Source organism: Rhipicephalus sanguineus, chromosome 9 (genome assembly GCF_013339695.2).
Source record: "Rhipicephalus sanguineus isolate Rsan-2018 chromosome 9, BIME_Rsan_1.4, whole genome shotgun sequence".
In the NCBI taxonomy this organism is placed as follows: Eukaryota; Metazoa; Arthropoda; class Arachnida; order Ixodida; family Ixodidae; genus Rhipicephalus; species Rhipicephalus sanguineus.
This window is the reverse complement of record NC_051184.2, coordinates 150,931,119-151,056,118: the sequence shown is the minus strand read 5'-3', so window position 1 is coordinate 151,056,118 and position 125,000 is coordinate 150,931,119. Positions and strand designations below refer to the sequence as shown.

General features: G+C 46.8%; 5 protein-coding genes and 3 long non-coding RNA genes across 10 annotated transcripts in view; 4 read left to right on the top strand and 4 right to left on the bottom strand.

The window, feature by feature from the left end:
• LOC119405918 (proton-coupled folate transporter-like) overlaps window positions 1-8,216 on the bottom strand; it is a 31,145-nt gene extending 22,929 nt beyond the window's left edge. Inside the window, exons 1-2 of the mRNA XM_037672744.2 lie at window positions 8,098-8,216; window positions 6,132-6,336 (exon numbers count right to left, since the gene is read on the bottom strand). Coding sequence (XP_037528672.2) covers window positions 6,132-6,336; window positions 8,098-8,216 — 324 coding nt within the window. The remainder of the gene's footprint in view (window positions 1-6,131; window positions 6,337-8,097) is intronic.
• Window positions 8,217-23,076: 14,860 nt separating this feature from the next.
• Window positions 23,077-23,847, top strand: LOC119405917 (uncharacterized). The gene has a single exon (XM_037672743.1). It carries the CDS (start codon window positions 23,077-23,079, stop codon window positions 23,845-23,847), a length of 771 nt encoding a protein of 256 aa, XP_037528671.1.
• Window positions 23,848-24,682: 835 nt separating this feature from the next.
• LOC119405916 (uncharacterized) lies at window positions 24,683-27,007 on the top strand. The gene is made up of 2 exons (XM_037672742.1): window positions 24,683-25,192; window positions 26,396-27,007. Exons 1-2 carry the CDS (start codon window positions 24,683-24,685, stop codon window positions 27,005-27,007), a joined length of 1,122 nt encoding a protein of 373 aa, XP_037528670.1.
• A 7,483-nt stretch (window positions 27,008-34,490) lies between these two features.
• Window positions 34,491-65,439, bottom strand: LOC119404012 (mitochondrial substrate carrier family protein S). Its single transcript, XM_037670642.2, has 8 exons — window positions 65,204-65,439; window positions 64,843-64,996; window positions 57,252-57,320; window positions 41,890-41,952; window positions 41,729-41,801; window positions 41,610-41,657; window positions 35,345-35,550; window positions 34,491-34,668 (listed from the first exon to the last, which is right to left on the bottom strand). The coding sequence occupies exons 1-8, from the start codon at window positions 65,259-65,261 to the stop codon at window positions 34,494-34,496; spliced, it is 846 nt and encodes a 281-aa protein (XP_037526570.1). The 5' UTR covers window positions 65,262-65,439; the 3' UTR covers window positions 34,491-34,493.
• A 1,253-nt stretch (window positions 65,440-66,692) lies between these two features.
• LOC125759892 (uncharacterized) lies at window positions 66,693-71,454 on the top strand. Its single transcript, XR_007417655.1, has 2 exons — window positions 66,693-66,918; window positions 71,257-71,454. It is a non-coding gene; the product is annotated as an uncharacterized LOC125759892 (long non-coding RNA).
• LOC119404011 (uncharacterized) lies at window positions 67,965-72,523 on the bottom strand. Its single transcript, XR_005186129.2, has 3 exons — window positions 72,234-72,523; window positions 70,229-70,397; window positions 67,965-68,159 (listed from the first exon to the last, which is right to left on the bottom strand). It is a non-coding gene; the product is annotated as an uncharacterized LOC119404011 (long non-coding RNA).
• A 2,757-nt stretch (window positions 72,524-75,280) lies between these two features.
• On the bottom strand, window positions 75,281-91,763 carry LOC119404010 (uncharacterized). 3 transcript variants are annotated; one of them, XR_005186127.2, is made up of 4 exons: window positions 91,532-91,763; window positions 89,657-89,753; window positions 78,763-78,905; window positions 75,281-76,727 (listed from the first exon to the last, which is right to left on the bottom strand). It is a non-coding gene; the product is annotated as an uncharacterized LOC119404010 (long non-coding RNA). The 3 variants fall into 3 exon arrangements; XR_005186126.2 differs by having other exon boundaries at window positions 89,684-89,753; XR_005186128.2 differs by lacking the exon at window positions 89,657-89,753.
• On the top strand, window positions 75,327-82,388 carry LOC119404009 (uncharacterized). Its single transcript, XM_037670641.2, has 2 exons — window positions 75,327-75,630; window positions 80,142-82,388. Exons 1-2 carry the CDS (start codon window positions 75,327-75,329, stop codon window positions 82,055-82,057), a joined length of 2,220 nt encoding a protein of 739 aa, XP_037526569.1. The 3' UTR covers window positions 82,058-82,388.
• Window positions 91,764-125,000: the final 33,237 nt, after the last annotated feature.

Here is a 125,000-nt window from a genome sequence, read left to right as displayed (position 1 = left end):
GTGTGTGGTGTGTGTGTGTGTGTGTGTGTGTGTGTGGTGTGTTGTGTGTGTGTGTGTGTGTGTGTGTGTGTGTGTGGGTGTGTGTGTGTGTGTGTTTTGGCTAACCCAGAGCTATGTATAGCTCCGGGTTAGCCATGTGGTACATCCTCCGCGGTACATCCGAAAAAAGTCCGAACCTCCGTGGATCTCAACGTACATGCAATGAATAACCGCCGGATGTCGTACGCAATTTGAGTGGGTATGTCCTTCATAGGATATCCTGGCTAAGATACCCAGGATCGAGATCGGATACCCTAGATCGAGAGGAATTTTTCTAAAAACTAGCCTATGAATCCCCTACAAATTAGCTAGTAAAACTAGCTAATTTTGTAGGGGATTCCAATTCTGTTTGTTCAGGATGTGACAAAACCAGTTCGAGGCCGCACAACGACGCTAGTACTGATGTTTTTTAGTGGATGCATTAGCAAAGGTCCAACTACACCACGTGGGCTGGTGTTTTTGCTGTGGGAAAGGAGTCATTTTTATCCACTTTCAACGGACGAATGCTAGACTTGACCGAGCGTACGTGTCAGCTGAGTTGATTCTTTTGTGTCACGATTACAGAGTCACACCTGTGCCGTTTAGTGACCATTGTATGGCTTCATTCTGCATTGGAAAACTAAAGATGAATAACCGACCCTTCTTTTGGGAACTATGGAAGTTTAATGTAAATTTACTGAAGCATGAAGTGTTTAATAACCTCTTTATTGAGTCTATAGAAGACGTAGCGACAAAAAGCTTGCAAAGTTGGGGACAGAGAGGGAACTATTTACGCCGACCATTACGATCAAAGCACTTGAAAGAGCCAGTATCTTGAGACACACTGAAAAAAATTACACCATCTCCCGCTAAAGGGGACCATGAGGCGATGCGAAGCCGGAGCACTTGCACGATCGCGTTCCGTTGGCGTTCGTTGGGCATGCTACCGACCTCGCGTCGTGGAACGCCAAGAGGGACGCTACGCGCGTCGTATCTTCCATCTAGCCTGGCCGTTAATTCTCACAGGGCGAGCGGGGAACGCGGTCGACAGGCGGGCGAGAGGGGGGCAGCGTAGGAGAGGAGAGAGAAGGGAAGGGGACGCGCATGCGCTCGAGCTCATCGCGGCGTTGCGCAGGAAAGAATTTTGGCATGTCTAGCCCGCGTTTCAGAGGAAGAGTGGAAAGGGGGAGGGGAGAGGGCTATGGGAGACGGGGAGGGGAAAAGGAAAGTGGAAAGAGGGAAAGTGGAGAGGAGGAAGGGAAAGTGGAGAGGGAAAGTGGTGAGGGGAAGGGGAGAGTGGAAGTGGACAGGAGGTGTGTGGAGAGGGTATGCGCATGCGCAGTAAGGGTTGTCCCGCCGCACACCACCACCACCGGATTGAGCTCGGCCTTAAGATACTTCGCATCTAAAAGAACAAGAGTCTCTTCCGCGAGACAACTTGCATCAGTTGGTAGCAGAGGAATGCGCGCACGCGGGCACCTTCGCAGAGGACATAAAGAGCATTAAACAAAGGCTTCAGTTAATTGATGATTAGAGCACGAGCTGTGCGCGGGCGAAATGCCAACAAAACGAGCTCTGGCAGCTGAAAAGAAATACGCTTAAAAATGAAATTAGGGAAATAGGATGCAAAGGTGCGTTTACACCAGAAAAAAGCAGTTACCGGAGTCTTTCACGAATATAAGAAACAATTACTTTCACGAAGTTATGTAGAGGCTGGCCGTTTTAAATCTGAGTTCATTTCACTGATGCCAAGACGGGAGGAGTAAACCAAGGGAATTTTAGAAATGCCCGTTACAGAAGAAGAAGTTTAATAAAAAAAGCGATTGATGGTTTAATTAATGGCAAGTCTCTGGGACGGATGGCTTAAGCGCTGCAGTGTGCAAAGAATTCAAGGGTGCTATTGCCCCTATTTTGACAAAGGTGTTTAATGAGGCTGTCGAAAATAAACGCCTAACGCCACCCTTCTTGTCAGTGCACACGGTTCTAATACCGAAAATTCGGCAGATACCGCGTACCGTGGGAATCGATGCTATGCGAAGCATGCGCGGGATGGTGACTGTGGCGTAATTTTTCATATTCGGCGAAACGTTACGGAATGACGCTAGAGAAATGTGGAAGTGGTACACACACACTCATATGCTGAAGATTCGCATATGTATTATATAACCAGTTGTTTACATTTGCTTAACGATGCCAACAGCAACATGGGTGTTACCAACACCAGATGCGGTAAGCTGATATGTGGTGCTTATATTCTTCAATACTGAATAGCGCGAATCCGAACGGCACAAAGAAGAAACACAAATGCACAGGACAGGTGTTACTCTAAACGAAGCTTCATTCAGGAAAGTTCCCCTGGATATGCACACAGCCGAGTGGCACGCGCATGCGCACTGCGCGTACGTTACAGTCACAGTTGCAGTTGTTACAGTTGCGTTACAGTTGTTATGCTTATACTTGTCCGTTATGACGGAGAACGCACGCACGTTTCATGAACCGGTGTGTATGTGTAGAAGGGGTTCTTGACAGTTCTTGAACAAGGTCATCATTACCATGATCAGTGAGCAGCAGCAGCTGGATCGTACTTGTTAATCGGATCCGTTCGCGATTGCGGCTGCGATGGATCTGAAGAGTAGTGAAGTGCGAGGTATAGCTGCAGCTGGTGGAAATTCTGGATCCCTCTTACGATGAAATGATCTATGACGCCTCCTATCCTGGACGTGGCAGCGAGGTCTATTGATGCCCTGTCCACATGCAAGCCGTCTTTCACGCAGTATAGAGACCAGGCGTTGCTGGGTCTTGATAAATCAATGTTGAAGTCACCGGTAATGATGAGAGGTCTGGCTCTCTCGGCAGATTTATTGCAGGAAGCATTGACCCCGGTTTTTTCGTAATCGACGTGATCTACATTGTGGACCACGTGAACGAGTGCATGGTAGTTGAGAGTCTTCCAGGGGTGTTCTGTCTTCAGCTTCGTCACTTTCCTTGCGTCCGCCGCGGTGGTGTAGCAGTTACGGTGCTCGGCTGCTGACCCAAAGGTCGCGGGTTCGATCCCGGCCGCGGCGGCCGCATTTCGATGGATGCAAAATGCTAGATGCCCGTGTACTGTGCGATCTCGGTGCACGTTAAAGAATACCAGATGGTAGAAATTCCGGTACCCTTCCATACGACTTCTCTCGTTATCATATCGTGGATTTGGGACATAAAACCCCAACAATTATTATTATTATCCATTTCCTTGCGTGTCAATGTGTGTGTTCGCGGTTGATGTGTTGGTTGAGACTTTGTATCACCTGTGGCACAGACCCGCATAACATGAGCTCTGGTATGCGAGTATGTGCCACACGTGACTGAGCGAAAGGGTTTCATGACGTACGCGACAGGTATTTTGCGTTATTCATGTCATGACCAGTGAATCTTGTTCGCCGTACAGTGATCCACTGCTAGGCCAATTTTGGTATATTACAAGCTATGGAGACGACCAGGAGAGCGCGCAGACGTAGGCGGCTAGATAGATAGATAAAAAAGCCCAAAGTGCCTGAGGTTCGCTAAGTAATGCTTCGCATTTAAAACAGAAGACTAAATTAAGTTACGAAGCGTTACTGTGTATAATACAATTAGCCTAACCAGCGTTGACTATAAGATATTAATGAAAATATTGGCCAAGAGTTTGCAGACAGTTATGAAAGAATTCGTTGGCCCACAACGAACTTGTGGGATAAAGGGAAAGAAAGTCATAGCTAGAATACACAAAGCACGGTCACTCCTTGAAGGTTGTGACACGATGCATCTCAGTGTTGCCATGCTGCGGATTGATCTAGTGCCGCACGACTTGCTTCTTTCAATACTTCGATATGTGAATGTTGGTGCTTTAATTTGCGATAGGGGGCGAATGGCTTACACAGGTTACACAACAAGACTGGTAATAAGTAAATCAGTGGGTCAATGCATACCTGTGCTTCGATCAGTCGGACAAGGGTGCCCACTATCGCCCCTACTTATTGCGATTTATATTGAGCGATTCTGTGTAACCATAATTAAGGACAGCGCAATACGCGGCTTTAATTTACATGAGGCCCAGGTCAGCCTTATTCTTTCCGCAGATGACGTGGCAGCTTTTTGAACCTGTTATGACAGTATAATTCATACAGCCAATGCCTTGAAGAGCTTTTGTCAAGTAAGCGGTAGTGCCGTAAACTGGGACAAATGTCTTGGTTTCTGGCGTGGAGAATGGGGAATGGGACGCCACGCCAAGATTTTTTTTATGAATATAAATTGCAAGAACACCAGCGAAGCATTTAGGAGTGCTGCTAGAGTACTACAGTGACAGTGAGCCATGTTGGAAAAAAATATGGCTGATCCCTCCGTCCCAGGAATCGATATAGCACGAAAGTGAAACGTGCCGTCACAGAAGTAGTTGATTGTTTATACTGCATTGGCATATGAGAGCTTGTACAATGCCTATTGTTGTTTAGTAGATATAGCACCGTTTCATCTGAACGCACCCACGTCGACGCCTAGTGGCACACCTCCGTACCGATGACTAACGCCCATGATCATGATTTAACCCTTGCGGTAGCTGAAGTTGTCAAGATATACCTGGACAAAGCACTCCTTCAAAGCGTCGAGAAACGCGAAGAGAAACTCGACGAGCGTCGTGGTCTTGCGACAGCCAGGCGAGCGTCGGAGATCTATTTTTCGATATGGATGGATGCTATGAGCGAGGCTTGAGCTAAAGCCGCTACCGCGCGGTGTGTTTTTGACGAACTTGATGATGATGATGATGATGGTAATTTCTATTTACGACCAACAGAGCTTATCCAAGCTTTGATAGCTCTACTGTTAAAACCTGGCGTCCCGCTTGTCGCCTGCCGTTGTCGTCAAGATTTCAGCGCTCTTTTCTTGAAGTTGAGAAACCGTACATGCTGCACGAAAATATGTGTGTTAAATGTAGCGGTTTTTGCGAGTCATGGGGTTTTGCTTTAACTGTGCTCGACAATACCATAAGGATTCTATGAACAAAAAAAACCTACCCCAGTTCTACCCAGTGTGAAATCTGCATGAAGAGTGGAGCTGCGGTTCGTCTGTCTTTTTCTAATTTTCTTTGATGTTTTGTGATTTTGTGTGGGTGTCTCGCGTTTATCCGTTTCAGTCTGCGACTACCGCTTGGTCCGCAACCTAGAGTCACTGTATATGGTACCTTTAGGTAGCAGAGTTGCGCATAGGTCCGGCTAGCAACCACAGCTATGCGGTGAAGTCGCACTCCGTTTCTGCAGGCAACATGCCTACATGCCTACCGTGTCGCCGATAAACATGTCTGGCATGTCGACGGCCGGCGATAAACATTGGGTGTCGATGACTAGTGTTAATCCAATTCGCTGCAGCGGCGGCGTCGAGAAATACAAAAATTGGCCCGAGCGTCAGCTTCTCCGCAATGCATGGTTGCTAGCGGCTCTGGAAGACAGATGCGCAACTCTGCTACCTAAAGGTAGCATATACAGTAACTCTACCGCAACCGGGGCTTTACCGCAACCTAGGGTGCCTTGATGCGCGTTTTGTTGCGCGTTTTGTCGGGGGGCGCACACATCGAGGCACACTACCGCAACCTAGAGTTACTGTATATGCTACCTTTAGGTAGCAGAGTTGCGCATAGGTCCGGCTAGCAACCACCGCTATGCGGTGAAGTCGCGCTCCGTTTGTACAGGCTACATGCCTACCGTGTCGCCGATTAATATTTCTGGTGTGGCGAAGACCGGCGATAAACATTGGCTGTCGAGGAATAGTGTTAATTCAGTTCGCGGCAGCGGCGACGTCGAGAAATACAAAAATTGGCCCGAGCATCAGCTTCTCCGCAATGCATGGTTGCTAGCGGCGTTTGGAAGACAGATGCGCAACTCTGCTACCTAAAGGTAGCATATACAGTGACTCTACCGCAACCGAGGCAGTTACGCCATCTGTGGGTGTATCTGGGAACCGAAGCGTGACAAGGGCGGACACTCATGCGTCGTCAGACTCAGCCCTAGAACATCTCCGCTGTTAAAACAGACGCGCCAGGCGCTGTGACACGACGCGTAGGTTGCGGCGCGTAAACAGGCAGGATGAGACGTTCTTACTTGCGTGATGAGCAGCCTCATAGCGTAGGAGACCGTGTAGGCGAGGAGGAAGACGCACAGCGCCTGACTTTTGACCAGCGCCGCCCAGACGTCGCTCAGCTGGACGGCGCGCAGGGCGACAGCGTTGCTGCACGCCAGGCAGGTGCCCACATCCGGTGCCACGGCAGCGCCCGGCGACGAGGCGGCTATGGCGTCGTCGCCACACCTGTGCAGCGTGAAGCGTAACGCGAATGAAAAACACCAAGAACGCCTCAGTTCCTTACGGAAGTTCAATGTAGGGAAAGCTCGCCTCACGAAGAAACTCGGGAACTTTGGCGGACGCCGAACACTTCTCGCCACACACTTTGTACCGTCACTCCACGTCGGCATCCGCACAACAGAGGAATAAATGCATCCTTCCTGCGTGATTCGCCGACTACGCAGCGCGCAGTTTCGCGTTCACGTTCCTACAGGGGCTGCATCATTTAACCTAGTCAGTGCAACGCAGTCATTGGGAACGCCTTGCCGCGTTCACTGCTCAAGCTACCAACTCCTCGCATTCCTCAAACTCTGTGTGGTAAATGAATGAGCACAGGTGTAGGTTACCGTATTACTGGCGAGCGCACACCTTGCGTTTCTCTCGTTGAACGACGACGCTTGGAATGAGCGCATATTGAGTAGCAGTGTTTATTATGTGATTGTTAATGCCATCTTTGCGCGGGATTCACCATATGTTGTACCCAGGTGTATGCTAACTACTTCAGCTACTAGAGAAGTTAAATCGTGATCACGGTCGTCATAATGGAGATTGCCAACAGGCGTCAACGTTGATGCATCTACGTCAAACGGTGCTATAGCAGCCAAACACAAATAGACGTTGCGCAAGCTCTTATATATCAATGCACAATAAAAAATTTACTTTTGTGAAGACGCGTTTCACTTTCGTGTTATACCGATTCCTTTGACGGAGGAATCAACCGTGCTTTTTTAACAAATACGTGATATCTGACTCACCCTACGAAGTAATGGAAAAAGCTGGAATACTAATCCTAGTAACCTCTTTCGCCAGAAAATGGTGTTTCAACTTTTTCATAATGAGCTTCGTGTTGATAGCACCAAGTACACCCAGAGAATAGACCCTGACGTCATAAACACCCCCAATTTCTTCAGGACAACCGGTTCAAAACGGACTGCTTTATATTTTCCTTTTTTCTACAGGCGATAAGGGAATAGAATGTACCACGGCGGCCGTGAATGTACTTATACAACTGCTTGTAATAATGAAAACTCCCTACCACTTCTTGAAAGCTACCTATGTGTTTCCCAAATATGAAATGTTTGTAGGGTACGATTCGCTTGCTTTGTGTAATGCCATTGATTACATCTTGTAACGATCTATTCATTCGTTACGAGTATATTCTAAGGAAACGTTTTTTCTTTCTTTTTCTTTTTGTTTACCATGGCACGTTCTTTGTAACTCCTGCATCAATGCTTCATTGTTTATACATGTTACGCCATACGTGTTTGTTAAATGATTGTACGCGCGACTGTGTTGTAAATACTCCAAATTCTTATTTGTGACATGTTTAACCAATTTACACTTGTGTGTATTCTTATACGTATGCTCTTCCTGCTAAAATCCCCGCCTGGATTGCCAGTATATCTGAAATAAATAAAATAAAAGTAACTGAAACATGATGTTCTACGTTCCAAGGCGAGCTAACTTCTCTATTAAAATGTGAATTCAACGAGTTGGTAAGCATTCATATTTACGCAAAGCGCGAACAGACAGAGGTGTTAGAAGAACAATGGATAAACACTTTTTTCGACAGAGCATTGACATTCTTCACCACGTTCTAAAATCCAGCTTATTGATTAAAGCGAGGGCTTTATTATTAAAGCGGAAATCAAAGTGCTTGACAGTGTATATGTCTCGAATCAAAACGCGTTCCTCCAGATGTCTCAGTGACGGATTAACGTTCCTTACCTGTTGTGGCCATCGCTGAGGAGGTGGCGTCGCAACGTGGGCGCAGCGCTGCTGCACGAGTCCGCGTCTTGCTCTCGCGTCGCGCAGGCCGCCGGGCTGCTCGCTTCTTCCCGAGGCATCGGGGGGCGCACAACGACGGCGTTACGCCGCCAGACTCGAGCTCCTACGTTCACGGGCCACCGGCCTCATATGGGGCCATAACAGCGCCCATTGAGCGCATCCCTGCGTGTATCGTGTTTTCGCAAGGATATTTTACTCGGTTGTTTATTCATGTTACCCCTAAAGGCCCGAACACACGTACGCGTTGCAGCGCGTCAACGCGTGACTTTTTGACGCGGCGTCGCGCCCTCTTCCTTTGGAGAGGGAGGGCGCGCAGCTTCGCGTAGCCGCGCGCCCTCTCTCCCCATAGGGAGAGGGCGCGATGCCGCGTCAAAAAGTCACGCGTTGACGCGCTGCAACGCGTACGTGTGTTCGGGCCTTAAAGGCCCCCACAGGGAGGGTACTGCATGGGGGAGGGTGCGATACAGTCATTAACAAACACGATAGATATTAAGGAGGACAACGCCAATATACAGCACAGCAAGAGAAAACGGCAATTCAAACATAAGGCCTAAAACGAAAACACCAACAAAAGAACCAACAAAATATTACTACAAATTTTGATCACAGTGAAGTAGATCCTCTAATTTTCATGTCCATTTCTGTTGCGTTGCCTGATGAATGAACGGTCGTTCGAGGAACGAATGAGTTGTAATAGGACGATGAATGGCACTTTACGTGTTTAGCTTTGAAATAATGATCACGCCATGAAAAAGATTACATGGGGTGACTCAAAGAAATCGTTGTGAAGCGATGTGTCTAGTGTCTATGGGAGCTGCAACGCATGGCGCTTCAGCCGGCATGTGAATGATGGGTAGTACACGGATTTGTCTAAACTTCGTTCTTTCGGCTCCGTTTGGCTCCGCGTCTCCTCATCCGCTTTGTCGCAAGACGGAGTTCAGCAAAAGTCATCAGTTCCACTTCACCACTTTAACCTTTTTAGGCTCACCAATTCAAATCTGGTCACGAAGTTCACAACAGTCTATTCTTTTATCCTAAACGAACGCCAAAACACAGCAATAAACAAAGCCACAAGTGCTTTCTAAGCCGGAAGTACGAAGATTAGGCAAATCCGTGTACTACTTATCATTCCCATGGGGGCCGGACGATAGCAGCGCCAGAGTTCCCTCTAAGTAATTGTAGGAAACTGTATGCACCAAGATGCATGGCTTCCTCGGCTCGCTCAAGCATGGAAATAAGCGCGACAGCATGTCCCCTTTTGCGATCGTATGCAGGAGCCCACAGAATTTGACCTCTCCGTGCTGCCCTGACTGGAGGAGAGACCCGTTTAACAGCGAGGCCGTTTAAGCTAGCCATAATTTCTGTGTGTGGCCTACCAGAAAACTAGCATTATCGTGAACGGGTATGTGCCACAGAATTTGGGCAGATCCTACTACTCACCGCTACGGCGTGGCCTGTAATAACCCTGAGAACGAGTACAGAGAGAGAGAGAGAAACAAACAGAGAGGCGGAAAGAAAGATATAGAGAAAGAAAAATTCTTTCCGAAAAAGATTCTTCACGAGGCGAGATTCAAACCCTCGTACCCTCAATCTGAAGGCAAGCGTCCTAATCACTTGATTATCCAGGCACGATAGCAGATCATGCGTAATATTCCTTGTATAGTATATATAGTGTAGCAAGGGCGTGGGAAAGGGAAGTGAGCCTAAGGAGGAGAGATGTGATGGTGAGGAAGAGGTTGAGGGGGGGGGGGGGGGAATCCCGCTACTCACCACTGGTTCACAAAGAGAGAGAAAGCTATAGAATGAAAGAGAGAGAGAGAGAAATAATGCGAATAAAGACATAAAAAGATAGAAAGACTTGGCACGACTAGTGCGAAGCTGCCGTACTAGAGAACGGAAAAGGCAACGGCGGTTGCGAGAAGAGCCCGAAGCGATGGAAGCCCTACGCCAACTACGTAGATCTACGAGAGGTGCAAACACTCGGTTCTGGAGTTTCGACATTCGTGTCGGGACTAACCTAGCTAAAGCCTAGCAGCAACCTAGAAGTGACCAGATTAGACTTCAAAATTGTCCACTTTTGCTGTTTCAAGGCTTGCGCGACCTAGTGCAAACTTCGCCAACTTTTCCCCCTCAAATAAGGTACACTTTCCATAAATTACACAGCGCATAATAGAACCTTATCCTTATCGCACTTGAACCTTGTACAGACTACCACGGCGACGAAATCTGCTCGGAGTGTCTCTATAGTTACTATCGCAATATACGATCAAGTAAAGATGCACCTCCCTTTGTCATCTTCTCAACCGCCAGGGCAATTTCCTCATTCGTCATTCACGCCGACCAAAGACTCCGTGGCAAACATTATATATAGCGCCATCGTGGTTTCCGGCACAGCCAGACAGGCACGGGTTACCCAACGATCCTCAACATCAGTTGCGCATGTTCGCACTGAAGTCCCACCGAATCACCTTCATACCTTCTTTCTGACATCATTCGTTTCACCATAAAACATGTTCAATCAGCGCTCCAGCAACGTCTCATGCAGCATACTCAGCACCTTCAGAATACTGCCCCGATTCTAAGCATCGCACGGCGTGTTTAACCACGACGATGGCTACAGCGCCACTTGCACACAAAACAAAGCCCAGCTCTCTTGCTCTTTCCTTTTTGACCCATTATGCTGTGCCGCAAAAATGGCGCCGACTCACCGTGTGCGGCCGAGTCTGAGCGACGCTGCTGGCGACGTCATGCACGGCGTCCGCTGAGCTTCCGGCTGAAGCAGTGGACCTCTCGCAACTGCGGCCGCAAAGTGGCAAAGCGTGCCGGTGACACACTCTTCATCCTTGTCGTCTTTGTAGACACAACAGGCAACGAAAAGCACTCTTTTCGCCACCATTGGAATATTCCACGAACTGCATGTAAAAAACTGATAATAATAATAACCTTACTAGATGTGTGGAACGTACTACTCTCGAAGTTTAGCACTGAGTAATCATGACGTGCGATCAGATCTATCCCTAGCCGGCGTGCTCTTTATATCTTTACTAGGGGTGTGCAAACAGCGAACAGCGATCTGGTGTGACGTCACTAAAGCTTTTGTTGCGCTTCCCATAGATCGACGTCAGTGTTGGGTGCGTTAGCGATCGGTCTCGATCACGCGAACGAGCATTTAGGCTTTAGCAGAGCATGACGTTGGGCGAGTTGGTGCATAGCTTAATAAAATATTTGTGACGCAACTGAGACAAGCAAAAAAAAAAACAAGAGAAGACAGAATAGGGCGCCAGACTTCCAACTCATTTTATTTTAATAAGAGCTGATAGTCTGGCGCCCTATCCTGTCTCCTCTTGTTTTCTTGCTTGTCTCAGTTGCGCTACAAATATTTATTGAGAATTTAGGCACTCTTTGGAAGCGAATTAAATATATATTACAAGGTTGCTGTGTTCGATCCTTCGTGTTGGGTGTCTCTGCATACAGAGGAAACCCACAACAGGCTTTTTATAGCCTCGAAATTTGATGGCAGCACCCCTTTAAGAACTGTGTAGTGGGTCGTACTCTCCAGTGCCTTCCAGTGGATCATTCTCTCCGGCTCCCGTCTGAACGAAGGAAGGAAAAACTTTATTGGGCGAGAGAGTTTGGGCCCTTTACGGGCCCTGGACCACCACACGGCCATCACATTGCGCCTATGTGTCCAGACCAAGCAGGGCCAGGGCACTGGCACCCCGGTTCACACAGCGCAGCTGTGCGTCCAGATCCTGCGACGCAAGGAGGGCCTCCCATTCCTCCCGTGTTCTGACGGCGGGCTGCCCCTGCGGGGGAGGATCGGCAGGGCAGCCAAAGAGAATGTGGTCTAAGGTGGCGGGCGACTCTCCACAGAGAGTGCACTCAAGAGAAATGGGGCGGATGTGGGATAGGACTTGGGGGGTGGGAAGAGTTCGGGTCTGGAGTCGCCTCCACATGATTCGTTGCGAGTGGGAAATGCGGAGGTGGGGAGGGGGTAGAGGCCACGGGCAAGGCGTGCTTGTTAGGTGAGTTCAGAGAACGTGTGTGCCCGCTCTCTCGAGAAATACCGGCCGGGGTCGCCATTTGCCCGGATAATAAGTTCTCGGGCTATGTTATCGGCGGCCTCATTTCTGGGATTGCCAGAGCGAGCCGGCACCCACACGAGTTCAATAAGCCTATCGGAATTTACGGTACACACCTTCAATATTTGCCACGCGGGAGGATGGACGCGACCACGGGCAAAGTTAAGAATGGCTGGTTTTGAATCGCTAAGTATGTGACGTTGATTTTGGCGATTGCTAACGCTATAGCAGCTTCCTCTGCTTCCTCCGGGCCGGGTTGCAGGGTAAGTCCAAGAAATGGATTAGTGGGTGGCTGAAGGATGGTAAGCGACAAGTACGGAACCGTCTGGACCACACGCGGCATCTACCCACAGCACATCCTCTAAAGTACCATAGTCTTTGACTCTTTATGCAGAGTTACTGCTCGCGCGACGCGGCGGGATTGGTGGTATTCTGGATGAACGTTCCTAGGGAGAGGTTTGATTATAAGCGCGGCGCGCATGACACGAGGGAGCGAGACTACTTCTGAAGTATGTGCTGGTATACGGATTCCAAGCGAATCCAGTATATGCCGCCCTGTTTCGAACCCAGCAAGGCGAAGGTACTGCGATTGTATATGTGCATCTATCAGTTCTTGTATTGTGTTGTGCGTTCCTAGTGTTAGGAGCCTATCCGTGCTAGTATTTTGGGGAGATTAAGCGCTGCTTTGGTAGCCATGCGGATTAGAGCGTTAATTTTGTCTTTATCTGTGCAGGATAGGTTCAAGTAAGGAGAGGCATATAGAATGCGACTAAGCACAAAAGCATGTAGGGCTGAGGTTATCTGTTTCTTGTAGACCTGCGCATGAATTTGACACCCTTCTAAGAAGCTGGATGACGGAGTAAATAAGACCCCCAAATTTGCCGCGTATCTGCGTGCTTCGCTGCAAATGTCGTCTAAAGACGATAGAAGAGGCGCTGCGTGAGATATGGACGCCATCTGGCAATACGTCGGGAAACATGAGTGCTGTGTTGCGGGCTGGTAGTCCCGGCGCAGCAGCAGGCGAAGACCGGCGGTGACCAACGCGACCGGCGGGGACGCCAGCCAGCCCGAACACGCGGTTTGGCGCGAAGCGCTGAAGCAGAAGAAACGTCCGCACCCAACGAGTACTCTCCACACACTGTTTTATTTACACGTCGCCTGGGTAAACCAGGAATGCCAGAGCGGCGCCCCATGGCAATCGTACAGTGCAATACAGAACCGAAACCGAAACACAACAATGAGCTCGTGCAGAGGGCAAGGAGGAAGGCAAGCTTCAGCGCAGTCGCATTTTCAGCGCAGCTTAAGAAACTAGGGTCTTTAGAATTACGTATGTATGCATTTTCTATTAAAGGAACACACCACCTAATACTTACCTAGTTATGTTGCGCCTCATGCATGCGTGATATTTACTTTTTGATCGACAACGTTCACAAATATGAACAGCCGTACCAGTTCAAGATGGCTGGCCCTTGGGCAAGTGGTTCAACTTTGGCCGAGTGGCTGAATCGAGTGACGTGCCGATCAACCCCAACGAGTCAACAAACAAAAATTGGCCGCGTATCTGCGTGCTTCGCTGCAAATGTCGTGTAAAGACGATAGAAGAGGCGTTGTGTGAGATATGGACGCCATCTGGCAATACGTCGGGAAACATGAGTGCTGTGTTGCGTGCTGGCAGTCCCGGCGCAGCAGCAGGCGAAGACCGGCGGTGACCAACGCGACCGGCGGGGACGCCAGCCAGCCCGAAAACGCGGTTTGGCGCGAAGCGCTGAAGCAGAGAAACGTCCGCACTCAACGAGTACTCTCCACACACTCTTTTATTTACACGTCGTCTCGGTAAAACAGGAACGCCAGAGCGGCGCCCACAACCGGCAGCCTGAAGGCCGCCCACAACGCTGCTTTTTCATTTTTTTAATATTTTTTTTCACCTTCTTGGCCTTCTCAAAACTAAAGTTTTTCAACACCAACCCATGGCATTCGTACAGTGCAATACAGAACCGAAACCGAAACACAACAATGAGCTCGTGCGAAGGGCACGGAGGAAGGCAAATTTCAGCGCAGTCGCATTTTCAGCTTTGTTGAAACCTTTAACTCAAAACGGGGAGTGCCACAGGGATCAGTACTTGCACCATTGCTCTTTAACCTGGCAATGCTACCCCTCGGATGGGCTCTGGCAGCGATCTCGGACGTGTATTACATCATATACGCCGACGATATCACAGTGTGGAGTGTTCACAACGACCTTCAACGACAGGAATCGGCGTTACAAGAAGCTCTAAACACAGCCGACGAGTGGTGCAGATGCATAGGATTGACCCTCTCAACAGACAAGACTCTCTACATGTCGGTTGCCAACAGCTGGGGCCGGCGACGACTTGTAAACACGCCTATTCAGCTGACATTATCTGGACGTCCTCTTACGCCAGCTCCCCAGCTACGCATATTAGGCGTTGTCATTACGGCAAATGGATCTGCAAAAGCTTGGATTCGCGAAATTAAGCAACAAGCGCACCAGGTGCTCCATCTGATACGACGAATCAGCTCCAAGGCTGGAGGTGCCCGCACGAAGATTGCCCGTTTACTTGTTCGAGCAGTGCTGCAGCCTCGCCTTATTTATTCGGCTCAATTTCAGCACCTTACAGTGAGAGATTGGGCCCGTTTAGAATGCATCAACAGAGAAGCGATGCGCGTCGTTACCGGGCTTCCACGATGCACACCTATTCCGATACTTCAGGAAGAGGCGCAACTAAACACCATCGACGAGTTGATTTATCAACGCCGACAAGCAAGGGAACTCAAGCCGTCATTTCTACCACCTGCTGCTGACTTAGCGGCATATATGGGCAATCCAGTGTCTGTCTCGCCACCTTCAATAGTAAGCCTTCCACCGTGGGATCACCGGCAACTAACGGATAACAAACCTATTGGCCGCCTCCGAAATCCAGTCCCTCGTCCAACGACTACCTTCCGGCGCCACATTGAAGAAGCAGATGCCGCACTCCCGACAGGATCACTGGTGGCCTATACTGATGCGAGCTGCACGGACACGCAGGTGGTTACGTCAATCGTGGTGCCGGGGCACCAAAACCTGTGTGTCAATCGATTGTACCTCCTGAGAGCTCCGGTTCCATCGGTCAGTGCTGAACTTCTGGCAATACGAGACGCAACGAAGTTGGTGAGCGCGGCTTCCGCATCGTCGTCATCCTTTACTATAATACGCACAGACTCTACATCAGCCATAAAGGAGCTCCGCAAGGTATATAACGCGCACACTTTCGCAGGTGATATACAGCGTATAACTGCACAGATGCCTGGCCAGATAAGGATACAGTGGATACCACGGGACACCATTTCTGCTCACATACAAGCTGACACCGCCACCCACAGTGAGCTGCCACGTACTCTAGAAGCGCCTTTCCCGAGTGATCCCCGGGGTGAGTTCCTCCACCGCAAGGAGATTCTCCGCCGCACCACACGAGATTTAATTCCACCGTGTGGTTCAAACCTCCCAGGCGGGCTTACCCGCCAGGAGGAGGTGGTGTTGCGGAGACTTCGTGTGGGGGCGGCACTTACTCCGTCGGTCACATATGCCTGGCCACAACATCTGCATGGACCATTTGGGGATACTTGCCCATTCTGTACCACCGAAGCGTCCGCGGTTACAATCAAGCACCTGTTGTGGACATGCCCTGGCCTGAATCAGATACGGCGGCGCTACCTGAGAACAGTGGGCCTTCATCCGACAAGACCACCAGATTATGATTTGTGGCTCTATGGGCCCCACCATAGAGCATTGTTGATGTATATAGCGGAAGCCGGCCTCTACCTGTATATTTAACTGTGTATGCCGTTGGGCAAACTCTCGAAATTAAAAAAAAAAAAAAAAAACAGCGCTCACTAGACGACGACGAAGTAAAAGAAGGCACACGACAGGCAGCGCCTGTCCTGTGCCTTCTTTTACTTCGTCGTCGTCTAGTGAGCGCTGTTTCAACAAAGATGAACGCATACCAACTCGCTCAAGCTTCCATTCTTATGCATTTTCAGCGCAGCTTAAGAAACTATAGGGTCCTTAAAATTACGTATATATGCATTTTCTATTAAAGGAACACGCCACCTAATACTTACCTAGTGATGTTGCACCTCAGATATGCATGATATTTACTTTTTGATCGACAACGTTCACAAGTATGAACAGCCGTACCAGTTCAAGACGGCTGGCCCTTGGGCAAGTGGTTCAACTTTGGCCGAGTGGCTGAATCGAGGGACGTGCCGACAAACAGAAAGACAGACAGACAGAAAGACAGACCAAAATTTCTGCGTTTAAGTTCCCCAAGAAAGACTATCGTCTTTAAAAAACTAAAACCTTGCGCTCAGCATGCCTACGTAAAGAGACGTTCTATAAAGGCTATCTCCCCGTCTTGCAAACTGATAGAGGGGTTGATATGATTGCACGGGGGATAAATATGTTTTTCCTGAATAAATTTTTTTCAGTTGCTAGTAGCGCCTCGTCCCGTGTCCATTCTTTTCCTTTTGTGTACCGTTGTATCGCGCCCCTGTGCTTATCATTAACCAACACCAACTCGTTCAACTTTTTACCTTACTGGGTATGGGAGTGTTATGCAAATAAATTGTGATTGGGGCCGCAGGGACACGGCGCGGTCGGAGTATGAGGAGCGCCGACTTTGTAGGGGAGCATTCAAGGCCGATGCTTGCAGCGTGTGTAGCTATAGCTGTGGCTGCGTCCTGAAGGGTCGATTCAATGTCACCATCTGAGCCGTACGTAGTCCAAACCGTTATATCGTCGGCGTAAAGTCTATGCCCCAAGTGTGGAATGCGGCTGAGAATTTTCGCCAAGGGGATCAGAGTGACAGCGTGGCATTTTCAGAACATGTACCAAAACCCCATTTACTTTTAGAGCAAGCGTCATTCCAATCACGGGCATTTTTATTGCCAACCATTAGAATAGTTGCTTAGCTCAGCGTTGTTTTTGTGCACATGTATTTTGCTCAAGAAAAGCTATGGCACTGCATGCCTGTTTATTAACGTAGTAGCAGCAGCGGAGCGAGCACACCGACGCTGCGCTCAGTCGGGTAGCGAAGGAACAGCGGAGCGAGCACACCGACGCTGCGCTCAGTCGGGTAGCGAAGGAAGGATGGATGGCTTCCGAGCTTGACAGCTCGGTTTTATAGCCACCGTCGGTGACGTAAGCCTCCGGTGACGCTGCGGTGGCGCTATCCCTTATCGGAGGCGTGGTGTAGCATGCAGCCGTGTCACGCCGGACTAGATAGTGACGAGGCGGAGGCTGCGCCGGTTTGTGCGCAGTGTGTCGCCACACGGGCTTGTTGGTGACGGCGTGGACGTTCGCGCGCTTGTCTGGATGGATGGATGGATGGATGGATGGATGCTATGAGCGTCCCCTTTATAACGGGGCGGTGACATGTCTGCCACCAGGCTCGAAGGCGAAAAAAAAGAGAAAGAAGAAAAAAAGCTTCCTTGTTTCATGTTGTCCTAATGCCTTATCTACATTGATTAAATCTATGTTATTATACCAAAAAATATAAATTCACGGTCCATCTATCTGCCTCTTAAGGCAGAATGACCTTATTCGAGACGGCGCGAGCGCCACCATGTGACTCTGCTTCACCAACAGGGAAGCTCAAAGCTCAACGCTTCGCCGGAAAACTCTGGCGGAAAGATAAAATAATGTCACTGCTTTTAGTTTTACTCTGGTGATTTAGCGGCAGCAGTATCAGCTTGAGAAGCGGACTTCAGCCAATGTTTGTTTCGCACGGTGGTGCTGCGATCTCAGTATCTTGTATCTGAAGATACACGATACATTCTTCAATGTATCGGAAATACAAATATTGATACACGTTTTGCGACAGGTATCGCGATACAGATACAAGATACCCAAGGACATAGGCGTGCGCAGGGTTCCTCTTCAGGGGGGGGGGGGGCGAAGGTTCGTCGCAGCGCCCCCCTCCCAATAATGTCAATGTATGGCGCTGACATTGCGCCCCCCCCCGAGTCGCAGCGCCCCCCTCCCTATTATGTCGATGTGGGGGGCTGACTTTGCGCCCCCCCTCTTAGGTGAATATGGGGGGCGGCTACCCCCCTGCCCCCGCTGTGCGCACGCCTATATGCCCAAGGAGTATCTAAGATAGTATCTAAGATACATGTATCTGCGATACTGCCCAGCACTGAGCGGAAATAGCATACGCGCCCAACGAACGCTATCTTTGCGTACCTTATTCTAAAGCTGCCTATTACGCGCCAAACGTAGCTTAAGCTAATGTATCTCTTGAAACTACCTCAACAAGCGTCCAAGAAAAAACATAGTCCATTTTACTGAAATTAGGTTAACAAATATAAATACACTTTCCGCTCGTATTCGTCCGAACATGAACGGACACCATGACCTGCATTTACGTTTCAACAGCTTTATCATGTATGCTGAATAAATTCCGTAGTCACGCACTGCTGAAACATATATCGCACATGCAACCCGTGATGCAATGAGCCTCTTCGATTTACACGTCCCGGATGGCCCCGGACGCCGGCGCTGCATTCGTTTTTCTCGGCGACCAACCGGAAGCCGCTCCGCCCACTGGTCCAGGACTGATCGGATGCATGTTTGTTTTTCGTGTGCCTAGTGGCCTGCGGACGGCCCGGGACTGTCCGAACGATTTCTTTCTGGTAGCTGGCAGACGACGGCGCAGTGCGTCACGCGCATCTTGAGTTGGACACGGGAATTTTTCGACGTGCTCTTGCTCTCTATTTGCTTTTCTGTCCTCTTCTCGCCCGTTTCCGGATTTCACATTGTCTTCGCACCCAATCTTGTCGTCGGCGTTGTGAGCCGCGTCGAGCATGCGCGTATTTCTGAAGGTCGCGGAAACACGCGCAGAAAAAATGAGCGACACGTAACGCCCCACGCGCGTCTTCGATGCGCGTGCGCTCCAGTAGTTTACTTGGTATGTTGTGCCACAACGCAAACAGGTATCATCCACGATCTAACCATGGACCGTTGCGGTCGGGATTGGGTCGGCATTGTGGCTGGTGTTGCAGCCATAGACGGAGCAGACGGCGTGACCGACGCCATCGCGGACGCGCAGTGCGCAGACGGCCCGAGGCTATGCCGATGCCTCTCGGGACTCTTGGATTACGTTATAATGGGGCCACTTGACGTAAATAGTCGATCATTCCAGCGACCATAGACAGCGCCACGGCAGGTCAAAATGGCGGACGAGACGGTGATACGGCGATCTCGCAAGTGTGCGCGTCTCGAGCAGCGAAGCTCGTCAGTAACTCTATAGTTTCTCTGCAGACGATACTTTTATCGCTAAAGAAACGCAAAGATGTTTGAATGAAGGTGAAGCGACGTTCAACGCCGGTCACATCACCGTGTACCAGCTTCGGAGGAGGGCCGCGTGCCGCCTGACCGAATACCTACGAGTCGAGGCGTCCGCGTGCCGACGGCGGCTGGTCCGGGACGCGTCCGGAACTTGGTAAATCGAAGAAGCTCAATGAAACACGCTTTTATATGGTTCATAAATGCTGACGCAAATGCAATAAAAATGGACTTACCTTCAGAAATGACAGAAGCCCGTAGTTTACGGAATCCGCAAACCCAAAGAAAACTCATCGCACATCAAGGTAACCACGTGCGTCCCTCGAACATAGAAGAAAGGAAGTTGCGAGCGCATCCCGCGCGCAAGCTGACGAGTGCATATTTCCGCAGGAAATCTTACGGGACTATAGGCGTAACCGTCAGTCAACGTAACAGTCGTTCCACAGAGACATACTTGCATTCGGGCCCAAAGTTTGGCACGCAACGAAGTATAGTTTCTTCACAGCCGCGTTCATAGCCTCCATGAGTCACGACACAAACACGAAATATTCGCAATGCCCACGAACTATAGGTGGCGCGCCGTGCTTTTCAAGATGGCGCCAGGAGGAGGGTCAACCCGTTTGTTAGCATAGGAACAGATAGGACGTGCGGACGTACGGACCGTGCCACTTTCACCGGATGAAGTCATGAGCTGCGCTGAAATGGATATGAGACTAAAATACTTTCCCAAACCATGGAAAGTGCTAAGTACTCGCCACCTAATTATTTGCTGCGAACTGAAAGGTTATATTTCAGCTCCGTTACCGTGCATAGCGATGCTTTGCGAAATCCTGTGCGTGCTACATAAACCTGTATGAACTATAATTGACGTATGAGCTGAACGGCACTCCGAGGTAGTACGTACCGAGCCTGCCTGACGGATTTGCCGCAGTAGTAGGCCGCCAGCGAGTAGCGCCATCGCTGCTGCGCGTGATAATGGCTTGCAAACATAAAAGTGTTCTGTGATAATACCCCGTCGTCATTACTTGCGCAGTCGAAAACGCGGAGTTACGTCTTCAACGGAACACAAGCATTTAACATGCCATTCAGTAGCGCTTGTGTCACAGCCATGCTGAGACTCTAGCCGTGCGTACTTCAATCGCATGTTGCAGGCTCGATCAGCACGATCGAAACATGAATATCGAAAAGAATGCACACGTATGCTTTTCGCAACGTCGAAGAAGTTCGCCGAGAGGCGTGGATTGTGGCCGTGAATGCACGTTCCATCGCTCTAACCATTTCGCTTCGCTGGTCGAGCTCGAGTGTTGGCGGCATGCGGCGCTCCATAATATCCACAATAATTGTGATACATGCAATGCACAAGAGGAACTATGCTTTTATTTTGATCTCGCTCAAGGATATTATACATTAAATACAATCAAAGTGACTTACAAGCGTGAAAGAACATTAACGCACGAGGGGACGTGAAGTGCAACTCGCTCCTCGGGAGTTAGCAGCTGGTGGTTCATCGTCGCTGTCACTCTCGGTGCTTTCACAGTCTTCTACGTCCAGTGAAAAATTCTCGTCGTCAAGATGGTTTCTTTCAACATCACTGCTGAAAGCAATCTGAAGAATTTCCTCCGCCGAACGACTTCGACCACTCCGCGTCACCACGTTTACAATTAGACGTCTGGGCGCGGAGAACGTTTTGCTCTCAGACCGGTCAACAAGCAAATCGCTTGCAGTGTGCTGCCACCTATCAACAAACGTACAAAAACAAGCGGCGCAGCGGTGGTAGCCATCCTAGCGGTGGCTATGAAACCAATGAAACCATGAAACCCAACACACTGGCGAAGGACGGCGTGGATGGAAAGCGTTCGCTCTACGAAAGGCGTCGAGCAGACGCGTCCTCGAATGAGTGAAACGTCGCTCGCACGATTCGTAACAGCGCTTTGCTGACAAAGGATAGAGGCCCTATTTTAACGTATCGCCAACTTGAGATCGCTCAGTTATACATGAGCACATCGCGAGCCCGCGCGACTTCCCTCCCGCGTGCAGTGTTATGGGACTCATGCACTACAAGAAACACTGACCAATTATATATGCAAGTAAAACAGGGTGAGCTTCAACTGAATATGTCAGACGATAACATTTAACTTACCTACGTGGCTACAGAAAGCCTCGCGAAGCTGATAGTATGTGTACACTGTGGGCTAAAGGCTAGCCTTGAAAGCGCGAGTTGCCACGTATTTTCACGAAAACTTCGCGTCTCGCAAGAACGAATCAGATTTCTCGTGTCACGGAGGGCCCGGTTTGTTCACTGATGCAGGGAACATGCAAAGTCGTAGTGTTCCTTTCTTGCCAACGCGTTAACACTGAGGCTAGCACAGCCGAACAAGGGAGCGACTGCATAGTGCCGCCATTTTGTCGTCTACTAACCCTCCTCGAGAGGACGCTCCTGAATTCCGCTCGGTGGCGCGACAGTCTATGGGCATTGCGAATAGCAAAAGAGGGTATGACCGGCGAGCGCCACCGTCCACGCGAAATCGGCGAGAAGCAACAGCCTCGCGAATGGATACAGTCAGTGCCAAGCCCTTCGTGACGAAGTTAGACGGCTATCGCTGCGAGTAAATTACAGTAAATTACATTAAGTTTACTGATTACCGAATTTTGAAGTCTTCATGATAGCTGATGCAATGTCGACACCACACGCCTTTATCCTTTTGCGCGTTACTTTCTTTATCCCAATGAGAGATGGCGTGCGCAGGCTCGAGTTAAAATTTCAATTCGCGGTGGTTCATGCATGCCCATGCACGCATGGACCAAATGGCGCGCGATCCGCTGCTCGGCGAGAAAACGACTTATAAAGTGCGTCTCCTAGACGTCACAAACAAAATATAATCCGGCATTTTCTGTGACGTTCTTAAAACGTTGAAATTGGTTTAGAATCCAACAACCGTCTTGAAATATCTCTTTACAAAACGTTGCAGACACAAATGGTCTTAAAAAGTGCGTTTTTTAGACGTAACCAAAAACAGATATAATATGGCGTTTCTGTGACGTTTTTAAAACGTCGAAATTGGTTTAGAATACGTTTTATCCCATTCATCCCTAAAATTGACGTTTTCTAGACCATGTGTGCTACCTGTGGGATATGTGGTTGTGCATCGAGTAGCACTTACGCCTGGAACATTGGGACAAAATGCTCAAAAGTGCTTCACTAGAAAACCAACTTCGGGCTGTCCAGGAGGCCCGCGAGGCGGCGGAGAGCTTCGGACTGTGGTGAACTCTAAATGCTCCGCGGTGCAGCCGTGGCGCTGCCAGCGTGAGGGAGAACGACATTCTCTTCCCTCCCTCTGCGCCGTAACAAAGGCACGAAGAAGGCGCGGAGAGGGAGAGAAGGAAAACCAGTTCGCCGAGAAATAAAGCCAGTTGGTACCGAGACTCTCAACAACACGCCTCTTCTCTGCGTCGCTCACGCGTACCAACAATTGGTGACCCGCAGTCCCGAACATGGAACACCACGACGCCGTCGCCAGCCCGACAGTAGCTGTGTTAGACGTGAAGCTTCCTCCCTTTTGGACCAGCGACCCGGCACTTTGGTTCGCCCAAGTGGAATCGCAGTTCGCCGCCCGCCGCATCACCGCCGACCACACCAAGTACCACCACGTGGTCGCCAACATCCCACCTGCCACAGCGAGCGAGGTGCGCGACATTCTGCTTGCCCCACCAGCCGAAGATGCCTATCGAGTGCTCAAAGAGACGCTGATTCGCCGTCTAACCCCTTTGGAGCCGGAGCGCCTGCAGCAGCTGCTACGCGAGACCGAACTGGGCGACCGCCGACCCAGCCAACTGTTGCGCCACATGCAGCAACTAGCGGGCTGCACAGCAGGTCTCGACAGTCGCCTGGTGCAGGAGCTTTTCCTTCAAAGACTGCCCGCAACCGTGCGGATAGGCGTCACGGCTTCCGGAGAGACGGACGTTTCCAAGATCGCCGAAATGGCTGACCGACTCATGGCCGTCGCCACGCCAGCAGTTGCCACGGTGCTCGCCGAAGCCTCGCCCTCTCCCGCCTTGTTGGAGATTCGTGCGGAAATTTCTCGCCTCGCCGACACCGTCGCGGCGCTGCAGTCAAGCGGAAGTCAAAGCACACGGCCTCTGACACGGCGGAGTGCTACACAACAACAGCGGCAGCTGTGCTGGTACCACCGTAAGTTCGGTGATACTGCACGGAAATGCGTGCCGCCGTGCGAGAAATCGGGAAACGCGCCGAGCCAGCACTGACGGCGACAAGTGCCACCGGCTCAGCGGAAAGTCGCCCGTCGGTCTTCTTCCTGACTGATCGCGAGAAAGGCACTCGTTTCCTGGTCGACACTGGGGCAGAAGTGAGCGTTGTGCCGGCGTCGCCAGCCGATCGCAAAGGCCCGTGTTCGTCACCGTTGCAAGCTGTAAATAACACGACGATACCGACGTACGGGCACCGCTCACTCTCGCTGGACCTGGGCTTCAAGAGGACATTTCGGTGGATATTCGTGGTAGCTGACGTAAAATTTGCTATCCTGGGAGCGGACTTCTTGCGTCACTTTGGACTGCTTGTTGATGTACGAAACCGGCGTATACAGGATCCCCTCTCACAAGCAGAAGTGTGCGGAAAGCCGTCTAAGCATCCGCCTCTCAGCCCTACGCTCGTGATACCACCGGGCACCGCCCGTTTTACGGCTATCCTACGCGAGTTCCCCGAGCTGACGCGGCCGCCACAGACCGGCGGAGTCGTCACACACAATGTATGTCACCACATTTCCACCACAGGGCCCCCGGTTTACGCACGCCCACGCCGCCTGTCCCCCCAGAAGCTGCAAGTTCGACCACATGCAAGTTCGACCACATGCTCGAGCTCGGCATAATCCGCCCATCCGCTAGCCCTTGGGCATCTCCACTACACATGGTGCCAAAGTCTACACCAGGAGACTGGCGGCCCTGCGGGGATTATCGAGCCCTCAACCGAGCAACCGTGCCCGACCGTTATCCGCTACCTCATATTCACGACGTCACGGCCAACCTGCATGGTGCGACACTTTTCTCCAAGATCGACCTCGCACGTGCCTACCATCAAATTCCCATGGCCTCAGAAGACATCCCGAAGACGGCGATAACAAAGCCATTCGGCCTGTTCGAGTTCCTCCGCATGCCTTTCGGCTTGAGAAACTCCGGACAGACATTCCAGCGCTTTATTAACGGCGTTTTACACGGCCTCGACTTCTGTCATGCGTACCTCGACGATCTACTCATCGCAAGCAGCACACCAGATCAACATGAGGTGCATCTGCGATCAGTGTTTCAGCGCCTGGCAGAGCATGGAATACTGGTGAACACGGACAAGTCTGAGTTTGGGGTGCACAAGCTGACGTTTCTTGGTCACGTCATCTCGAGCTCCGGAATTAAACCTCATCCAGACAAGGTTAAAGCTGTCGAGCAGTTCCCACAACCCAACAATAAACGTCAGCTCCGTGAGTTCCTTGGTCTCGTGAACTACTACCGCCGTTTCATCCCCCAGTGTGCCACTATTCTACAGCCTCTCCACCTCCTGCTGTCGACACACGAAGGTGCCGCTAAGGATACAAAGGATGCCGTAAAGGAGCTCCACTGGACGGAGGGCGCCCAAGCGGCCTTCCAAGAGATCAAGAGACGTCTTGCCGACGCCGCGCTTCTCACTTACCCGCAACCGGGAGTTACGCAGTGCGTCATGGTCGACGCATCGAACGTAGCTGTGGGTGCTGCACTTCAACAACTCATCAAAGGAGTGTGGCGACCAATCGCTTTCTTTTCCCGGAAACTGACATCCACCGAACAGCGGTACAGCACCTTCGGGCGCGAACTGCTGGCCGTCTACGCGACAATCCGGCACTTTCGGCATTACCTAGAAGGTACCGAATTCTTTGTCTTGACGGACCACAAGCCTCTCATGTATGCCTTGCGTTCACTGAATGCTGAGGGGGGTGCCCATACAGCCCGCGAACTGCGGCAGATGTCATACATATCCGAATTTACCACGGACATCCGCCACATCAAAGGAGTCGACAACGCTGTCGCCGATGCCCTCTCGCGCAGCCCGGTCAGCGCCATAACCTGTCCCACAGGAATAGATCTCAGCAAAATGGCGGCTGCTCAACGGGATGACGACGAATTGCGCCGCCTACAAGAAACGTCGACGTCACTAAACCTGCAGTGGTTACCCTTGCCAGGTACAGAAGGGCTTTGCTGCGACACGTCTACTAGCAAGCCACGACCATTTGTGCCCGTGCACTTCCGTCGCGAGGTATTCGCATCGCTACACGAGATGTCACACCCGGGAATCCGAGCTACGCAAAAGCTCCTAACGACACGTTTCGTATGGCCCGGCATCAACCGCGATTCCCGACAATGGACTCGTGAGTGTCTCGCATGCCAGCGCTCCAAGGTACAGCGTCACACCGTGACACCGTTGGAGAAGTTTCCCGGGCCAGATGCTCGATTCGACCACATACACGTGGACATCGTCGGGCCGTTGCCACCCTGTCAGGGCCAAATGTATCTGCTAACTTGTGTTGACCGTTTCACGCGTTGGGCAGAGGCTGTTCCCATGCCAGACATCACAGCCGAAACTGTTGCCCGTGCTTTCGTCAGTCACTGGCTCTGTCGCTTTGGCGTGCCATCATCCATTACAACCGACAGAGGAAGCCAATTCGAGTCCGCATTATTCGCCAGTCTAACAAAGCTCATCGGTGCTTCGCGCATCAGAACGACTGCCTACCATCCGATGAGTAATGGAATGGTTGAGCGATTCCACCTACAGCTGAAAGCCGCACTCATGGCAAGCGAAGAACACTCCTGGGTCGAAGCACTGCCCATTGTACTCTGGGGCATTCGCACTGCTTTCAAGGCGGACGTCGGCTGCAGCGCTGCAGAACTTGTCTACGGCACAACCCTGCGCCTGCCTGGCGAGTTCTTTGTGCCTGACCAACAACAAACCCACATTCCTGCTGGCGACTACGCATCTCGCCTACGTCACATCATGACAAAACTTCGACCGACACCTCCACGACAGCCCACAGAAAGAAGCATATATGTGAGCAGCGAACTCGAGTCGTGTAGCCACATCTTTCTGCGCAACGATGTAGTACGAAGCTCACTACAAGCACCGTACGACGGACCCTTCAGAGTTCTCCGCCACGGGAGAAAAACAATTTCCATCGAAAGGCATGGCCGCCAGGAAGTGGTGTCATTGGACAGAGTTAAGCCGGCACACATGGAGACCAACCAGTCCACGACAGAAACCTCCGCCCTTCCACCTGAAACCTGCCGAACAGCGCCACATCCCACACCAGCGACGGACGCCCCAGTGACTGAAAAATATCACACACGCAGTGGAAGACGGACAGGTGCGCCAAATCGCCTCAACCTGTAGCCGCGTTTCATTTCGCTCGTGCTCTCACTAGGGGGGGGGGGGGGGGGGGGAGTACTGTGGTGAACTCTAAATGCTCCACGGTGCAGCCGTGGCGCTGCCAGCGTGAGGGAGAACGACATTCTCTTCCCTCCCTCTGCGCCGTAACAAAGGCACGAAGGAGGCGCGGAGAGGGAGAGAAGGAAAACCAGTTCGCCGAGAAATAAAGCCAGTTGGTACCGAGACTCTCAACAACACGCCTCGTCTCTGCGTCGCTCACGCGTACCAACAGGACTCTCTGTCCCGACGTGGGAGGTGCCCTCTACACCTGGCGCCTAGCCAAGTGTCTTTCAGGACCCCTTCTTTGGGCGATAAAGTTTCACCGTACCACCACACCAAGTTTACCGCGCACACGACTGCGCCGACTGGACCCATCTCGTCGACTTCGTCCTCCGTCCGGACTCGAGACAACGGTGCTTTGCCGACTATTGTCGCTTTCACCAAATCTTTTGCCTTCCGAATAGGCATGGAAGACAGTGCTGCTTGCAACCACTGCGGCAGTGAAGAAACGATAGAGCACGTTCCTAATCGTTGTCCTCGCCACAGCGCGCACAGACTGCCGCTAGCTGCTGCGTTGGCCGCCTTGACGACAGACCCCTGTCGGAACAGTTAGTGCTAGAACGCCGACCCAAACTATCGTCGCACCGGAAATCAATTAAGGCCTTACTGAACTTTTTGCGTGGCAGTGGCCTATTGAATAGATAGTACTCACGCTCTGTACTTTCCTTTTGTTTGCTTGTTTTTTCGTTCCGCTTTCCTTTCCATCTTTCTTTCCCTTTCCCCCTCCCCTTAGTGCAGGGTGGCAAACCGGATGCTACAATTATGGTTGACCTCCCTGCCTTTCTCTCATCTTATTATCTCTCTGTCTGTAATGTCACTGGCCTGGTGAATTCAGACGCAAAGAAAAGCTTTTTATGGATGAAGTATGTGCGGTTCCTTTTCAGCGCAGCATTTTCAGAACAATTACCAAAACCCCATTTACTTTTAGAACAAGCGTCATTCCAATCACTGGCATTTTTATTGCCAGCCATTAGAATAGTTGCTGAGCTCAGCATTGTTTTTGTGCACATGTATTTCGCTCAAGAAAAGCTATGTTACATTAAATGGCACTGCATGCCAAAGACTTAACATGATCTCAGTTGTTCAACATACATCAATTTCATCACCTTCATAAACCAATTTAATCAATTTCATAAATGACCATTCATTTATGTTTGTCATGCGCTGGCATGCCAATTTTGGTATATATCAAGTCAATCAAACGACCGCGAGAGCACGAAGACCTAGGCCGTCAGATAGATAGATATATACGCTCAAAATGCATTTTGTTCGCCATGAAATGCTTCGCGTTTAAAAATAAATGCCTAGCTTATTGGTTACTAACAATATATGTGCAAGCTCTACGGTCAGATGGGATAAACCGAGCCAAATTTCCGCGCCTTTTACTGAAAGCGCTCCATCGCTGCATGCCAGGCAGTACCAGCGAACGGGAACGTTTGAACCAAGATGGCGCCCACAAAAGCAATGTCTCCACCCTGTAGCGGAGGAAGCGGAGACATCGAGGCGCCTGCTAGCACAGCGTTGCGGCGCTGGCCGCCGCAGACGCGTGCGTTGGTGTACGAACGCTCCTTGCGTGCCCATGGTACGAGCCTCACCGCCGATCACGGTGGCCTTCTCCGCGTTACGTAGTGATGACGTTGCTGCGGAGCGCTCTGGCAGGTGGTATTGGCTCTGGCCTTCTTGTCTGGTGGTTCATTTTAACGGCGAAGCCGGCCGTAAAATGTCCATGGTCACCAGAAAATCGTCATCATCAAGGGGTATGTCCCACAGAAATTGGGCAAATCCCACTACTGACCACTGGTTCACTAAAAAAGAAGGGGGCAAAATGAAGAGCCCAAGAAATTGCTGCGAAGCGACGGCGGAGAGCCATAAAAAGATAAAAAAAGAAAAACATAGACAGAGAGAGAGAGAGAAAAAAAAAAATAGAAAGAAATAAAGGGAATAAAGGCATAAAAAGATAGAAAGAAATAGAAAGAGAAAGAAGCAGAGATAGAGAGAAAGAAAAGGAAGAAAATAAAGAAAGAGTTAGAAAGAGAAATAGAGAGAGAAAGAAATAAAAAGAGATACAAAAATATCTGAAAGAAAAAGAAGACAGATAGAAATAAATAAAACTAAATGAAATAAAAAGATTATCCTATTTATTTTTCTCTTTTCATAATCTTGATTTGAAATCTGTCATTATTTATCTTAGAAAGCCCAAACGATAGTCTGACTGTTTGGTCGTTAAGGAATTTCATTTATTCGATGTTTCATTTTTAATCTCCAGATTTGTTTGTGTCATAGGTATTTAGGCCTTTAGCCTCCTGCCGCCCGGTTCTTGGCCCATCCCCCTCTGTGGGTGAGCGCCATCAGGAAGATGTCATCACCATCATCATCAACAAGGAAGGCCACCCAGCTACTATGGTGGCTACAGCTACTCTCTTCTTCAGGCATGGCACTAATGGCACCGCCAGTACGAAGCTGCCATAATTTTTTTAACAGCTTACAGTGCTAGGCAGACGAAGTTCAAACAAGGTAACGACGAGCTCACGTAGTGCTATCGAGAAATTCATATGCGAATCAAATTGTCTTATTCGACACATCAACCGCTAATAATTTTTAAATTGTCATAATGACATAATCGTTTTGGTCATTTGGGAGGTTATGCAACACGGTCTAACCTAAAACTGGAATTCATTTAAAAAATACCCCTTCATTCGAATTGACACTGTAACGTCTATTAGCACTTAAAAATTTCAGACTATATAATCCGCCCGACTCTTGGCCGATCCCCCTGAGTGGGTAGGTGCCAATATCCCAGGAGCATCATCATCATCGTTATAGCGACACAGCGCTCGTGTCGTTACCTTCTTTGAACTTCGTCCTCACCTTCACCAACTAGCCCAGATTTCCCTTCTTGCCCGGTGATGTTGCGCCGCCACGTCGCTCCTCCTCCCCCGCGAACCCCTCGCCGCGCCGCTCTCCTGCACTCCACCTCGCTATGCTGCGTGATGCTATTAGGGGCGAAGCTCCTCTTAGTCTAACCTTGTCACGTCTCCGTTGTCCGGCGTAACCACCTTTGCAAACTGCCCACTACTTCGTCTTTGCAAACATCCCACTACGACCCATCACCGATCCTTTGCAAACTGCCAACTACTTCGTCTTTGCAAACATCCCACTACGATCCATCACCGATCCATTACTTCACCGACCATAAAGCCGTTATAATGAAGGGGGAACGGAAGCCACGTCTAGCTACCACTTACGATTAATAAAATTTCTTGTATAAATATATACAGTGTTTGTCACGTCTTTGATGATGTACTGGGCTATCGCTAAAGAGCAGCGCGGGGAAAAAATCGGGTACCAAGAGGTAGCACTGAACACGGCACCAAAACATCATAAAGCATGGCTTCACCGCACACAATAAACATATTCTAAAGTTGTAAGCTACAAAAATGTCTTCACGCTTCAATGTCTAACATTATTGAAATTGGTCGAACCCTGTCTGAAAGCTCTAAGATGTAAAAAAAAAAAATTACACCATTTCCCGCTAAAGGGGACCATGAGGCGATGCGAAGTCGGAGCACTTGCACGATCGCGTTCCATTGGCGCTCGTTGGGCATGCTACCGACCTCGCGTCGTGGAACGCGAAGAAGAACGCTACGCGCGTCTTGTCTACCCTCTAGCCTGGCCGTTAAAAGGGTCATGAAGCACCCCTTGGGCTTGTTGAAAAAACACATCCTGCGGAAAGCTGACACGGCTATGAACTGCTCTGCCAAATACTACAGTCGTGCGCGCCGCGTAAAGGCCACAAGCGGAGCGCGAAGTTGCCGTTTCCCCAGGCGCCCTCTTTTCAAACAGAGGCCGGTTCTCACTCTCGTCGGTGGGCGGGGCGTCTGGCAGTTTACGTCGCGGATCTGGCACTTTACGTCGCAAGAGACATAGCATGCTTATTGGCCGATAGCCGACGTAAGTCGAGAGCGGCGTTCGGATCAGATGCGCTTCTTGCCGCGGGGTGCCGCCACTTGCCGGCGCCGCACTCCTCAGTACACGGTAGCCGCACTCGCGCGAGCGAATCACAGCGGGAGAGCGATCGAATTTCATGACGCGCGCTGACGTAACTTCTTTCCCCCATGCCATCCCTCCCTGTCTAGCTTCCAGTGCGCTCGTCGGCACGAGAAAAGAGAGAAAGCGCTCGGAGCGTGCGCCAAACCCCCGTAACTCCGCTGATTCTTGACGGATTCGAGAAATTTTTGCGGCAATCGATTCGGGAGGCAGTAAACTCCGATACTGAGGTCATTACATCATTACTTGGAAAAGTGGTTCATCACCCCTTTAATTCTCACAGGGCGAGCGGGGAACGCGGTCGACAGGCGTGCGAGAGGGGGCGAGCGTAGGAGAGGAGAGGGGGAGGGGACGCGCATGCGCTGGTGCTCATCGCGGCGTTGCGCAGGAGAGAATTTCGGCATGTCTAGCCAACGCCACCTAGACAAACTGTCTAGCCCGCGTTTCAGAGGAAGAGTGGAAAGGGGGAGGGGAGAGGGAAAGTGGAGAGGGAAGGGGAGTGGAGAGGGGGAAGGGAGAGGGTGAGTGGAGAGGGAAGAGGGCAGAAGGAATGGTGAGGGCGAGTGGAGAGGTGTGTGTGGAGAGGGTGTGCGCATGCGCAGTAAGTGTGGTCATGCCGCACACCACCACCACCACCACCGGATTGAACTCCGCCATAAGATACTTCGCATCTAAAAAGTTCTTTTTGTAAGGTCGATGTGCCACTGGGCAAAACAGGCGTTACAATTGGCATTTGTCCAGTCGTAAGGTTTATTGTTCTCTTCGCACTTTTTGTATTTTCTCCACTTCGTCAATTGGTAGGACTTGTTCTGAATCAGGGGCGTAGCCAGAAATTTTTCGGGAGGGGGGTTTCAACCATACTTTATGAATGTTCGTGCATGTGTTTGTGTGCGTGTATATATACCCCCCCCCCCTCGCAAACAAAATTGAAAATCTTCGGGGGAGGGGGGTGTTGAAGCCCCCAGACACCCCCCCCTTTCCTGGCTACGCCCCTGTTATGAATGTACTTGTTTCGGGGCGGTGTAGTCGTGGAAGCTCGGCGATGCCCATATAGATCAGCAGGGCCTTCTGATGTAGGGCCTTCCTTTTGAACACAATCCTGTTCTGTGACAATTGCATTCATTTGTATTCCCTTTTTCGCAGCTTTCAATTTGAATGTTGGTCAACACACGTACCACCTGCTGATCGCAATGAACTCTCAGGAGAAACAACAGAAAAACAGATAAGCCGAGTAGCACACAAACACAGCAGAAATATAACTCAGAATTAGCACGAAACCAGCGGTGGATAGCCACATGATATGTTTCCGCCAGTCCGTGCTTCGGTTTCAGTTTAGTGACTCTGCTGTCGCCACGACTAAAAATGTGCCTTTTTAATTTATTATTTTGTCCTCTGGTTCACTCTCGAAAGAAGGTCTTCCATGACCAGAAGGTGCAAAATCAAACAATCAATGAGGGGCTTCACTTCACATTCGGCTTCTTGCCTGCTTTCCAGCCACATCTCGAGAAAGGTGTTTCAAAGACGCTTTCGACAGCACATGTGCACCACCGTCTTGTGAAATAAATTCATTTTATTATTTCCCGCTGCACAGATAACAAACAAACTCGGTGAGCATTAATGGACCAGAAATCCAAAACAACTCAAGTTTGAAAGTGTACATTCTTTTAGAAAATCTATTTTTTAGCCCCACATCGCCCCTTAAGGCCACACTGCTACTTTCCTAAGAGCAAGTGCAACATGCATAACCAATGGCCAAGTGCACCTGAAGTGGAAAACATGGTCAATCAGAGACTTTGTAACACTCAAGTGTCCACTTGTGCCTCGCTTGTTTCCTTGGGGAGAGATGGCTGAATTGGCAAATTTGAAGATGAAGAATAAGGCTTTCTGATGAGATTGCGGCACTTGGTCACACTGTCGAGGAGGTATTGCAGTTAAGATATGGCATTTTTTATCAATGATACCAAGAAACTTTTTCCAATTTTCCTTTTTTGTGAGATGAGAGTCGCATCCTTCATTAATGTTCCATGCAAAATGAACATATCGAGCTGTGCAGAATTTTAGGGCACTGTCACTTGTAGCTTCAGCCACTGCGAATTCAACAAATAGAGAGCATTGAAGGCAAGAAAGAAATATTAAAAAGCTTGTTCTGTATAGAAAATTATAAAAATAGTTGAACGTAGTTCAAGTGCTTCCCATTACAATACATATGCACAAGAAACACAAAATATAAAAATGCAACAATTAGTGCAACAGTAACAACAGCAGTATAAAATGAGCACATCTGTTTCCCTATTGCTTCAAAATGTATCACAGGCAGAATACTTAGGCTGCAGGTAAAGTAGACACATCCCACTTCAGTTCAACAAATGCACTTTTCAGGTGACTGTAGCACATTGACAACATGCAAGAAAAACCTATTACTTGGATAACGAAAAGGTATGTTGATGCTTTGGATACATTATGGCTGCCTTGTTAATGCACACAACATTTGTACTACAGCATCTTGTTTGACCTGCGTAGTTCCATGACCCTCACCATTAACAAAATTGTGAACCAAAGCACTTTCCAATTGATAGGAGAGCAAATCATCGTTAATCTGTTTAGCTTCTACAAAATAAGTAGTTTAACTTGTAACTAAAAAGATCACATGCTTTTGTCTAACAACAGAGGTACTCTTACAGCTGCCAATAAATGAGTTCATGACAGATGCATTCCAGGAGTGGTTTCCATGCGCCTGACATACAATACAAAATGACCAACTGTCTTGTGCTAATGCTGCACTTAAATAAATGTTTTAAGTACAACTAAATCCAGGCAGTAGATGGCAGAGTAGGCAACTTGCTAGGGATCAATTTTCATTTTAGGTGAAGTTTGCCAACCGAGGTAAAAATTTGTCAATATTTGATTCAAAGTGACCCGTTTATCAACAAGCGTTTACAAACCAAGGTACCACCGCAGTATATGAAAGACTCAAGACTCCCCACCCAAGTTTTTCGAAGATTGTGAAAAACAAACGTAAGCTCGCACATTCGTTTTCACTTCCCTTATGGGGCTTTCCGAGCCTGACAGGCACTTTCTCATAAAGACACAACAAGTATGCTAAGCGCACAGCCACAGAAATGGCACTAGAAACGAAGAGGCCTGGCAGAACAAGAACACAAAAGACGTCCCCACTGCTTTAAAACGAAGAGGCAATTTTACAGATAAGAGAAAAACATCCATCTGTCTCAACAGGCACATCTAAAAAAATGACTCGGCACTTAGCGGCATGAAATGCTGTGAGCTTGTGCAGTGGACCACATTGGGCGAATAAATGCAGATTAGCACACTGCCTTGTAGAGCATCAATCCCTAAGGCCCAGTTCGGTGACCTTTCGCTGTGCATAGCTCATGACGATCATGCTGGTCCCATTGGCGACAAAGCTTCGTATTGATCCAGGGGCAAGACCGCGGTACATGGCAGTGAAGCCACCTTTCTGCCTATAGACAGACTGCATTCGCTGGAGGAGAGACACATTTCTGCACAGGAAGAGGCACAACAACAACACCACGATCATTTTGAATTTTTAATTAAATTCTGTTTTGCAATTTACACATATACTGGTGTCAGAAGTGAGACATAGCAGGGCGAAAATTAATTATAGGACACTACAGAGAAAACTAAGCTAGACTTCACTGTATTAGGTTATTTATGCTGCGTAAACACTCGATGCACATCCTACAATGACTATTTGCACACAGTGATATTTGACGCTATAACCCAATTGTTATAGTACTGCCCACATACACTGCAATTACGACCACACTTTGCATATTGGTAATGTAAATGTAGTATGCTGCCAATGTAAGAGTCTTCAGAGACCCAGTCAAGCTGCCTAGAGCAGCTTTTAAAAGTCGTCGATTATTTTGCCAAAATAAATGTTGATTGATTTGACTGACGAAAAGGAGTGGCATGGCTTCGTGCTGGTTCCTTATGCAAGTGCTACTAATGACCTGGACTGCTAATCATTGAAATAAAGTTTTTCCCTCAATAATTGGGACTGCTTTAAAGATAAGTGACACAGCGTTGTTCTTATAACTACCACTCCTATGGAAACGCAACGCTTGCTACACAACGACAATGCACCCACAAAAACCAGGCACTGATGCAAGGCACACATGCAATACAGAGCTATACTGGGTAGAGCAAACATACTGTCCATAATGTCCTTGTACTTGGGACTTCATGTACTCCAGTGGCCAGACGATCCACCATGCGACGGTTGCTGCCAGACCAGAGATCAGGAATGGTCCCAGCAAGGGCCGCTGGAAGTACTCATTGAAGTTGCGTCGCCCAGAGTCCAGAAAGATGAAATAGGACGTCATGAGCCCCACTGTTCGCATCCATGTCACGCCAAATCCCTGCAAAAGTAAACAGTACGCTGTCCTTAGGAAGACTTCAAGGCGAGACGGCAACGCATTAAATATTGACACACACATATATTTTGCTTTGTCTTACAAGCAACCTACTTCTACTCTATACATTTTCAATTGTACCATCCCGCCATCAGGCACATGCTAACAGCCATCTGCATACGTGTAGTCCCCCGTTTTTTTATACACAATGCCTCTGGGATAATTTTCCGTGACTCGTACCCTGCCATTGTCACATGAGGAAGTGTGTCATTTGCGTTGACGCCATCATGTGACTGAGTGTACGGTCATGACAAATGCTAGACAATAGATTTTCCACCTCATGAGCCGTATAATAATTGAATCACTGAAGTGGCAACACCTATCAGTTTCCCACGAGAAAGAGAAGAGGAAGGCAGGGAGGTTAGCCAGAAGGTAGTACCCGGTTTGCTACCCCACACTGGGGTTGGGAAATAGGGGGTTAAGAGAGAGAGAGAGAAAATAATAAGGGAAAAAAAACAATCACAACCACACACACACACGCGCGCGAGAGCGTTCCACTCAAAGTCATTCTGACAGGCCAGTAGCTCGCAGGAAGCCTAGTGGCGCTTTAAGGCCTTCTTCTGGGACGTTAAGTCTGGATGATGGCGTAGTAGTCTTTCTTCTGATAGAGGCTGGTCGTCTAATTTGCTGAAAGCATGACAAAGAGATTGTCTCTGTGTGCGATACACCGGACAGTCGCACAGAACATGTCGAATTGTTTCTTCGTCGCCACAGTGTTCACAGGCGGCAGTGTCGGCCATTCCTATACGGAACGCATACTCATTGGTAAATGCGACGTCCAGCCATAATCCACACAGAACGGTAGCATCACGTCGGCGAAGCCTTGATGAAAGTCTAAGGCTTAATGTGGGTTCAAGGGAGCGTAATTGTGCATGAATGAAATGTGGCTCATTCCAATTTGAGGTGGTGCATTGGTGAGCAAGCATGCAGAGCTTCCAAGCAGCGTCTGTCCTAGAAAGAGGTATTGACAGGTCACGGTCCTCTGTATGGGTTTCCTACAAAAATCACTATACTTAAATGTGGTGCTCCAATTATGACAATGCTGCCGGTTTTGGAAAGATGCCTAATGTTTGACATCTAGAAAGTGTGCTACAAACTGACAATTATTACAAAAACATTGTACACAATTCACAATGATTATGAGTGTCTGCAGAGACTGATCGTTTTTATGTGCTACTGATATAGAGCAGTTGTGTGTCATAGACGACTGAAATTGCACGGTGGCTGGCATTCATTACGGACACCATCACACACGAATGTCCTGACCCTTCCCTCCTTGAGAGCTGTCGATGCAGCGACAATGCAATGACAAACTCATGAAGCCCTTCTTCCGCCCACCTGCTCTTTTAGTCGGGAGAAACAAAAACAGTGAATGAAGATAGGCATATTAAAGGGACACTAAAGGCAAACATTATTTTATGTCTGAGTGAAAGGTCCATGCCTGAGAACCTCTAAATCGTCAATATAGCCCAACATCCTGTTGCCTTGTGTACTTGGACGACATCATAGTGTTGGCCTCAAACTTCGACAAACACTTCCGACGCCTTGAAGCTGTACTAAAAAAAAAAAAAAAGAAACACTTATCCTGCGTGTTTATGCCTTCCTTGTGTTCACGCTACTTCGACGATGACACTCTGGAACAAGAGCCCAATGACGTAGAACGTCCTCAGTACAATTAATCATTAGTATTCTAACTACTGATGATATAGAAAATAACATTGCAGTGCCTTACCAGACGGAATAAAATGAAACTTCTGCGTTTCAGTTTGATTCATGGAAAAAGTAACTTGTTGACACAGTTCCCTTGCGAGACCCTTGAGAGTCATATGAGTTGCATTTTCGCCGCGCTGTGCATCGCTAAAGTTACTGTATATGTTCTCCTTAGGAAACAGAGCTACGCATTTGATATAACTCGCCACTCACGTCCCCATTCACCAAGGGTGCTCACGTGAGCAAAAAATCCTTTTGAGGGAAAGCCAACCTCACGGCTGCACCTGTCTATGCCAATGCTTTTGTTTGTTTGTTTTCTCGACACTATAGCACATACCCACTTTGGGGGATTGACCAAGACTTCGTATCTCAACGTTTCGGTAATAACTTGAATGCTTATTAATAAAAAAAAGCCGGCGGATACCACGCATTGTGGGAATCGATGTAATGCGAAGCAGCCAGCAAAGAGCTGCATACATCGTCTTGTATGTCGTTTAGCAAAATGCGTGTCATGGTTTTCATGTTAACTCCTATTATTTATGTTCGTCACACAGTAACGTCGCGCAATACCAATTTCGGGGTAGATCAAGCTAGCGAAACGACCGCCAGCGCCCCATGAGCGTGGCATGTAAGTCATGCTGTACATGACATGCGTGTCATGATTTTCGTGTTAACTCGTGTTATTTATGTTCGCCACACAGTCACGTCTCGCAATACCAATTTCGGGGTAGATCAAGCTAGCGAAACGACCGCCAGCGCCCCATGAGCGTGGCACGTAAGCCGTGCTGTACATGACATGCGTGTCATGATTTTCATGCTAACTCGCATTTTTATGTTCGTCACAAAGTCATGACGCACAATACCAATTTCGGGGTAGATCAAGCTAGCGAAACGGCCGCCAGCGCCCCATGAGCGTGGCACGTAAGTCATGCTGTATATGAAATGCGTGTCAATATTTTCGTGTTAACTCGTGTTATTTATGTTCGTCACACAGTCACGTCGCGCAATACCAATTTCGGGGTATATCAAGCTAGCGAAACGGCCGCCAGCGCCCCACGAGCGTGGCACGTAAGTCATGCTGTATATGACATGCGTGTCATGATTTTCGTGTTAACTCGTGTTATTTATGTTCGTCACACAGTCACGTCGCGCAATACCAATTTCGGGGTAGATCAAGCTAGCGAAACGGCCGCGAGCGCCCCATGAGCGTGGCACGTTAGTCATGCTGTATATGACATGCGTGTCATGATTTTCGTGTTAACTCGTGTTATTTATGTTCGTCACACAGTCACGTCGCGCAATACCGATTTCGGGGTAGATCAAGCTAGCGAAACGGCCGCCAGCACCCCATGAGCGTGGCACGTAAGTCATGCTGTACATGACATGCGTGTCATGATTTTCATGTTGACTCGTGTTATTTATGTTTGTTACACAGTCACGTCGCAAGATACCAATTTTGGCGTATATAAAGCTAGCGATACGGCCGCCAGCGCATCATGAGCGTGGCACGTAAGTCATGCTGTACATGACATGCGTGTCATGATTTTCGTGTTAACTCGTGTTATTTATGTTCGTCACACAGTCACGTCACGCAATACCGATTTCGGGGTAGATCAAGCTAGTGAAACGGCCGCCAGCACCCGATGAGCGTGGCACGTAAGTCATGCTGTACATGACATGCGTGTCATGATTTTCATGTTGACTCGTGTTATTTATGTTCGTTACACAGTCACGTCGCAAGATACCAATTTTGGCGTATATAAAGCTAGCGATACGGCCGCCAGCGCATCATGAGCGTGGTACGTAAGTCATGCTGTACATGACATGCGTGTCATGATTTTCATGTTATCTCGTGTGTTATTTATGTTCGTCACACAGTCACGTCACCCAATACCAATTTCGGGGTAGATCAAGCCAGCGAAACGGCCGCCAGCGCACCATGAGCGTGGCACGTAAGTCATGCTGTACATGACATGCCTCTCGTGATTTTCATATGACTTGTCATTTATGTTCGTCATACAGTCATGTTACGCCATACCAACTTTGGTGTACATTCGATTAACCAAGCGACCAGGAGAGCACAAAGTCGTAGGCGGACGGACGGACGGACGGACAGACGGACAGACAGACAGACAGACAGACAGACAGACAGACAGACAGACAGACAGACAGACAGACAGACAGACAGACAGATAGATAGATAGAGAGATAGATAGATAGATAGATATAGATAGATAGATACGCTCAAAGTCGCAGAAGTTCGCTAAGAAATGCTTCGCATTTAAAATATCAAGAACTTAAAAAAGAAATAACAGGTAATATATTTATGAAATACTGCAATTACTGCGTGACTGCATAAGTGGACCACACAGCTGCATTAAAGGGACACTAAAGAGCAAAACGATTTTTCTCGCATTAGTAAAGTAGTCTTCCACGATACCAAAAACACCACACTTGCTGCGAGAAGACGCTTAATAAGCCAGAAAACACGCAAAAAGAAAATACTGGTGGCGACGCCACCTTGGAATTCCCGCACCATTTGCCGTGACGTCACATATTTTTGACGGCGCCTGCTTGGGCCTACGTAGTTCCTAATCGGTTAAATCGAAGTACATTGTCCTCTGAGAGGGCCAGAGACGACATAACGAGTTTGTGGAAATTTCGTCGAGCCAGCGGCGCCAAAATACGTTACACGCTCTTTCAAATCTTTTACGTCACGAATTACAAACTTTGGCGCGAAATTTAAAAATGAAACTTTCAACTTGGTTTTCTCCTCTAATAATAAACCTATGGTGGTGAAATAAACTATACAAGAGTTCTCCGAGCACACTTTATCAATCTAAACCAATTCATTGTTTCTCTTTAGTGTCCCTTTAACCTGACAGAACAATTTTGAACATATATGTTAAATTTAATACATTTAAAAAAAACATGGCTGATCCCTCCGTCATAGGAATCGGTATAACACCAAAGGGAAACGTGTCTTCACAGAAGTAGTGCTTATTGTGTAGTGATGTATGAGACCTTGTACAACGTCTATTCGTGTTTGGCAGCTATAGCACCGTTTGACGTGGATGCACCCATGTTGACGCCTAGTAGCGTGTCTCCATCGCGACGACTAACGCCCATGTTCATGATTAAACCGTTGTGATAGCTGAAGTTGTGAACCTATATTTGGACACAGTGAATCATGAATCCTGCGTAAAGATGACATCAACAAGCTCATAATTAACACTGGTACCCGATATGCATTTCTTCAAAAATTAAGGAGAGAAACAGCACGGTAATGCGCTTTCTGGTAATGGGTAACCGACGCCTTTGCCAATGCATACACTACCACACTGCGCATCGGCAACAACAGGGGAGGCAGAGGTTCATAGCTTGAGCTGCAAACACACGCGTCCCGGTGGCCTCTGTCTTGCTCCACCAAGGCACGACATTCGCCCATTGAAATCATGTCCTTTTCTGCAGCGCATCTATTGCAGCAGTTTTGTCAGTCGGTACTCTCGCAATCGAAGCAGTCGGCAGCGGAGAAATCTCGTTGGTGCATGTGGAAGCTGCACTACGCCGATGAGCCGGCGCACACTAAGACGAAGCGAAAGGCAATGAACGTAACTGCGTCTTGGGTGCCTCGGCGACGCCAGCGCAGCCAGTGTCCCTCACGGGTATCGAGACGCTTTAACCATGACCTCCGATATCGCGCGCAATCTCGGAGTAAGCGCTAGTAAGTGTTGATCGTGACGCATTACTTCTTTTCACCTCCCACACCGCCAACAGAGAGCACCATGCGAGAGAGAACGTGTGAAAGATATAAGGCGCGTTCGTGAAGTGTCCAGCATCTGCCACCAAGGTAGCTTAGTTGGTTTAGCGTTGGGTGCTTACCGTCGCGGCTGCAAGGTCGTGGGTTCGATTCCCAGCGGCGGATCTTTTTCTTAGTTTTTTTTTCTTTCTCACCCGTTGGCATCCATTTTATCAACGTCATATCCGTAAGGGATGTACTTGGTGGACCCCGGCATAAAACACTTTCGTGTTAAAAATTACTTTATGAATATTTGTTAATGTAGAGATTGAAATGGGATATGTTTAGTAGCTTGAATAAATTTACAAACCGCATTAAAGACATCCCTGTGGCAATATCTCAAATTGGATGCATCAAAGTTTAGTACGATTTCTGCAGTTAAGCATAAACCTCAATAGGTAAAACTTCTGTTGGGCCTAGTTGGTACCTAGCTTTCAATGCGAAAACAAACCAAGACGGACCACAAAGATACGGTACAATACATTCTAATTCTTACCGTGTAAACGTTGCGCAGGGTCCACGTCTGACCTATTTGGCGGCTTATCTGCAATGATTACGTGTATTAGTCACAGCTACTGCAAATAATTTATTGTTCTGCTTAAAGCTTGTTCAAACCTTAGCATACTCTAAGGGGCACTCGATGATAGCTCGGGCCGTCGATGCAATGACGCCTCCTATAACGACCCTCCTGCAGAAGTACAGTTCACACTCAGCAATGGTAAAAACATTTAGCAGTTTTGTGTCACTTCATAATAAATGTGCATGGAAGAGCTCACGTCTGTAGTCCTGCTGTGAGTGGAATTTGGCTGGTGCACACTGTGTTGTCTAGGTACGTGTAACTGAAAGGAGAAGGCAAGCAACACTGGCATGACATGCAACCCACCCTCTCAAGAAAAAGCAGAAAAACGAGTTATGTGCAAGTGGTGATCTTCAGAATCTGATGGCTCCATCAACTTTTGCGCTTTCCCATTATTCCCAACTCGAGTTACATAATGAGCACTCTTTGATCTTGCTCAGGTGTCATCACCTGACCTTGCGACTATGAAAATGGCCGTCCCAGGTTTCAGTCATAACATTATTTATTTTGACAGCCATACCAAATGCCTCATTCACACATTAACTGTAAATCTATTAGGGATTACCACAACGGAGACTTATTAGAAGAACTTCTTCCAAACTATCTCAGCCACACTTTTCAAAACAACTGGGGCTCACTTTATAAAAACAAGGTTCGTGAACTGTCGGACACCTTTATCTCTTTAAGAAAGCCTTTCTTGAACAGCACAACACCATGGAACAATAAGTACCTTAACAGACCAACAAATCATAAAAAAATATTGTATCGTGCTGCTAGCGCACATTAGACTGCTTCCCAATGGGCAGCTTACAAGACAGCAAATTTTAATTACCACAGCAATTTGAGATCATTAAATTTCGGCATCTTCAAGAAACAACCCTTCCAACAATGCTTAAAAGTAACCCTAAATAAATAGTTCAGGAACACAGATCAGCAGTAACCAGACTGGATGCCCCAAGGGAAGTTTTCCAGACAAGCAGGAATGAATGTTTCAGCAAGGCATTCACAGCTACCCCGAACAATAATAATTTACCTTCTTTTCCAGTACCCAATTATCCCTTGATACACCCAATCTGCATGGATTCTGTCACATTCTGTCGATCATCAAAAAACTGAAAAACTCATCTTGATGAGGCAGTGATGGCACTGATGCTAAGTTTCTGAAAAACACAGTAGAGCAGTGGTTCTCAAATGGGGTTCCGCGGAGACCCATTTAAGTAAAAGCCACGTACTTCACGCTGCATTCTGTGCTGTGAACCCCCACCTTTCTTGCTCTTACTGCAAGGGGTCCCTCATCTATTCCACCGGTCCACAGGGGTCCCTGAAAATTCATGGCTGAGAAACACTGCAGTAGAGCACTGCTCCATAACAATGCAGTGCATATCTTCGTTATCACTCAGTCTGGGAAGGCTCCCTTCTGTATACCTGGCTGATGAGAAAAGTTATTTCCATTCGCAAATGAACGTCTGATCCAAATAACTATCGCCCAATTTCTCTCACGCCCATACCTTGCAATATTATGGAGCATATTATTTATTCACATCCGGTAACTTTTCTAGAAAGCATCAATTTTTTCACACAGCATGAATTCCATAAGTCCTTTTCATGTGGTACTCACTCACTAGCATTCACTAATCAACATGGCTCTTGATTCTCTATCAATAATTGACTGAGTCTTTCTTGATTTCGCTAAAGTCTTTGATAAAGTCACTCACTCTCTTCTCCGCTACAAATCCTAAACATTGACCTAAGCATACTCAGTTTGATCCTTGCTAGCCATACTCAGTTTGTGTCTGCTAACGGCTTAGATTGTCCTCGAGTGTCCCGCACCGCTTCTAATTTACATGAATCATCTTCCTACAAATATTTTAATATGCATCTTTCTGAGAATGACTGTGTCATTTCCCAAAAAATAACGACCATGTACACTTTCAAACAGATGTTAATAACATGTACGACTAATGCCAGGCATAGAACATGAAATCAAACAAGTCCAAATGTAAAATATTCTGAGTATCATGCCTTCACCAGCTAACACACACTGCCTCATTGGTAACACGGTTCTTGATACTGTAATGTCATAAAAATATTTATCAGTATAACAGTAAAGCGCTTGAAGGACAGGGACACAGGAAGAAAACAAAACGAGCGCTTGTGTTGTGTTCTTCATGTGTAACTGTCCATCAAGCGCTTTACTTTCATTATTGAACAAAAGCAGAGGAATTTTAAGGGCTCGTTTTTCTTTGTTAGACACAACATTAATGAGAACTAACAGACAATAATGGCAAGGAAAGTATAGGGGATGTTATTTGTGGTAATTGTAACATAAATGAGAAGAAATTAAAGTGGACGAAAAGATAAATGATGATGATTAGTGGGGTTTTTTGGCGCAAGGGCCATGGGTGGCCAAAGAGCGCCATGTCTTTTATGTGGTGTTAGCGCTGACCAGTGATACGATGATAGGGTGTATTGTGGCTGTAAAGGGGCCTAAAATCACGTGCTATAAAGAAGCGTAAAAAATGTGTATACAGTCTAAAATTATGGCAGTGACAAGTGGTGTGATCTATGGTTTTGGGATAAATGACGAGTGATCATGGTATTTACAAGTGAAAAACGGGATAAGAGCACGAGTGCCTCCTCAAGGCCTTTGATCCCAAAGGCCGGGAGGCAGGTGCTTCCTTTGATGGAAACCATAGCAGCAGCCTCAATCATGAGGCCGCGCTACAGAGCGCCTGGAAAAATAACGTTGAAATTATGTACACTTTTTAAAAATTCAAAGAGGGACTGATATTTAAAAAGGGGTTCTCTGCCAATGAACATAGCAGGATGAAGAGGGTACTGCAGGTATACAGATGAAAAATGCTTTTTTCTGAGAGCGTCTAGTTCCCTGCATTGCAGTAAGGTGTGCACTACAGTGAGGGGGTCGCCACAATGGTCACACACAGGTGGATCGCCTCCGGACAAAATGTATGAATGTGTACTGTATGTGTGGCCAATCCTAAGTCTGCAGAGTGTAACTTCTGTGTGGCGTGATTTTGATACTGGCGGCCAGTTATCTAGTTGCGGCTTGATAACGTGCAGTTTATTTTGTGTGTGCCTATCCCATGTGCTCTGCCAAAAGGCCCTGAGCTTTCTTTTGAGAAATGGTTTTAAGTCTATTGGAGGGATAGCTACAGATGTATTGGGACTGTTTTCGTGGGCGGATGCTGCTAGCTGATCCGCCAACACATTGCCTTGTATCTCGCGTTGCCCTGGCACCCAGCACACTACGACGTGTTGTTTAAGTGAGTAGATCGTGCATAAAATAGAGTAGAGCGAGACAAGGACCGGATTTGTGTGTTTTGTCATAGTTTTTAAAGCTTTCACTACACTTAATGAATCCGTGTATATCACTGCCTTTTGTAGTTTTAACTGTTTTATGTGTTTAACTGCCGCAAGTATCGCGTAGGCTTCTGCCGTGAAGATACTGGAATCAGGGTGCAGAATACCGGAATCGGAAAAGGATGGACCAACGGCTGCGTACGACACAGAAGTGTTAGACTTTGAGGCATCTGTAAAGAACTCAGGGTGTGGGTACTTGTATTGTAATTCAAGGAAGTGTGTACGAATATGTGCAAGTGGCGCATGCTTGGTAACTTCGACAAAAGAAACATCGCAATCTATAAGCTGCCACTGCCACGGCGGGAGATAGGTAGCGGGAGCCATTAGACAGTGTTCGAGAAGTGGCACACCCATTTCTTCAGCTAGGCTCCTCACACGAAGTGAGTACGGCTGTCTCATCGAAGGACGGTTGTGAAAAAGTTCAGAAGCAGACAACTCATTGACTGTAGTGTGTGAGGGGTGTTCGTTGTTTGCGTTCACCTTCAGGAAATATACAAAAGATAGGTAAGATCTCTGGAGGTGTAGCGACCACTCATTCGATTCGACGTAAAGACTTTCCACGGGGCTGGTGCGAAAGGCGCCCGTAGATAGCCGAATGCCTAGATGGTGGACAGGGTCAAGCATTTTTAGGGCGCTTGGTGTCGCAGACTGGTAGATTATTGCCCCGTAGTCTAGGCGAGTGCGTATGAGGCTTTTATACAAATTTATCAGACATTTCTTGTCACTGCCCCACGCAGTGCGTGACAATACTTTTAGAACATTCATTGTTTTTATGCACTTGTGTTTTATGTACTTGATGTGTGTTATAAAGGAGAGTTTCGTGTCTAGGACAAGCCCTAGGAACTTGTGCTCCGTTTTTACCGACAGACGCTGTCCATGTAGGCCAATGTCTGGATCGGGATGGAGGCCTCTCTTTCGGGAGAATAAGACGCAAGTACTTTTTTGTGCATTCAGTGTAAAGCCATTTTCGTCTGCCCATCTAGAGATCTTGTTTAAACCTAGCTGGACCTGCCGCTCACACATCGAGAGGTTGCACGATTTAAAGCCGACCTGTACATCATCGACATATGTGCAATAAAACATATTCCGTGGGATGCAAAGACGCAAGGAATTCATTTTGATTATAAAGAGTGTACAACTAAGTACACCACCCTGTGGCACTCCGGTTTCTTGAAGGAATGGTCTTGATAGAACATTTCCTACTCGGACACGGAACGTACGATCCGACAAGTAGCTCTCTATTATATCTAGCATTCTACCACGTACACCAAGGTGGGACAGGTCTCTTAGTATTCCGAAGCGCCATGTTGTGTCGTAAGCCTTTTCCATATCGAGGAACACAGAAAGAAAGAACTGCTTGTGGGCGAATGCGTCACGGATTTGTGCCTCGATACGTAACAGGTGGTCGGTGGTGGATCTACCCTCGCGAAATCCGCACTGGTACGGGTCAAGTAGATTGTTTGTTTCCAGGAAATGCATAAGTCGGCGGTTTATCATCTTTTCGAAAAGTTTACACAGGCAGCTTGTAAGCGCGATGGGCCTGTAACTCGCAACGGAGGATGGATCCTTGCCCTCTTTAAGAATGGGAACGACGATCGCCTCTTTCCAAGACGAGGGGATCTCGCCGGAAAACCAGATGGCATTGTACAAGGAAAGTAAGGTTTTTTGCGTTTCGGCAGGTAGGTTTTTCAGCATGTCATATACCACACGGTCGGAGCCTGGGGCGGAACTACTGCAGCAGGTTAGCGATGCCTGCAGCTCAGCTAAGGAGAAAGCTCTGTTGTACGTATCGTGTTTTGTGGATTTGCGCTCTAATTTCTGTTTTTCTATTGTTGTCTTGTAGCGTTGGAAAGCCTCGGAATAGTGCGACGAGCTGGACACTTGTTCGAAATGTGCGCCTAGAAAGTTTGCTTGGTCTTCTAAGCTGTCGCCTTGTGTGTTTACTAGAGGCAGTGAATGTGTTTGTCGTCCTTCTACCCTACTAATCATGTTCCAGAGTTTGCCTTCTTGTGTGTATGAATTGATGCCTGATAGAAATTTTTGCCAACTATCTCTTCTAGCCTGTCGGCGCGTTCTCCTGCCTTGAGACTTGATAATCTTAAAATTTGTAAGGTTCTCCGCTGTCGGGGAGTCGCGAAGCAAATTCCATGCTTTGTTTTGTTTCTTACGCGCATTTCTGCAATCACTGTTCCACCATGGAACTCGTCGTTTTCCAGAGTGTCCACTTGATTGTGGGATACATTTCATTGCGGCATCAATCAGAAATGATGTAAAGTATTCTACAGCTGCGTCTATATTTAAGGCAGACATGTCCGTCCAACTTAACAGAGTAGCATTCCGAAACTGTTCCCAATCGGCCTTCTCAATCAGCCATTTTGGAACCTGAGGGGGACATTCATTTGTAATTGGTGTGTTCAGAAGTATTGGAAAGTGGTCACTTCCATAAGGATTATTGATAACTTTCCATTTAATTAGGGGCTGAAGTGATGGAGACGCTATGCTGAGATCTATGGACGAGTATGTTCTGTTTGCAAGGCAGTAATATGTTGGTTGTTTTTTATTCAAGAGACATGCGCCAGAAGAGAAAAGGAACTGTTCAATCAGACGACCTCGCGCATCGCAGCGAGAGTCACCCCATAGACTGTTGTGTGCATTCAAGTCTCCAAGGACCAGAAATGGTTCTGGAAGTTGGTTTATTAAGGACTCGAATTCATATTTTTGGAGCTGGCACTGCGGGGGTATGTAAAGTGAGCAGATTGTGATCAGTTTGTTGAATAGGACGGCTCGAACAGCCACTGCCTCAAGAGATGTTTGGAGTGGTAAGTGGGTACATGCAATTCCTTGGTTAACTATAACGGCTACGCCACCAGATGACGCCACAGCATCATCCCGGTCCTTTCGGAATATGACATATTGGCGTAGAAAATTCGTGTTTTTGGATTTTAAATGTGTTTCTTGTACACACAGCACTTTTGGTGAGTGTTCATGTAGCAGCTCTTGGATATCGTCGAGGTTTCTTAGTAGACCTCTGACGTTCCATTGTATAATTTGTGTATCCATTTTGAGTGTAAATTAGTGCTATGTGTACTGAAAGAACTATTACCTTAAGTCACAGAGCCCTTGCCAGGCCCTGTGATGCGGGCTTTTTCTTTTTTGGCGCGCTCCAACGAGCTGCGCCGCTCCTTCGGCGCCTGAGGCGCCGTTGGGCTTGCCGTTGTGTCCATCACATCGGCAGAGGCGCTGGATGCCCGGTCGCGGCTTACGCGGACGGGTGTCAGTGTTTTGGGGCTTTCTGCCTGAACAGAAGGCTCCGGGCCTGCAGATCCGGAGGCCTGCATGCCCTTTGGTTGCGGAGCAGTACGGGCTGCTTCCGCTGAGGGGGCAGATGGCGCTACCGCCCGTCCACTGTATGTGGTACGTGCGGCCGCCGCGAACCTTTGTGACACTGCCCCCTTGCGTGCCACGTCCGCGAATGAAGTTCCCTGTGGAAATGAAAGGCGTTTTCGCGCCTCCCTAAAGGAGATGTTTCTGTTACCTTGAGTGTTATTATTTCTTTTTCTTTCTTCCATGAGGGACAACTGCGAGAGTAGGCTGCGTGCCCACCTTCGCAGTTTGCACAACGGGGAACTTCGACACAGTCGTCTGCAGGGTGATCATGTGAACTACATTTGGCACAGGTTTGACGGCCGCGGCAGCTCTGAGAGCCGTGACCGAAACGCTGGCACTTAAAGCAACGCCGCGGGTTTGGGATGTAAGGTCTGACCTTAAGCTTCAGGTAGCCTGTTTCAAGATATTCTGGTAGGGTGCTTGTGGAAAATGTGATAATCAGGTGCTTTGTCGGGATTTCTTTGTCGTCACGTCTGATTTAATTCGCTGTACTTGCGTCACATGGTGTTCTTTCCAGCCCTCAAGGAGCTCACTCTCAGTCAAGTCAAGCAGGTCTTGGTCAGACACTACACCTCGGGAGCTGTTGAGGGATCGGTGTGGTGTAAGTGAGACAGGGGTGCTTCCAAAAGAGGTCAGTTTTGAAAGTTTTTCGTACTGGATCTTACTATGCACTTCCAGAAGAAGGTCCCCACTAGCCATTCTTGTAGCCTTATAGCCTTGACCGAGTGTGTCGGTGAGGCATTTCGATACAAGAAAAGGAGAGATCGTTCTTGCGTTCTTTTCGAGTGTTTCGCAGTGGATTACGTGGAAGCGTGGAAAAATTTCTGTGGGTTTGAACAAGGCATTCAAGGTCTCTTCGGTGCGCCCTCTCTTTGTGAGACGACGATCATTCAGTGGAGGAAATGAGGTTGAGGCCATAGATTATGTATAGTTTCGGCAGCCATGCCAGCCGCCCACCATGGAGCCCAACATGGGGACGCGACAGCACTTAGATATATATATATAAGGCATGCCAACGTCAGCTGTACACAGCCACTATAACCAAATATAATGTGCCCAAGAGAGGGCACACACACAAGGTTAACCCTCGCCGCCAGGAAAACGGAAGTAAATAGAAGTGAGAAGAAGACAGGAAAGATGAAAAGTGGGAGAAAAGACGAAGATGTGAGGGGAGAGAGAGACAGGAAAAGGCGACTGCCGATTTCCCCTGGGTGGGTCAGCCCAGGGGTGCCGTCTACGTGAAGCCGGGGCCAAAGGGGTGTGTTGCCTCTTCCGGGGGGCCTTAAAGGTCCAATCACCCGGCGTCGGCTCAACCCCCAGGATCCCCTTTTCCCCGGACACGGCAAAGCCACGCACGGCGAGGCGTGGGAGGGGGTGAAACCCCCCCGTTAGCTCGGGTCCGTGGTGTCGCTACACACCAAACGCCTGCTTCCACAGACGCCCCTGCGGGGTGGACGAAAAGATAACATGCCGCTGGCAGGGACCAAGCCTGCAACCTCGGAATAACATGTCCGATGCTCTAAGCTACGGCAGCGGTCATCCTCCCGTCCACTTTATTGGGTATATGTGTGCATCACGTAGAATTAGCATCACCTGATCACACATCACGTCATAATTAGCATGAAAATTACACGCACATTCAATCACGGCAGTCTTGGTTGCACGTGAAGACAATTTTTTACCTTGCTTAGATAGAATTAAAAGCTACTCTACATCACTAGCATCCAGCCACATTTAGAACATGCATCGTCCATGTGGCACAAATCTTGTTCACGAAATTGAAGCCATTCAAAACTGCCCAGCTAGATTCATTATTGGTAACTATACATGCACAGCAAGTGTAACACCTGTGAAATTACTGATAACAGTTTCGAGGTATCTTTATCCCTCCTCCGACATCATGTCACCTCAATGATGCACATAAAGTTTGCTTGTTTTTTCCTCCTGTAAGACTGCTGCCTGCTCAAGCTAACTGCATTGCAAAACTTGCAAGAATAAAACTACCTGCCTCATAATATTGTCAGTATCACATATAAGAGCCATGTTAAGCATGTCATAACTACCGTCACTGCACCTGGATTAGATATTTAACTGTAAGCTTGTATTACCTGTACTATTTCATAAAACTTGAAGAAAGCCAGCAAAAGAACGGGACACGAGAAAGAGGCAGGCGCAAACACCGCTGGACACCAGCGGTGTTTGCGCCTGCCTCTTTCTCGTCATAGAGTTTCCTAAAATGACCTAGAGGGAACTCTGGCGCTGCGATCGTTCAGCCACCATGGGAATGATGGGTAGTACACGGATTTGCCTAGTCTTCGTGCTTGTGGGCTTCGAACGCACTTGTGGCTTTGTTTATTGCTATGTTTTGGTGTTCTTTCGGATAAAAGAATGGATCGTCGTGAACTTCGTGACCAGATTTGAATCGGTGAGCCTAAAGAAGTTAAAGTGGTGAAGTGAAACTGCTGATTTTTGCTGAACTTCGTTTTGCGACAAAGCGGATGCAGGCGACGCGGAGCCAAACGGAGCCAAAAGAACGAAGTTTAGACAAATCCGTGTACTACCCATGATTCCCATGCTGGCTGAAGCGCGATGCATTGCAGCTCCCATAGACACTAGCGCCAGAGTTCCCTCTAGTAAGTATTGTAGGAAACTATGTTTCTCGTGTCCCATTCTTTTGCTGGCTTTCTTCAAGTATCATGGACCAACTGGCCCAGATCTCAACTCTTCTGCTGTTATATTTGTGTTAAACTAGTACCAATAAAATCGCTGTCACTGTTGTCTTATGTTATACTTGTATTATTATCGCCAGATTGATAAGCTTGATTAATAATTCCCCTTGCAACTTTACTAACCCGCCCCAACCTGCTGCACTTATCAAAGACAGATTATCTCGGAATACAAGTCTGCTTGACGTAAGGGTGTGGCAATAGTAAGCGGCAGTTGCATGGACAAAGTACTTCCAGCCATAAGCATAGCACGCTGCAAAATAAGCAACTATACCATGAAACAAGGTGCTGCGCGAAGTAAACACGGACAAGGAAGTGAACGAAGACGGGCGCAGACTCGCGACTGAATTTTATTGAACAACAAAACGCACATTTATACGACACAAACCGCAAAATCATCTATGCACATGCGAGGAACCTGCTTTCATTATTGTACAATGTTATGGAGGTATCACTGACGCAAATGTCTCTTTTTTTCTTGATGAAGAAAGCCTCGGCAAGCTCACGTGCCAATTGGTTCTGACTACGCCTCAAAACTTTTGTTGTTGCCAGCAAAGGCTGGCACGGTTTGCCACAGGCAGCCGACGGGCATGCGCTGCAGTGAATAGGCAAATTAGAACCTTGTCCGTTCTTTATCGAAAGCTGGTGTTCCCTTAGTCGTTCATTTATACACCGGCCCGTTTGGCCGATGTATACTTTCCCGCACGTCAGAGGGATTTCATATACCACCCCCGTCGAGCACTCGACGAACTGAGTGGCGTGGCTTTTAGTGCAAGCTTGCACGCTCCTATTTCCAGAGGCGATGCGGGGGCATAGTGACGCCAGTTTGCATGGGGCAGAAAACACCACCGGCACACCATAACGATTGGCAACATTCTTCAGGTTATGCGACACCCCATGGATATAGGGGACAACTGCCGGTCGCATTTTTTCACGACTTTGACATCCCTGAGTCGCACTAGCCTTGTACCTCTGGAGGAGCTTCTCCGCCACAGCAACCACGACTGCCGTAGGGTAACCAGCATTCATCAACCTGGCAATCTGAATGTTCAGGCTGTCATGTACCAGGTGAACACATGACTTTTCCAAGGCTCCCTCCAAACAAAACATGCCAATGGCCCGTTTAACTGTCTTGGAATGTGCAGAATCGTACAATAACAAGTGTTTTCTGGCTCGCGGTGAGTACATCCAGCACGTGTGATCTGGTGTCAAAGAAAGGTTAATATCTAAAAACTGAATTCTATTCTCGTCCGGTAGTTTGAAGGTGAAGGTTAAACCTCTCCCGTGTCGTTCAAAGATCGCTAAAAGATCTTGCACTGAATTAGTGTGAGTCAAACCAGGTTGCTCTTTAAAAAGTATCAGGTAGTCATCTACATATCTAAAAACTTTTAGCACTATATCCTGGTCCAAAGAGCACACCAAATCACGATCAACACTGGCCAAGAAAATATCAGCTAGTACAGGCGCTATGCATGACCCAATACATATGCCCTCCTGTTGAACAAAAACCTGGTTGCCAAAAGTAACATATGTTGAATCAAGGTAAAATTCCAGAAGTAACAAAAAATTATCCAGGGTCAGACCGCTAGTGTTCTGGAACTGTACGACACCATTACTTTCGATACATGATCTAACGGCACAAAACAGGGCTTGATGGGGAATAGAAAAGAACAAGTCCTCAATGTCAAATGAGACAGCGTAAAACAGAAGACGAATCTTTTAAGAACGTGACCACTTCTCCCGAGTTCCTAATCATGAAAGGATCTTCAATCCTTAATGACTTCAAGCACTTCATAAGGAAGGTGCTGATTTCCCGTTGCCAGGTACCCCTTTCGCTAACTATGCACCTCAAGGGCTTGTCAACTTTATGAGTTTTAACAGAAAAGAACAGTTCTAGGCTATTACTTATTGCTGCTGCGACCTGCCGTGCAAGATTTTTTGGTTTTTGCATGAAAAGAAATCTACTGCCAACAGAGATCATCACTCTGTTTGGTCACGTTTTGCCTTCGGTTGGCCATGTGAAGCGCATCTGTAGAATCCTGAAATCTGAGCTTCGGCGATAAATTCGGCTGTTGAACGACTGGTTACGGGTGCTTGCCTACCAAACAGTCCCCGAGTGGATTGGTCAACAGAAGCTGCGGTCTTATCGGCAACAGACAGCCCAAACGGGGGAGTTCTGGTGGAAGTGTGTTCTACTACGCCTACCCAAAGATAAACGACGAGGGAGGCCTCATGGTGGTGGCCTTTTTGTTTTAGGCGACATTGAACTTCCAGCAAACATAAGTGACATCCTGAAGAAAGGCCCAAAGTATGCTTTGCAGCCTAAGGTGCCGGCGCATGAATTGCTGTCGTTGAATCGTCAAGTTGCGAGGAAGGCGAGTAACGACGACCGCGAAAGGTGTCTCCTGGATGGTGTCGACTGCTTGTTGTGAACTGCTAACCGGACCCAGGTTCGCGTAGGTGGGGGATTGGTGGCATTGCAGAAGGACGTGGGAGCGGTTGTCTCGTACTTCAAACAGAATGAGCTCATGCTTTTGCAAGCGGACAAGGAGGGAGGCTTCACAGTTCTTCCGGCTGGGATGTTTCACGAGAAGGCCACTCAAGCTGTCTCCAAGAACTTTGTACCGAGGAAAGTGAAAACTACCAAGGTAAAAACTCGAGCTCTGCAACTGTGCAAAGATTTGGCATTAGAGAGACTGTCACGTGCTGTTAAGAACAGCAACAGTAATAGCCTAGAACTGTTCTTTTCTGTTAAAACGCATAAAGTTGACAAGCCCTTGAGGTGCATAGTTAGCGAAAGGGGTACCTGGCAACGGGAAATCAGCACCTTCCTTATGAAGTGCTTGAAGTCATTAAGGATTGAAGATCCTTTCATGATTAGGAACTCGGGAGAAGTGGTCACGTTCTTAAAAGATTCGTCTTCTGTTGGTTACGCTGTCTCATTTGACATTGAGAACTTGTTCTTTTCTGTTCCCCATCAAGGCCTGTTTTGTGCCGTTAGATCATGTATCGAAAGTAATGGTGTCGTACAGTTCCAGAACACCAGCGGTCTGACCCTGGATATTTTTTTGTTACAGTAATACCTCGTTAACTCGAAGTAGTAAAAACCAGAAAAAATTTCGAGATAAGCAGATTTTCGAGATAAGCAAAGTTGGGCAAATTCCATTGAGAAGTTCAGTTCTATCTAGAAACGTTATCCCTACTGACCAGTTTCTTAACAGGAGCGCCAAACTGGCTCTTTGTAAAGGTTTTAAAGAAAAATAATGACATACCAGAGCTATCAACCAGCTGTATTTTTCGGCACTGCCTTTTTATTTAGTGCAGAAAGACAAACTAAGGCTGGTCTGCCTCTCAGTAACACTTGCACCTAGAAAAGCTTTCTCGAGTTTCTTAACACATCGCATGTGCCGATCATTCACGCCGCTGCACTCAAATTTATTTCGCATCAAGCGAAGCATGTTTCTTGTTTCGGCGGATGTCGTCACCCCTCGAGTAGCTGCGTCGACGCTGCCGCGATCACTGTGTGTGACGCCACGTTGTTTGGCTTAAGAAAATGGTCAAACCAGCCGATGTTGCAGGCTAGGTCAGTTTAGCCCACCGCTAAGTCCAGAGAATCGGCCTTATCTGTCGATGTGACTGGAAGGGGCTCCTCTCGCACGATGCCACACATTCAGCGCCGTTTTGACGTCCGGAAACTTCGAGCCTCGAATCCGTTTCTTTGATTAGGGCTACCTTTCTTTGCAGCATCAGTGACTTGCTTTGCTTTGGTGGCGTTATCCTCACCACATCGCACGGCCGACGAAAAACGCGCGACGTGCCTTGCGTAAACAAAATGCTGAAATCGCATCTCTGACGGTAAACAAAACGTGTTCGACCCGAGCTATTTTGCAGGGCCTGCTTATGTGCACGTCTATAGCGTCACATGACGTGACACAGGGCTGCTCGACAAAGTTGGTATGCCGCTAGGTTCCGACTTTGACTTTACTTTCGGGAACAGTGTCCACTTCGTCGTAAACGCGGCAGCCTCGCGCGAACCTTGTGAAACGTATGACATTTTGCCGCTAGTATTTTGTAAAACGGTTCGGCGGCGAAGTTTCGGTTCCATTATCAGTCTAGATTTCGAGATAACCGAAAGTGGGCACGGAAATACTTCGAGATAAAGGGCAATAAATACATTGCACCTATGGGAAATTGTTCGGTACCACAGAAAACTTCGACTTAGCCGATTTTTCGAGATATGCGAGTTCGAGTTAACGAGGTATTACTGTACTTCTGGAATTTTACCTTGATTCAACATATGTTACTTTTGGCAACCAGGTTTTTGTTCAACAGGAGGGCATATGTATTGGGTCATGCGTAGCGCCTGTACTAGCTGATATTTTCTTGGCCCGTGTTGATCGTGATTTGGTGTGCTCTTTGGACCAGGATATAGTGCTAAAAGTTTTTAGATATGTAGATGACTACCTGATACTTTTTAAAGAGCAACCTGGTTTGACTCATACTAATTCAGTGCAAGATCTTTTAGCGATCTTTGAACGACACGGGAGAGGTTTAACCTTCACCTTCGAACTACCGGACGAGAATAGAATTCAGTTTTTAGATATTAACCTTTCTTTGACACCAGATCACACGTGCTGGATGTACTCACCGCGAGCCAGAAAAGACTTGTTATTGTACGATTCTGCGCATTCCAAGACAGTTAAATGGGCCATTGGCATGTTTTGTTTGAAGGGAGCCTTGGAAAAGTCATGTGTTCACCTGGTACATGACAGCCTGAACATTCAGATTGCCAGGTTGATGAATGTTGGTTACCCTACGGCAGTCGTGGTTGCTGTGGCGGAGAAGCTCCTCCAGAGGTACAAGGCTAGTGCGACTCAGGGATGTCAAAGTCGTGAAAAAATGCGACCGGCAGTTGTCCCCTATATCCATGGGGTGTCGCATAACCTGAAGAATGTTGCCAATCATTATGGTGTGCCGGTGGTGTTTTCTGCCCCATGCAAACTGGCGTCACTATGCCCCCGCATCGCCTCTGGAAATAGGAGCGTGCAAGCTTGCACTAAAAGCCACGCCACTCAGTTTGTCGAGTGCTCGACGGGGGTGGTATATGAAATCCCTCTGACGTGCGGGAAAGTATACATCGACCAAACGGGCCGGTGTATAAATGAACGACTAAGGGAAAGCCAGCTTTCGATAAAGAACGGACAAGGTTCTAATTTGCCTATTCACTGCAGCGCATGCCCGTCGGCTGCCTGTGGCAAACCGTGCCAGCCTTTGCTGGCAACAACAAAAATTTTGAGGCGTAGTCAGAACCAATTGGCACGTGAGCTTGCCGAGGCTTTCTTCATCAAGAAAAAAAGAGACATTTGCGTCAGTGATACCTCCGTAACATTGTACGATAATGAAAGCAGGTTCCTCGCATGCGCATAGATGATTTTGCGGTTTGTGTCATATAAATGTGCATTTTGTTGTTCAATAAAATTCAGTCGCGAGTCTGCGCCCATCTTCGTTCACTTCCTTGTCCGTGTTTACTTCGCGCAGCACCTCGTTTCATGATGTACGACCGACTCGCCCAGCAACATGCATTATTGAAGCAACTATACGTTTGACAATTTATTCTGTAATAGTGTCATCCTGAAACTAGGAGAAAGTGAGAAGTTCAGTTAGGGAGGGTTAATGCATGTATGTAGGTATGTTAGTATACCCACTCAGTTGCTTACTGCAAGCCCCCCATCCATGAAAAAATCCCTGGCTATGCCACTAAGGACAGGTGCTGCTTAGGATGCGCGTGTGTGTGTTATACAAAACAGTGCCCTTCAAAATGAGCAAGGGAAATCAAGACATGGTTGTTGTCAATCACTTTTGGTAGAAGAAGAAGAATGGCCAGTCATGAACTTTTTCAATTGTTAATGACTGATAAAATGCATCATTCAAGGCAGCATTGGTCCGACAAGCACCTTGTTTGTTGTACTCTCACCATGCCATCCTAACTAGTGATTCCTATCATGTCCTCCTAATTGGAATATATTGCTAAGACAAAAAAGCTCTATCTATTTATAATGCCACTTACACTGCTTCAAAAACAGCAAACTGGACAGAACGGTAGATCCCAGATCCCAAGAGTGGCGGGACACAGCCCCTGCAAAAGAAACACCAAGGCCATCCTCTCAGTCACGATTCACTGTAGTTGGCATAGCTAATTAACCAAATATCTTTTGCTGCCAAGTTATCAGACAGATAACACTTATTTAACGAATAGTAAAGTGTAAGCTTCCAAGCCTTTCATTCAGAATGCCACCAACTTCAAGAAAGCGGTGCTTTTATGTCGGGCACTACCCCACCTATTCACATGTTGCGTAGGCAAAGCCAAAATACAGTATATGCATTATTTCAATTCAAGTGCACCTTATCTATTCAAGAAACCAGTTCATAAATATTACATGCGTTACGTCACCAAAGGAAATCCTTGGCTATGTACAGCGATTGATAGTCATTTGGTCAGAGTGGTGGTGTGCTGGTAGTGCAATGTGAAGCAATCTTTGTGCTAACAGACACAAACAAAAGTGGGTGCCACATTCAACTACTAATTTACTCTCACTGCAGACAATGCAGCACTTAATCAATTAGCCCTTTGTTGCCTAACCGTCTTATTGCCACAACTTCAGATTACTTCTCTGGTGTAAGTGCATGCAGTCAAGCCTCTGATTAAATATGCGTTAAAGGTGCACTGCACCCCAAATTATGCACATTGTTTTTATTGTATGTTTGCTTACTATGGCACTTGACAACTGCAGCACCAGTGAAAGTGGCAAAAGCAACAAGTTAGATATCTTGATTCGTTAGTGCGATCAGTTTCCACACCAATCGCAGCGTCATAAATCAAGAATTCCTGGCAGCAAATGTGAAGTATTATGATCATGATATTGATTGGCTGCGGATGAAAAGCATATTGTGCATGTTTACTAAGTAATTACAATAAATTTTTTTTAATACAAACATGTTTTACACTTGTCAGAGCTATGAAAAAGACACCAATTTATACATAAAAGTTTTGTTTCAAACACAAATGGCACAAGGAGCACTGTGAAATGGCCTGCACAAAGCACAGTTTTCATCAATATACCACAGCTCGCATTTATGCATCAGCCTTTCTCGAAAAGAAAGGTCAGTCTTTCGGTAAAAAGGTCAAAAATATGTTTTTCACTGTGACATTCTATTCATATTCTTGACCGAATAGCTAGGAACCTTCCGAAACTAATATATACACATAATGCAACGTCTGGTACAACAGCAGAAAGCTTATAGTATTTCAACACAATCATGCGAGGCACAGGTGGAGCAGCCGATATGAGGCAATGCGATGTCCCGTGCATAAATAGAGGAGATAAAGCGCAATGACTTTTCGTATTCTAGTTGTTTGCTGCTGTAAAGCGTTAATTAGCAACGTATACTCACAAACCTGCAATCTTTCAAAAATTTTCTTCAACGACAGAAAACGTGCAGCCCAGAAACATCTCAAATTCTATAGTTGCACAAAGCATCACAGGACACCACTGCTATTCACAGTATTGCCCCTTGTAGCTATGATTACTTGGTGATCAGTTATCAGATTGCTTGGTGATTACTTGGAGGCCAATTTAGGATTTGGAGCAATTTTTCGAGCATGAAAAAGGCTGTATTGGAGCAGAAGGAACTGCATTTTGGAGCAAGTATGGAGCTAAAAAAATGTGTTTTAGAGTAGGTTTGGAGCAGACAAAATGGAATTTAGGATCACTTGGAGCAGTACATGTTGAACTTTTTGGTCAGTGTTCCTATCATTGTGCAGACAGTAAATGCTGCTGCAGAGTAAACAAGAAGACAACACCAACAGTCAGAGAGCAGGCATCAATGAGGCTCTTTAACACAAAATAATGTCACATGCTGGCTTCACTGCACTGTACAAAATGTGTGTTGTGGCGAAGCATTGGTGACAAGGCGAACATGCACATATTGTTTCTACAAATGACAGGTCATAACGCCATTCCAAACAGGCAAAATCATCCTAACCAGAAAACCAGCAATCAACTAATTAAAAAAAAGGAAAAAAAGAACTGCCTGTGTGGACAGCATAGGTCTGCAAAAGAATTGGAGCTCACTCAGACACACTCAAGAAATACATGTTGCTCTGAGGGCTCACTTGGAATCGCTCACCAATACTTTCCTCAACCAGACCCACTCGGACTCAGACTCGCTCAAAGTTTTCTCAGCCGGACTCATTCACGCTCAAACTCACCAATATATTAGTCACCCAGATTCGCTCAGACTCAGGCCCGATCTGAGTCTGAGGGAGTCTGGTGAGTCGACTCATGAGTGAGTTTGCCGACCTATGGTGGACAGTGCATTTTATCATCGCCACGACTCACTATGACTGATGCTACATCATACCCAGCAGTTGTTAATCATTTAGGTGCGTAAATAATCGCAATATGCATGCTTCTAGTGCAGGGGCAAACTACACGCCAGCACTGAACGCCGACCATGTATCCCAACCCCGAGCAGATGCATTTAGAACGCTTCACCGCAATAAGTGAAGCATAAGGGTTCTTAGGTGGGCTAGTTCATTCATGAGCACTGTGTCAGAACAGCGCAAAAAGTGGGACAGAGAAACACACAATGCAGCAATGTGTCCAGTGTGCTTCACTGCCATACTGTGAAGCACCTTTGAGACAGACCAAGATGGCAATTCAACGCCGGCCGTGGAGGGAAATGTAACGAGGGGGCAGGCGCACTGATCGATCCAACCATAACATCTAGGGGGAGGGCGCTTTTTCATTATTTATAGATGCTGTGGCCTAAGTGAGACCATAGCAGAGTGGTACATTTAGAAAAGAAAAGTACATTTGGGCAAAAGGGAACAAATGACGGCAAGGCAGTTTGACTAATGCTATTCAAAGGATACCAAAGATTTTTGCGTTACAGCTTCGTTTGACACCTTATTCCAATTATTTATTGTGCGATGAAAGAAACAATATTTAAAGTAATTGACTCTTTGGATTAAAGGCGTGATTGTGAATGTCGGTTTCTAGTTACATAACCTGTAAGTGGAATCAAGATATGTGATGTGTTAATTTTTTAACGACCATTTATTAACTGATAAAAGAACTAAACTCTACCAACATGGTTTCTTTCAGTAACTAGTGGGAAATTGCCTTTTTTATTCACTAATAGAGCTGTGACCATATGAGTTGTAAATGTATCTTGTACCCTTTTTCTGTATTCTTTCCAATTTTTCAATGCTTGCTTTTGTGAAAGGGTCCCAAATTATCATGGCATATTCTACCATAAGATAGATAATTGATTTGTACGCAAGCAAACACACTTGAGGGGTATAGCTAGCTTGAGTGTATGCCTCAAAAAGAACAACTTCCTTAAGGCACTGGCTGAGAGTTTTTCAGTGATTAGCAATCCAGTGCTGAACCTTGGAAAGAACTTGGTCAGTGGAATAACTAAAGGGCAGTGGTTTCTTTTTGTTAGTGATTCCCATAAAAACAGTTCTTGTCAAAATCGATGGGAATTTGCCATTCACAAAATCATTTAACCTCGCATGATCCTGTACAGAGCTCACTGTTTGGTACAATACTCAATCATCAGCATACAACCTAATATTCGTCGAAATGTCTTTAGCAATGTCAATTATAAACATTAGAAGAAGCAAAGGCCCAATAATGGACCCCTGGGAAACACAAGCATCGATTGCCACACTTCCAGACGAAAGCCGATTGAATGACACAGACTGACAACGCTTTGAAGGATAGGCCCTGATCCGACTGATTATTTCTTTGTTGTTTATATAGCTTAGTTTATGAATCAACTTTTTGTGTACACTTCATCTAAAGCTTTTTTAAAGTTAATGAAAATTGCATCCACCTGAATCCCTTATTTAACGCCACTGCAAAATAATGTATAATATCAACTAATTGGGTAGTGGTAGCATATCCCCGTGGGAAACCGTGTTGAGCATTTGTTAATATGTCAAGTTCTTCAAGACAAGTGGTCGTGTGTTTATGGACTAGATGTTCTAGAATTTTGCAGGCTGTTGAGGTTACTGATATTGCACAGTGATTTGTAATACATTCTTTATCACCGGATTTATGATTGGGCTTGATTCTGCATAAAATCCATGTTGTCCTTAGAATCGCGCCTTAATATGCTGTCCTACAGTATGACTCCCCCTGCTACTCACAGGCAGCACAGTTGGGGAACAGATCATCCCTCGAACAGGCAAGATGACAGAGGACGACCAACTGGTTAGGTGAAAGGAGCATTGCTGGCTTTTTTGGGGGGGAGGGTGACCGGCTGAGCCCATTTCCACCATCCCGACTGCATTATGCCGCTTTCGCAGTCAAGACGTGCAACGAGCGCTTTGATGTCGAAGAATGTTGTACAGCGCGATTGGCATGCATCTTCTTCTTTTTCTTCTTTTACTTTTGTTATTTTTGTGAAATATCAAACAACCTATCGCACATCGAAGTCTTCATTTGCATGACATCTCTTATAGCGCAAAGTGCAAATAGCTGCTGCCGCAAGGTCGCAGTAGCTACATTACAATACGCAGAGTGGCTAGAACAAAAAATCACTCATTTACGTGTCGTCACCATCAAGAGCGCCTAGCTTCCAGACTATCGACACCATGCCAAACTCCCAACAACGGAGGCAAGCTGCACTTGAATGAGTGCAGGAAGATGCAGGGAGGTGGGATTGCAGCAAAATGGCACAAGTGGACCACCACTGGTAACTGAAAAAATTTAGGGAAGCCCAATAAAGGAAAACAAATATTTCTCTGTAGAATATAAAGGTGGTTCCATATCAAACAGTTAATAAGCACAGAAAGAGGATACAGGCGGCACCCCTAACATTCATTCATAAATGAATGAATATAATGAATATTCATATACAAATGAATATGATGAAGACAAGACAATGCTGAATAGCCTGGCAAAAGAGAAAGAGTTCACAACTGGAAACCATACATTGGAATGTATCCGAGAATATGTATAGCTAGGAAAACTACTAACAGGGGAGCCGGAGCCTAATCATGAAGAACAAATTCACCGAAGAATAAGAAGGATGGGCTGGAGCGGCTTCGGCAGGCACTCCCAAAAAATGTCAGGAAATCTGCCACTGTCATTAAAGCGAAAAGTATACAATCGCTGCATACTGCCAGTTCTAACATATAGGGTTAAAACATGGAGGACAACAATGCAACTAGAGAAAAAGTTGAGGACCACGTAGCATGCAATGGAACGTAAAATGATAATACTAATAATTGTTGGGGTTTAACGCTCCGAAACCACGATATGATTATGAGAGACGCCGTAGCGGAGTGCTCTGGAAATTTCGACCACCTGGGGTTCTTTAACGTGCACCTAAACCTGAGCACATGGGCCTCAAGCATTTTCGCCTCCGTCGAAAATGCGGCAACCGCGACCGGGATTCCATCCGGCAACCTCTGGGTCAGCAGTCGAGCACTGTAACCACTAGACCACCGTGGCAGGTCTAGGCTATATTAGCCGTTGATATTATGTAGATGATGCACGTATGTGCACACAGATCTATCTTGTTAGTTATGTCGCCTTGGAAATTTTGTGTATGTACTGCTTCAATGCAAGCATATTTGGAGGCTGAAGTAAATGTACTGTTACATGTACATGATATCTGCGCAATGCTGCTGTGGATTCCTCTACCTGAATTTGAAGAATTTAAAATTTTCTGCCGCATAAAGTTATAGGCTCTAACTATGCCATACAAGTACACAGTTAGATGACATTATTGTTGGACACAAGTATTCAGTTTTACGCTTTAGTCAACCACTGTGCAATGAATACTTAAACACACTGAATAGTAGTTTGCAAAGCCAGTCACATATATGAAAGTTCCCACACAAGAAGAAAAACTTAACTAATGATTTGGAAAAAAATTTTCATTAAGGCCCTCTTCTTGTACACACGTGCTCTGAACTTCATGGCTCGCACTTTTCAAAGAGTCAACTTAGTTGAAGAGCAGTGTTCTTACTGTCCTGTCCTTTCTTTTTTTCTGCTGCATCTCTAAGTTCTTTCTTTTCATGCTGGAAAATGTCGTATTCAAAGTTAAACTAGCCCAACCTTCTGCTTTAAATAGTCACATATGCAGGCATCTCATCAAAGAAGGCGCATTCTCATTCTAACATTGTCTACGTGGCCATCAAATGGCAGACAAACAGGTTGTAGACGCTACACCAACTGAGCACTGCTGAATGAAACCTAGCACACATGTTCCCATAGAAGCTCAGCTGTCCGTGCAGGTCTGGAATTGCAGAAGGTCGTGATCCTACACAGGTGCAAACTTTCCGCAAAGTGGGCACCGAAATGTTTGAAAAGTGAACAGAAAGAGGCATCCGCGGCAGCTTTGGCCCATTTTGACGTTAGAGACCAAGGATAAGGCCTGGCTCCCCACTTATGACCCTGAAAACCAAGAGTAGTCAAAAGAATGCCGTAGCAGTGGGTCCGCACGGCCAAAAATCCGCACGCACAAGACAGCCAAAAGTGCTCTGGAGTCCCATTTCCTTGGACAAATATGGAGTTGTCCACTGACCGTGAGACTGTGGCCAGTAAGTGTGAAACAATTAAATAAGGAGGGGGAAGGAGCAAGGTGAACCCTCACCTTGCTCATATGGTCAGTACACAGTATGAACCGACTTGCCAAACAGCAAGCACTTCTCAAATATGGTGTTGCTTTGGTGGACCACCTGCCTCAGGCCTGCAGTATAACCGGAGAGTACTCAATAAATGCGAAAAGCTGGAGAAAGTTGACCTCCTAACTTTTTTGCAGAGATATACGCATTTGCATGTCTCAAAAGCTGTATCTGCCAAATTGAAGACCCGGGCTTTCCTATTGGTCAACCATTGCTCCTATTCGGCTGACCTGGCTCCTTCGGACTACAATGTTTTCTAACTTGAACACACCCTGAAGGTCATCATTCTGATGACAACTGTTGACGTCAAAGATGCTGCTGAGAGCTGGTTTGACGAAAAATAGCCACAAGTGAGGGGCTTTCTTCCTCTTTTCCTCGGCCATGTATTTGTGTATGCATGTCTGGAATAGAGACTCAGACCTATCACATGTTTTTTTCTTTAATGGAGTAGAAAACATCAAAAATATAAAAAGGGCATCAGTTTGAGGGGGATTACATTGAATAAGTGTGTACACTGAAAACTGCGACTTTATTCGTCTTGTGCAAAGCCACAAACTTTACAGCAATGCGCGTGTTTGTATTATTTTAAGGGAGAAAAGGCAGGTGGGGCGTTTCGGCATTGGTCGCGTACGTGTCGTTACATGCTGGGTATTTTTCAGCAGTTCGGTGGGGGCCCGTACTTCTTAGGGATGCCACCTTGGCATGGGCGTGGCAGGATTTTGTCTAGGGGGGAGGGGGGTACAAACCCATCGCGGTGGGGGAGGGGAACGACGCTGGTGTTGATTAAAGGGCCCGGCGGGGGATATCCCTTTTGCACCCCCCTGCCGACGCCCATGCACCTTGGCGTTCCCAGTAGTGTGCGGCATCCTCACCAGTGTCTTGCACCTACCTCCAGCGCATTGCGAAGACAGACAGATGAAGTGACCAGAGAGAAAGGTGCACACTCAAATACCTGTACAGCCCAACGACGCCACCGGTCGTGAGCGTTTTCCGGAAGGACTGGTACATGCCGCACTTCTCGAAGCCTGCTTGAGCCTGCATTTTCGTCTTAATCGTGTCGAACGGATGGCCGACGCAGACGTTGGTGACCCCGTAAAGGACGCCGACTGCATCGCAACAAAAGCAGGCTGTTAACCGGGTGCCCGTACGAACGGCTTGACACCTTCTGCTCGCGAACTAATGCGTCCTAGTTGCGCACACCCTTGAAACCTAATCAGTTTCACGCCACGCAAACGCACTGCGGCACTGGCCACGGAGCAACGGAACCATTGCGCAAGCTCCCTTGCATTTTAAACGAGTCTGGAAAAACTCACCGCCAAGGCCGATAGCTCCTTCCTTGAACCAATGCGTTCTCTGTTCGTTGTGTGTCATCGCGAAAACGTCGTGTAAACAAGCGCGGGACCTAGCAGCGGGAGATTCGCGTAGGCGAAAATCGCAAGCTTCGGACACCGACCGACACCGCTCGTGTGATCCGTGCGGGCGGCACGCGGTTTCGCTGGTTTCGCCGGCGGCCAAAAGCGCGCGACTTCCGTTGAACAGTCAGCAGGTTGTAAATTGCACCGCTCATCTGCGCAAACCGTATCGCAACGCGCGAAATATATATTTTTTTTTTTCATTGGTTTCAGCAGCGATTAGCTTGGTCGATGTAGCGTGTCCTTTGCTGTCTCTTTCAACTCATCATTTCATTTAAGGTTTTCTTTCTGTTTTTTGTTTTTTGTAGTTTTTTTCGGCCCACGTGTCCATGCTAGATCGCGCTAAAGCGAAGCGGTAACTCCAGGAGGGTGATCCTCGCTCTCATTGGCTAGTTCGATGCAGACGTCACCGCTCCGTATAACATCGCTTTCTGGGGAATTCTAGGGACGGTGCAGCGTCAACCACGAGAGAAATCAAGAGCTCGAGTATTCCCTATGAGGCGATGCCAAGTTTTCCGGTTTTCCCAGTTTACCTACAGGTGCCTACAGTGCCTACAGTTCCTGCCGATCCCGCAACAAGTGAGCCTCGCGTTCCCGTCTCCCGAGTTAGCGGAGAGCGATTCTTTTCTCCTGTCGGACGCTCTCGATGGACGGCAGCGAAAGCGCCGGGGCGCGCGCTAGCACCTCCACGAGACTTGACAAGGTCTGCACTTTCTGCGACGGGAGTGTCTAGCGTTACGTCTAGACGTAACGGTACGAGCCGTTGCAGTTACGTCTGGACGTAAGAATAACGAGTCTTAAAAGTTACGTCCAGCGTGGCAATACAAATAGAGCCCGTTAGACCTACCGAACCGATTGGCCTCGGTGGCGCAGCGGCTAGCGTGTCGTGCTCGGAACTGCGAGGACGTTGGTTCGAACCTCGCTGCTGCTGCTTTTTTTTTTTTTTTTTTTTTTTTTTTTTTTTTTTTTTTTTTTTGTCTGAGGTGTTGCTGAAGTCTGTTGCCAGAGAAGCGCGACGCGGCTCTTGGGTTACGTACGCCTCCGCCTGCCCCGAAGGGGCAGGCTGCGCGGGCTAAACAGCGCGTGGCCGCGACAGCGGCCAGTAGCGCGTGACCGTGACCCTGCCAACCGGCCATTGAGCGTTAGCGAAATGGCCGCACTCGCGAAGCGAGGGCGAAGCCACGATTAGGTTGCCGCGCCCGAAGGGCGCAGAGGGCCTTCACTGAGCAACAGGAAAATAATGTACTCACGTTTGTGGAAAGCCACATGACTAGAGTCCCTAGATTTTCCCTGCTCTTCAACAGGGAAAAATCTAGGGACTTTGGTCTGGACGTAACGATAGCGGTGACTACAGTTACGTCTGGACGTAACCCTAGCAACAGCCTTCTGCGACAAGGCTTTTTCAAATGCGAGCAATTTAAAAAGGCACATAAAAAATGTCCATGGAGAAGAGGCCTTGGCAACAGCAAAAACAAAGGAGTGCGGTGAAGGAAGGACTATCGCGTGCGACTTGTGTCCAAAGTACTTTTTGAAGCTTCTAGATCTTCGTCAGCACCATGTTCGCGAACATGGATTTAAAGAAGAAGTACAGAACTTCACGTTTGACTCGTATAAAGGTAAGAAACCCACACCGTGAATGTTGAGCCACGTGCGCATGCATCAGCTAAACGCACTCCCTTTTTCTTTAGCATATTAGGAGGGTCTCTGACCCCTCGCCAGTAGTGACTAGAAATCTGGGACCCCCTGTGCGAGAATGTAGGGTTTGCGTTGGCAAAATGTAAATTGCGCACGTAAAATATACAGGGGGCCGTGCACGGCATGCAACGATGTCATTTAAGCCTGGCTCATAAATATGCGCGTCCTCTGTTCGTCTTTACTCGGTGTTGAGGGCGGCCTGCACGATATGTCTCGCGCTATGAGATGGGCGCTGATATTTTGTACGAGAGCACCATCTGCAAACCTTTGGCTGCTCTGCACGTGCGTCCTCACACCTTCAACCTCGTGCTGATGCCTGTCTCAGCAGACCACCGAGACTGTTCAGAAAAGCTACGATTGTTTTTATGTCGCGAATATTGCATATATGAGAAGTGCCGACGCTTCTTTTCACTGTGAACTATTTTACGTTAGATACCGCAAAGCAACTAGGCAGAGCGTGGGGATGGCTTGTTTCAGCTAGGTCAACATAAATTGAAAAAAAAAAGCGCATTAAAAATCACTTCCCTCAAAAAGAAGAAAGTAGCCCTACTTATAGAAGACTATAAAAAGCTTCTGAAAACCAATTATGTGTGTGTCCTCACGCCATCGAAATAGTGATCGAAAGTGAACAATTGTCTTGTTTTGAAGTACTAAAAAATTGGGTTTGATTCTCTAAATTAGATTACACATTATGGCAATAAAGGCTGTGCATAGTAATGCGTATGGGTTACATAGCTAAATAGACATTTTTATAGAGCTCCTTACTGTCCCTGTAGATTAAATGAAGGCTTCGACAGACATTCTATGGATTGTGCTACAGGAAAAGACACAGTACACAACGTTTACTAGCAGACATAGCTATCAAAATGCTCTGTGTTTCAAGAGTTGAAATGTGGCACTGATTACACGATGTCAAGAAGTTCAAGTCGCAAAGCTTTTGCTACGCTTTAATACCAGAGAGTAAAGGTCCAGAAGATCATCACTTTATTGGCATGAGAAATTTACCATATGACATTTGAAAAATATTGTTGAAATGTTAACACATGAAACATATACATGTCAGTGAAGGCATGCCTGTATCACGATAAGGTAACGACAAGACTTCAGCAGTTCTCAGAATATTCCAGCTCAATTAAGCCAACAAGCGAAGCAGTGCAAAACACTGAAACAAAGAGATGAAGGAGTCATCTTTTGGGGAGCTTTCTTCAGTTTCACCACTTTCACACAGCTACAAACGTGGGTCACTGACAGTGGTAGAGTCTCCATCAGATCTTAATTGTAAAAGAGATACCTTTCAAACATACTGCAGCAATGTCTCGTAGTAAACTAGCTCAAGACTTCTGAATCAGTGCCCATACTTCAGTAGATGCAAAGCAGCAGGAGCCCCACCAGACTTTCACCTGTCTTTGTCAATGGTGGGAAAGTTATAGTGTGGTGCAAGGAGGAAAAGCTCGTCTCTATCTCAACACCGGTACATAGCACAATTCCTCCACTGCACAAGGAGGTCTTACAGTTCAGAAACATCTTTATCAGTATTGCTGATCAAAATACCAATGTTTTGCTGTCTGTGCATTCCTCTTGCATTGAATAGCGGTACCATTTTTACAGCCCTATATTGAGTGACGGCAGATCTATTTCCTTAACGAGCAAGTGCTGTCTCAGCTTCTCTGGATCAACAGAGCTAATAACAGACAACAACATTCACAGCGGTGCACTCCTCACTCAGTCCTTTTGGTGAAACGCGTTTATCTCTTAGATCACATTATTGAGAAAGGCTTGCATCCCAAAATGGCACGTTCACGCATTTGTGCTGAAAAGCCAACTTGTAGCATTGTGAAGCCTGTGTTGGCAGAGTTAGTACATCAGCCATCTGAAATCAGTTGCAGAACTCCATGTCGATTTGTCTGTGCACGGACTTGATATAAGTGATGGTTGTGTGAATCATATTGTATGCATCAACTTCTTTATCTCATTTTTGAAGCTTTGTTACAGTTGGTAAACTCATGTCCAGTACATTCCAGAGGATCAATTATGAACGCCATGATCATCTGTGTGACGTTTCCAGCCTGTTAGATAAGCACTAAGCTTGGGAAACTGAGCTTGAGCTGAACTTCCCGAGGTCCGTGTAAAAACCATGTGCCTTTGGTGCTGCTATTGTGTTGGAAAGTGAATGAAAGGTTTCCAGAGCAGTATGTCATTCCAAAAGTGAAGTTTTGCCGAGCACCTTAGCAATCCTGTTTGTTGCTTAAAAGTTGACATCTGCAGAGCCACTGAATTTAAGTCAATGAGAGTGGTGTAACTGTGGTTTAAGAGCATGAAGAAACACAAAAAGAACACAGAACAAGCACTTTGTGTTTCTTCATGCGCTTAAACCACAGTTACACCATGCATATCCAACTAGCCCAACTTTCGATTCTGTTGCAATGAGTGTGGCTGCATGCACAGTATCAAAGGGAATTTCCCTCAAAGGCACTCTTGTATGCTGATGACATAGGTGATTTTCCATCATAAGAGTGTCCATGAACCGAATGTGACATCCAGTTGATGCTCAAAATTATCTGACTTCTAAGAATTTGTGATGCAACTTTTTCTTGCATCGGATATCTTGTTACGTTCATCACATCGTTTTGGGTGCTTCCTCGAGATGCTGCTTCAGCAAAAGATCGTGCCTATCATGACAAGTCAAAATCACTAGGATGCTGTCCTAGTCTGCAGAATCGCTTGACAAACTGTCCTAGTGGCCTCGAAGAGCACGCGTATGCCCAGTCAAGAAGCACTGTTACTTAATACTCTTTAGGATGTGCAAGTTCTTTCAAAGAGCATTTGGTTTGATTGTGAAGCAATAGTGTAAATTGTTTCAGCTGGGCACTGATCTGACGATATTTTCTAGCATCATTGTTGCATCTCCATAGTTTACGCAGAGCTGATGAGAATGAAGGTTTCCTTCTTTCCCACACAACTTGAACAGGATCGTGAAAGCAGTCGTGACAAAGACGTCTGCATAATAAGAAGGGTGCTGCACCTTTGGGAGAAATAGGATGCAGGCCTTAAATAATCCACCACTTAAGTGTTTGCTGTAAACTAGCCAACTTTGCTTTTCAAGCTAGCCTCTTCAAAAGCTGACCCATTTTCGGAGACATTCTTTTCGTCACCACTTGTGCAAGAATTGCCCTTGCTTCGGCAGAACCAACAGATTTCTCAAAATGCCAAGTGTTTATCATCAGACTGTACCTTCAGGTCGATAGTCCTGTCAGCAACATATGCAATGTCTCGGCCTGCTTCAGACCATCGACACTCATGGCAAGGTCCCTCCATTCCACCGGAGTTCTGGCACTAGCTGAACATTGATCGATACATTGTCCGCACTGTTATTCAGGTATATGGGTAATGTCCATGTGTGCTGTAAACAAACAGTAACAATTGTTGGGGTTTAATGTTCCAAAACCACAATATGATTATTAGAGAGGCCGTAGTGGAGGGCTCTGTAAATTTCGACCACCTGGGGTTCTTTAACATGTACTTAAATCTAAGTACACGGGCCTCAAGCATTTTTACCACTATCAAAAATGCGGCTGCTGCAGCCAGGACTCGATCCCGCGACCTGCGGGTCAGCAGTCAAGTACCATAACCAGTAGACCATTGTGGTGAGTTTGTAAACAAACAGTGAAAATTGCAGATATGTAAGTCATAATAGAACTCTGGCGTCGGAAAGTACACAAATCTCTATGGCACTACTAGACCATGAACACACCACTGTTTACACTGACTCATTACACTGGATCACGAGGTGCCGTCAGGGCATTCAATCATGTCATCTCAAAAACGCCATGAGGGTCCTTAACGCAGGCCCTTACAGGATGAAATTCACCAAATTGTCTAGTTCTCAGCTCACTAGGGTCTGGATGTAATGCCCATTGAACTGAACCCCAATGAGATCGCTCATAATCGTGCATGAGGATTCATAATCGTGTTGCGGCAGTGTGGGGCCCAGTAATGGTTCGAAAACAGCCAGAGTTTGGCGATCCGCTAGTTTACTTTCATGAGATTACCTTGCACTACAGGGAGACTAGCTGGGTGTTCCGTCCCTTCACCATGAACTTAGCAGACCACTATCCAATTAAATTCAAAATGCTGCAAACAGGTTGATATCCTTGAAGGAGCTTCCTGAGTATGATACATATGGAGATGGAATCAACATGGCCAGATTGCCGAGTGGTAGCTCATTCAAACACATGCTCTGGCAATGCCTTGCATTGCAGGTCTGCAGTCATGGAGACTGGTGGACTGCTGCAATCAACGACACCAGCTATTACAACTAGATCCTGACTGTTGTGAAGGTCCGTGACATGGCAGAGAGGCTCGGCATTCCCGTTCTGACATGGAATCAGCCGGATTTTAGATGTATAAACGCCTCGTACTGTTCGCTCTGGACCAAATAAATGTCTTTTCTCTCTCAACTGTTGTTTAAAGACACGCAGGCGAGAATATACTACAGCCATGTTGTCTGTGTCTTCAACCAACCACGGCTGTGACCAAAGCATCAATGTACAGTCGTCAGCAAGCTTATCACGAACGCTCAGACTCGTGACCTGGACTACTTTGACTAATGCCAGCCGTGAAGCGCTGTTGCCGAGGTATTACCGAGGTATTATCCGAGGTATGCTTGGATAGTATTTCGGCATTAATTGGTAATGTCTCGGCAACAGAACCCAAAGCTACGCGGCGCAAGCGTCAAACTGTTTCAGAGCACGCGGAGAAGGGTTCGTGTTAAACTTGCTGACGACTGTATACAGTCCAAATCACACTTGTCTAGGGCAACCAGTCGGCCGCTTCAGCCACCGTTTCTGCCACAATTGTGTAAACACCGACGCCGTTATTATATAAGAAATAATCATACTCCAAGCTAGGACGTTGTGCAATAATTCAAGCATGAGAGGAAGCTTCACGCGAGGTGACAGCCGCGGACGGCGCCAACGTCCTCAGCCGCGAGCAGTGTGTTTGCATGTGGTATGCACGCTGTCGTCTGATCGGCAGGTCATCGCTTTCTGTTAGCCATTCACTCAAACTAATCGCCACCTCTCTAAACGAACGCGTTAATGCAGTCGAGCATGCATTGAGCACTTACATTGAGAGTACAAATAGTTCGCAGAGTTTGCGAGAATCAAGTCCTTGAGAAAATCAACATTAAACGCATCCAAGTCGGACGAGGTTCATCAAATCACATGGTTGTACTTACTAGCTTAGTCGTCATGTTATACTCGTTGGCGCTTCGAAGATCCATTACGTTGTGACATTCTGGTGATAACGTGATGTCAGAGCACGGGCACGAAGCATCTAAACGCGTCTTAGAACTTTCGTTGGGCATATTTCCGCAACAGACGGTTTCGCTACTTCAGCTTCGCGCGCTCCGGCGCGCTCTTCCCTCTTTTTCATTGAACGTATGGATGGATAAGGCTTTGATCGGACAGTAGCTCACGTCACCTAGTGCCCTTTTTATAAGTGCCAAAGCAACAAGTTTGCGAGAGAAAAAAAAAACTTTTGTTCGGTCTTTCAAATTAAAAATTGAAGCTTTGTTAGACATAAAAAGGCAAAATACAAGCTTAATAGAATAAGTGCTAAAAGTTAGCGCCATCTATGAGAATTATGGGCATGCAGTACTTATTACTTTAACGCAGTCCCAACAGATGGCGCTACGCTTTCAGCGCAAAACTGATGATTGTAAGTTTTTTTTTTTTTTTAATAACGCACTGATTCTGCCAAGCGGTGCGCACCAAATAATGGTGCCTTTATGAGCATTGTTGCGTAAGTATTTAAATGAAAAGGGGCTCGGCGAGCTTGCTAGGAGTTTTAGCTGGACCGTCACTTTTCTGTTACTCGTCATAACTTTTATTTCCACATACGTGGTTGCCATGTAAACCGCATTTACGACCTGACGGGTACTGTTTTGACGGTGCACGTTAAAAAATTGACGGGGTGGCCCGGACGTCCGGACCTAACCCCATGTAAATTCGCTGGCGGTACGCTCGCTGCAAGCTGGCACGCGATATTGATCGCACTACATGACGCAAAATCGTTCTAACTGGAGTCAAAGTCTCAATTATGTAAAATTTGTAAACAGCTGTCATTCTTGTCCAACCTCCTGACCACTTAAAATTAGGGTGTTTAAGAACAATCGTATCGAGTCCTATTGCCACCACTGTTTTGCATAATTAAACGAATTAGCCAAGGAATGCATACGGGGCATTTGTTTTTTTAACCAGAGTACAATAATTGTCTCTTAAATTGAAAGGAATTAAAGTGACGAAAAATAGCAGCGATTTTTCATCCACTTTAATTGCTTCAAACATATAACGAAACTTCACTTGGGAATATTCCCAGAGGTACTGCAGGATTTTGCTATCACTCATGGCAGGGGAAGTGGATGGTGGCTGTCGTACCGCTTGCCTGAGAACGTATTAAATTTAGAAATGTAAGGGAATTGAGACTGCTTCCTTGGTGTTACCTTAGACCACCAACTCGGATGGAGTCAGCATGTTGCCGATCTAGCAAATCAAGTGAACTGTACCATAAATGTTATTCGTCGCACAGCGGGAACAAAATGGGGCGGTACATCTGCGTTTCTACTCCACGTCCATTGTGCAGTGATCTGACTGAAGATTGCCTACTCCACGCCAGTTCTCCACAACATCTCTCAGACGTCTCTACGCCGACTTCAGCTGTTACAAGCACGAAGCTTACGCATATGTCTGGGGGTTTCACAGGCAACATCAAGTTCTCTGACATGGGCAGAGGCACGAGAACCCAACTTTATAGCAATTCGAAATGTGGAGACCTGTCGGCACCTCTTTCGCCTAGACACGCAACACCCTTCACATCCACTCATATCAAATATTGAGAACTGCGCCGGAGCACAGATACACCATGTGTACCAACATTACATTTCACGACTTCCCGTGTCGACACATTGGCCAATAGACCTAAATTACCCGCCATGGCTGCTTGAGCTTCCAACTATTGAAACGTCAATAGAAGGACTTCGCAGCAAGCATGAAGTGCCAATCATTGCCGCGCAGCAGTTGACATCACATCACCTGTTTGACATCACATCACGTGTACACCAACGGCCTTGTTGCCAAAAAGACTGCAACGTCAGCATTTATCATTCCGGAGTTATGTGAAGAATATGCATCTCTCCTCTTCAACAACACCGGAGCTCATAGCAATTTTGTTAGCCATAAGCTTCATTATATCAACGACGCCAAGAAAGTGGGTCATAATTACAGACTCTCTGGCGGCACTTGCATGTGTGGAAATTGCCACTTCCAAGACATATTGATGTGCATACAGTATACGCGATATTAAAAGCGCTTTCAGAAGCTACGAAGTCGAATCATGGAGTGGCATTTCAGTGGGTTCCCAGTCACTGCGGAATCAAGGGAAATTAAATGGTAGCCGAGTTGGCGAAAGCCACTCGCTCATCATACGCAAACTCGCCTCATTCCTGTATCTCAGTGTTATGTAAACAGAATTTTAAGAACAATGAAACGTGAACTATGCTTGTCTACCTGGTTCACAGACAAAACAAAGGAATCGATCCTATATGCTGTTGATCCTAATCTTGAGGGCCAATTAGATCCTCATCTCCCAAGGTGTATCGACACTCTCATACATCGCCCGAGACTCGGAACTGCTTACACAAAGCACTTTCAGCATGCAACATTGTCAGCATGTTCGTGCGGCCACGACGATGAGGATATCTATCACATATTGCTCGACTGTCCGCAACACGACACACACCGACGGCGACTCGAACAGGAATTCCATACGCTAGATTCGCAGGGAACGTTTACGTTGAATAAAATACTAGGCCCGTAACCATCTAGAATAAATCGCAAAGCAATGAAGGTGCTGAAACGTTTTTTTTTTTTTTTTTTTTTTAAAGACAAGGATTTGTGACCACTACTGAGCAGACTATGTTAAAAGTGAGCGTGGCGGCTACGTGCTTGTCCTGCCCAAATGAGAACTTTTGGACTCGCCTATCTGGGACTGTATATATGTATATATGCTATTTTGTTTTTAATTCTTTATTTGTAAATCAAGTGGAAAGGGGTAGCCGTCGCCAAGTCACGGTGACAACAACTCCTTCGTTTATTTTTTATTTCAATTAAAAAAAACGAAACTGCTGATCTCAGACAGCAAGTGTTCTACGTTTAAACAGACAAAGCTTGTAATCATTTAGCAAAGAAACGTGCAAGATCAAATTGAAGGCACAATAACATGATATTTCTATGACCTTTTATTTTCAGAGTTCCTATCCTGGAAGGATAAAATGGAAAGAGAAACTTGCAGCCATTTTGTTGCCTCCACAGGAAAGAAAGAAAATTCACCCGGCGTCTTCAAGCACTACCTCCGTTGTCATCGTTCAGGCATGTATGCAGAAGTTCCAACAGAAAAGCGTCAACGGCAAAAGAAACAGCATGGCAGCTGCAAGATAGACAAGCATTGTTTTGCAACACTTGATGTCACAGAAAAAGGCAACCAAGTCTTCGCAGAATTTCAGAGGCAGCACTACGGCCATTTAATGGATGTCTCACACCAGAGGCTCTCCGTCGCTGAAACTACAGTGCTTGCAGGTAATGCACCACTTTTCTTCATGATGTGGGGTGGGGTGGAGGGTGAGGTGGGAAGGTGGCTTGGGCATTTCACTGCATCATATGAAGCATGATCAAAAACACACTGAAAGCAAGCAGTGCCTAAACCTGAGTGGAACACAATGAGAGTTGAGGCAGTAAACAATAGCAACATTCAGTAGCACAATGCTTATAGCTGCATCACTCTAACCACTGCTAATAAAAAGGCTACAGCCACTGAATAAACAAAGCATTGACTGGTTTGAAATTTTTTGAACAGCATAAATGAAGCAGTTGGGGGAAAACAGTACCTGATATACCGGAAATGCTTTGAAAAGCCTTTGGTGATGAAAGTAGAAGCTAAAAAGTGTGTTTGGAGAGGTGCAGTCATTTCAAAGTGCAAACGACAATGCTTGATTAACCCTTTGTGAGGCTCTACCTTCAAGTTATCTTTAGAACCACATTTAGGATGACTTAAGAAAATGTTTTATATTATTCTCAAGAAACTCAGCAGAATAGATCCTGAGAAAGAAGTGGTACATACCACTGTCTTTATAGCCGGGCATGAAAAGTGGTACGCATCTGTACTGCTGTTCTCGGGCAGAGTCAAATGAAAAAAATTAATGGCCACGATAATTATTTTTTAATTTAAGGAGGCTGTTTACTTTTAGATTGTTTCAAGCATTCAATGCAAGGATGAACGTGGTATTTGCTGCACAGCTAGCTGCTGTGCAATTATGCCTAGCCCACGTGAAGGCGACCTGCGACAGGTATACATTGGCTAAGGTGACCTCGTAATGGGAGTAATTAGCTGCACCTAAAGCAGACAGCAATTAATGCTGCTTTTGGAATTGGAATGTGTGCTACAATAAAAATCACTACACACACTCAATTGGTGTGCGTGTAGTCAGTCCTGAAAGTTGTTGCAAGCAGTCAAATAGAAGCTGGTATGCACTTTTAGAGAAGTGTGAGAAGCCGGTCGCATTGAGTTAACATAGGTGGGACACTAATGGCTCAACTAAGTGCAGCAATTGGGAGAGTGCCCAAGGTTGGACTGGTAACTAGGCCGCCCATCTTGGAACCACTACAGCCACGAGGCTCTGCAAAAAAGATGGTATGCACACACTCAGTGTTTCCAATCAAGACACCATGAGGCAAAGTCATAGGGTTTATCGGTTGGTTAGTAGCAAGCATTTGATTTGCCCCACAGAGAATCATGACATCGGAAAATGGCATCAATGGGCTATGGAAAGTATTCGAAGAGTACCAATGTGTCAGAAGGAAAAGGACATGAGAGGGCACAGAGACTCTCCAGGGCTCTCTCATTGTCTTCACTGACAAGGCATACGCTTCAAATTCAGCCAAGCAGTATTTACAGAAAAAATTGTGTTGCACCTCCTAAAATTAGTAGAAATGTCTTCACCGAGACCAAAAGGAGACCCATATTAACACAGGCCAAGTACCATCTAGTCTGTACCACGTACCATTGCGGAAGTGGTGAAAATTTAAAGTGCGTCAGAAGTGATATGCTCCTAGATGATGAGATAGCAGCTCCTCCATTGACTACCAGTGGTTGAGTACCAATGACTATTTGAACAAGGATAGCGTAGCACATTGTGCATGGTGGTGAAATTCACTGGTAAGGTCTCATTTTTCGCTTATGTTCACCTTACTTTCTCACTTATCAGAGCACTGTTTTCAATGATCGTGTTGATTGTTGAAGCTGTTGAACATTTGTCTATTGATTTAGCCAAAGTCAACATCTCTTAGTATCTCTTTAAAAATAAACTTTGTGTGCCTTTACAGTTGCCTTTGCAGAAGGCACAAAGCTAGTTCAGAGGTTTTGACTTTATTTATTTTTTCAATATCTTACAATATCAGGAACTTCTTTGGCTGGCCTCTCTCAAATGTTTTAAGGCAGAGACTGCTGCGGCGCACGAGCCACCCCCACACAGAAATGGCTGCTGCGCCTCACGGATGTGACGTCATGCAATTTTCCGGTTCGGCGCTTCGTTTGAATAATAGTATATGGTTTGAATAGTCGGGAGTGTCTAGCGTTACATCTATACGTAACAATAGAAGCTGTGAAAGTTACGTCCAGACGTAAAAATGAAAAATGTTAAAGTTACGTCCAGCGTGACTACAATACAAAACCGGCTTGTTAAACCCTCCGAACTGATCGGCAGCTGTGGCGTAGTTAGCTAGCGCAGCACATAAAGGACGGGTAAGGTCGCTGGTTCGAGCCCCTTCGCAGTTTGTTTTATTTACTTTTTTTGGTCGCGCTACTATTGTTTTTACATTTGCGCCTCCTCATCGGCCTCCCGTCAGCCTGACTTGCTGCTGGTGGTCCTGTCCACAGGCCCTTTGACGATGACCCTCGCAGAATTGGCTATACTTATTATGATAAAGTGTTTTGCAAATTAATGCTCTTAATCGGCGAGACGCAGGAGGACACGAAAAGTTCAAATGCAGCTGGCTGCATCAGTTTCTCCGGCACACGCGTCAGGAATGTTGATTTCCACGGTTTATCAAAGTTTTGATGACAAAAAGGCGGACTGCAACGTAGCCACGCCGAATATGCAACAGGAAACTTTTTTTATGTCGCTCAACATACCGTCACCACCTGACGAGGTAACCGGCAGGCCGCTTCAAAATACTGACGTGCCAAAGTAATGCTATAGGCGATTAGCACTTGATAAACGATACCCAAGGGCAAGTGCGAACTGCATTAGCCCTTCTACCTACAAAACAGCTTGTCTGCCTTGCTGAATAACACGCATGGCCTGTGACAGCACGGGAGCATTTCCGTAGCAACGGATGAGAACGGCCGTACGTTTTCTCACTTAGCAAAACAGCCTGCAATGCAGTAGCTTTGGCCTTCGGAGATCACAGGCTTCGTAAGTACACTTCGCAGACGCAGTGGGGTTTCATGCATGTGCGTCCGGACATTCACACGCGAACTGTGCAAAAGCATTGATTTCATCGTCGACCTTGCCCTTCGCGACAAGCAAAACTCGGTGGCAAGGACACTTTCACCTTCCACAACAACACGCTTGGCATTGCAATCTAGAAAATGCAGTACGTCCAACAACAATAATCCACACTTCACACTGAGAAACTTTATGGTGCACCCACTCGGATGAAGCTGCGGCGCGGTGGACGGCCGCGCTAGCTCCAACCTCCAGGATCAATTGGGCATCCAGCAATCCCTTCAGGCAACGACGACACAGGGTCTTCGGTCCTCCTTGGGGGCGGCCTAGGCCCAGGCCACGAATTTGCTGGAGTTTTCAATAAGGTTGTTACCACCACCACACATCGCAGCTACCATCTCTGCCACTACCTTTCGCAGCCGCAGCGCCCATGGCGCCCCCTGTATTTAAAATGCTTGTGATATGTGCTTAATTAACAAATATAAGCTAATTGACTCGTGAAACACCTGTTTAGTAATATTTTTGTAAATTTAACATATTTTACAATAATAGTTTATACATTCAAATAGCTTTAAGTAATAATTTTTAAAGTGACGTCACTTCCGTGCGGCGCAGGAGCCACTTCTGTGTGGGGCTGGCTGCTGCGCCGCGCGGCGCAGGAGACGCTGCCATGTTTTAAATGGGCCTGCATATCGTCAAAAGCTTGTCTTGACATTGCATGATCTATGATTCATAGCTCAATGAAAATGTTTGTATGAACTGTATGTCTGTCATGGAGGAAAAGAAAAAGGAACTAGGACGGAGTGTCATGTGACAATCTGTGAAGTCCAGCAAAAAGAAAGAAATGGGGTCATGTTGGGAATACTTCCATGAGCACAAGGAGCAAGCTGCTTTAGAGGAACTTGGCTTGTGGGCACTAGGCACACTCTCTTCTCAGTTTTTGTAGTCCTCCATTGCCTTATATCTTAATTGTTTATGCTCATATTTGCGATGCACAGCCAAAAGTATAGAATTCTTAATTGCAATTTTCAGTTATTCATTTATAGAGAATGTAGAATGTGGAAAGAGACATATTTTGTTCCAAATACCAGTTCGTCATGTGGTGGCTCAACTTCACTTAACTACTAGTGCACTAATGGCAGGAAAGATCACTACAAAGCATTTGCGTGCTTTCAAAATGTTCCGACAGACACAGAAGAAAATAATGCCTGGACTACTTTGAGCTTATGTAAACAAAAAAAAAAGGTCACTTGCATTTAGGAAAATTTGACCCAGAGGGCAAAAGGAATGACTATAGTTACAACTAAAGTGGCCATTTGGATAGAACAAAGGTTATTTCTCATTTTAATAAAACAAGGTTTTACTGCTTTCACATTGCGAATAATCAAAATATCTTAGCATGAATGTTCAAATCTGTGTGACAACTTGCTCTTATCTCACGTGCAATAATATGCATTTTTAAAGCATTTTATAGATGGAATCATTTTAAATGCCTGACATGCCTGCTTTCATCATCACTTTCATTTTGCAATGACCCTTCATAAAGCACATATGGCTAAATGCAAACTTTTTTGAAATTCACAGGAAAACTTGGACAAGGAGTGCCCCCCAAAATCATTCTGCAGAAAATCCAGGAGTCTTCATCCACAAACAGTGACCGGATGAATCTAGTCACAAGAGAGGACCTCCGGAACATCAGCGAAAAATTCAAGATCACAAAACAAGAGCAGCGACATCCGGATGACTTTATAAGTGTTGAAATGTGGATAGCTGAAATGACTGAAAAGAATGGGGCAAAGGAGGCAAATAATGACCTGGTAGACTTAGATGAAGCCAGTCAGGAAGACGGACACTGTCCTCTTCTTTACTACAAGAAGGTGGGTGACCCAAGGGACAATGACGGAAACTTTGAGCTAGCTTTAATGACCTTCCCACAGATGCAACTCCTGCGCAAGCTAGGCACACAAAAACTGTGCATTGATTCCACACATGGAACAAACAGATATCATTTCCAATTAACAACCCTGCTCACCATAGCTGAAGATGGATCTGGAATCCCATGTGCTTACCTCATATCTAAGAGGGTGAACACAGAAACTATGGCAACATTTTTTGAAGCCATTCAAAAAAAGGTTGGTGTCATGCAGTGCCAGGCATTTATGTCAGATGATGCTCCAGTCTATGGAAATGCATGGGAGCAAGTGATGGGGCCTTTGCCGAAGCGGCTGCTATGTGCCTGGCATGTGTTGCGTAATTGGAACACACACATAAATTCAATTACCAACAAAGAGTGCAGAAGCACCGTGAAAGACATGTTACATACTCTGATGAAATGCACGGATGTGGCAGAGTTTGAGCAGATGCTGCAGGCATTTCTAAACCTTGGATCAAAAGAGCGAGAAACAGATGGCCTCACTCCCAAAGAGCTGGAAGAACTTGAGAAGTTCATAAAATATTTTGCAAAGACCTATGCTACAAGAGCACAGCAATGGGCTTACTGCTACCGGAGCAATGTTGGCCTGACTACAAACAATCACATAGAGTCTATGCACAAGACTCTGAAATATTCTTACTTTGCTGGCAAGGTAAACCAACGGCTTGACAGGCTACTACTAGTATTGTTTAGCTTCACAGCAGACAAATTATTCAGTAGGGCAATTGCACTTGTGAAAGGCAAAGGAGACCATCGAAAGACTGCAATTTTCAAGAAGCACAAAGCAGGACTTGAAATTCTGCCATCAAACATAGTAAAAGTTGGAGATGGCCAGTGGAAAGTGGAATCGCAAAGCAAGACTGGCTCCCACTACACTGTAGAGAGGACACAAGTGATTTGCACTGGCTGTGAGCTCCACTGCAAGCAATGCGAAGCTTGCCATCACATGTACGCATGTACATGTCTTGATCATGTAATGTATGCGCACATGTGCAAGCACACTCATGCAGTCGCTTCAGTGGAGCTGCAGTCTCGCAAGTCGCAGCAAGATCCAGCCAGCTCTGTAGCGTTCCCTCAGAGCAATGAGGGTGAAAGCTGCACAATGATTGATGATGCCAGTTGCCTTATGGCGAGTGCTCAGATAATAATACAGGGCACAAAGCAGCATTCAAGCGAACAATTAAGAGCCAAAAAACTCGAGTCATTTAAAATCCAGGCAGAAGCAACTTTTCAAGGGCTATTGAAAAAGCTCCCTTCAGTTACATCACAAGAGCTAGAAAGTATGCAAGAAGACCTGGATAAATATGCTGCGAAGCATAAGCTTGCAAATCGAGAACAGCCCCGAGAAAGAAGATCCGATTTGGTGCCCGCCAACAAAAACGCTGAAAAGCAGCCGAGATATGTAGCACCAAAATGCAGCAAACGAAAACCTGCACTTGGTCATCCTCCCACAGTGCTGCAGCAAGAAGCCATCAAGCGGCGGCTTCTGTCCCAAGATCAAGAAGAAGAAATGTTAATCATACACACAGGGAATGACCATGATTATTGCAAACCACAAACTCATTAAACAACCTTCATGTTAGCCTGTGGCGAAAATTTAAGAAGTATCGTCAAATCGTATACTCTCTTATGTGAAACGTGGAGGCAACTCTGGGCGATTGATTTATATGTGGGATTTAACGTCCCAAAACCACCATATGATCATGAGAGACGCCATAGAGGAGGGCTCCAGAAATTTTGACCACCTGGGGTTCTTTAACGTGCACCCAAATCTGAGCACACGGGCCTACAGTATGTTCGCCTCCATTGAAAATGCAGCCGCCGCAGCCAGGATTCCATCCCGCGACCTGCGGGTCAGTAGCCGAGTACCTTAGCCACTAGACCACCGCGGCGGGGCACAACTCTGGGAGAAATTTTGCTTGGGAATCTATTGAGACACAGAACTTCACATGCATACCCGTCGATTACGCAGTCCGGTGTTGCAAGAACCTACTTGGCACTGATTCATCTCTGCTTTTACGTATGCCCTTTGAGACTGAGAACCTATGCTGGCTGCTGGAATTCTGCATGGAAAACACATTTTATTTTCAACGGACAATTTTACAAGCAGCAGTTCAGAACAGCAATAGGGGCTTCTGTTTCTGTGCTTTCTGGCCTGTGCAAACATCGCCCTTGAACCATGGAACAAGAAAATAAAAGAATAATTGCCTTCCTCAACGTTCTTGTAAGACTGTCAGCCAAAGGGCTTATAACCAGTGTGTATCCAAAGTCGACCCACACGGGTAGATACCTAAGGTTTGACTCTGTGCATCCTATAGGGCAAAAACGCTCAGTTGCCCCAGCTCTTTTTTCTCGCGCAATGTGCATCTGCTCTGAGGCTGGTCTGCGCACGCAAGAGCTAGCTGTTGTAAGGAAAGACCTCTGCAGCAACGGCTACCCCTCACAGCTCCTGAGGACTCAACAATTGCGGTCTTCGGTTGCTTGCCCTGAAGAGGTTCGTGAAGCTAACAGGCCAAAACATGCTGCTGTACCCTACGCACAAGGCGTCAGTGAGGCACTTGCAAGACTGTTTGGCACATATGGCGTAAAAATCACACATGTGCCGACCGTCTGGAAAGCTCAAGATTTCCAGGGGGTTATCTACAAGATACCATGCAAAGATTGTGACGCATCCTACGTAGGTGAAACTGGAAATTTTAAAAGAAGAATCCAGCAGAACCAGAACGATGTCAAGAAAAGCAATGCAAGCTCGAATGTTTTGGCGGATCATCATTTGAACAGTAACCACATCATCGGCTGAGATTATGCGAGCATAATTGCGACAGAGAAGCGCCTATCGACACGGCTACTTTTAGAATCGCTGCACATTCAAACGACCGAAAATGCGATTAACCGGACACTGGGTAATCTCCTCGAGATATACATGCGCACTCTGCGCCACCCATTCCATAGTCACGCCCTCTTGCATGCTCTTCATTGTGAACAAGGGACCTGTAGTGTCCTCGAAATGTCAATATATGTGTTTTTTTTTTTTGGGCAAAGCGAGTGCCTCTTTTATTTCTTCCAAAGAACTTCAGAATCATGTATGTACCTACTATGGAAGACCCCTCTTCAGTTTTTTTTATTCTAACAATTTTTTTTTTTTACAATGAAAGTGCAAATGGCTCACCTGAACAATTTCGTGGCATCCCTCTGCCTCTACAGAAAACCCCTAGCACCCCTAGGCACAGTGCATGAGCTGAGCACGTAATTCATCTTTGGATCATTCATGCAAGAAAAAAAAAACGCGTGTGCAGCTATGTGTCCACTTCTTATTCATGGCATTTGTGCCAGTGAAAAAAAGAAGATTTATTTCAAGCATCAGGTTCTGTAATAATTGCGGAGATTTAACATTTCAAAAGCACAATACGATTATGAGGGACGTTGTAGTAGAGGACTCCTGAAAATTCAACTAGCTTTAACGTGCAACTAGATCCAAGTACACAGGCCTCAAGCATTTCTGCCTCCATTAAAAATGCGGCCATAATGGCGAGATTCGATCCTGCTACCTTCGGCTTGACAGACGAGCATTATAACTGCAAGACCACACGCATCAAGTGCTACCGCTACAATGAAGACGCTCTGCCAGTGCTGCCCTGAAGCATTGTTCTGTGCGAAGGTTACAACTTACAACAGAACACTATGCTTTTACGCATTCCTTGGACAATTCCAAAGAATATGTGGGGTTTTACGTCCCAAAATCACAATATGAGAGATGCCGTCGTGGAGGACTAGGGAAATTTTGATCATCTGGGGTTCATTAACGTGCACTGACATCGCATAGTACACAAGTCTCTACCACTTTGCCTTTACCGAAATGCGACCGCCACAGCCGGAATCAAACCCGTGACCTTCGCATCAGCGAAGGTCACGGGTTTGATTCCGGTTTTTCCTCTTTTTATTCCGGTTTTTTTATTCTAACAATTTTTTTTTTTTACAATGAAAGTGCAAATGGCTCACCTGAACAATTTCGTGGCATCCCTCTGCCTCTACAGAAAACCCCTAGCACCCCTAGGCACAGTGCATGAGCTGAGCACGTAATTCATCTTTGGATCATTCATGCAAGAAAAAAAAAACGCGTGTGCAGCTATGTGTCCACTTCTTATTCATGGCATTTGTGCCAGTGAAAAAAAGAAGATTTATTTCAAGCATCAGGTTCTGTAATAATTGCGGAGATTTAACATTTCAAAAGCACAATACGATTATGAGGGACGTTGTAGTAGAGGACTCCTGAAAATTCAACTAGCTTTAACGTGCAACTAGATCCAAGTACACAGGCCTCAAGCATTTCTGCCTCCATTAAAAATGCGGCCATAATGGCGAGATTCGATCCTGCTACCTTCGGCTTGACAGACGAGCATTATAACTGCAAGACCACACGCATCAAGTGCTACCGCTACAATGAAGACGCTCTGCCAGTGCTGCCCTGAAGCATTGTTCTGTGCGAAGGTTACAACTTACAACAGAACACTATGCTTTTACGCATTCCTTGGACAATTCCAAAGAATATGTGGGGTGTTACGTCCCAAAATCACAATATGAGAGATGCCGTCGTGGAGGACTAGGGAAATTTTGATCATCTGGGGTTCATTAACGTGCACTGACATCGCATAGTACACAAGTCTCTACCACTTTACCTTTACCGAAATGCGACCACCACAGCCGGAATCAAACCCGTGACCTTCGCATCAGCAGCCGAGCACCTTAGTCACTGATCCACCTTAGCGCACCAATTCCCAAAGAAGACTTCACACCCATCTACTCCAGGGTCACCCACCTTCACACAGTGCAATGATTCCAATGTATTTTCATTATTTCTTTCATCTTTATTTTCTGTTTTGGCCGTGCAAAGTGCATCTACAGGCAACTGTTCTATTTTTAATGCATTATACTTCTGTTTTTTTTTTTATTGTTTATAATGAATGTGTTTTAATGGTCAATGTTCCAGAGTAATACAGCCGGCCTCAATGAAAGACTAGACTTGTGTGGCTTGAGGCATGCTAGCAAAATCTATTGGGTTGTGCATTCTTTTTATTCTTTACTTTTTATTGTTTATCTGTGCATAATGCGAGCATTTATCAGGCACTTGTTCATCATCTATACATGATCATCATCACTTGTCGGGACACATCTTGAGATAGTTCTGTGCCTCAAACCTGATTGTTTCACTTCTATGTCACAATATTATTTTCTGTTTTTGGTGCTGAAGTTTTAGAGTAATCATGCCAGCCTTGTCAAAGGAAGACAGACATGAATCTCTAGGAGCACAACCCAAGGTGAATGTGCACCTAAGAGTTCCATTCAAAAAGTCAACAAACTAGTAATCAGACGAGTAGACTATATAACCTTAATGATGACTGGCTGGTGACAGTAACTATAGCAGAGTTCACATTTTTTGATCTTTCAGGTAGTTACCCAGTACTTGCATATTAAATATATTAAGATATTAAAGCAGCTCACAAGAGAATGCGATGTATAAAAGGAATGAGGTACACTCACATTTTGTTCACTGCATATTGTCACTGCTTTTTGAAAGGACAACCATGTTAATCTAGCGTGAACAGCTCAAGACTTGCAATGTCCTTTCTATTCAGTTTTACTTGCAAATAGCACAATCTGATTATGAGGCATGTCCTAGTGGAGGCCTCCAGATTCACCTAAGAATTTCTAACGTGCAGTATAACGCAAGAACAGTGGTAATTTTGGATTTTTATTTTGACTGAACCACGGCTGCCACAGCCGCGATTTTATTCTGCGGCCTTGACCTGAGCATCGAGAAGAACCGACACTAGAATGCTGCTCACGAATTCATCTTTATTAGACCTCACGAGAATGACAACTTGATGGGCGAATGTTCAAAATCATTTGTGAGTGCTTTCCATGCCCTTTTATTTTGTTGTTGCGCTGTGGAATAAGTCTTGCTGTAAATGTACTTGCACGTAGATATATCTTGTGTGTAAATGTCTTGCCCTTGGAATATGCTTATGATGTGTGAAATTATTGTATTGTTTCTATGTGTAAGAAAATAACAAATGTTTGACTGCCCCCCCCCCCAAAAAAAAAAAAAAAACTTCACAGATTACTGCAGTGAAAGTGCTTGTCCTCTCAATTCTTTTGATGAAAATTCACTTGCGAAAAAATCAGCGCATGCACACAATTATTTCTAAGGAAACAGGCCTATTATATAGTTTCATCAAATGTGCTGCATCATGTTGTGTAAGATGTCATGAATAAATCTCATGATGAACTAACAGTAATCCACACTTTAACGGCCTGCCCATATCTAGAAATACCAAGGAAAACATTTCCATATGTTTTATAAGCTAAACATTCCATTTCACCCATTGTTACCCTTAGGTGATGACCCTTTAATATCCTTGGCTAATAAGATCACCTTTTTTGACGAAGGAAAATTATTAATTAAACTTTAACTATGACAGACTGCTACTTTTACCAGATTAACAAAAAATAACTAATGCGACCTGTAGCACAGCCTCTCCAGAGAGGCCCTTACTGCGGCAGGTATTTTTAAACAAAACACTTGCCTCCTGGCCCTGGGATATAAGGGCACTGGCAGGACAGTAGTGCTGTGTTAACATTGTTACAGTTTTACCATGACAACCTTGTGCACCATCCATACACATTGATCACCCCTCACAATTTTATAGAACATACATATTTTACGTGCTTATACAGAACTATAACTATGCTTATACGTGAATATACAGAACTATAGCATGCCTGTAGGGCATGCTATATTTTTGTATATTCAATTACATTCAATTTGTCATCCCCGAGTACGTATTTCATAGTTATGGCCACAGCAGTTTCGCCATCGTTTTTTTTTTATCTTTCTTTCACCATGTGTCTGGCACAGCATAGCCTTAGTTGATTTCGCACCACAAAACCAAACAAAACTAGCATTGTACAAGAACTACGGAGCAAAACAAAATACAAATGAGCACTCATGTGGCGGCCAAAATAAAATCATTACATGGAAGGCTATCTGCCAGAAGCTGTGCAATATATTCGTTAAATAGCTTGTCAAAGGCAAGATAATGTCGCTATGCTTGGCTTGACAGTAAGGATACAAATTTTTTTCAGGTCTGTTTTTAAAAGAGCACTAATGCGAGACAAAAATCAGCTTAGATTGATAAATTGTGCTCTAAAAACTTTACTATCATTAATTTCACCGCTAACAGAAGAGAAAATCAAGGAAAGCTTCATTTTTAAATTTTGTACCAAAATCTCCGCATGTGATGTCATGAATTTCGAAATGTTTTTGTATTTCGGCCAGAATGGTTCATTAAAATTTAGCAAAATTGGGTGTGCTAAATGCCTGGCCCCAACAGAGGACAATGTACTTCATATTTACCAATTAGGAACTACGTAGGCCCTAGTAGACGACGTCAAAATATATGGCGTCGTGGCGCAGGAACTTGAAGGTGGCATCGTCACCCACACTTTTCTGTGTGGATTTTCTAGCGTACCAAGCATCTTCTTGTGGCAAGCTTGGCAATTTATTTATCGTGACAGAGTAATTTACTAATGTGAGGAAAATTGTTTCTCACAGTGTCTCTTAAACAGGCTCCAGAGAATGTCATCAAGGATTTGCCTTAAGCTTTTACAATAGCAGTTTCGGCTCATTCAAATATGTCACTGCTTAGCATATTTTGAGAACAGTTAGTGCTGTTAGCATTATTTCTTATTGGATGGACAATCTATGTTTGCAAAAATGGCCTTGAGCAATGTTATGAAACAGTTCTAGGATTACAGGACATATTTCATACAAATTAAAAAAAAAAAAAAGCAGAAGACTGGACAGCATCGCAATGGTCATACATAGCAGGTAGGTTCAGCCTTCACTAGCAACACCGAATTTTTTCGTCCTTTTTATGGCACCAGGTAGGCCCCATAGCTCCCATGTATTTTTAAGGCTTTTTTAGGACTTATTTTCTCAGTAACTACTGTATGTAAAGAGTTTGGGTTTGTTTCATTTTATTCCACGGTGTCTTCTTGCAATTGAACTACAATTATGACTATTTCAACTCTTGACATTTTTGCAATTTTTTTAGCAGAACAGGTAGTTTTTCTCATTATTTTTTAAAATAAAACTGCCAGAAAAATGAGAACCATTCCGCATATGTACACCATTCTAGTTCAATAGCTTCGTATTCATGTTTGTTTTATTGTTGTTAAAAAGCAGCTTTCTGCCTTTAAAACTTGTTTTAATAATAGCACATATGTAACAAAAAGTTGATTGAAGGATATCGTAAATTAAAGTTGAAAAACAAGCTTATTTCATGTATTGCTCAAAACGAAGATGTGCTGTACAATTTAATTAATGGCAAAGTGTCATATTGTCATCACACAAATCAGCTTTTCGCTTTTTCTGTTCTCTTACTTTATTAGCTCGTTTTGTCATATCTTGTGTGTCTCTGTTGGCTAAATGCTGTAGATGGCAGTCGATCTCGCCCAACCATAGCGCAGTGTTGACCCTCAGTGATGTGCCTAACGGCATCGAGAAAGTGCACTCAAGCCATGCATGCCTTTTTGAAAGTTAGAACGACTTCAAAGGTGGCAGTTCTGAGGGTTTCCATTCCAAGGAACATTATCCATTGCGTTCTCTACAAGTTCCACAGTTCCTCCACATTCTGTGCAGACACAATTTCCCATAATCATGGTTTGTAGAAGATCCACATAAATGTAAGCATTTAAATGTCACTACAGGTAACATTTTGTCCTTGCAGCAACACAGAATGAGGGATGACAAACTTTATTTGCTGAAGTGCTCACACAAGTGCTCCCTGTCTCATATCTGTTAGTATCATATCGTATTGATTTCTGATCATACTGCACTTTCTAAACAGTTTCACTGATTTAGGAACAAAAGAATACCTTTTGCTGCCACAACCAATTCAAGAAAGGCACAATTTAACTCGAAATAAATGCACAGAACCCTGTCCCCATGCGCGTCTCGCACACACAAAGCAAGTGGACTCTGTAAAGGCCACACATGTTAAAAAAAAAACTCCACCCTGTGCCTTTAGGTAGCCGGAATACTTTCATATAAACCTGCTAAGCTCAGATAAACTACCGGTTTCGATTTTTCAAATGTTTACCGTACTTGAGGCAGAAAGCTTTGGTTACGCACGGTCTGAGATAAGGGGGCTTGGCTGCCCGTCAGTTGGTCTCGAAAACCCGATTCTTTTGGCTGAATCAAACTGCACAAAAATAAGTGGGGCATTGGATATTGTTAAGGTCTTATTCCAAACAAACAAAAAACAAATTTCGATTTTTAACAATTTTACTCTACCGTGTCCTTAAATTATTTATCTATGATACTATAATTACCAAATAAAACTGAGAACTTCACTTATCTTGCATAACATGACATCACTGTATGCACTTTTTTACTCAATAAAGTTGCTGGTTCTAAAGAAAAGCACAGGACTGTTTAGTTTAAGCGGCGTGCCTAGGGCTAATAGCACTGCCATGCTTGGCACTGTTGATTGCGACAACATTCTGAAGATGTACGTGTTCACCTAAAATGCTAAAATAAATATCGGAGGTGGTTTAGGGGCCCTTGTATGATGAGCTACCATTATAACCATGATAATAGTTGTTTTACAGGGATTGTTTGAAACGTAAGGTCAGTGATTATGCTGTGAAGTGTCTGTCTATACCTCACAACACACAGAACCTATTGATATATATAACTGCAGTTTTATGTACCTAAACCGTGATATGATTAGGAGAGAAGCCGTAGAGGAGGGCTCCGGAAATTTCGACCATCTGGTGTTCATTTAACATGCACTGACATCGCACAGTACACAGACCTCTACTATTTTGCTGCCACCGAAACGCAACCACTGCGGCCAGGATTGAGCACACAACCTTCGGGTCAGCAGTTGAGCATTATAAGCACTGCTCCACCACAGCGGTCACGGTCACACTGTTGTCTGCTACCATATAGAGAATGAGGACAGACTTTTACGTGAAATGCTTTTTCATTTCCCAAGCAAACCACAATGAAGCACTCATTTGGAGAAAAGATGAGCATCAAAAATTGGTAATCCTTTCAGTGGGAGAAAGGATTGACAAAGTAGTGTGAAACTTGGCAAGTCGAAAGTGTAAACATGTCCAGCAATAAAGACAGCGTTTAGTGATAATTGTTAGAGCGTCAAGTGCACCAGTGGCACCCCCCCCCCCCAAGGCCTTTTTAAGAACACAAAAAGCTCAGCGATGAGCCCACGGTGGACAGCCGTCAACAACCATCCGCAACAAAAATGTTCTGGCCCGCACCACCCATGTCGTCACCCGCTTCCCAGTCGATTCAAAGGTGCCAAAGGTTCACAAGCCATCCGACAGTTCTGGCACGACTTCACCCTGCCTTCTCTTTGTTTCACCCTTGAAAACTCCAATGAAAGGGCATAATTTTGGGACAGTTGACAAAATCAGAGGCTTGCACCAAGGCTCTTATGAACATTCTGTAGGAGGCCTGCCGTGACGCCTTCGGTGCCTGGAAATCTCGCTGGAACCCATGTATCGGCACAAGAGGACCTTTGTGTTATATGATATGATGAATATATCTTTTTTAATCAACTCGTTGACATTACTTTTGAGACCTACCCTTAGAGCTAAGCCTCGAGTAGATACTGTTGAGCACCATGTAACTGGTTAAAATGCCACTTTATTCATTAGCCTCATCAGTGAAAATGTATATTATCTTCACGTGTATATAACAGGAAATTGAACCACCCTAACAGTAGTTTAATCACACTGCATTAAATTAATTACATTACCAAGCACTGCTAACATACATATATGCAAATTTCTTGACAGAGGAAAGGCTACAATCAATGGAAAAGAAGCCAGAGTGCTTTACTAATGGCGGTGGGCATGCAAACACGGACACAGTGGAAGAACTGCACTACACAAACACCACTTGTGACATCTCATTCTCTTCTGCCCCCCACTTTCTTTTGTGATAAATACCTACCAATTAGCTCAACTTTCTTCCATTCTAAGCAGGGGCATCTGCAGAACTTAATTAGGGTGTGCATCCACAAGGGGAGGGGCATCCAGCACTGCAGCTTTTCTTTCACTGCAGACACATGATAGGCAATATTAGTCGATAGTGTGTAACGTGCGAAATTGAATAGAAATCATGAAGGCCAGGACCTGAGTGCGCTAATGAAGCTGTGTTTTAGCTACTTCATAAAAAAATATATATATGAAATTTTAGGAGGGGTGCATGCACCCCCCCCCCCCTTGCACCTTCCTCCGGACGCCCATGATTCTAAGCAAGAGTGGCCTTGTTGGCTGGAGCCTAACACACATAAGCACTTGTTGGGCTGAGCTTTGAGGTTCATTTCACCACCTGTGCAATTCATACACTGCTCAACATGTGTGCTTAACAGCACAACATGCATCTGCATCTCAGATTGCAACAAAAACAGCAACAGGAGAATATGTGTTGCAAAAATGAGCTGTTGCTGTATTCAGCACACATGACACTGCTGGCACACATCAATAGAGAGACCAATGAAAATGCCTCAACTTAGCTGTTGCCAGTACATTTGGTTCATTGGCGTTTTTTCAACACAAAAAGGCCAATATGTGTTGCAAGGCCAACATTGATTATGAAAGAATTCTATGACACGCTGACCAGCATTAGCTTAAAACCAACCCATTCATTGCACCATTAGTTTTTCAAATTTTTATAATTATCAGCATAGAAAAGGCCAATCAGCGTTGCAAAGCCAAGATTAATTATGAAAGTTTGGGGAATTCTATGGCACGTCGACCAGCATTAGCCCAAAATTAGCCCATTCTTTGCACCATTAGTTTTTCAAAGCTTTATAATTATCAAGATTTTTTTTAACCCCACGCTCTATTAATTACTACACTGTGAAAGAGAGTGGGATTGTGAAATTATACTACCGACATTCCACATGGATTGTTTACTGCTTGGAAGTATTGCACTCGCTGATTGTACCAACTCAAGTGACATTTTTTACTGTATGCTTTGGATTTGCAGTGCCGCTCATTGTAAGCATTTAATTAAGTGCCCATATAAAGCTTCTCAGTAAACAACTGGTTAAACTGTGTCGGGAGCAAGGCGTAACGTATGAAGTCCTTCAAAGTAAACTGGTCATGAAGCACTTATGTCTGCGCATCATCAGATGCACTACCTTAGACATTTTCTATTGCACTGCGCTACTAGTACTCACGTCTGCAAAATACATATATCGCACATGTCCGCATCTGCCAATAACTTAGACCTAGCACGAGCAAGCGGAATAGCACATACTGAGACAGCGACAGAGCAAGCAAGACAACGCATGCTCTCGTGTCGACTTGCTTACACCGTCCCTGCCTCGGTGTGAGCTATTCCGCTTGCGTTATGTATGTACACGAACAAGCCGAAGCTACTCTTCTTGCGTACAAGCATTTCTACGGGACACTTAAAATGTGTGCAGCTTCATGCAATACATGAAGGAAAAAAAAAACGCAAAACACTTCTCAAACCATTCACGGAAACTACGTAGAGTCAGCACACATGACAACAATGAAAATGCCTCAACCTAGCTGTTGCCAGTACATTTGGTTCATAGGCGCTTTCTCAACATTTAGCACTTCACATTGCGTTTTCACACCTCACTTGCCTGCATTTCTTTTCCCAAGAGTCGGTTTCAGTGCTAATGAAGACGTGCTTGAAACGGCCTGCCACGTTTTAAGTGGTAACGAATTAACGCAACTTTACTAGCTCGGAAGCTGTGGACACACGCCCACCCCGTTCATGCCTCTCACACAAACCCATCACGCACCACGCGATTGTACTACGTGTTCCGCGTGTTCGGTGGTTGTACCTAAACCGTCCCTAGACACACTCTCTGCTCCTAGGGGAAGATGTACCTAGATGAGCTATCGCTTTGATCACGTGACTTTATGCCCACGTGACCTGAGGATCGTTCTCCTGCATTTACCGCCTCGCTGCTAGATCGGTGTCCGTGGTGGATCGGTGGCCTGGCGGGAAATTTAAGTTCACATAAAAAAAAAAGTTAAGTCGCGCACTTGACCTCGTGACAGTGACAATCTATGAATGAGAAATGAAGTTGTAACTAGGGTGTACAAGGCAGCCGTACAGCCAAGCCAGGCATTTTTTTTTTCGATGGAAGTGTGAGGAAGCGCACTTTTGAGGCGGCAGTGGCGTAGCCAGGAAGACGAGAAGGGAGGGGGGGGGGGGGTCAACCCTTCCTCTTTCCCTTTTAAAATTTGGATCATGGATCAATTTGGATCATGGCTTTTAAAATTCGGATCATGGGCCAGTGACGAATGAAACATTCAGTTGAAAATGCCCCTCAAACGGATTTGTATGTGAAGAATTATGTTGAGTCTTGAATCGCGTAGCGATCTGGTTTTCAAAAAACAAGAATGCAACTGAGAATACAAAGCATGATAATATCTGGGGTTTAACGTCCCAAAACCACGATATGATTATGAGAGACGCCTGAGAATAGAAAGCAATCCCCGCACAATCAGTCAGGGAATGTTTTCGCACAGACTTGCTCTTCAATGGAAAATGAGTAATTTCCTGGCTGTCTACGAATAGGTACACATCGACATACGTGCCTGCCTGCCCATAAAAGTTGCTGAGAAAAGATGATAGCATTTTTTTATTTATCAACAAAGTTTTTTACTACCATTTTGGTGACCTAAAAGCAACCCAAATACTCGTCCAGAAAACAACTTTCGCCGGAAAAATTCGTAACCCAGCTTCGCACTAAGTAGCAAATGGCATTTTCTACCATCTGATAATTATTATGATATTCACTGGCATAATTAAAGCTTCCTGTGCCAGCATTAGCCCATATCTCTCCTGCCTGGTGCATGTTTTAACAAAGTAAGTAAAGCATGTCAATAAAAAAAAATCGACAGATCCCACGCATTGTCAGAATCGATGTTATGCGATGTAGTGAGCAAGTAGCAGCCTATACGACCTTTTTGGCTTTGAGCCAAGCATTACGAAGTGGATCGAAATTTTTGTGTAAATTGGAAAATAAATCTAGAGTCTCCCACTAGATATATTAATAATGAATGATCGCGGTGTCGGCGCCTAAGAGACTATAGCTGTATGAAATTGTTTAATTTGGAAGTCGGGCTGGCTCTCTCTTCCTATCGATATACATATATACATATTGGCCGGTTTTTGTGTGTGTGTGTGTGTCATGATGATTTTTGGGGGTGTTTTATAAGCATCAGTTCAACAACTACAACGGTAAATATTTATCGTCAATCACCAAAACTCTTACGCTATTAGTCAACCACTTGCTAGGATCACTTCAAGCGTAGTGATCATTGGAATAGAGCCTATTGAGCATATTATTGCGTGTGTATGGTACATGAATATCCGACATTTTTGTGGCATATGCACTCTATATATTTTAACGTTCATTTAGTGTATATAATGCCACTGGCCTGTTGGATTCAGACGCAAAGAAGAGCTTTTGATGGATGGAGTATTGCGGTTCCTTTTCAGTGCAGCACAGTCAAAGCAATAAGCGAAGCGTCATTCCAATCACGGGTATTTTTATATGCCAGCAATTAGACTATGGTTGGTTAGCTCAGTGTTCTGTTTTTGTTTGTGCATTAGGTTTATTTGGCTGATTTGGCTCAAGGAAAGCAATGTTACATTAAATGGCACTGCATGCCAAAGACTTGCCACAGCGTTTATTGTTCAACATTAATTTAATCTGCTGTTAACACCCTCCCTCACCCCCTCCCCCCCGTTGAAGGGCCGGTTTTCTTTTTTTCGGGAATAGGTGGCAACCATAAAAAGTAACCAATGGACATTAAAACAATAAAATGGGAAAAATACCGAGGATCGAATGGGATATGAACCCGGGCCCTCTGCGTAGCTTTCGAGTATTAGTCTACCACAGAACCATGCTGGTGCTTGAAAATCATTTGCAAAATGACAATCGCGTTAACCTATGTAATATTCGCAATGCCCACGGACTATAGGTGGCGCGCTGTGAGGTTCAAGATTAGGGTGCCTCGATGCGCGCGCCCTCTCCTAGGGCGGGGACAACCGCGACGTCTGCTACGGCGGTACGCCATATTTGAGCCCACTCCTCCCGTCGCGTTTTGCTACCTCGTATTGAAACTTAGCAGGCTGTCTCGTACAGATAGTGCTTATCTCGCCCGGCGTAACCTGCAAGGAAGAATGAAACCAGGAGGACGATAAGGTGAATTAATGAAATCTTTTGCTCCTTGAGGGCGCAGTGTGTGGGCTCTTGAAAGTGGTCAAATCCTTGGCGCCACTGCTTTAATAACTGACGTTACACAGACAAAAAAAAAGGAAAGAAACGGTGCCGCGGTATGGAATTTCTCACTGTGTTTTTGATACCCAATGCAGATGCATAGTTTGCACGTAAGCTGGCCACTTAAACGAAGTTTCGTAACTTTCATACCATCACCGGTAACGTTTATTAGACGTCCAGCGTGGGTGCGAGAAATATTCTCCATCGGATGTCCATCGGATGCGAGAGATATTTTCGAGAAAGTAGGTTTTGTCAGAGGAGCATACTTTCGCAAAATGCGTGTCTCTCATCGAGTGAAGACATTTTTTTTATTATATGTAGTGTGAATGAGCAAATGGACAACTAAAAAAAGCACATAGGAGCTTTAATGGTGCACTTTAATCAATATTGAGAATTATTGGAACTGCTGCCAAAAAATACAAGTTAAGTGAACGATATGAACGTCGGCACATATACATATTTACAAATCCATTCATGGCAAAATCACCCCAGCGCACGTCTTGCTTGCATGTCCGTTAACTTTTTTTTTTCTTCCATTTGTCGTAGGTGAATTCGAAGCCTCATTCGGGCGTAAGCAGAGTATAACAGCTTTCGAATGGTTTCATTGTGAACCTCGCAGGTTTCAACATTAAACTGCACCATACGACGTAGGTAAGCTACAACAGCCTGCACCGGAGATTTTATGCTGAGAAGGCTTTCCGTCCATTCTGTGATGCCCTTGAAATGCTCCTCGCACGATTTAAGCACACTAATCACTTGAGGACTGGCGTAATGCAGGTTGTCGCCATTGCGTATATACTCCTTCAGCCTTGTAAGATAAGAATGTTCCGTGTCACTGGAACCGAGCAAAGCAGATTTACACTGCTCGCAGTTATTTATGGCTTTGAGTACACCTTTCATGAGGAACCCGGCAATATGGAACACGATAGTACATTCAGTTGATGTCAGTGCTTCAATGAAGACAATCTCCGAGTCATCGATTTCCTGTGTTTCGGCTTCAGCGAGGACACGTCTCCCGTTTGAGAGAAGGTCAACCAGATACTCGGAATCGTCAACAGTGTAGCTGGTGGTAGTAGGCGTGTGCAAAAATTGGCTAATGCACACAAGCTTCGGGTGCACTTCATATCATAGGCGTCTGGGACAGGCTTCTTGAGACGAACCCTGGAGAAAAGATTCTCAAGGCAATCTTGTAGCAGCCTGCTGGTGAGAAAGAAGTTGTACCCCTCTGAGTTTAGAAGAATGTTCTGCAGGCGAATCACGACTGTTGTGGATATCAGGAGGCCCGCCTGCGATGGCTTCCACTGAGAGGTGGAGCCCATGCTCATCCCTTGAAAGGTATTTATAGCCAGGTTGAAAGTGTCCACAGCTACTCGATGCTTCGTCACATCTAGCAGACTTAGTGCAACAGACGGATGACGCGACGACATTAATGTGTACCATTTCGATACAAGTTCCAAAAACCACGCTGTAGTTTCAGCTTCCTTTTCCAGCATTTTTGCCTTGATTAGGTATCGGATTGCCGCCGGAGCTTCCCTGAAAAATTGCACGGCGAGTCCGACTTTCATTTTCGTGAAATGTTCAGATGAGATATGTGCTTCAGAGAGCTTTGGCGCTAGCTTTAGCTCCCTTTCCTTGTCAAAGTCAACCACAGCACGCACATGTTCCAATTTCACTTCACGCGAGGGAAGATCGGATTCAATGGCTGTTGCTTCACTTAGTGTAAATGCATGAGAGTTTATCAATTGACCCTTAATATTCTTCAGCACGTGAGCTGCGTCTGCGTTGAAGAACAACTCCATTCCACAGAGTGAAGGGTGTGGTATTGAGCACGTTGTGGTAGAATTTCGGTGGCTAGAAAAGCCGAGCTCACGCCACATTGTTCGATTTGAGGCGCCCATGTCCGAAGTTACAACCCGAACTTTGAGAGAAATATCCGCGCGCAGTTGGACGACTTGCAGAACAAAGTCCTTCAGCGTACTGCCGTCCACATGGCTTCCAGTGAAGTGATAAGCTATCACCTGCTTCCATCGCTGGTTGAGACCTCCAACCATAAACACTAGTGCATGGTTAGCAGGCTCATCTGGCTTCTGTGGCAATGTCACTCCACCATACACAATATCTTCAGCGCGGTCGAGCTGAAACCCACGGACAATTTCCATTTCATCAAGGAAGAGGACACAGTCCCTCTCCGCACCTTCCATGCCTTGTGCTTTCGTTTGGAGAAGTTCAATAACGTCACTAAGTATTCCTGGTGAAAACTTCAGCCACTGTAGGCGACGAGATAGCGTTCTTTCTGCCGGAAGTGGGTAGCCAAGTTGTCTGAGAGTTCGGTAACCAGAGTTTCCGCAGGAAAACTTCAGTTGAAGCCCCTGTTTAATAGTCTGCAGCGACCACGTGTATCCTTGATTGCTTTTCCGGGTAAGCGCCTCCACTTGGTCTTTATTTAAAAATTGGACACGTTTTTCAAAGTGCTCTAGGGAACTTTCTAGCTTGCACACCTTCTTTCTTAGAGAGTCAATGGTCAAGTTTGCCTTCTGATGCAATTCCTGAAGTTGTTTGTAATCCTTTCTCACATCGCCTAGTTCTTTTTTCAACTCAGCACAATGACTAGCGGAGGAATGTATGCTGCAACCTTCATTTTCCTCTGCTGGTTCTTCGCTAGGCGAACAAGCAACCTCGTCACTGTAGTTAGTTTGCTCAGGGTCTTTTTCGGATCTATTTGGCTGCGATACTTCGTCTGATGTTGATGGCTCAGCGCAATCCCCAATAGCACCAGATTCTCTTTCCTGCACTGTTGGACTTGATGTAGCTGGCAAAGCAGGTGTGCCTCTCTCCTTTGGAGCCTTCCTTTGGCTGTGAACCACATCTGCGAAACCACAGGGAATGTAAAAGTAGATATGAGTGAAGTTTTTGAGAACCGCTCAATATATATACTGTATAGTTGACACTTATTCCATTGCTGTGTGAATGGTATCCCTAAAATAGAAATTCTAAGCTAGAACAGCTTGTACTCAGACGGCCAGTCTTTCAGCGCTGGTATATTAGACGAGATATGACAGTGAGACATCATATTTGCCACAGAACACATTGTTCTCGTCCAAGATGTCAGACGTGTAAACAGCGTCAAGATGACGTTACAGTTAAAAGCACCGAACGTGATTACGTCCATCATATAAAATCTAGTTTTACCTGCACTAGTTCAAATGTTATCTACATGATTGAATGTTCATATTCTCATAAACGGTACATTGGCGAAACGGGACAGCCTGTTAATGTCAGATTAAACGGACATCGTGCGGACACGACGAAAAAATTACCCAAAGCAGTGGCACAGCATTTTAATGTAGCAGGTCACAACTTCGGCGATCTCAAACTTTGCATACTTCAGTCAAACTTCCGGTCCCCAAGAGAGAGAAAATATACAGAGTCGTACCTTATTCACATGTTCAATACATTCCAGCCAGCAGGTATTAACGTTTCTAAGGGGGCTCTCGAATCCATTCGATATGGTACATACACAATGAAGTTAAGTCCTTCTAGGAATTTCTGACCTACCATTGTTAAGTGGCATGTGCTTCCTCTGACAATCGCTATTCAGCGAAACGTATACCCCCAATCCTTAATCCCCCAATCAACTTAAATTGAGGACGACGCAGCGAGCGATGGAAAGGAAAATGATAGGTGTAACTTTAAGAGACAGGAAGAGAGCAGAGTGGGTCAGGGAGCAAACGGGGGTTAATGACATCATAGTTGAAATCAAGAAGAAGAAATGGATATGGGCCGGGCACGTAGCACGTCGGCAGGATAACCGGTGGTCATTAAGGGTAACTGACTGGATTCCAAGAGATGGCAAACGCGTGAGGGGGAGACAGAAAATCAGGTGGGTAGATGAGATTAAGAAGTTTGCAGGTATTACGTGGCAGCAGAAAGCACAGGACCGGGTTGATTGGCGGAACATGGGAGAGGCCTTTGCCCTGCAGTGGGCCTGATGATGATGATGATGATGATACCCCCAATCCCCCCCCCCCCCCGGTTTTCCTTGTTTTTTGTTCATGGTATCCCCCTTTCCTTCTGATTCACCAAGTTCGTCACGGCGGCTCCCCCCCCCCCCCCCACTTTCGCAGTTTCCTTCCCCTTCTCCCTTGTGGAGAGAGGGCACGAATCATATACACAGGAGCGCTAAGGAAATCAGTTCCAGCCTTGAAGAAGACAAGTCCACTTGTAGAAACAACGGCTCGAGCACCCACTCCATGTTTACGAATTTTTTCATCGCAAGCTTCCATATTCCCCTTCCTGCCGTTTTCTGGATTTCCACCTATATTAAAGAATATAACGCAGCTTACGTCTGAACGAGAAGATGGTTGGAACAGCGTTTCCCTTTAACAGCTTCCTCCCGTCTACGCAATGGTTTTCATAGCAGTTGTCTTCGAAATGAGCCTGCACAAACAAATATTTACGCAGGCGTCCAGTATATATGCAGTACAAACGGAGAGAAATAAGCCCTCTCATGAGATATATAGACAAGCTCTGGCAATGTTTCAGCGATATTAAAGAATCGCACCTCTGTTCAGCTCCTAAAGAATGGTTGGCACGTAAGGGAAACCGCTTACACTGTACAGTAATGCACTAACCTTGTAAATCCGGAATAAAAACAGCAGAGAAACAACATAACTCACAAGTGCGAGTAACTGCTTCTTGACATCGTCAAACAGGCTTAGAACATTAAAAAGTATTTTAGGAAACTACTCGCACGTTCTGACGCAATTAACTTCCATGCGTTTGCTGCATTGATCATTAAAAAAATAATCAACTTGTGGGCTCTAAGCAAACAGATTACAAGGAGCAGTGTATTATTGCATAAATTCCAAGCGCTGCTACAACACTCGCTCTCACATATTTAAAATGCCCGTCGGATTTCCCCAATAGCCTCGGCACAGAAATACAAAATGCCGATCCACACTTGTCAGTTATGAGAATGATTATCCGCCACATGCCATATATGTTCCGTCACTCTGCATGACGAATTTAAAATATTCACAGCAGCATGCTAGGCTGCATCCTGTCTAGGAACATTAACGCAACTTATATCACACGTGTTAGGTTTATACCCGCAACGACAGGCATAACCAGAAGTAATCGCAATTGTTCAAATAATGACTGTACTTACACTGCATATACGCGAAGAGCTTGCAGGATGCCATTTGTCCCGCCTTATATTCACCGTCCAGAGGAGCCTTCTTTCAGGGTCTCTAGGGAATGAAAACATCCTCCAGCCATTTCTTGCGTGGTTTGTGCACAGTGGCACGCAGCAACCAGGCATCTTGCCAGTTTTGCGGTCCGTAGAAAACTGGAAGCGTGCGAACGCGGCACCTCGTACGTGCAACGGCCTCCGGGGAAGTGGAGTGGGCTCAAATATGGCAGCCGTACTCGCGGAGGCGGCATTCACCCCCGCAAAGAAAGGCACCACCCTCCACGGAGGGGGAACGCGCGGTCATTGAGGCACCCTATTCAAGATCATCAACCCGTGCGCAACATCCTGCGACGGCAGTGTCTACGGGGATGCAACCGCTATGTGCTTGTTCGTGACCCGTGGAAATCCGTACATGTACCGGGCCTGACTTTCGCAAACGCCATCCTGTGCCTTTCCGCCAATACAAGAGAGTGGCTCGAACGTGGACAGCGCGCGGTAGGCAGGCTAGCGCTTGGTTGCCACGGGCGAGTTGCTGTAGAGGCGATTCAGGGAGACATGGGATGGTCGGCGTTTGAGGCCCGCGAGACACAGAGCAAAATCGCCTATGAGGCGCGCCTCCGCAACATGGACGATACCAGGTGGGCCCGGAAGCTATTCCGATATATATCAATATCGTTGGCATCCGGACACAGTGGTGCGCCCGTGTGCAAACCCTGCGCCGAAAATACGGCTTCCTGGCGCGCAATGAGGATGAGGCCGCCGAGCGCAAGACTGCCATACGGACCTTGGTACGCCAAGCGGAAAGCGCCCAGTGGAGTGCGAATGCACAGAGAAAGACCACGATGGCACTGTACTGCGAGCACAAGGGCGAAATCTCCGCGGAGCCACTATACGATAATAGTGTCGGCAGTACGCTGCTCTTTGAGGCTCGGGCTGGAGCGCTTCGCCCACTGTCCTACCGGCGACACTTTGACACCGATCCAGACGTACAGATGGCACTTTGCAGGGTCTGCGGGTAGAACAAAATGATATTTTGGGAGAACTTCAGAATGGATTTCGAATAGACAGGCGGTTAGACGATAATCTGTTTGTTCTTACCCAGTGTATAGAAATATCGAAAATAGAAAACAGGCCCTTATACATAGCTTATCTAGATATCACCGGAGCGTATGACAACGTTAAGCAGGAAATTTTGTGGGATATATTGAAAGAAGTGGGCATAGAGGACGACTGTATACAGCTTTTGAGGGAAATGTACCGAGAAAATACAGTTTGTATAGAATGGGAAGGAATAAGTAGCAAGGACAGCGTTGAAATTAGCAAGGGGCTGAGACAGGGATGTCCTTTGTCCCCGCTGTTATTCATGCTGTACATGGTGAGGATGGAAAAAGCGCTAGAAGGTAGCAACATTGGATTTAATTTGTCACACAAACAGGTCGGCACGATGGTTGAGCAGAAGCTTCCAGGTCTATTTTATGCTGATGATATTGTCTTATTTGCGGACAGTCAAGATGATATACAGCGACTGGCAGATATATGCGGAAGGGAATGTGAGGCTCTAGGACTAGGGTTTAGTGCAACAAAATGTGGATTGATGGTATTCGATGATCACGAAGACCATGCAGTCTTCATACAGGGCCAAAAAATACCGAGGGTAAGCGAGTACAAGTACCTCGGAGTATGGGTAAATGAAGGGGATAGATATATGGAGGTACAAGAGAAAGCAGCGGTAGCAAAGGGAAAGAGGAATGCTGCAATTATGAAGCACAGAGCTTTATGGGGATACAAGAGGTACGAGGTGCTTCGAGGGCTGTGGAAGGGTGTGATGGTCCCGGGGCTTACATTTGGGAACTCAGTGGTTTGCATGAAGTCAGAGGTACAATCAGGAATGGATGTAAATCAAAGGATGGTGGGCCGCCTCGCGTTGGGCGCTCACGGGAAGACGACAATTGAGGCTGTAAAGGGTGATATGGGATGGACAGGCTTTGAAGTGAGGGAAGCTCAGAGCAAAATGAGATTCGAAGAGAGGCTGAGGAAAATGAAGAAGAGTAGATGGGCAGAGAAGGTTTTCAGGTATTTGTATAGAAAAAGCGTTGACACGCAGTGGAGAAAGAGAACTAGGAGGCTCACCAGTAAATATACGGCTAGCAGTGCGGGAGATATGGCAACAGGGAGCATTAAGCGGAAGGTCAGAGAGGCGGAGAGGACTTATTGGATGGCAGCGATGGAAAAGAAGCCGGCTCTTAGTAACTACCGAAAGGGAAAAAAACGAAATAAGGAGGGAAAGGTTTTATGATAATTCAAGGGAAGCGCTTTACTGTTTGAAGCAAGGTCGGGCTGCCTTAGAACGCGAAGTTATAAAGCGAGATTCAGTAACGAAGACGAACACTGTACATGCTGCGGGGGAACTAAGGAAACGATGGAACATGTACTGATTGAATGTGGCGATATTCACCCAGGTATACTTGTGGGCACGAGTCTACAGGAAGCCTTGGGTTTTAGGGACAACAATGGAAAGCTGAACACGTCCGCGATAGAAATAAGTAAGAGACGGTTAGAGTATTGGTGGCAGAAGAGTAGAGATAAAGTACAAAAATAAATAATGGGGGGGGGGGGGGGGGGGGAATAAGGTCATTCTGCCTTAAGAGGCAGAGAGATAGACCGTACGTGAATTTATAATTTTTTTGGTATAATAAGGTAGATTTAATCAATGTAGACAAGGTATTACGCCAGCATGAAACAAGGAATTTTCTTTTTTTTTTTTTCTTCGAGCATGGTGGCAGACATGTCACCGCCCCGTTATAAAGGGGACGCTCATAGCATCCATCCATCCATCCGGGAGCGAGGAGGAGACGACAGAACACATAATTCTCAAGTGTACGCAACTGACGCCACGATTAACAGAGGGCACCACGCTCCCACTGGCACTGGGATTTGAGTCATCTGAGGACCGACGCTACAATGCAGTACCGGTTGCGAAGGCCCGTCTGCGAATGTGGTGGACATTAGTGAGACGATGACTGCAATCTCCGCCCCGTTCTGTCTTAGCTTTCCTGCCTTTTCTTCTTTTTTCCTTTTTTTTTCTCTTTTTCTTCTTCGGCTAGGACGCGATCATGCGTCCACCCGATCTAAAGGGTACGGCCACAACTCATCATCATCATCATCATCATGACGCCCGGTGGAGGGTCAATATGTTTGTACCGTTAGCATAGGAACAGATAGGACGTGCGGACGTACGGCCCGTGCCACTTTCACCGGATGAAGTCATGAGCTGCACTGAAATGGATGTGAGACCAAAATACTTTCCCAAACCATGTAAAGTGCTCACCACTTATTTATTTGCCGCGGCGTGAAAAGGTTATATTTGGGTTCCGTTACCGTGCATCGACGATACTTTGCGAGATCCTGTGCGTGCTAGACAACTGCCTGAACTAAAATTGACGTATGAACTGAACAGCACTCCGAGATAGTAGGTATCGAGCCTGCCTGACGGATTTACCGCAGTAGTAGGCCGCTAGAGTTACTGTATATACAGTAGAGGATTTTAGTCTGTCCGGTATTCCGGTAAAGCGAAGGCGTAGCCAAGCCGGTGGCATGATGGGAGCTTCGCGTCCGGGCCTACAGGTGTCGCCCCCATCGAAACGACGACAGCGCACCGCCGGCAGCGGTAATCGAAACGCCATCTAAGCCTTTTTTTCGCCGATTTTATTTGTAAGACTTCAGATCAATATGCATGAAAAACCGTTTCTCATTTAATTTTAGGCTGCCAGAAGCGTGTATAGGGCGAAGGCTAAAAAGATTTGAAAGTGACGCACTTTTGGTGGCAGCGCAAACCAGAATACAAAACAGTCACGCCGCACTGGTAGCACTGGTGGCCGTGCAAGGGACGCGGATATGTTCATATCAGTTATAGACAGTTTGCTGAATACTGTGAATGAAGTGGCGCGACATCTTGAGCAGCAGAAGTGCAGAGACTTTATACCAGTGAAGGCTTCGTGCAGTTCGGTGTATTTATCATCCAACGCTGGGCAGCTTCTGTGCTCCGGACATCTGTGATGGGGCTATGCGTAGTACGCACCTTCTTTGTATATAAATGCTTATGCATGCATGTTATTCACTGGTATACATGCTAAACGCTACTTACGTGTCGTTCGTTTTGTATAAACATCGATGCAGTCGCAATAAAATAATTTATTGCAGCAAGTTTGTGTGATCAGCGTTGTCATTTCGCTCGACCTGTATGCGGCAGCACTACCCTACTAAAGTAAGTATGTAAGGTACTTGTGAGTACCTAATTGAGTAATTGACCACAGTGTACGTTATGGAAACGAGAGAAATTCAGGGAGGGCGGAGAGGGGGCTGCCGGAGCGAGGCGGGGGACAGCGGCGACGCAGAAGCAGACGACGACGGCATCGTCTGCTACGCGGAACGCCGCCCCGCCGCCATATCAAAGCGGCCCTTGTGCTTTTGAAACTTATTTCATTTTATACACAGCTAAAAAAATCTACAAACAATATTCGTAGTTCTTAAAACTAAATTGCATGTGAAAGATGATAAAAGCTTTTTCTGTTGAGAGCAAGATAACATTTTTAATTGTTTTTGCAACTACCGTTAGAATCCAGACGGCGCTACCATCGTGTCCAAACTTCGTCCCCATTGGCTCTATGGACATGTCACCAATGTCACTCCCTTGGCGTAGCCACCCTAGCGTAGCGCATTACCGGATAGCGTCACTGACCTCCATTAAAAGGCTGGACGGCGCATCCCCGCTCTACGAGGCGGGCGCTTGTGGGGGGGAAAAAGGGGGGGCCACCGGAAGGTGCCCTTTTGTCCCGGAAGCCGGCGTTCTTTCTTGTGCGTCTCAGTCGCGCAATTCAAATATTCTCGGGTGGACAGCTGTTGTTCCCATCGTTTTCCTTTTTTATGTTTTCAAACTCGTGCCGATTACGCGTCGCTTTAGACGCCGACGAACGCTACACGAAAGATGACAGGTTGCGTGCCGACCAGTGGTTGCCGACACCGTCCGAATACGGCGGAGTGCTGCAACGTACAAAATGTGTAAAAAGTAATGCAATCTTGAGGTACTTACGCGGTGAAATGTCTTCCCTGACGACTTTTCCGGTCGATTCGCACAGTTTACTGCGCTACAAGCAGGTATTTCTTTAAAAAAGAAGAGAAAACTCTTTCCGGGACAAAAACGGCGGCTTCCGGTGGCTTCACGCCCGCGTGCTCGATGCGCCATCCAGCTCCTCCTAGTGGAGATCAGTGGATAGCGGTGGTCAGTAGCTTAGGATTAGGATTATGATTAGGATTTATGGCCTCACCCTTTGTAACGGGCGGGCATCAACCGATGCCCTGGCCTAAGGACTTAAAAAGAAGAAAAAAAAGTAAAAACGATAGCGCGTACACATAAGTGGCTACACACACATCTAACCACCACGGTACAAATGCACATGTTCACGAGGAGATCTTCGACATGTTCCAATGTGCGCGCACCTTTGTCCACCACTCACTGAGTCGCTTCTTGGTCGTAGCCACTCCGCCACCATCAGGAGCGTCGTTGGGCGAGAAGCCAAGCGCCTGCTGTAAGGTGGTGCCATCTGTAGGTGCTGTTGTGAGGCCCTCGCAGTTCATGACCAAGTGTTCGATTGTCTCCTCGTCGGCACCACATACACGGCACATTGCATCTCCCACGCTGTCATCAAAGCGCCGGCGATATGCCATGAGTTCTGAGAGCGCCGGCTCGTGCTTCGAAGAGGAGGCTGCTGGCTACACTATTGTCGAATAGAGGTTCGACATGGATTTCCTGTTTGGATTCCTATAGATCCTCAGTGTCCTTCTCCTCCATGTCTCGCCGCAAGTGTCAGCCTCCGTCATTCGCACTGGGTCTTCACTGCTTTGGACCACTTACGCTCGGTGTCCTCCTGCACAGGGCTCGCTATAGAAGCCGTATTTCCTGCTTAGGTGCTGCAGTCTTTTCGACCATCTGGTGCGGATGCCGTTGCGGTGAACATAATCAAATATTCGCCGTGCCCAGCGATGTGGCTGCATCAGGCGCAACCTGCCTTAGTAGGACAGCTTGCTCCGAGCTTCCCGCGCTCGAAACAGGACCAACCCAATCACCCTGGACTGCCTCGTTGGCAACGTTGCGTGGCACCCCAGAGCAGTGTCCCACGGCGCGCTGACTGCGTTAAGCCACTCCCGGGTCTGCGCAGCGGGGCAAATCACTGCATTAGCGAAAGTCAGCGCCGGCACGTGTACCGCCTTCCATAGTTCGGCACCATAATGGGGCGGTTGAAACCCCACAGGCACCTCCTACGGAGTACTTGGCCGGCCCTCTGGGAGTTTGTCTCAAGGTGCCTCTCGTGGTTTGCTGTATAATCTACTTGTGCCCAGAAGTTTCACCCCGCGGTATCGGTACTCAGGTGCTTCGGGCAGCAGTCCTCCATCTGGCAGTGTCAGCAAACCAGGAAGCCCCGGGCCAGAGAAGTTGACCACCGCCGATTTCTTCGTGTTGAACTGCAGTCCCAGTGGCGCCATGGCTCGGCACAGCTGGTAACGAGGGTCTGCAGGTCGCCACTGTTTCCCGCCAGCAGCACAATGTCGTCAGCGAATACGAGTCCCGGCAGGGTTTGCTGTTCTTTGAGCCCATCGCTTATGCGCTCCACCACAAAGCCCACCCCAGAGGCTAGTATTTTGCGCTCTACACCGGCGGTATACAACATATAGAGTAAGGGTTGAAGAGGGCAGCCTTGTTTTAATCCCTTGCCCACCCTCACCTCACTGAGTAGGCTCCGTTTAGGGTGGCCACAACATAGCTATCTCTATACAGGCGTCCGAGCATCCAGTCCATGTGGGCGGCATCCCAAGTGCCTCTAGATGCTGTAGTAATAGCTCGTGTGGTACACTGTCATAGGCCTTTGACACATCTAGGAAGCAGCCAATCAGTCCCCGTTCCTCCTTTCGTGCAACCTCTATACATTGGGTCAGGACAAAAAGGTTGTCCTCCAGCCGTCGGTCTCGTCGAAAACCGTTCTGTAACTCCGTGAGGTGACCACCCTCTTCGGCCCACGTAGTCATCCAGGACCTTGAGAACTTGTGCGAACACTCGGTACACAACACTTGTGATTGTGAGCGGCCTGTAGTCTCGTAGGAGGCCGGGGTCTCCCCCCCTTTTCGGGTAGCAGGATTACTTTGCCACGTAGCCAGTCACTTGGTATAGGGCCACCAGCTAGGATTTCGCTGAAGAATCGGCCAGCTGGGCCCGTGCACCAGCACCGAGGCGTTTCACCAGCCCTGCAGGAATGCCGTCGAAGCCCCGAGCAGTGCGGGCACCTATCTGGAGATAGCCCTGTCAATGGCGCTCCTTGCCACTGTACACTTCTGGGGCCTGTGCCAGTCGGTTCCTCTGAGACATCTGGGCAGGGGAGTTCAGTATGTGTACTGGGGTGTGGCTGCGCGTACAGTTGGTGAAGATGGTCGGTTAAGGCTCGGTGGAGATCTGTGGTCTTGTCCCCCGTGATTCTGTGCGAATTTCCGGTTGTGTTGCTTTGCCATCGAGCCGAGAGACATATGTCCAGAATTTGGCCGCTGCTCCTCTGCCTGCAGACTGATTGCATGGAGCGTATTGTGATTGGCTTCTGCTATCTTCCGTTGTGTGATAGCCTGCATCTCCCGTTGTTCGCCGCAGATACTCCTGCCATGTCGCCCTGGACATCCTCGCTGTGGGGCCTCTTACACACTGGCGGTGACATCGGTTGGCGGTTCGGCGGGCTTTTTATTGCTGCTTGGACCTCCCCATCCCACCAACTCTTTCTGCTAAACCCTCGACGCGCCTTGACAATCTTCTCGTGTTTCAGCATGATCTGGCGGAGCTGGGCAATGTACTGCTCATAGGTATCTGCTTGTTCGCGGCCGGGGCACAGTTCAAATTCGTGGCCATTCCTCGTATGCCGCATCGGGAGAAACGCGTAGCAGGCTCGTGTTTCTTCACCTTTTGACGCCAAGGAGATGCTTCAAAACTGCAGCCTGAGGCGATTATGGTCACTACCCAAACTGTGCCGGCCTTCCTCATCAATATGCACATTCCGGAGGCTCTTGCCAAGACCTGGTGACACAAGGGCATAGTCGATGCATGAGCTCAGGCCCCGTGCGCACCACGTATACGTGCCCTCGCAGTCTGCTCTGAGGTTTGCGATTTCAAGGGAAAGCTCCTGGGTCATCTCTAACAAGAGCCCTCCCATTGTGGTCAGTGTAACCGTCGAGCTCCTGGATGTGGCCTTAAAGTCGCCTAGGATCAGCACTTCATGACCTTGCCCCCAGCGTTCAATGTCTTGTCTGATGCAGTGTACGATGTTGGTTGTTCTCCGAGTGTTGGTTTGGAGCAACACTTAGGTAGACACGCACGCTAATACCGGCGTTGCGTGCACGTGGCCAACATTCCAGGTGTGTTCCGCACAGCAGCTGTCGATCGGTGTCCAGGTGCTGCCCTCTCGCCCAGAAACCCCACACCTCCACCTCCCCGGGCTGTACTTTCTCGATTGCAGCCCGCCCAGTTCCAAAGTGGATTGACTGGTGGCCTCTCTAGATCCCGAAGATGTGTCTCTGCCACTCCATACAACGTGATGCCCTCTTCCTCCATTCCAATATAGAGCTCCTCCCATTTTACCAAGCGCCGACCACCATGCAAATTGAGGAAAGCGATCGATATTCTTCCTGGGTTTTGGTGTTGAACTCTGCGCCTCCGTTGTTGGGCCTTGGGATGACGTGGTCTCCGTCGCACAGCTCCGCCAGACCCCTGGACGTCATTCACAGAGTGGGCCATTTCTTGGAGAGCACCTTCTCGAGGGTCTTCTCGATGAGCTGGGCCAGTCTTCCTTGCTCCGGATCTGTCCTGTTCCCTTGCCCACGCTTCCCTCGGTTCGACAGCCGATGTTGTGTCGGTTCCCAGCTCCGATGTGGAGGTCCAGGGGGCTCGTTGCATAGGCTTTTGCCGAGACATGGCGTCGTGGTTTTTGTTGCCCCTTTTTCCCGTTGATGGGATAGTCCAAGGCCTAAAGAAGGCGCCGCCACTCTGCCTATGACTCGGCCGACTTCCATTGCTGTCCTCTCGTTATAGTGTAGACCGTCTTTTTGAAAACCAGTCGACTGCACCACTTTCGCCAAGTCTAGAAAGCGGTTTCCCGTCCTCCTGCACCATTTCTTGATCTTGGCATTGGCAAGCACAACAGCGGCCCGTGTTTCACCCCCCCTTCCGTATATCTCTGGAATGGAACAGACAATTAAGCTCCGAGGCCTCCCTGTCCACTGTAGGTTGAGGGCTTTTGTGACATCCTCCGGTTTTCCTCTCAGTACGTCATGCAACCCGGCATGCATGATATACTGTCGCGTGCGCGCTTCAGCTTCCTTGTCGTACTTTGTTGCATAGGCGATGGCGTCAGCAGCCGTCGCACTTCTGCCAGATATGCACTTAAGGGCGGTCGGAGATCCAAGCTCTGCGACAACAATCTCAGCTACAATCTCGATGTTCTTGTCTCCAACTAGCACCACCTCTTTTTGTGTTCCCATCGGTGGGCAGCTTTGCGAGTTCCGACAAGAACGGGGGCTTTCAGTCCCGTCCCATTTGTCACCTTCTTTTGCTTCAATGGGGGGCTTTGTTGGGAGCCGCCGCCAGCACAGTCGTATGTTCTCGTGGACGGGTGCACTTTCCCGGTGGTCCGCCTTTTCTTACGCTGAGACTTCTTGAGATGGCTCTGTTGATCTGTGTTACCTGGCTGCGATTTGACGCTTTGTGCTTCAAGCCGCATGTCTGCTGCGTGTATTTGGATGTCTCGCGGGATCTCGGGGCGAGGTGGCCCAGCACCCAAGTTTTGTTTTGCCACGGGAGCGGTATCCACCGGTGCTGGCTCACTCCTCGGGGCGTGGCACGGAGGTGGGGGTCGCCGCAGTAACCCGTCTTCTAGTTGTGTGGCCGCCTGCTCTCTGCGCCTCGTCTACCGCTGGGGAGCCATAGTTATCTGTGGTCTCCATGGCAATTGCCTCATGCGCAGCAGCTCTCTCGGGATCTTCAGCCGCGGGCGTTGTTTCCAGCTTGTCCCGAGGCCGTCCCAGCAGATGATTATCCTCCACATCCGTGGGGGAGGAGCCTGGTGGTTGTTGCTGCTGCACTTGTAGATGCTGCAACTGCTTGGCCATACTCTGGACAGAGCTCTCAAGTCGTATAAGTTCGGCCTGTAGCGCTTCACATGCCTGTTTGTGTCGTGAGCTGAGCCGCTCCTCCAGGTCTTCCATCTTCTGGCATATTGAGCGTCGGAATTCCGCCTCTTTGGCTGCGTCGAGATCCGGGAAGGGTGTTTCGTCTCTATACACCCATCGGCCACAGTTGTCGCACTTCACACAAGGGGATTCGTCCTCGGTGCGTGTTTTGCTGCCTGCTCTCCCTTTAGCCATCGCAGCGTGTAGGTTGCGGAGGTGGAAAAATGGAGTAGTGGAGAAACTGGCGCCACCTCTCGTCCGCAGTAGGTACCACTACGTGTCGGCGTGGGTGCTAATCTCAAAGGCGCTGAGCCGAGACTGGCCTGTTAGGCCTCGCCCTCACGTAGGCTCGTACAGCGCGGCGTTACACTGTCACCGCGCATAGGTGGTATCCCGATGGTCCCTGGGACTCGATGAGACACTCCCCGCCCCTCCGGAGCGCAGGATTTGCTGACATACACCTTAAGGGTGTATCCACACGACGGACCGAATCCGTCTTTTCCGCGGCGGACGGCGCATCACGTGACCCCGCGTCACGGATTTGTGCCATCCGTGGCGCGTCCGCGGACGTCGCGGACGGAAAATGCCAAGCTCTTTTTCGCATTCGGATTCGCGCGGAATAACACAACAGATTTAGCCGAAGGTGCCATTATCGGTCTGGCAACAAGCGCTGCTTTTTCTTTTTCTCGTATGGAACTCCATCTTCAACTTAAAAGAAACTCTGCGCCGGACATCCTCAGCGGGAGCTGTTTAAGCTTTAAATTAAGGAACACATGGGTTCTTCGAATTCAAATTACACAGTGTATATAGACATCATCAGCGAGAGCTGTTCTAGGAGTGCGTTAACTCCACGGTCGCTGTTTCGAGCTGCCTTGTGACGCATTGTTTAATAAATAGAGGGTCTGACATTGAACACCTCCGTAGTATATACTATATCCTCTCTCGTAATGTGTGATGCATGAAAGCTGAAGATACACGTCAGACGTACTTCTGCGACTTTACACGCCCTGTAACACGCACAAAGAAACCGTTGGGATTCCAGAAACCATTTCATTCCAGTCTCCCAAGCCGAATTTGCTGGTGTTTCTTCATTACCAACTTTTTTTTTTTGTTGAAATCACTTAAGGTATGCGAAATCACGAAGTGGTTAGAATTACAGTGCCATTTGAGCTCGGTAAACCCTAAAACAAACATTAACGTTTACGATATCTTCATTCGCTATTTCGAATTTTCCTTGATACATATACTTCTAACTTTGCCATTATAAGATGTCACAAGTCGCACAAACGAAAAAAAAAAAATGTGCTCTGACAGCGGTACCCTGGCAGCAGTGGGCTTTGCTCAGTTGTTGATAACCGCATTGCCGCTTACGTTTGCACCTTTTTACTTCGCGTTAATGTTACCCTGCACTCAGTGCCTAAGGTGGCCTTGAATCAGCACATACTGTGATCCCAAGAAGGCACGCTAATTCAGTCAATCACTGTTGCAATTTAATTTCTCCTTGACAAGGGGTCGTTTTTACGACTAAATAGCGTCTATAAAGTCTGCGAAAACATCGAAAAAAAAAAGATAAAGATAGCAATAAATATTCGATGTACCAGACGTCGCCATCCTCCGCTACAGTATTTTCCGTTGTGGCCACCTAAATACAAGTACCCCATTATATGTGGAAGTGGCGCAAAAGCTAGCGCAAGTATTTCGGCGCTATTACTATCTCTCAAGAGGAAGGCATATAACAGCTGCATCTTACCGGCACTTACCTACGGAGCAGAAACCTGGAGACTTACAAAGAGGGTTCAACTTAAATTGAGGACGACGCAGCGAGCGATGGAAAGGAAAATGATAGGTGTAACTTTAAGAGACAGGAGGAGAGCAGAGTGGGTCAGGGAACAAACGGGGGTTAAGGATATCATAGTTGAAATCAAGAAGAAGAAATGGATATGGGCCGGGCACGTAGCACGTCGGCAGGATAACCGGTGGTCATTAAGGGTAAATGACTGGATTCCAAGAGATGGCAAACGCGTGAGGGGGCGACAGAAAATTAGGTGGGTAAATGAGATTAAGAAGTTTGTAGGTATAACGTGGCAGCAGAAAGCACAGGACCGGGTTGATTGGCGGAACATGGGAGAGGCCTTTGTCCTGCAGTGGGCGTAGGCAGGCTGATGATGATGATGATGACTACTCGGTAACAGAGTGGCGCGGCTGCTGGATGCAATCACACATGTGCGTTTGCATCCAACGGCCCTGAGAGTGGTTAGAGCGTCCGGCTACCGGATTCTGAGAGGGCGAATTGCATGCAGTGACGGTGACCCGCCACGGTGGTCTGGTGGTTATGGTGCTCGACTGCTGACCCGAAGGTGGCGGGATAATATCACGGCCCCGGCGGCCGCGTTTTCGGTGGAGGCGAAAATGCTTGACGCCCGTGTACTTAGATTTAGGTGCACGTTAGAGAACCCCAGGTGGTCGACATTAGCGGAGCCTTCTACTACGGCGTCTCTCATAATCACACCGTAGTGTTTCACGTAAAACCCCACCATTATTATATGGTGTTGGTGGGCCTCTGTTTCACCTGTAATAATGATTACGAGGTGGCCATCGATCCGTCGTCGTATACCGGAATGTACGAATAGAGCAAACCCAGTTGGAAGCTCTAAACATATGTTAAAATAAGCTTTCATATAGCAGAATATTATATAAATGACATTAAACAGATCCTTTCGACATCGGCAGAGGTGAGATGACATGCCCGTTCCTATTTAGTATACAGGTTATCCGAACAAGAACGTCAGAGAGGCCGGCCGACGTTTCGATAGGTGGACCTATCTTCGCCTTTGACGAAGATGGGCCCACCTATCGAAACGTCGTCCAGCCTGTATGAGGCACTTGTTCAAACAAACTGCGCATCACATTGTGTTTCCATCGGTCGGTTCTCACCTGAACTTTGTATTTCCGTTCTTGCGCAGTTACTCCTCTCATAGATAGGAATAGTTGCACGACGATTTGTCGTGAATGGGAATTGAACCCAGTTTTGAAACTTGGGCCTCATACAAGAATATAACGCTTCGAGCCATGCAAAATCATGCTTCGTCACTCTTCATGAGCAACCTATACAAGTGACATTTACGACTTCAAAACAGCGGACGCTCGTCTCGTCTTTATAGACTCTTTAAAGCACAGAAAGTCGCGCAAGGGACAAATTGAAAGAAGAAAGAAATGTTGAGCGTCCTAAAGACAGAGACACGGAATTCGATTAGGATCTGAGCCATCAGCCGTGCCAACACTAACAAACGCATATGTATGGTTCGAACCTTTATGTGGCGATGCGTCGTTTCGAGTTTTCTCTATTTCCGGAGCTCGTCCTCGTGTCAATCTCTTTGAAATTATTTAAAGCCGATTGAAAACGCCTGTATACGTACGTGCCGCCCGTAGCTCTCGTTCTATGTCACACACATACACTCACGCACACCCGATAGTGAAATGACGCCCGGATGCGTTTTCCAACCGCTTGGGTCGTCACAGCAGGTGGTGGTGCCAGTTGGAATAGCCGGAGATCGAGCTACACCTACGCGCCAAACGTCGTCCTGCTACGGAACACGCGTTGTCGTCTGAATGGCTCCACAGACAATCGATATGCCACGTATCAGATAAACTTCCAGCGAGAAACTTGTGCTCGAGATGTTGTACAGAGTGTCGCAGTGACACCTATCCTTTTACTCTGCCATTTTAAAGTCGGGGATCACCGAAATACCGTTGCGAAACGTGTCCAGCAAAATAATCTTTCAATAAAGCACGTCCGTTCCCTTCTAGTCTAACGCTGTGTTGGCTCTTGGGCGGTTAATGTAAAGATAGCAGATATGTGTGCCTTGACAAATTTCAATCCCTACACCCATCAGGAATAAATCTAGCTCGTGGTAATTTGGAATCGTTAAAAGCCATAGCATGATTCCTATAATATTAAGAGACATGAAGTACGCTCAGCTTTCAAAAACCTTAACCTATTCGCAAAATAAAATCCCGACCAGCTCCCATAATACACTATCAATATTCTTTTTTAATATCTCTTAACCTTGCGTGTAAAAATGTGCACATACGTGTAGATATTATTCTCTTAAGATATTTTCATTTTCTAGTGAATCCGAGCCACGGTTTCCTTCCCCCTTTCCGCGCTCCAAAGGCCGCTTCTGGCCAGCATTGTCACAGCCCTCGCTTTCTCAGGAAGTTCTACGAGTCTTATTCCGATTGTTCCCCCCCGGCCGCCCCTCCTTCCTTTCAACCTTTTTTTTTTTTTTTCCCCTCTTAGTTGACGGGCGCCCAATTTTTGGAAGCCGCCGACGACACTGGATGCATATGCCAGCCAATTACTTCACCCTCTTAGTTGACGGGCGCCCAATTTTTGGAAGCCACCGACGACACTGGATGCATATGCCAGCCAATTACTTCACCCATTAAGCAGGAGCTTGCTTTTCAGGCAACCCTTTCAATATCACTTAAAGTAGGCAGGCGGCATTTTAAGGGGTATTCAGACGGGGGAGGAATGCTCGGGGGAGACGGGGGGGTTGCGGATCACGAGACCACGACGTCACGGATTAGCGAGTGGGCGTGACCCCCCCGCGCCTCCTCGGAGGAGACGGGAACGTTTTCCCCGAAAGGACAAACAATCCCCCGGCGGTGGGGGATGTGGCGGAATTTCTGGCTCTTGTTTGGCCACATTGTTGCACTTGCTCCTGCAGAGAGCGGCAGTGGGTGTCCAGTCTGCAGTTGGGGTCATCTGTAGCTGGGGTCATCGTCGTCGGCAGCTGGTGAAACGGGCGGTACAAGCCACAGGAGTAGTCTGGTAACACTGGTCTCCCCCTCCGTTCGCCCCGTCCGTGTGAGTGGGGGGCATTTGTGGCGACTTCTCCTCGCGAGTTGACGTCACTAGGCTCCGCCTTTACCCCCCGAACATTTCTCCTCCGTCTGAATACCCCTTTAAACGTACGCCGCCCGAGTACCTTTTTGTCGTCTGTAGCTGCCTTCCCCACCACCTGCAGCTCCTTGGCGGACATTTAAACGTAAACCGCCCGGTTTCTCTTTTTTTTTTTTCTCCCCGCCTGTAGTTCCCTTCCTCACCACCTTCTGCAGCTCTTTGTGATGGCTGCACTCGTCCTCTCGCTTGGTTGTACCCGCCCCCCCCCTTTTTTTTTCTTTCTTTGCAGCTACCTTGAACTCTGACATGGCAGACCCGAACGTGTTTGCAAACTCTCTTGAAATGTGGCAAGGGCTTTACTCCTCTGCTTTCGAGTTTCTCTCTTTCCAGGCATCAATTACCAACAGCAACAGACACGCCGCCGCTGGACATGACGTCATCACTAACCCCATAAAACTAACACGCCAGGGATGACAAGGCGCCTTTGACAAAGATAGGTCCCCTATCGAAACGTCGGCCAGCCTGATCTGAGGCACTTTCTCCTGTTTTGAAATCTATAACGTGTATCCATCCGTCGGCTCCCTTCTTGATCTTGGACTCCATGCCTGCTGACGATGACGGAACAGGGTAAGTGCCCCTTGTTGTCCTTGGCGCATGTAGCTATTCTAGGCGACAGCCAATTCAAATACCTACACGAACACTTCCCGTCAGGCCCACAGCACCATACATTAGACATTTGAGCGGCGCACAGACAACCGACATCTTAACACTGGTATGTGACGCCCCAACAGATACCACACACTTCATTATCAATGCCGGAACGAACAACCTCCACAGTCAAAATGCAGCAGAAACAATCGAATCACTAAACGACGTAATACTCTCAATCCAGACAGCTCGCCCGAACACACACATAACTGTGACAACTGTGGCTCCTCGACTACAAAACAAACACCGCCCACTGATTCACCAAACAACCGCACTGATGAGGCACACTGAGGAAAGAAACAAACTAAACACACTGATACTTAACTTGCCACATTTTCACAAGAACGTAGACGCCATCCACCACACAGAAATACACAATTCACCACACGAACACTTGGCCTGGGATGGCCTCCACCTAAACCACCGAGGCGTTGCAGCAGTCGCTCAGCGCATTAAACATCTAATTAAAGGACAACACAACGTCACTTACCAGCCCACACAAGGCCCTTCCACCATCCCTGTCTCCGTTACAGCGCCACGCACTAGAGCCACACTAGCCCACTCAGCAACATCCCACACGCAAACAACAGAACAAAAGACGAACTCACCACCGAAAACACACTCGTCTGCGAGCCAAACGGAGGCAACATACACCACAGCCGAAGCCTCCACACAAACTACACCCAACGCAAGGTCCACAGCCGAAGCCTACACACAAACAACATCCAACATGAGGCCCACAGCCGAACCTTCCACACAAATTACATGCCCACCTCCACACTACCACCAGGAACCCGACACAACCGAGACCGACGAAACAAATCCGCAACCGAAGTTGTCACGCAGACGCCCACTCTCATACCTCCACACACGGACACCCAGGCCGCAACAGTCGTCGAATCTAACGAACCAGAAGTTCAAACAGCTCCCAAACCGGAACGCGCGGACACACGCAGATCCACCCGCACTAAGACAAATAAGTGACAAACCCTTGAAATCACTACTCCCCATACACGCCGCATTGAATTTTTACAAGCTAGAAAACTAACCCAAAAACTCACCAACTACACCTGCCACCTCAACACGTACAAGCACTGCATAAAGAACAACACAATTCCCAAAGGACTAAAACTGAAAGCGACACCCGCGTTAGGTACTCTCTCCACCCAATATCAAGATAACTGGCAAGCAGCACTAGACAACGCTTCATTTTCTCTCTTAAATATACTCAAGAGCCACTGCATGGAGCAAATTGAAGAATTTTCCCAAAAACTCGAGAACATAATTCTAACAACCGAAGAAAAAAGGGACCTAGAACAATATAAAGAAAAACAGAATAAAAAATTGAGGCAAAAGCAGAATAAGAAAATGATTTCCAATCAAGGAACACCCTCCCGAACAACCACCCTAGTCCCGCTAACAACTGACAGTACAAACAGAGAAATACCAAGCACAGCTAACATCACACAAATAGAGCAGTCCAATGTTGTAGACATTTCAAGTACATTAAGCTAGGAAACAAGGGTCCTTAGCAAGGGCCTAAACTTTTGTCCAACCAACAACACAATAGATGAATTCGAACTCCACAGAGACCTCACAGAATTTTCACGAAGAATGCGCATTAGACACTTTTTTGCAGATAACGATGGAGCAGAAACAGGTACTACAACGCTCAGGGCTCAGTCTACTTGGACTCCCGAACCAGAACAGGCAATTGAACTCGACTTATATCTTAAAGCTATCACTACAGAAATCATTAATCAATCGAAATCATCTAAAAAGCCTAGGAACATGACTTATTCGGAGAGTCGCATCATCTCTAACCTCAAGTCGCGCGAAGACATTATCATCAAGGAAGCCGATAAGGGAGGAAGCATAGTCATTTGGCCAACACAGAAGTACAAGCACGAGGCTTACAGACAACTCAATAACCCAGAACACTACCGCAAACTAGACAGCGATCCAACAGAACAATACACACTCACAATCACTAACACACTTAGATCCCTCCTTGCTGATGAATTAATAACTCCATCAGAATTCAAGTTTCTGAAACCAAACAACAAAGCAGCAGGGCGGTTTTACCTCCTCCCCAAAATTCACAAAGTACCATCCACCGAATTATACACTGCCAATATTCCAGGGCGCCCAATAGTATCAAATAACAACACCCCAACCGAGAGCCTCTCCGAATTCCTTAACCACTTTCTCGGGGACATTCCGAAGACATTCCCGTCATTTGTACAGGACACCCCACACCTACTGCGAATAATAGAAGAGATTAATAGCAAAGGCACACTCCCACAAAACGCCATCCTCGTCACACTAGACGTTACCGCTTTATACACGAATATCCCGATCCCAGAGGGCCTAACCTCAATAAAGCAAACTTTAAATCAACATAATGTACAGCATTCTACTGAAGTATATTTATCATTACTCGAACTAGTACTATCACACAACTATTTTGAATTTGAAGAAAATTACTACCTTCAAATACAAGGAACAAGCATGGGCACCCCATTCGCACCCACTTATGCAAACATATTCATGGGAATTCTGGAAACAGACTTCCTGGCTCGCTGCGCAGACAAACCCCACACATACCTTCGGTACATTGATGACATACTTATAATATGGGGTCACGGCAGGGACAATCTAGCTAAATTTACATCATTCCTAAACTCCTTTCATCCAACGATAAAGTTCACGTCCGAGACCTCAGCTGAGAGCATCAACTTTCTTGACACAACCATATATCTTGAGAATGGTATATTAAAGACTACGCTGTATAAGAAACCATTTGACAAGCAACAATACCTAGATTATACTAGCCATCACCCAAAACATTGTAAACAGGGCATTTTCAGGAGCCAAGCAACAAGGTTACGTCGCATATGCGTAGAGGATCAGGATTACGTAAACAGACTTACTACCCTAAAAGAAACACTAGCAAACAGAAGCCATCCAAACGCGTTCCTTCATAAGGCTTACACGGACGCACTAAAACTAGATCGCACTGAGACACTCAAACCACGCCCTAAAACCACAACAACAACAACGCCTCTTCTCACTACAAAATTTTCCAACGCACTTCCGAACATAAACAACATCCTCGCAAAATACTATCCGATTCTAACAACCAACCAGAAACTTAAAAAAATCTTCCCCGAACCGCCTAAGGTTGCCTACAGACGCAACGCCAATTTTAAAGATATGCTCGTACATGCAAAACTCGCAACAAAAACTACACCAACGTCTGGACCCTGTGGGCGTCCAAGATGTTCTACGTGCAAACATATACAGCCAGCCACCAACGTAAAAAGCACAGCATCCGATTACCTTCACAAGGTAACATCGAACTTCACGTGCACCTCAAACAACCTGATCTACTGCATTGAGTGTGCCACCTGTAAAAAACAGTACATAGGCGAAACTGGACAACCAATTCATGTAAGACTGAACGGCCACCGCGCAGACACAAAGCACAACTTACCAAAAGCAGTAGCCAGCCACTTCAATCAACAAGACCACAATTTCGATCAAGCCAAACTTTACATTCTACAAACAAACTTCCGGTCACCACGTGAGAGGAAATACATGGAATCGTATTTGATACACAAATTTCAATCCCTACACCCATCAGGAATAAATCTAGCTCGTGGTAATTTGGAATCGTTAAAAGCCATAGCATGATTCCTATAATATTAAGAGACATGAAGTACGCTCAGCTTTCAAAAACCTTAACCTATTCGCAAAATAAAATCCCGACCAGCTCCCATAATACACTATCAATATTCTTTTTTAATATCTCTTAACCTTGCATGTAAAATGTGCACATACGTGTAGATATTATTCTCTTAAGATATTTTCATTTTCTAGTGAATCCGAGCCACGGTTTCCTTCCCCCTTTCCGCGCTCCAAAGGCCGCTTCTGGCCAGCATTGTCACAGCCCTCGCTTTCTCAGGAAGTTCTACGAGTCTTATTCCGATTGTTCCCCCCCGGCCGCCCCTCGTTCCTTTCAACTTTTTTTTTTTTTTTCCCTCTTAGTTGACGGGCGCCCAATTTTTGGAAGCCCCGACGACACTGGATGCATATGCCAGCCAATTACTTCACCCATTAAGCAGGAGCTTGCTTTTCAGGCAACCCTTTCAATATCACTTAAAGTAGGCAGGCGGCATTTTAAACGTACGCCGCCCGAGTACCTTTTTGTCGTCTGTAGCTGCCTTCCCCCCACCTTCTGCAGCTCCTTGGCGGACATTTAAACGTAACCGCCCGGTTTCTCCTTTTTTTTTTCTCCCCGCCTGTAGTTCCCTTCCTCACCACCTTCTGCAGCTCTTTGTGATGGCTGCACTCGTCCTCTCGCTTGGTTGTACCCCCCCCCCCTTTTTTTTTCTTTCTTTCAGCTACCTTGAACTCTGACATGGCAGACCCGAACGTGTTTGCAAACTCTCTTGAAATGTGGCAAGGGCTTTACTCCTCTGCTTTCGAGTTTCTCTCTTTCCAGGCATCAATTACCAACAGCAACAGACACGCCGCCGCTGGACATGACGTCATCACTAACCCCATAAAACTAACACGCCAGGGATGACAAGGCGCCTTTGACAAAGATAGGTCCCCTATCGAAACGTCGGCCAGCCTGATCTGAGGCACTTTCTCCTGTTTTGAAATCTATAACGTGTATCCATCCGTCGGCTCCCTTCTTGATCTTATGCTCAGCGTGTGTGTTGAGCCAAAAACGCGTTTATCGCCTCTTAATAAAACGCTCTAGTCGATGCGGTGTGTGCGTTGGCGTGCGCACCAATCGGCTTATCAAACTTGTTCGACATAACATCACAAGAACGATATAATTCGTTACAAAATGTGCGTAACGTATGTTCATTGGTGCGGTTTATTAATGCTGTTGGCTTAATTGCATAAGCACGTAACGTGCAGCACGTGTTTTAGCCAACTCATTGCAGCCTGTCTGCTGTGTTGGGCTTGCAACGATATGGAATCTAGGCTGCCTTGACTACAGTCTGTTATATCTTTCTGACTGCCTCATCGTGAATCTACCATAGCTTAATTTAATTACTTCATGCCATCTTTAAGTTGACATTTAGTGGCATGCTCTATGCATAATAGTCACCACCATCCCGAAAAAGATAACCATACAGATTGTAAGTGATTATTGAAATAGTTTGCAGTAATTCAGTGTTAACCACACAATGTATAAGCTTGGGCGAGTTTGCAGTTCATGCTTGGGTGAATCTCAAAGAACACAGGACGCAAGCATGTAAACAGGATAAAGCACCACTCATTTTTTTTCTTTTGCCCTCTCTTCTAATTTCCTTCCTCGATTGCCGCAAAATTTTGCAGATATGCTGTGTTCTTTTACGCAATAAGCCACAGTTGGGTGTGTAATATTTCACTCAGCCTTCCGCAACATTGTGAACATGTGCGGTGAATCACAGGTCTAGATAATTTTTCACTGTACCCCCAACTTTGTACACATTGCTATCAAAGTTAAAGTTCAATAAAGAAGTGTTACAGTTTTTCTGATTTCATGGCTCTGTTTATTTTCAGAATTTTGGAGGCATTTCCTCGAGTGCCGCTGCGGCTGCCCAGAAGAAAGTGACACAAGACATAGTTGCCTTGGCAAATGGTCGCCGACATCATGAAGGGCCAGCATAAGCATTTGTAGTTTTGATTATGAAAATATTTGAACGTATGCCTCGTTCATCCACTGTGATTATCATTGCATGGGCGCTGTTATATGCAGGCCTTCTGCATGACGACGGGACACCCATGAAAACTTACTCAAGGCTAATTCTAATAGGGCAAAAAAGGACAATAGGACAAACGGACAAAAAACAATGACAAGCTGGGACCAGCTGCAGTGGGGAAACAACTGGGACCAGCTGCAGTGGGGAAACAACTGGGACCAGCTGCAGTGGGGAAACAACTGGGACCAGCTGCAGTGGGGAAGCAACTGGGACCAGTTGCAGTGGGGACCCAACTGGTCCCCGCTGGGAATTGTTCCATAAACCATTTGAACTGGGACCAGTTGGGACCAGTTGCATTCCCAGTTGCAAATTTTCACCTGGGGACCGAGGTATCAGTTGCTCCTCACCCACCATTTACTGCAAGGCGTCAGCCGCTGCCGTGGCAACCGTGCGAAAAATTTCAACCAAAGCGGAAATGGCGTTCGCGCCACCGCTAGCCAATGAACGCCAGAGCAGACGACATGGGCGTCTCCCCACGGTCTCCCCTCTCTGCGCATGCGTTACCACGCCTGGCAACCATGGGCAGCGCGCGCTGGCACCTAAAGTCCCTAGATTTTTCCCTGTTCTTTCTACTTTACTGGCACCCGCCTCACGCAAACGTCTGGCCTTGGAAAATATGGGCAGCGTGCGCTAGCAGACGCCGCACGCCGACGGCTCCAACTAAAAATGTAGCTCTACAACAGCCGAAATCAAGCTTAGAAGAATAGGAAAAAGGGACGAAGGCTCCCATGCGGGCACATTTGAAAGAATATTGGGCGCGCAGCTGCTGGGCGATTATCCGCTGCACGCAGGCATCCGCAGCGGCCCACGACCCATGCATCTAGCTTCATGAAAATATTAAGGGTCTGTGCTTGTGCTACTCCATTCCATCCGATATAGATGTTACTTCAGTACATTTTGAATGTGAAAACTTCAGCACTAATAGGACCGAACAAGCGCACTGCCCTAGGGCTCGTCTCATATCTCTTTGTAATTCGTCCTCGTTTGTGCTGAAGTTCTTACCTGCGAAGTTGTGCAGCAACTAGGCCTATTAACGTGGGCGTTTGAACGGGTTGGTAATTCATCTAGAAAATCATCTTGATGGCTTTCACCTTCCAGTCGTCTCAGGCAAATGCATAAGGTACCTTGAGTTTTATTGTACTTCAGTACAGGCCATTTCATTGGGGCATCTTAGCACCTCCGTACGGTAAACGCCATAAGTACGGCAATATCTACCGCACGCAAATGTCAGTCGCTACTAACAATTAAGTCCCGCAGGTGCCTTACATCTTCTTCAGGTGCTGTCGCCACTGCAGGCTCCACAGTGCCCCGCGCCGCAGGAAAAGTGGCACGGAATCTGCTCTCAACAAGTGCTGAGCGTAGTCGCAGCGGCCAAGCGGCACTACCACTACGCTTAGGATATTCTAGGGAACGTACTACCGCACTACCACACGCCCGACATGCCTGTGCTCGGCCGCGCCAGAGAACATCTGGCCGCGCTCGCAAGGCGCGTGTTTCCGTTGCTAGGCGATGGCCACGCATGCGCAAAGGAAACCCATGTGTAGAGTGACCTAGAATAGGGGGAGTGTCCATAGAGTTAATATACTGACTCTATGCTCTAGAGTCACTATATTAACTCTATGGGAGTGTCCAAAGCGCGGCGCGAATACACGGGAGGAACGAGGGCCTTTTGCGGTGAACTTCCGCGGCGCTGCCGTGCCGGACCCGTTAAAGCCCCTGAAACTTCGTAAAGTAGCGACACTTTCCTCCTCCACTCGCGTTCCTCCTCGTTCTCCTCTCCTTCGCACTCTCTTTTCGAGCATGGCGCCACCTACCTTGCTCCCGCGTAGCAGACGACGCTTAGCCACCCCTCTCTCCTGCGTTCTGTAGCATACGGCAGCCCGCGTGTTTGACAACCGTATGCTACAGAACGCCAGTCAGTATATTAACTCTATGGACACTCCCCTATTCTAGGTCACTCTACACATGGGTTTCCTTTGCGCATGCGTGGCCATCGCCTAGCAACGGAAACACGCGCCTTGCGAGCGCGGCCAGATGTTCTCTGGCGCGGCCGAGCACAGGCATGTCGGGCATAGAGTTTCCTACAATACTTACTAGAGGAAACTCAGCGCTAGTGTCTATAGGAGCTGCAACGCATCGCGCTTCAGCCAGCATGGGAATCATGGGTAGTACACGGATTTGTCTAAACTTCGTTCTTTCGGCTCCGTTTGGCTCCGTGTCGCCTGCATCCGCTTTGTCGCAAAACGAAGTTCAGCAAGTCAGCAGTTCACTTCACCACTGTAACTTCTTAGGCTCACCGATTCAAATCTGGTCACGAA

What these genes read in the sequence shown, in the direction of transcription:
- LOC119405917 (XM_037672743.1), top strand. Translation starts at nt 23,077, where the DNA reads ATGGAACACCACGACGCCGTCGCCAGCCCGACAGTAGCTGTGTTAGAC.
- LOC119405916 (XM_037672742.1), top strand. Translation starts at nt 24,683, where the DNA reads ATGGCCTCAGAAGACATCCCGAAGACGGCGATAACAAAGCCATTCGGC. An exon ending in CTAAGGATACAAAGGATGCC is followed by an intron (nt 25,193 to 26,395) that starts GTAAAGGAGCTC and finishes TTCCACCTACAG; the next exon opens with CTGAAAGCCGCACTCATGGC.
- LOC119404012 (XM_037670642.2), bottom strand. Translation starts at nt 65,261, where the DNA reads ATGACACACAACGAACAGAGAACGCATTGGTTCAAGGAAGGAGCTATC. An exon ending in CTCACAGCAGGACTACAGAC is followed by an intron (nt 41,802 to 41,889) that starts GTGAGCTCTTCC and finishes GTACTTCTGCAG; the next exon opens with GAGGGTCGTTATAGGAGGCG. An exon ending in CCCTGCGCAACGTTTACACG is followed by an intron (nt 35,551 to 41,609) that starts GTAAGAATTAGA and finishes TTACTTTTGCAG; the next exon opens with GGATTTGGCGTGACATGGAT.
- LOC119404009 (XM_037670641.2), top strand. Translation starts at nt 75,327, where the DNA reads ATGGAAAGAGAAACTTGCAGCCATTTTGTTGCCTCCACAGGAAAGAAA. An exon ending in TGAAACTACAGTGCTTGCAG is followed by an intron (nt 75,631 to 80,141) that starts GTAATGCACCAC and finishes TGAAATTCACAG; the next exon opens with GAAAACTTGGACAAGGAGTG.